Here is a 144,179-nt window from a genome sequence, read left to right as displayed (position 1 = left end):
AGACGCTGGGCTGAAGAGAGGAATGACATCAGCACCAGGTGGGGGAGAAGAGCGATTTCCTTTTTTCTCAGGGTGACCCACAGGAAGGACATGGGAAGTTAGGTCAGAATTGGCTTGACACCTCTGTCCTGGGAAATCCTATCAGGTGACTAAGAAGAAAACATAACCCACCAAGTTGCTGCTCTTTGCCGAGAGATGGAAGGCACCTTGGGGGAAACCCCTGGCCACAGGCCAATAGAACAGAACGTTGTTAGTCTTGCTGAAAAAGCCAACCAGAAAAATACTTCTTCAAATTCACCTGGGGTGACAAGAAATATTTCCCATTCTTGGGTTCTTTCACTTTCCTAATGGAAGCATAGATTGAATACTTTGTGAAATGTCATTTAGATTTTCCCTCTTGTGATTGGCTTCATTTTTTCTTTTTAGGAAAAAAAGACAGAGTGCAGGGCATACTTTTTTTGTGGTTGATAGGATTCCTAATGCAATCATAAATATGACCAGCATATAAGTCATGATCTATGATTCTAATTAGCAAATGATGTTTCTAATTTTCAAATAGGACAAGTTACATATCATTAAGTTTTGAGATGCCTAATCTTTTTTATTCCATCAATTTTTATTTTAAGTTCTGGGGTACATGCACAGGATGTACAGGTTTGTTACATAGGTAAATGTGTGCTATGGTGATTTGCTGCACAGATCAACCCATCACCTAAATATTAAGCCCAGCATCCATTAGCTATTCTTCCTGATGCTCTTCCTCACCCCACTTCCCCAACAGGCCTCAGTGCGTATTGTTCCCCCCATGTGTCCATGTGATCTCATCGTTCAGCTTCCACTTGTGAGTGAGAACATGTGGTGTTTGGTTTTCTGTTCCTGTGTTAGTTTGCTGAGGATAACAGCTTACATTTCCATCCATGTTCCTGCAAAGGACATGATCTCATTCCTTTTTATGGCTGCATAGTATTCCATGGTGTATATTTGTACCACATTTTCTTTATCCAGTCTATCATTGATGGGCATGTGGGTTGATTCCATGTCTTTGCTATTTTGAATAGTGCTACAATGAACATATGTGTGCATGTGTTTTTATAACAGAACGAGTTATATTCCTTTGGGTATACACCCAATAATGGGACTGTTGGTTCAAATGGTATTTCTGTTTCTGGATCTTTGAGGAATTGCTACACTGTCTTCCACAATGGTTGAACTAATTTACATTCCCACTAACCATCTAAAAGCATTCCTTTTTCTCTGCAACCTTGCCAGCATCATTTTTTCTTGACTTTTTAATAATCACCATTCTGACCGGTATGAGATGGTATCTGATTGTTATTTTGATTTACATTTCTCTAATGACCAGTAATGTTGAGCTTTTTCTCATGTTTGTTGGCTGCATGCATGTCTTCTTTTGAGAAGTGTCTGTTCATATCCTTTGCTCACTTTTTAATGGGGTTGAGTTTTCTTTTTAAATGTAAATTTGTTTAACTTCTTTGTAGACTCTGGATATCAGACCTTTATCAGATGGCTAGATTGCAAAAATTTTCTCTCATTCTATAGGATGTCTGTTCACTCTGATGATAGTTTCTTTTGCTGTGCAGAAGCTCTTTATTTTAATTAGATCCCATTTGTCAATTTTTGCTTATGTTGCAATTGCTTTTGGTGTTTTTGTCATAAAATCTTTGTCCATGCCTATCTTCTGAATGGCATTGCCTGGATTTTCTTCTAGGGTTTTTGTAGTTTTGGGTTTCACATTTAAGTCTTTTATTCATCTTGAGTTAATTTTTGTATAAGGTGTAAGGAAGGGTCCAGTTTCAATTTTCTGCATGTGGCTAGCCTATTCTCCCAGCACCATTTATTAAATAGGGAGTATGTTCCCCCTTGCTTGTTCTTGTCAGATGAGATGGTTGGGGATGCCAAATCTTAATTAAAGAAACTGACACATGTTTAGAGTTGCCTGAAGTAAAAAAAAAAAAAAAAAAAAAAAAATTCTGTGCTGCAATCTAAAAGAAGCTACCCTTTTTGAAGAAGAAAAGAGATAAGAACTTTAGCTTTCTTACTTAGCTTTGTGATACCTATTGCCTTTCTAAGTTAAAAGATAAGGAAAAAACCTTTAAATTCCCGTACCACAAATTCTTTGTGGAATTAGGGAAATGATAGCTAAAATTATAGCTAAAATAATCATGCCAGCAAATAAATTAAAACAAAAAAGAAAAAAAATCAGAATGCAAAAAACAAAACAAAACAAAACAAAAAACCCAAGTTAAAGTTTGATAAATAGCAAATAAACAGTGGCTTTATAGGTTTTTCAAATTTAAGAAGTCTTAAGAAGGCAATCCCAACAAGGAAGTATTATAAACATGAAAGGAATAGGTTTTAGGGCAATATAAGTCTGAGTAGGCAGTGACAGTGTTTGCTCTAAAGCCATTAAAGTCAATTTAAGAATTTACTTTTTTTTTTTTTTTTTTTGAGACAGAGTCTCGTACTGTCACCTGGGCTGGAGTGCAGTGCCGTGATCTCGGCTCACTGCAACCTCTGCCTCCTGGGTTCAAGTGAATCTCTTGCCTCAGCCTCCTGAGTAGTTGGGATTATAGGCGTCTGCCACCATGTCCAGCTAATTTTTTGTACTTTTAGTACAGACAGGGTTTCACTATGTTGGCCAGGCTGGTCTCGGACTCCTGACCTCGTGATTCGCCTGCCTTGGCCTCCCAAAGTGCTGGGATTACAGGCGTGAGCCACTGCGCCCAGCCAAGAATTTACTTTATATGTAATACATGTATATATTTTAGAGACAGTTGCTCAGGCTGTTGCCCAGGCTGGAGCGCAATGACATGATCATACCTCAGTGCAGCCTTGAATTCCTGGGCTCAAGCGATCCTCCCACCTTGGTCTCTTGAGTAGTTGGGACTACAGGCAAAACACACCATGACCAGCTAATTAAAAAAAATATTCTTTTTGATACAAGGTCTCAATATGTTGCCTAGGTTGGTCTTGAACTCCTGACTTCAAAAGATCTTCCTGCCTCGGCCTTCTGAAGCGCTGGGATTACAGGCATGAGACACTGTGCCCAGCCAAAAATTTATTTTAAAATATGAAATATACATATTTCTTTTTATTTTAAAGACAAGGTCTCTGTCATCCAAGCTGGAGTGCAGTGGTCTGACCATAGTACACTGCAGCCTTTAACTCCTGGCCTCAAGTGATCCTCCTGCCTCAGCCTCCCAAACAGCTGGGATTACAGGCCATATTTCTTATTTATATAAAAGCTGTAGTCAAGAAGTGAGGTTTCAGTAGCTATATTAAAATGTAAAATGGCTTAAACCTAATAGAAGTTTATTTTTTGCTCATGTAAAGTCAAAAATAGATGTAACAGAACAGGAGATATCTCTTCTCTAAGCAGGACCAGGATCCTTTCATCCTGTGGCTCCATCATCTTCACCATCTTCAATACTTGGACTGGGAGGTCACTGTGCCTGTTCATATCAAGTTGGTCAACAAAGAAGAAACATGGAAGATGGCCCATGGAGGATGGCACACATCACTTCCACTCACATTCCATGGGCTAGAACTCAGAAATAAATTTGATGAACAGCAAGCCAGACTCTGTTCCCAAAGTCTTCCTAGGCAGAATGTACATAAGCAGATTTAGTATCTGCACAGTCTCTGCAGTGATGCCTCTCTTTGTTGCTGCTTATTAGAGTGTTAACAGGATCAAGGATTGACCCAGAAATGGAATATTAAAAAGAAAGTTATGCTATAAATTCCACTGAGGGTTTTGTCATTTCAAGAGTGCTTCTGAAAGTCCCTGTTGAGGTCATTTTTTTCTCTGTTTTGCCAACAAAACATCTGGCCTCATTTTAATGACAATCTAGTTTTTTTGTTTTGTTCTGTTTTGTTCTTTTTTTTTTTTTTTTTGATTCTCATTACCTTCAATATGTTTGGTCAGGTTGGATTGGTAAATCTGGGACATGGGGTTGCCTGTACCCCATCATGAAATCCAAAAGATACCTAGAAGGTCCTTCTACCAGTTTTTTTTTTTACTCAGCACTGTAGGATTAATGCTAGCAGGCAGTCAACTCATCCATGTTCATTAGACTTACTTTCTAGGGTTTGATTCTGGAGCAGAGTGGTACAAAGATAAGAACAAAAGCATTGGAATTTACCAGTTTGTTCCTGCATGGTGCTCTGCAGAAGGGCTGAGTAGTTTCTGGGGCAGAGACCTTCTGGGATTGCCTGGTAGATTGTCTGTATTGAATATGGTTCCTCAACTATGTCTTCCATCCATGAGCTCCTCCATATGCCTTCATTAAATGTTACCTTTCAGCTAAAATTAGTCAAAGTTGTTTTTTCATATATGTGCACAAAGAATTTTAATGATATAATATTAGGTACGTTAAGCTTTCAGGAGCAAATTAGAGAGCAGTAGCTAGGTTGGTTGCAGCCGAGTGGTTAAGAGCATAAACAGTGAACTTAGCCACACCCAGCTTTATCACTTACTAGGCCAGTGACTTTGGATAAGTTGCTTATTTTCTGAGCCTCATTTTTTTCCTCTATAAAACAAAAATAAATTTGTCTTCTTTAGATGGTTGTCATAATTAAATGAGATGGTGTATCTAAAGCACTGTGGCAGCTGTTAGTTACTATGAGGCACCATTATTTTTACTGATAGAAATCTTTAGCTGCACAAACACTTATTCCTAAGCTCTGTTTTACTGGAGCCAAATCCAGATTTATTGATTTTTTTTTTTTACTTTTGCAGTCTTTACACTAAGGTTAAGGTCTTCAGTTTAGATATTGCTTGACTAATAATGGCCTTTCCTAAGTTGGGAAATTATAACACACAGGTTCTGCAAAACCTAAGACTAAAAATAACAAGGCCTATGGAGACAACTAGAGTTGGGACATTCCATTCAATACTTCTCAAACTTTATAATCAGAGCATTAACAAAAGCAACAAAAGTCCTAATCAAAACCAGGCATTTAAAAATCTCTTGGGAATTTCCGCCAATCGTCATAGTGAATCCATCCTTTGCAGCCTGGTAGTTTGGACTGCTGCTTCCTCTTTACAGATGTAGGGCCTGAGGACATGTGTTTCTGATAGAGAACATTTTGATTCCGATTAAAAATTCCACGTGAGGTACAGCCATTTTCATTAATCCATTGATTTTATACAGGAGGAAAAGTTCCTTCATCTGCACTTGCTTCTTCCCAGATAGTGGAAATTTAGCAATTCTTGAATCCACTAAACCAATTACTACTGGTATCAAAGTAAAACACTTCTATAACTTTTGACTTTTTAAAAAGGTCTTCAAATATTGCTAAGGCTTTTCCCTAAATGTGAGAAGACATATGTTTGGTTGTCTTTTTTTTTTTTTTTTTTGAGATGGAGTTTTGCTCTTGTTGCCCAGGCTGGAGTACAATGATGCGACCTCAGCTCACTGCAACCTCCGCCTCCTGGATTCAAGTGATTCTCCTGCCTCAGCCTCCCAAGTGGCTGGGATTACAGGCATGCACCACCAGGCCTGGCTAATTTTGTATTTTTTGTGGAGATGGGGTTTCATCATGTTGGTCAGGCTGGTCTCAAACTCCTGACCTCAGGTGATCCACTTGCTTCGGCCTCCCAAAGTGCTGGGATTACAGGCATGAGCCACCATGCTGAGCCTTGGTTGTCTTAAAACATTAACATGCTGGGAAAAATCTAGTATAAACCAAAAATAATTCCACATTTTATCAACATCATTTTCTTATTTGCCAATTGAGCATGAGGTAATCATAAAAAAGTTATAGCAGAACAAACAGTTTAAAAGGGAAAAAATAAAGGAATATTATGCAGTACAGGATTAACTTCATCCAAAGAGAGGTTTGGTCTTTGTCTCCAACACTGGGATGTAACCTCTATGCCCTTGGAATGTCCTGCCTGATAAGAGTGTCTTTGGTTTCCTAGAGGCCTTAAGCCCTGCGACATAGTCTATGCTAACAATGTGATCTGTGGTGGGAGCCTTGGGCCACAAAGTATCAAATTGACCTCTGGAAGGGCTAGAGACCAAAGTCAGTCATACAGGTGTCAATCTTGTCTATGTGACCAAGTTCAATAAAGTCTCTGGACAGCAAGACTCAAGTAAGCTCCCCTAGTCTGCAGTACTCTGTGTATATTGTCACACATCATGGCTGGGAAAAGTTAGCACTGTCCACTTCTCTACTGGTAGAGAATGACTGGAAGCTCTAAGCATGGAGTGCTCCTGAGCCCTGCCCTATGGACCTCTTTCCTCTGCTGATTTTAATCTGTATTCTTTTGCTGTAATAAACCATAATCATGAGTATAATGGTTTTTCTAAGTTCTATGAGTCCTTCTAGTGAATTATTGAACCTGGGGCTGGTTCCAAACTTTCAGCTGGTGTCAGAAATGAAGGTGGCTTTGGGGATTCCCAGATGTTCCAAATACCACAAGGCTTATAACAAAAAGCCAGTAACTCTGATTCATGCAGTTCCATCTCTAAAACATACTTCTCTGAGGCTATCACTTTCAATTCCTTTAGCTTAATTTCTTAGCTCAACTTCTACTTACCCGATAAAACTACCTATTTCTTACATTCAATTTTTCCCATTTCAGGTAATATGACTATGACTTACTCTACCCTATACACATACACACTTAGCCCCTTTATCCTCTATCTTCCCATTATAGCTATATTACACTTTAGGTGGTAAAATGGACTGGCTATGATTAGGTAATTCTTGTTCATGATATTTGTGGTACAATATTACATTTTTTTGTGCACAATATTTGCTTTTCCTGAAGTTAATAATTGGCATTGTTTGGTTGGTTTTCTTAGTTTTCCACTTACTCATCATTAATTTACCTTCCCCTACCCCAGTCTCTGTCAGGGGTGAAATTTCTTTGTAATGTTCATATTAATTCCATTTCTTTTCTTGGAGACATTTCTCCTGGGCTTCCCAGTTCTTTAGTTCCAACCAGTGCTTGTTGCTCTGTAGGCCTGCTGCACAACAATCCTCTTGGGACTTCCCTCACCACCTGCTAGAAAATCTTCTAGCTTTTTCCTGTGTTAAATCCTTTGTTTCCTGGATCCCAGGTCTTCTTCCTTAATTTAATTTTTTTATTTAGGTTAAACACTTTCTTGACTTTCTTAAGATGATTCATGAGAAAGGGCACGTGGGACATAAAGTCATGAAATCTCCCATGAATAAAAAGAATTGTCTCATCCTAACTATTAGTTGTTTGGCATAGCATGAAATTCTAGTTTGGACACTAGTTTATTCCAATATTTAAAAACCTTGCTCCATCAACCTCTAGCTTCCAGAATAGCTATTGAGAAGTCTGATGACATTCTGTTTCCACATCCTTTGTATTTATAATGTTTACAACCTATGTTTTCTCTCTTGAACTTTGAGGATCTTCTCCACATACAAGATTCTCTGAAATTTAAAAATGCACTCTAAGGCCTGTCTTTTTGTTTTTATTTTTTAAACTCATTGGGCTGGGCATTCGTTGGGTTTTTCATTTTGGAAACTCACATTCTTCAGCTATGGAAAAATTATAAAAATAATCTTCTTGAAAATTTTCTTCCTTCAATTACTTATTTTCTCTTTCTGGAACACCTGTTACTTAAGTGTTGGATTTCTAAGTAGATTCTTTAGTTTTCCTGAATTTCTTTATATTTTTCCAGTTCTTGGTCATTTTGTTCTTTCTTAGAGATTTCTTCAACTTTATATTTCAACCCTTCTATTGCTTTTTAAACTTCTGCCACCATTTTTTTGAGACTGAGTCTCACTCTGTCACCCAGGCTGGAGTGCAGTGGTGTGATCTTGGGTCACTGCAACCTCTGCCTCTCGGGCTCCAGTAATCCTCCTGCCTCAGCCTCCTAAACAGCTGAGACTACAGACGTGTGCCACCATGCTTGGCTAATTTTTGTATTTTTAGTAGGGACGGGGTTTCACTATGTTGGCCAGGCTTGTCTCGAACTCCTGACCTCGAGTGATCTGCCCACCTTGGCCTCCCAAAGTGCTGGGATTACAGGCGTGAGCCACTGAACTTGGCCCTACCACCAGCTTTTAAGTTCTAAGAGCTTCTTCTTCTCTAAATGTTATTGTTCCATGAATCTTCTATTACTTTTTAAATTTTTTTCTCTTTGTTATTTTTCTCTGCATTAAACTTCATTTCTTTTATTTATTTTTTCTGTTTGTTTTTTAGACTTTGTATTTTATCCTAAAGTATTTTTTCAAGTATTTTTCTGCTCATTAATGTTGTTTATGTTTTACAACAAAGTCCAAATTGTTGGATTGGGTACATTAAATATATTGATTGGACTTCTTGACTTACAAGCCTCCTAATAGGGTGATACTTGAAACTGGTGGGTTTCACTGGCAGAAACCCCACATTGGTACATCTTTTCTTTTCTGCTTGGCAATTTCCTAGAGACTAGGAATATAAACATGATAGTAAGCATTCTGGAAGCCTCATGTTCTCACTGCTCAGTGTGATGACTTTCAATTAAATCCAAACCTTATGAAGGTACTTACTTCCTTCTCAGCTATGCTAAATATCCAGAAGATATCCAGAACCTTGCTGGAAGGTAAACTTCCAGTCTTCAAACAGTATATGGGGGCAGTGGTGTGGCTAAGTGGGATACGAGGGATCTAACTACATCTTATATGCATTTTTCAACCAGTTGTCTTATTTTCAATCCCACCCTGAACTTCCTTCTTCAGAAGTGATTAATAACACAATTCCTGAGTTTTCTACTAATCTGCAGTGTGAACTAACTTTCCTCTACTTGGTACTTGCCGCAGTGGAGAAATCTAAAGTTGAAGTTACTCAACACTTGCTTATCTTCTTTCCATCTTCCATAACTTCATTGACATTTCTCATTTGCTTTTGGCTTTCTTTGTTGTTGAGGCTTTATAGCCTTTTGTGTTGTTATTTTTGTCTTACGGATTCTGAAAGAATGTAAAGGTAGCATGTATTCTATCTGCCATGTTTTGTGTCCTCAAAACATGTGACCCTTATCATTACTGCAGCAAGGGAAGAGAGAGCTGGAAGGATTCTCAGGGGCTTTATTTGGCCTTGGCCCAGAATGGTATCTCATGACTTTTTTTGGCCAATCTACTCTAATCCAAAGTAATGTCTGTCATTACTTAGAGTAGATTGGCCAGAAAAAAGTCACGAGATAACCATTTAATTGAAAGAGGCCGTGAAGTATCTTATTCCATGTGCTAGGAGGAGACTGCATCTGAATATTGGAAGCCACTAGTAATAAGACTATACATTTAATGAGCTCTTACCATACGCAAGGCATTGCACTATTACACATGTTGACATAATTTATATGCATGAAATCTTTTGAGACAGTTATTATTTATATCACCTTTTTATAGACGAGGAAAGTGATACCCAGAGAAGTTAAGTAATGCATTAAAAATCAACAAGACAGTAAGGAGCAAAGTCGTGATTCAACACACACAGCCTGACTCCGGAGCCTTTGAACTTAATCACTAAATCACTTTGGCTCATATTTTGTTAATCCACAGAAGTTTATTGGGAAAAAATTTTATGCCAGGCACTGTGTTATGTAGGTAGAAAAAAATAATGAAATACTTTGTCTCCAAAAGCTAACTATATTTACCTGTGGGAAGTGAAATCATAGGTGATTTTTTTCTTTTCTTATGCTGTTCTGTATTGTCTGTTTTTTTAATTTGAAAGATCCCACATAATTTTACCACCATTAAAAAATATTTCCATTTGAAAAATCAATGGATGGGAATTTAATTCTGATACTTCTTAAATTGGTTCAGGGATTGGTGACGTGGTAATAATGACAGGTTAAACACTGGTGAGAAAAGAAACTTATTTATTGGTTCATCATGGACTCAGAATTCCTCTGCCAGGTAGCATAGGAGAGAATGTGAACCTGCCAGTCTGCGGTACAGAACTTTTATCATGAGAGATACAGGAGTAAGTTTCCATTGGAAAGATATACAAGTTTTCAAAGCCTCATGCCATTGCCATTTCAGGGGCTACCCTGAGGACAACTCATTTCTTGGGATCACTGGGGTAAAAAAGCACATGACCTGAAGGTTTAAGTACAAGCTGTGAAGTATTATTCCTACAAATTCTATATATGTTTAAAAATTCAATTCCAATTCAAAGCTCAAATTCAAATTAAATTAAAAACTCAAGTGATGGGTAAAATTTCCCAACTTTTCCACCATTCAGACAATGATTTTTTCTTAATTTCTTTCTTTTCTTTTGTTTGTTTGTTTGTTTGTTTGTTTTAGACAGAGTCTTGCTCTGTCACCCAGGCTGGAGTGCAGTGGTGCAATCTCGGCTCACTGCAACCTCCGCCTCCTGGGTTCAAGTGATTCTCCTGCCCCAGCCTCCTGAATAGCTGGGATTACAGGTACATGCCACTATGCCTGGCTAATTTTTGTATTTTTAATAGGGATGAGATTAGTATTTTTAGTAGAGATGGGGTTTGTATTTTTAGTAGAGATGAGGTTTCACCATGTTGTCCAGGCTGGTCTCAAACTCCTGACCTCAGGTGATCTGCCTGCCTCGGCCTCCCAAAGTGCTGGGATTATAGGCGTGAGCCACTGCACTTGGCTGATTTCTCTGAATTTCTAAGTCTGTTGGAGTCTTTACTTCTTGCAACCTTAGTCCTTAGTAATGTTTTATATTCCTCATAAATCACAATCATAGAAATGTAGGATATTAAGAATAGAAGGAAACTTAGAGTTCATTTAGAGCTAAGTCTTCATTTTAAAGATGATGTGGTTAAATATAAGGCATGGGTAAAGGCTTTGTTCAAAATCTCACATCACTTGCAGACACAGGACCAGAATTTGGGACTCCTTTCTCTTAGGCCAAAGTTCTTTCCCTTATATTACTTCATGGATTGTTACGTTTTCCCCCAGTACTAATTTTCTTGGAGGAAGAGATTATGCCATTTACTTCTTTGTAAGTTGAATGAACCCATATGGAGGATCTAACTAAGAGGCATAACAACAAGTAAACCTTTGCCCTAATAGGGAAAATAAGCAATGAAATATAAATAAGTCAGTATCTATCTGGATTTTAGTGTTGAGAAGGATTCAGCAGTGATATCTGGATTTAATAGAAAGGAATGCCATGACTGATTAGTGACGTCTGCCTTGGGTATAGGAGGAGGAAACACAATATATATGTCAATGTGTGTAATTCCCTCTGACCAATAATAAGTCCTCTTAATGATATGAACCACCAGGAGAGGATGTACATGGAGAAAGGGTGGGGAATATGGATACCTATTCTACATATTCAGCAACAAGAACAGGAATCAATCCTAGCTTCCAATGTGGTGACATATGCTCCTACCAGATTGTCTCATCGCTGACTTCTTTGTAACCCTTAAAGCTATGGACATCTAGTGGGCATTCAATTCAATAAGGACATATTAATTAACTGAAATTGGGATATAAACCAACATTTTCACAATAGAACTTTTTATCCTTCTTTGGTAACCCCATATCAATCAAAGTATTTGGCACTTGGTGCATTAAAATTCCTTGTGGAACAAAAATACAACCTTCAAAGCAGGGCCATGAATCTCTGGATTATCAATACACAATCCCATCTGGTATAAAATTAAGAATATTGTAATCTGATGATTGTACTGTGTAAGTAGCATACCTTCTATATTCTTTGAACCACTCCTCAAAAATGGCCAGAAGGCACAAAAGAAAAGGGGGGATTCAGAAAATCTTCCTCTAACTTACGGGATTTTATGAGTCAAATTGCGGGGAAAATCTGACTCCGTGTGGACTTCTATTCTGTATGTCATGCTTCTTCCGTAGGTTTGGCTTGCATGATGTCAGGAGTTCCGGAAGTCAAAATAGCGTGGGGGCATGGATCCAATATTGACTCATATTGAGCGGAAGAAATCTACGCCGAAGTCTGGATGAGATAATTTGGTTGTGAGTGCTAGGATGTGACTGCTGATGACAGAGGAAAAGGGAAACCAAGGTGTAAGTTTTGCCTTACTGACTACCTACTCAATTAAGACTGAGGATAGCATAAGATATGATTGAAATGTTGCTGACGTGTCATATATAACCATAGCCAGTTTTCAGAAAAAAAGTCTAGTTGAAAAGAAAAAAGAAAGTTTTCATCCCCTCTGTTTTAGTAATATGGTCACACCTTGGCTCCTGATGGCTTTGCAAAACTTTTAAAGTATGTCTTGATGGTGACTTATTCTGCAGTCTCAGAACTGGCCAGACCAACAAAGTGTGAAACCTCTAGTTTGCATGTGCAACAAAAGGTGTTTTACAGGCAGAAAAGAGAGAGAAATTTCTCTGTTTGCAAAGTTGACAAGACAGGAAAAGATCACAAACGTATATACTTATTGTAGTGATAATGTTCTGAACAAAAGAATCATATGTTGAAAGATGAAAATCTAATAGCAGATGTTTCACAGCCGGCCTGGAATGCAGGACCAGCTACATAATTTGTGGAAACAAGTGCAAAACGAAAATGTGGGTCCTTTGTTTGAAGAGTTATTAGAAATTTCAAGGAAGTGACAACAGAGCATTAAACCAAGTGTGGGCTGTTCTAAGTTCAGGGTCCTGTCAGACTGCACAGGTTGCATGTCCATGAAGTCAGGTTGGCTGGGATGTCTAGGCAAAAATTTCAAAAATATATTTCAGAAAAAATTTCCAATTATATTTGCAGTCTTACTATGTTTTAAGGAATTAAAGTGTGATTACTATCTCACAAATTCTACAGAAGAAAAAAATCCCAGAAACTAAAGCCTGATAGGGTGTAGTTATTTGAATTCACATTATCTAATGTAGAGGCACATGCAATAATCTCAATGGATATTGATAGATTGGGGGATGGATTGACTAAGGGTTCCATCCTCTTTGGGAAGATCTTGGATTTAGACTCAGTTCTGCATTAGCCAGTTGAATGCATTTAAGCACATCACTTGTTTTTCTGGGTCTGGATTTACAAATCTAAAAGGTAAGGGGTTGACCATAGATAATCTATAATTCCATAATTTTGTGCTTGGCCATGCCATCAAGAGTTATTAGAGCTTGGATTTTAGCTATGTAATTACTCTTTGTAAACAGTTACCACACTGTAAACATATTCTTAATATAATCTGTTATTTTGAATAGGCATTCTCAATTTACAAGTGGCTAGGCAGCATATCATTCCCTGTTACGGATCCCACTATTCTCAACTCCTCAATCCTAGTACTACATTCCAGTGGAGCAATCAAGGACCAGGCAAAACTAATTTTTACTTATTTCCAGAAAGTTGGGAACATTCCTTCCAGTGACTCAGAGATTGGGCATTGGAAGGTATTGAGAACCTGCAGTGTGTCTCAGGCTTGGATCCAAATCCCTGTGCCACCTGCAAGCACGTTCTCTGGACGTAATTTTTCTTGAGCAGAGCAACAGTAGAGCTTTGTATACAACAATGTAATTTTTACATTCTTCACTTGCTTAACATGAGGTTTGGTTCCACATAAATGTTTTGAACTTATTTATTCTTTGGGAAGATCGCCCCTCAAAGAGCTTTCTGGCTTTTTTTTCCCACATAAAAGAATACACGAAATTGTCGCAGTCAGCAAGTGTTGGCTAAAGAGACATAGCATCATGTTTCTAACATTAATCATAAATATTATTTAATTAAAAACTAGTTTCTTACAGGTTAGGCCTGATAACATCGGAATTAGAACTTGAGGGCAAATAACTCAAAAGAGAGCATTAGGCAAGCATTCGAATTTACATTTATTCAGTGCTGTTTATGAGCAAATCTCCATGCTAAAATATTTTAGGGAAGAGAAAGCCATCATAAAAGCAATGAGACAATTTCTGATTTTCAGAAACTCAATCTAACATGGCAGAAGACACACGAATAGCAATCTTCAATCAAGACTGAGGAATCAGAAGTCTTAGAAAAGTATAAACCAAGACTTGTATAGAGAATGTAAGATTAATTTTAAGGAGGATAATTTTGGAAGAACTCAGGGAGATGATAATTTTTAAGCTGGGCTTGGATGGATGGCTACTACTCTTAGGAGCACAAATGAGAGGAAAAAGAACTCAAGACCAAAGAAAAAGCATGAGCAAAGGTCCAGGGTATTTTTTTTTTTTTAAAGAAATGACTAGGCTGGGCGTGGTGGCTCACGCCTGTAATCCCAGCACTTTGGGAGGCCAAGGCAGGCGGATCACGAGGTCAGGAGATCGAGACCATCCTGATTAACACAGTGAAACCCTGTCTCTACTAAAAATACAAAAAAAAAAAAAAAAAAAAAAAAAAAAAAAAATTAGCCCAGCGTGGCGAGTGCCTGTAGTCCCAGCTACTCGGGAGGCTGAGGCAGGAGAATGGCGTGAATTTGGGAGGCAGAGCTTTCAGTGAGCCGAGATCATGCCACTGCACTCCAGCCTGGGCGACAGAGCAAGACTCTGTCTCAAAAAAAAAAAAAAAAAAAAAAAAAAAAAAAAAAAAAAAAAGAAATTACTAGTCATCCAATGTGCCAGAATAATAATAAACTTTTATTAGTGATTACTATATGCCAGGAAAAATTCCTAGCACTTTATGGGGATTACCTGATTTAATTTTCAACTGAAGCATGGAAGAAGATACTATTATGAAGCCAATTTTACAGATAAGGAAACTGAGTCATAGAAGATTTAAGAAGCTAACTCACAATCATATAGCTAGATAGTAGGGGAGTCAGGAATTAAGTTTGCCCCATAACCGCAATACTGTTATGTACACAGTGCAGGTAGAAATGCAAAGTGGGTTTGAACCAAAGAGTGGAGGGCTTTTTGTGCCATCCCAAAGTGTTGTACTTCATAAATAAATTACAAAGGAGGAGAAAGAATCCTATTTTTTTTTGTATCTGAAAGACAAAGAAATAAAAAGTTAAAAAGATTCTCTGTTAGTACTGATTATTTGGAACAATAAATTGTTTAGAGCTATGCTGTTCAATATAGTAGCACCTAGCAATATGTGGCCATTAAGCATTTGAAATATGACTAGACCAAATTGAGATGCACCCTAGGCTTAAAATATACACTGTATTTCTTTCTTTTTTTCTTTTTCTTTTTTTTTTTTTGAGATGGAGTCTCACTCTGTCACCTAGGCTGGAGCGTAGTGGCGTGATCTTGGCTCACTGCAACCTCCACCTTCTGGGTTCAAGCAATTCTCCTGCCTCAGCCTCCCTAGTAGCTGAGATTACAGGCATGCACCACCTTGCCTGGCTAATTTTTTTGTATTTTTAGTAGAGACGGGGTTTCACCATATTGGCCAGGCTGGTCTTGAAGTCCTGAGCTTGTGATCCACCCGCCTCGACCTCCCAAAGTGCTGGGATTACAGGTGTGAGCCACTGCATCCAGAACTCCCTCTGGGAATATTCTGTACACTGTATTTCAAGGATTTAATATGACAAAAAGAATGTCAAATGCCTTATTAATAATGTAGTATATTGATGCATACTGAAGTAATATTTGGGATATATTGGTTTAAATACAAAATATTTTAAAATTACATTTACCTTTTTAAAAAACTTCTATTAAAGAGGCTACTAGATCATTTAAATTTACCTGTGTGGCTTGTATTATATTTCTACTGGGCAGTGCTGATCTAGAGTAATTTGAAACTTGTGGTAGATATTTTACTAACCAACTCTGATGAAGGACTTCCTCACCAAATTGGTCTTTTAACCACATTCTTTCCTTGCTTTCTGGTCATTTGCAAGAAAAATTTTAAAAGGCTCCCCCTTTGTAAAGGTTTGAGAGGCCCTAGAATTTCCTTTTTCACTTGTTCCCAACCACAAGCAAGCGATCAATGTGCTTTGTGAATGAAGAGTCAACATTTTACCAGGGTGAAGGGGGGAGGTGCAAAAAAATTTCCAGTCCTTGAATGGTGTGAAGTAAAAGTGCCTTCAAAGAATCCCACCAGAATGGCACAGGTGGGCATAATGGGTCTGTCTCATCATCAAAGGACCCAAGGAGTCTAAAGGAAACTCTAACTACAACACCCAAATGCCACAAAACCTTAGTTATTAATACAAACTAGCATCCCTGCCTATCTGTCACCATCTCATTTTAAAAAACTTGTGAAAATACGTAATCCTGAGGAGACTTCAATTAGGTATAAATACCAGCAGCCAAAGGAGGTGCAGCACAGTGTTCTGATCATCTGAAGATCAGCTATTAGAAGAGAAAGATCAGTTAAGTCCTCTGGACCCGATCAACTTGATAACAAGAACTACTGATTTCAACTTCTTTGGCTTAACTCTCTCCGAAACGATGAAATATACAAGTTATATCTTGGCTTTTCAACTCTGCATCGTTTTGGGTTCTCTTGGCTGTTACTGCCAGGACCCATATGTAAAAGAAGCAGAAAACCTTAAGAAATATTTTGTAAGTATGACTTTTTAATAGTACTTGTTTGTGGTTGAAAATGACTGAATATTGACTTGCCGTAGCATCTCTGATAGGCTGTCATCTCTTGTAGGCAGTCATTTTGAGATTTGGTGTTATTTTGTTAATTATTGACTAGATGAGTTTCTTGACAAAATAATCTAGATATTGTTTTAATCTTCTGCTCAATTTGTATAGTGACTTAAAAGGGATTTATGAATTTTCCAAAAGATGGGCATAATATGGGTATGAAGCATAATGATGTTAATAATTTTGTGGTGAGAACTCATTCAGTTGTGATAGTCAAGGAGTATGCATATTGAAAAAAATGATTGGCTATTAGTTTTTGACTTCTCAGACTCTAAGGTCAAGATTAGCATTAAAAAGGTAATAGGAAACGTTTACAAATTAAAGTAAAAAAGTTCCTTAAAGCTTTGGCTTAAAAAAATAACTGATAGGTGATTTTCTCCAAAAAGTGATTTCAACATTCTGCTTCTCTATCTATATTACTTGTGAATTATTCCTGAACTTCGTTGCTCACTGGGATTTTGTAGGAATTATGATTCTGGCTAAGGAATGTTTAAAAATTTTAAGTGAAGTTTTTTTCTTTTAAAATTTTATTGATGGTTAATGAAAAGTTTTTACATTTTAAATACTTCATTATTTGTTTAAAACAGCTATTATAATTATAGCTGTCGTAATAATATTCAGACATTCACAATTGATTTTATTCTTACAACACAAAATCAAATCACACACACACACACACACACACACACGCACATGTTTGGAACTATCTTTTAAAGCTCACATAATAATACCCTACAGGAAGGCATAGTAGATGTAATAGAAACCTGTACCATTGGGGGGCAGTATTTTATAGTGGGGTGACTGCTGTTTTTTGTTTTTGTATTTTTTAGCCTAGCTCGAAAATACTTTCTTTAGCTTACTATAGTTTTTGGGACCTTTGGAGTATCATCAGCTTTGTTGAGCTCATTTGTGACATTGCAATTTAATGGTTATATTGGGAAATAAAAAAGCTAAAAGAGCATAATAGTCTTTGGCTATATCTCACATAAGCCTTTTGGGAATACTTATTGTTAGAACTAAGCAGAAGAGTTGAAAAGGAAATCAGTGAATATTGTCACATCTGAGTTCAACGAAACTTGAAATATATTTTTAAGGCAATTTATGGGCTAATTGTAAACCAATTTTTTCTTTTTTTTTTCAGAACGCAGGTGATTCAGATGTAGCGGATAATGGAACTCTTTTCTTAGGCATTTTGAAGAATTGGAAAGAGGTAAGCTGAATATTCCCATCTGGCTAATTTTCCTGTTGTTTGCTTTCTGATGGAGAAATTCGCATCATCCTCTGTTTGTGTTCTTTCCTTCCAAGGAGAGTGACAGAAAAATAATGCAGAGCCAAATTGTCTCCTTTTACTTCAAACTTTTTAAAAACTTTAAAGATGACCAGAGCATCCAAAAGAGTGTGGAGACCATCAAGGAAGACATGAATGTCAAGTTTTTCAATAGCAACAAAAAGAAACGGGATGACTTCGAAAAGCTGACTAATTATTCGGTGAGGCTATTTAAATTCTTTCTTTGGTTTCATTGCCGAGGGTCTTGCAAAGCATTTATTCTCCAGAAAGTAGACATTAGCCATTTAACAGTTGCTAAAGCTATGAACTCAACTCATGGCTGAAACTCTTCCTTACTATTTCCATTCGTGTTTGGGTGACTTTGCAAAGCCAGTATGAGAATCGCTGAAGTATGTAATGTGGAAAAATGCTGGCATTGTAACTATTGCGTAAAGACAGGTGAATTGACAAATCCAGTGAGGAGGAAGTAGGTGAGGAAGTAGCAGGGAGTACTGAGAAGCAATTCTCTCATTGTCCCTTGCTCATATGATGGAAATTCTCTTACTTTGAATGAGAGGCTGTCTGTCTTAACGGAAAGAGCAGTGGGAGGAGCTGAGAAGATGTGTGTTCTCCTCCCAACTCAGCCACCAAGGAACTGTGATGAATCACATGGCTGGCTGGGGCTCAGTTTCCTCATCTTAAAAGGAAACTGTTAGGTTCACTGCATAAGTTTGATGACCTTCTTTGCTCCAAAACTCTACAATGCAAAGAATAGAAAATGAGAATGAGATAGAAGAAAGCTACAGTCTTTGAATAGGTACCAGGGACACCCCACTGCAAGTCTCTAGCCAACCTATCAGATTGTACTGCCCAATTAGAAGCAAGAATGGTTGCTGTTTGTTTGTTTTTAGGGAAAAATAGATAGAATTTATACCTTATGAAAAGATTGTTCTATCAACTCTCTATCAACTTTCAGAATATCTCAGCTGGAGAACTCCTTAGACTCCTAAGTCTTACCTCATGAACTTGTATCTTTAAGTTATGGCTTCTATAAACAGAAAGATAACATTGAGGCATAAAGACAAATCACGTTTTTCAAAATTTTATCTAGAAGACAAAGGCCTCTAGATTCCTTTGGGGTTGACTTTGATATAAATGGGCTCAAATGAGAGGGACCAGGGTCTTCAAGCTAGCATTTGTGTTCTTAGGATTTGTGCTCAGCTTTCACTATTGCTGGGCCTGCCTCTCACTCCTCTCATGTAAGCACCCAGAAACAGAAAGGAGAGACATGGCAACAGGTCTCCTTTGGTTATAAACTAGACACTCAGCACTTGTTTCTAACCCAGTGGTGCCCCTGGCTTACTGTTCAGTCCTGGATAAGTCTCTTAGTTTCTTGGTGATGATTTGAACATTGGAAAGTAAAATCTGTCACTTGCAAACACACAGCTTGTCGAAAACTTTTTTCACTCTGCAGGAACTGGGCCTTAAAAAAATGAAAAAAAATCTGTTGGTTTCTTCCTTCTGGAAGCTACAAACCTCCTGTTTCTTGATGGGCAATCTTGAGTGAGCTCTATTAATTATTATTCTCTTTGGCTCAGTTGCTAAGCTATTTTAGGCATGTTATGCCCTTTGACAATTAGTCTTTAGCTGTAATCCCCCAGCCATCCTCAGAAATGTGGTGAGGTAGCCATAGTGTTCCCAAGATTAGAAAAAATGTAATGGCGGAGCCAAGAGGAAAGTAAATGGTCCACATTTTATGAAGCATCACCTAAATGGCCCTATTGGTTAGAGTGAGGAAATGCAAGTAGTTCAATTTGCTTGCCTAGAAGGCAGGGTACTGGAAAAGTTGTTGCAATTCCTAATTTTAAACTGATAAAGTTTAAATTTTAAACTATATCAGTAAGCCATATATAAATATGATTGGGGGTGTTTATTTTAAAACCTATTATGGAAATTGAGAGACTGACCTAATCTGGGAGAAATTAAAAATTACAGTTTTCACTCATTTTGGATTTGGTGTTTTCTAGGGTACCTAACTTAGATCAGTGGTTCTCAAACTTAGGTGGATGTCAGAATCACCTGGGGAGCTTAGTGAATGCACAGGGCACAGTCCTTCTACTTCATGCACCTGTATCTCTGAGGTCTTTAATAGGTTTCTGGGTTAATCTGCTATGCACAACAGTGAGAATCATTGACCTATAGTTACTCATTTGATGCATACAGAAGAGACTAAAGTATAAAGTGATATAATTGGTAGATTGATGATAGAGAGGTCATAGAAACAGTCTCATCCTCCTTTAGATGCGAAAATAGAAGTTCAGAGAGGTTAAGTAGCTGGCTCAAGGTCAGAATTATTGCATGCATGAGATTCAAACCCACCTTTTTATGTTGACTCCACACCAGGAGTCTTTTCACTGTATAATTTCAAGAATTCTATAGAAGTAGATTTAAAGATATGTGATGGACTCCACCACATTATAGCACAACTAGCAATGTAATTGTAATTTTTAGCTTCAACTGCTGAAAAAGTAAATATTGTATATTAAGGTAATACGGTCCATTTTTTTAAAGGAATACTTTTATTTTCACTGACCATCATGACATTAACAGAATATCCTGATGGCTTATATGCCTGAAATTAATTTTGCTCTTTTCTTCCCAATAGGTAACTGACTTGAACGTCCAACGCAAAGCAATACATGAACTCATCCAAGTGATGGCTGAACTGTCGCCAGCAGCTAAAACAGGGAAGCGGAAAAGGAGTCAGATGCTGTTTCGAGGTCGAAGAGCATCCCAGTAATGGTTGTCCTGCCTGCAATATTTGAATTTTAAATCTAAATCTATTTATTAATATTTAACATTATTTATATGGGGAATATATTTTTAGACTCATCAGTCAAATAAGTATTTATAATAGCAATTTTGTGTAATGAAAATGAATATCTATTAATATATGTATTATTTATAATTCCTATATCCTGTGACTGTCTCACTTAATCCTTTGTTTTCTGACTAATTAGGCAAGGCTATGTGATTACAAGGCTTTATCTCAGGGGCCAACTAGGCAGCCAACCTAAGCAAGATCCTGTGGGTTGTGTGTTTATTTCACTTGATGATACAATGAACACTTATAAGTGAAGTGATACTATCCAGTTACTGCCTGTTTGAAAACATGCCTGCAATCTGAGCCAGTGCTTTAATGGCATGTCAGACAGAACTTGAATGTGTCAGGTGACCCTGATGAAAACATAGCATCTCAGGAGATTTCATGCCTGGTGCTTCCAAATATTGTTGACAACTGTGACTGTACCCAAATGGAAAGTAACTCATTTGTTAAGATTATCAATGTCTAATATATATGAATAAAGTGTAAGTTCACAACTACTTACGCTGTGTTGGACTTTTTCTAAGTGAGAACTGGAGTGAAAGAACTACCTATTAATGAATTAGTAGGGAGGGGAGTCTTCTTAGCTGTGGAAATTTTAGAGTTGCATTTGGTTCCATAAATGTGGTGTTTCTTTCCACTAGCATTTTGTTGGCTTTCACTTTTCCAGTTGGCAGCTCTTTGAATTATCTTTCTAAGATACAGATTTAATTATGTCACTATTCAATTCAGAGGTTCTGCTATGGAATGTAGTTTAAACTGCTTAGCTTAGCACACAGAGATTTATTTCTAGCCCCTTCTCCACCTTCCTTTTCCCTCCTTCATTTCAGAATCTTCATCTCCCTCATTCAATGCTGGCAAACACCAGTGGGTGTGGAGTAGTGGGCATAAGCTCTAGGGAGAAGGCTTGGATTGGAATCCAAGTTATTTCATTACAAGTAGTGTGACCTTTAATACATTATGTATATTGTCTAAGTTTCAGCTTTATTGTCTGAAAAAGAAAAATAATTGTGTGTTCCTTATAATATTGTGGTACGAATTGATTCTTTCATTCAAGAAATATTTATTGGAGTACCTACTATGTGCCTGGTGCTGTTGTAGATCCTTGAGATACCTTACTCAAGCAAAACAGCCAAGGATCCCTGCCCCTGGGGAATTTTAAATTAAGCAAGGGACAGATAAACAATGAACAAAATACATAATATGTAAGTCTATTGCATGGCATTCTCTAAGGTGATTGGTGTCATGGAAAAATAGTTAAAGGAAAGCAGGACAGGGAAATTAGGAATCCTATGTATGGTGGGGTGGGAGGGCTAGATGTTTAAAAGGGTAATTATATGTGACCTTATTGAGGAGATGCCATTTGAGGAAGCACTTGTAAGAAGTGAGAGGTAGCTATTTGAATTCCAGGCAAAAGGTATATCCTTGCAAAGGCTCTGAAGAGGAGATTTTCCTGGAGTGGTAGAAGAACCAGCAGACCAGTGTGCTGGGCCCAGAAGACGGAAGAGAAAATCAGCCACACTTGAGAGGAATTCAGGGGAAGCAATGTCCTTGGGGGAAGGCCAGTTTATCTTTTGAGAAGGAGGAAGTTGAGGATATGATGGATTTGGTTAGTTCTGGGCTGTAAATTCCAGAAGACCCAGCGAGACAAAATAAGAGACGGTCATAAAAGGGAATATGCATAGGGATGTGTTGTGAGTCTGAGACTTCTTATGGTCACTGACATAAACAAGATAATAGGTATAGTGAGATTAGTTCTACCAGCTGTGGAACATATAGTGGTGGCAAGATTGTGAATGTCAAGGATAGAGAGGGTTAGGCATCTGGGGCTTCCTCAACAATTTCACATAACCCTCCAACAGCAACGGTAGGATTATGTGAAATAGATCACACAAAGGATCATTTGAGTCATTGACAATAATCAGGGGTCATTATTTTGATTATTGGGTAACAAAGTGACAGTGGGTGAGATCTGATTCTAAAACTTTTGAATCTTTGATGAAGCAAGATTGGAAGTAAATTGGGTTAATTTTGGCACAACTACAGCTAATATGATCTGCTACTGGTGTCTCCACTCTTGTTCGAATTAAGATTCATTGATGCGGACTTTGATATATAAACAGATGGAGGGCTACTGTGAAACTGTCTTGCCTGGACCATAGTTCCAGATCATACTTCTGGGGAAGGGATTGGAAATTCCCACCATCAATCATCTTGAGCAGTGATTAATCATACCATGTGTAATGAAGCCCCAGGAGATAAATTTTAGTCTAGGGCTGGATAAAAAATTCCTTCTCTCTGAGGTTGGTCTCAGTTTGGCCCAGACTGTGAGACATGAAGAGATATAAACTGTATTAGGTGCTGTGATGATAGCAGGGAATGAGACAGGGAGAAGATCCTTTAAGAGAACTTGAGTTGAGACTGGCCTATGCATTGGTTGTCAATTATTCTCTATGTTGTATGTTTTTTTTTTCTTATGAACACACCTAGTTTCAGAAGTGTGATGGGGCTTGTAGCAGGGATGGAACATGCTTTAGACTAAGAGACCTTGGGGGCTGATTCCTCTCCCAGTGCCAGCAGGGGCAGGTATCTCCCTAATCTCATAAGCAGCTGGGGCAGAAGCCTGGGCTTGCAGTGGGAGAGCCCTTATTGTATAGCGTCCCACCGTTAGTGACTTTCAGAAATTGCTGGCATATGCTTGCTGGTGGGGAAATTTTTGGTGATTAAAACTTGAGCATAAAATGTCAATGGATTTTCCTGTTTTTTCTTATCCTGTTCTCTTCATTCTTCTCTTCCTCTCTCTTCCCATTTGAACAATATTATTCTAAACCAATTAAGTGCATCAGAGTAAGGTAGACATCTGTAATTGCCCACTATGGGCAGCCAAATTCCAGGCACAGTGTGTAGGGAGGAAACCTGGTGTGGAAGGTGTCAGAACCTGAGCAGAATGAGGAGAAGGTCCTTGAAGAGGTAGGTGAGCATATTAGTTTCCTATTGCTTTGGTAATAAGTGACAACAAACTTAGTTTTTGAAAAAAAAACCCCCACATGTTTATTATCTTATCATCATGGAGGGCAGAAATCCAAAACTAGGCTCAGTGGGCTAAAATCAAGGCATCGGTAGGGCTTTGTTCCTTCTGGAGACTCTAGGAGACAATCTGTTTCCTTGACTTTTCCAACTGCTGGAGGCCAATCTCATTCCTCAGCTAGTGGCCTCTTCCTTTTCAAAAGCCAGCAGAAGATCATCTTCCAGGCTCTCTCATTCTCTCTGACTCTGATACTCCCGATTTCCTCTTATAAGGACCCTTGTGATTACATTAAGACCACTTGAATAATTCAGGATAATGTCTCATTCTTAAGATTTTTAACTGAGAAGTTTTTTTTTTGCCATACAAAGCAATAGTCCCAGATTCAGGGGACTGGGATGTGGACATCTTTGGGAGTCCATTATGCAGTCTATCATAGTGCGGCAGCCTGACATGGGTCCTCTGAACCTTAGCCTTTCAAGGAGGTGCCCATGTGGAAGAATGGCCTGGAGTAGGGTGTCAGAGTCCAGGCAAGGTGAGGAGGACATCTGTGTCCTGGGATGGCCCAGCATGGGTGTTAGAGTGAAGTAAGAATGGCATCTGCATAGGGGAAGGCATATTAGTGCAGATGGGAAATTAATTAAGTAATTATATTAAAGATAACGGGAGCCAGTTTTCCTCACTATTGAAGGAAGGTACAGTACAGAAAAGGAGAAAATTAGAATAAACCCTATGATATTGAATTAGAATTAGATGTGTCAGTATAAACTTATGCTCTTCAATATATAGAGGTAGATATAGAAATAAATAATACATAGAAATATTAGTTCACCCTAACTCTGTCCATTGAGGGGGCCTGGGAGTAGTAACATCTCAATAACAATGAGAACACTGATCACCCATATCTTGACTTCTAAATACCATTCTTTGCTAGAATGAACCAGAACTCCTTGGAGAATTGGCTGATCCCAGAACAGGGGTAGTGAAAGTACATCAAGTGCTAGAAAAAAAAGAAGTATTCTGAGGATGATGGAAACATGTTAAAAGGCATAGAAATCAGCTTGAAGGGACTCCCACTGGTGAAATATGAGAAAATTTGAGCATCAAAATAAATAGTGATAGTAATGTATTATGACCTATTGAATATAATAGGAAACCATGAGTATATATTGATATAAATGAATACACAGAAAGTTTGATGAGGAATGGTATAGCCACATCATTGCAAAATATCTCCCTACAAAATATTTATTAATTACAAATTGGAAAGGAGTAATTTTATAGTAAAGAAGCTTAGCAGATACCATCTTAATCAAGGAATAAAAGTGAACATCCTTAGTAATGAGATAAATGAAAAGGGTGTCCTACCTGATAGGATGCAAGGAAACGAACACAGCATACCTTTTGTGATATCTCTGTGAAAGATGCATAATCTATTCTAGTCATGAGAAAACATACAAATGCAAACTAAGAAGCATTCTACAAAACATCTTGTCTGTAGTCCTCAAAGTATCAAAGTCGTATAAGTTAAGGAAAGACTAAGGACTGAAGAACAGTTTTGTTCTGAAATGAATTAAAGAGACATGATGGCTAAATGCAATGCAAGTTTCTAAACTGAATCCTTATGCAGTAGAAATCATTTTTAGAACAACTGGTGAACTTGAATGAGGTCTGAAGATGAGAGAGTAGTAATTTATCAATTTAAACTTCCTGATTTTGAGGTTTGTATCATGGTTAAGCAGGACATGTCTTTGTGGGTAGGTAATGCACACTAATGTATTCAGAGGTGAAGGGGCATCGGAATAGCCACTTACTCTGAGATGATTCAGGAAATATAAAGCTTTTCCAACTCTTCTATAAGTTTGCAATTTTGTTCTTTCTTTTAAGACAGGATCTGACTCTGTCACCCAGGCTAGAGTGCAGTTCGTGAAATCACGGCTCACTGCAACCTCTGCCTCTTGGGCTCAAGCCATCCTCCTGCCTCAGCCTCCTGAGTAGCTGGGACCACAGGCATGCACCACCATGCCCAGCTAATTTTTTATTTTTGTACTTTTTGTAGAGACGTGGTTTCACCATGTTGTCCAGGCTGGTCTTGAACTCCTGGGCTCAAGTGATTCACCCACTTTGGCCTCCCAAAGTGCTGGGATTTGCAGGCGCCCAGCCTGCAATATTTTTTCAAAATATAAATATGAAAAAGTCACTCTGAGATTATTTCAGAGTCACAGGCTGGTGAGGTCTAAAATTCTTGATAACTCAGAATTCCCCATATTTAACTTGCAACAAGGTGAAATTTCCAAAAGTAATCACACCTATATATTCACCCCATCCCCATGCTCTTCTTGTAATGTGACTGACACTCCCCCAACTTAAAGATGAGGGTATGTTCCTCCCCTAAATACTGGGCAGGGGCTTGTGACTTTGCTTACCAGTGAAGTGAAATGGAAATGAAGTCACATCCTTTGAAGTCTAGGGTGCAGTCTCTACCTGGCTTCTCTCCATCTCAAGACTTTTGCCCTCAGAACCCAACATCATGTTGAGATGTTCAGGCTGCATAGGGAAACCATGTGTGCATATTCTGGCCAAGAGTTCCAGTAAGGCTTCCACTCAACATCAGCACAAATCATCAGATGTGTGTGAGCAAGCCCTTAGATGATTGTAGCTCCAAGCATTTGAATTTTCCAACTGAGGCTTCAGACACTATGCTGCTTGGGATGAAAAAAACCATGATGGGCTGGGTGTGGTGGCTCACGCCTGTAATCTCAGCACTTTGGGAGGCCAAGGCGGGTGGATCACCTGAGGTGAAGAGATTGAGAACATTCTGGCCAACATGGTGAAAACTCGTCTCTACTAAAAATACAAAAATTAGCTGGGCATGGTGGCATGTGCCTGTAGTTCCAGCTACTCGGGAGGCTGAGGCAGGAGAATCACTTGAACCCGGGAGGCGGAGGTTGCAGTGATTGTGCTGAGATCGTGCCACTGCACTCCAGCCTGGGTGACAGAGTGATACTCTATCTCAGAAAAAAAAGAAAAAAAAAAAAAACCATCAGGACAGACTTCCAATTTTAGCTCCAACATATACAGAACATGGAAGTTGTTACTCCAGCCCTTAAAACAAGGAAAAGCTGGACAAACAAAATCAGTGATTCTGTTTTAGTTCCATTATAGAACGGAATTTGCAGGACAAACTGCCACAATAAAATCTGGAGAGTAGGCAAATCCAGAAATTCACAGCCAAGATCTGCTTACTTGGACCTGAATCCACTGGTGTAATTAACTTGCTAAAACACTTAAATGGCAATTTTGATGACTTGCTGGAGGCTGAGCGTGGACTAGCACGAGAGTGAGAAACACCTGGGGGCCGAACTATGATGGGTCCTCCATGTTTTCGTGAGCATACCTACAGGAATCCCACCAAGTTCTCATGGTGAAGTTCTGAGAAAGATACCCCTGTGGCTCTGGCAGGGAGAGGGGATGAGTAATCCTTCTGAAGTATGTCCAGAAACAAAGGTCTGCTCTCCAGGGGAAAGGCTTTACCAGAATCCTGTGAGAGGGCTGTGGGGGAAGGATGTTTCTCTAATTTGAGCCCCTTCTAGTTGTCCTGTTTCATCTAAAGCTAAAGAAGAAACACTTGTGAAGATCACGGTTCTGAGACACAGGCCCACTAAAATGCTGAGATTTAAAGATTATAAAACACTTCCCTTTCCCCATACTTTACTACATATCACACGGCTCCAGTAATAACAGTGGATCACAGGGGAAAGAGCTGCAAGGCACAGACTCTGTCTAAGTAGGAGTAGTTATGGAAGCACAAGGTAAAGATGGGAGACAAAGGCAAGAATGCCAGAGAACTTGAAGCTTCTGGCACACGGAAAGGTGAGAGAAAACACAGCCTGAAGTGATAAAGCAAACATCAAAACCAGACTCGGATATGACATAGAGTTTGGGATTACCAGGTAAGAAATTTAAAACAACTAAAATTAATATGTTAAGGGAGAAAGTAGACAACATGCAAGAACAGATGGGTAATGTCAGTAGAGAGATGGAAATTCTAAGAAAAGAATCAAATGGAAATACTATAAATAAAAAATACTATGACAGAAATGAAGACTGTCTTCGATAGGCTCCAGTAAACACAACATATCAGTGAGCTTGAAGAGAATCAGTGAGCTTGAAGATAGGTAAATAGAAACTTCCCAAACTAAAATGCAGAGAGAAAATGAAGAACAAGCAAACAAACAGAATAGAACAAAACACACAAAAAAAGAACATCTAAGAACTGGGGAAAGGACAATATCTTTTTTCTTTTTTCCTTTTTTTTGGGGCAATTTCAAAATATGTAGCAAAACAATAGATCCTCAAAGAATACTGGGCAGAACGAATTGCCATAAAACTACCCCTAAGAATATGCTATGGTTTGTAAGAAGTTCAGGTATTGTAAACTTAATCCCCAACACAATAGTGTTAAGACAGCGACCTTTAAGAGGTGATTAGGTCATAAGGGCTGTGCCTTTTTAGAATAAAAAAGCTGTTACCTTTTAGAATAAATTCAGCCTCCTTCTCCTCCTCCTCTGAACCTTTCTCTCTCAAGCTCTATTGCTCTCTCTCATCCATGTGATGCCTGTTGCTGGGTTGTGATGCAGCAAGAAGGTCTTCACCAGGTGCAGCCCCTTGGCCTTAGGTTTCCCAGCCTCCAGAACTGTGAGACAAATTAATGTCTGCTCATTATAGATTACTCAGTCTCAGGTGTTCTGTAATAGCAGCACAAAATGGTCTAAGACAGAATATCATATTCAAATGGCAGAAAAACAAAGAGAAAATCTTGAAAGAGCCAAAGGAAAAAAACACCACTTTACCTGTAGAAGAACAAAAAATTACAACAGGCTTTTTTTCGGAAGGTATGTATATTAGTTTCCCATTGCTGTTGTAACAAATTACCACAAACTTGGTGGCTTAAAACAACACAAATTTTTTATTTTCCAGTTCTGGATGTCATAAGTCCAAAATCAGTCTCAGTGACTAAAATTAAGGTATAGGGAAGCTCTGTGTTCCTTCTGGAGGCTCTGAGAAGAGAATCTGTTTCCTTATCTTTTTTAATTTCTAGAGGCTGCCTGCACTACTTGGCTCACAGTCTGCTTCCTTCTTGTCAGCTGAGTCCTTTTCATGCTGTCATCTCTCTAGTTCTCTCTCTCTGCCTATATTACCCATTTATAAGAACCTTTGCTTTCATATTGGCTTACCCAGATAATCCAGGATAATCTCCTCATCTGGAGGCCAGGTGATTACCAACCTTAATTTCATCTTCAACCTTAATTCTTTTCCATTTAACCTAACATATTTGTAGAAGAAAACACAAGGTATATAGATTGAAAAAGAAGAAATTAAACTGTTCATAGTGACATAATTGTCTATGCAGGAAATCTCAAGGAACTGACAAAAAGTTCTTGGAACTAATAAGTGAGTGTTGCAAGGTGACAGGATACAAGGCGAATACACAAAAGTTAATTGCTTTCCAATATACCAGCACTGAACAATTAAAATTTGAAGTTAAAAACGTCATTTACAATAGCACCCAAAACATGGAATAGGTATAAATCTAACAAAATATGTACATGACCTCTATGTGGTAAACTACAATGCACTGATTGAAAACATCAAAGAAGATCTAGGTAAATGGAAAACATTCCATGTTCATGGATTGGAAGACTCCATATCATTAAGATGTTATTTCTTATTAGCTTAATCTATAGATTCAACAAAATCCCAGGAAGCATTTTGTAGATACCAACACATTTTGAAATTTATGTGGAAAGGGAAAAAACAGAATAGCTAACCCTTTACTGAAGAAGAACAAATTTGGAGGACTCATACGATTTAACTTGAAAACCTACCATAAGGCACAGTAATTAGTACAAAATGGTACTGGTGAAAGAATAGCCATATAAATCAATAGAACTGAACAGAGAGCCCAGAAATGGGCTCACACAAATATAGTCCACTGAGTTTCGACAGAGTAAAGGTAATCCAATGGAGAGAGCATAAATTGTTCAACAAATGTTGCTGGAACAATTGGATGCATATATGCAAAAAAAATCCTGGACAAAACTCATGGCATTAATACTATAAAAATGAAAAACTAGTGAAAAAATTTAGTTCAAATACCAAAGACTTATTATTTTTGATTCCTTGCATTGCTGTTGTTTACTAATTGTATGGGACTTCTTTTGGGATGCTAGAACACTAGGAGACTTACACTTGTGCATTCTTTCATGTTCCTTTGGAGGAAGATCGTGACCGATGCCAACAAGATGAACTGTCTGAATGGAAGCTGACTTGGCAGCCAATTCCAGGAAGGATAATACTGTGATTTTTCATTTTTGTTTGAAATGACAATAAGTAATTGTGGGACATCAAAACTAGAAAAAAAATGGATTATGAACTAATTTGTGAGAAAGGAGAAAAGAAACCTTGTTATATTGGAAATATCAACATGGAATTGACTTAAAAAAAGGTAGGTACTTATTCTGCTTTCAGTACAAGGGTCACTTATTTGAGATCATTCTGTTCTGTCCTAACTATTAAGGTAAAAACAATTCGTGTGTACTCTTATACTTAGATTTGGATTTCTATGCTAAAGAAACCAAGGTCTCCTTGAAGAGATGTTGATATCACATTTGGGCTGGAAAAGTTCAAGTTGAGCTCAGGATATCTTGTGGCCTGTTATTTGTCACCTGATATTTTATTGATATTATCATCTTTCTTGCCACTGTTATGCAAGTAGCTTTATGCTGCCTCATTTATTGAGTAGTTGGTACTATGCTAGGCTCTGCTAGGCCCTTTATTTGTTATTATATTGTTAATATCATAGTATGTGGTCTGTGCCAGGCTCAGCACTAGGCTCTGTTGACTTGCCTAAAAAAAAAAGCACCTGTTGATCAATCAAAGCTGTGTATTAAGCCTACTGTAGTAAGGGAAAGAAACCTTGACAAAGTCTTACTAGGTCTCAGAACCTAGAGGTTCAGAGGAGGTCAGGAGGATATTTATAGGGCTTGCAGCTATGGGATTAAGTGGTTTGAGAAGAGTCTTTTAGTAAAGGGAGACTGAGATTGGGGAATCTGTGGTATGTTGATTTAGGTCTAGTGGAAATGTAAGGCAAGGTTCTTGAAGCAATTCTTGACATATAAGTAGTCATTTGATAATTGTTTACTCAGGGGAACAATCTACTGTCCTGAGAAGGAAGTTGTTTTTCCAGTTAAGCAAACGATTTGTTCAGATAAATTGATTTTCAATACTTTTCTGAAGCAAGCAGTGAAATTATTTACTGGTTTATTTAAGTCGCCTTGTCCAAGGGGGCATTCAGCTTCAGTTCTGCTAGTTAAGCTATGTGGACACAGTGGTCGTAGTTCTCATCATGACCCATTTGTCAGTCTCCTTTGTGACCTCTGACTCGTGGGTTGATGCGTGAGTTCTATTTTTGATACTTTCTTATCAAGACATAGAGCTTAACTCCTCAAAATAACATACTCACACAAAGGCATTAATACTCAGCAATTCAGAATACTTTCTGAAGGTGTCAGAGTGTTTTTCAGGGAAGAATGATTGTCAGTATTCCAGAGATTTTCTTTTTCCAAAGTTCTGCCTCAGCTGTGCCATCATGCAGAGGGGATATTTTTCTCTTTCCTCTACACAATACCAATTTCTTTTTCTTTCCAGGATTTCCTTCCAGGAACTTCTGATTCTTCACTCTTATTATCCAGAGTAGCTTCCTCTCTTCCTTCGAAGATTTGACTGGAGTGGAATCCATTCCCTGAGGCTCAGTTTCCAGTATAAGTTTATCAAATCATTTCCCACAAAGCCAGGCTTCCCCATACAAAATCCTTGCTACTAAAAAGAATTTTTTTTTTTTTAGTTTATTAGCTTTCACATTTTTCATGATAATTTTATGTGTTAGACATTATCTCATAGTTACACTAAATGGATAATTGATTGAAAGAATTGGAGAGGGTTGAGAAATCTTGATTTATCTGTAATGTAATCAGCTTCTGAGTGCTCTGGGAGAAAATACAAGGCCAGAAGTGTCTTATCCTTTTCTGTTTACTTAAAATGAGAATCTGGCTGCTCCACGACAGGGCTTCTTTTGGGCAGATGGTGATGAAGGATCAAAGGTGAAAGTGCCATCACCAACTGAGCTGCATTTTATATGCATTCTATTTAATCTTCACAACAATCTTATCAATGAGGCTTGGAAACTATAAATAACATTCCTAAAGTTTTGCAGCTAAAGAGATCTAAGTCTAACTGAATCCTGAACAAGAGCTGTTAAGTACAGCATGTGCTCACTAGTTGCTCATTAGTATAATTTTACACTAGCCCATTACACATTATTGGGGGTGGCCATACCCAAGATTCTTTTTTTCCTTGGAAAGCAAGAGTTTATTTTTATACTTCTGCAAATATTAACTCAGTGATTACAACAAACACGGAGCAATCTCAACGCTGTTTATCCAGAGGACGGTCTGAGGGGTCACAATGAATTATTTCTTCTTGAAGCTTTTCCTTCTCCTAAATCTCATAATGACTCTTGGCCATGATTCTGTCTTTTCAATGGCTATGGCTTCTACTCAAACAAGATCCTTTCTGAGGAGTGGTTTGCCAAGCAGTATGAAGTTGTCTGCTCCAACCAGTAGGACCTTCTCCAGTAGAATTCTCTCTCCACATGTCTAGTTCATTTCCAATTAAGGTGACCTTCAGAGGTCACCTTCCACTGGTGACTGGCAAAATGCACCATGGGAAAAAGCCTGCCATCTTTCCCCATGGCGATGTAAAGTTACTTACTTACTTTACTCTGTAAAGTCAGAGAACCATTGACATCTTGGTTACAGCCACGGCCAAGGATGTGTAATAGGCTAGTGTAAAATTATACTCATGAGCAACTAGCGAGCACGTGCTGTACTTGTTTGGGATTCAGTTAGACTTAGACCTCTTTAGCTGTGAAACTTTAGGAATGTTACTTATAGTCTCCAAGCCTCATTGATTGTTGTGAAGATTAAATAAAATGCATATAAAATGCTTGGAAGAGAGACAATGCTCTGTAAATGCCTATTATTATTACTGTGATTTTTGTTGAATAAATCAATGAATCATTGTCATTAGCTTCGTCATTCTGGCAAGTTCTGTTCAGTTTTTCTTGATTTGAAAAATTTTCCATTTCTAGAAGAACTGAGAGAGGAAGCAAGTTGCAAAAGAAGTCAGTAAGTCAGAATCCCTGGAGTGTGTTTAGTTTAACTGTGTTTTCTTTGGCATGGTGCACTGTTACTTAGGCTCCAGTGTAAATTCTGTGAGGTCTTACATCTTAGGATCATCAGGGAGCGGGACTGAGGTGCATACGGCTTGCAAAACTCACCTAGCTTCAGGGATTTGGTCACGAAGGGGCAGAGCACCCTGGCGGTTGGTGAGACTGTGGTGTGGCAGTTTTGAGGAGAAAGGGTGGGAGCATCTAGACTATGATCCAAATCTTGGAGACAGGGGTGGCAAGTGTGATTTTGAGGAATCCATCTATAAAAGACGAGGCCACCACTGGTGAGCGGGGTCCCCATGGCGGCATGTAGTCCTTTTGAGCAAGCACTGACACAAGGGTGATGAGGATCTGGGTACTGACCAGCATACCTGATCAAATGCACTGAAACAGCTTGAGAAGAGGAAGGGGCAGGAAGTCCTGGGGCTCGGGAGGTCCAAACAGCATCAGACTCTTCTCTGTTGCATCAGGTCCCTGCTAAACTGCTGTGGATATAAACTGATATGACTGCTATGGGCCCTGCCCATATCATCAGTATTTGCTCAGGACCTGGGGTAAAGGGGTTTGAGCAGGCTGAGACTACAACCATAGAGAGCTGGGAAAATAAAATATAGGGGCCTGAAGATATGCTTTAGATAAGAAAAGGTACACAAATTGTGAAAAGATTTGTAAGAAGTCCAAATGAATCAGTGATCATGTTTCGATAAACACTGTATTTGATTGAGGTTATGATTTTTAGACGGCAATTGCTTTTCAGAAATACCAAGTATTTTTGGAGATCTGACACTGTCACTCTCACCAGCTATGTGACTTTGACTAACTCAGGATCAAATGACATAATATTTGTGACTTCGAATGGCAAAGTTCTGTGTAAATGTGAGCTATGACATTAACATAGTTTCTGGAAGGAGTCTTGTAATATTCTGGGTGCCAGATTCACGAATTGTAGGAGATACTGAAATGTAGTAGATTTTTCTGTTTCTTAAACTTCTCTGATGCTTAAATAATCAATTAAGATCTAATTTCATGAATTTAAATCTTGTTAGTGCTTATTCTCAAATATTGCCTTCAGAAGGATTTTGTGGTTCATGTTAAGAATTTGTAGTGGAATTGTTTTGAATTTTTAACTCATTGTTTTTCCTCTGTATTTGTTTGATCTTGGACCATCCCTCCCATTGAAATAGGCCATTCTGTGCTAGTTGTCAAGGAGAACTGATGTAACAATGGAAAATGGAGAAAAACTAGGTCTCCATTTTCAAAAGCCTAGGATGTTAAAAAATAAAAAAGACTTATGATATAGACAAACAATTTAAGAGAAAGCATCCTGAGCTAGAGGAGCAAGTTCTACCCTAACCCTCAGATTAGTCAAGAACTCTTCTGGCTGAAAATACTAGGGGAAACTGGAAATAAGGTGATGGGGGAGAAGAAGTTGGGGAGCTCTGGGGTCACAAAGCTGGAACAGAGAGAATCATATGTCCCATAATGGAGTGCTATCTGGAGGTTAGCCAGCTTCTACTTGAGCAAAGTAACCAAGTGTCACCTAGACTGACACAAAGAGCATTATTCTAAGGGACATGTGCTTCCATTTTCACCAGAATATTCTGGGAAACAAACTCTATTTCAGGCTGGAAAAATCTGTTATTATCTCACCAAACACTAGAATATGATTTTGTTTTGTTTTTCTGTTTATATTTTAACAAATATAGTTGATACTCTTATTCACTGCCATAGTGGCAATTAAAAAAAAATGCACTTGCTCTTTAACCATCCAAAAAAGTGGTATTAACGATTCATGTCAAATGAACACTGAAATTTTTACGAGTTCATGTAATTTATACAAACTACTTTCGGTGCACCAAGACTTTAATTAGTATAGATAGAAAAAAATAGGATTGCAAACAATAGCAAAATTATGGCTAGGGATATGATTATGCCTGATAGAAGGTTTTATGGGCTGGAGTATGTTTTTGGTGGAATCCAACAGCAATGTTGATAAATCTGTCTCCTGTCATTGCATCCTGCTTGGGGACGCCCACTAGCAGATGTTCAGATTCACCAAGGATTATTTGCACATCATTAGTGTTGAGGAAGGTGATCTAGCTGCTCTCTAAGAAGCACTAATTATCAACATATTCACTGGGGCTTATGACACCTCAGCATGTTAATGCATTACTTCTGGGTCTTTACAAATATGCTAATCCTATTTGCTACTCAGGTTTCCTGAGGGCTTTGCATAAGCCACTGGAAAGCTTTTTAAAAATTGAGACATCGGCATCCATTGGTGAGCTAATAGAGACCCAGCAAACTAATGTTCTATAATTTAGGCCTTCAGGTGCAGGGAAAAGGAGCCAATATTTGTGTCACAAAACACTTTTTGAAAAAATGCTAAACACATATACTGTAGTGTTTCATGGTTGTGTGGGTGGTTCTACTTTATCTTAGACTGGTGAAGTGAGAGTTGTCTTTATTTTTGAAGAGCAGATGACATGTAATAAACAAAGAAGTCACAGCAGAATAAGTTTCAAACAGGGGAAACTGTAGTATGCTGACTGAAGGGAAAGCAAACTTTTTTGTCTCTGAGTTGGGGGTACACAACCAGGCGTGTACCCCATGGGAGGAGCAAGAACAGGACCAATCAATTCAATGGGAGTATTTCACCAGTCACTAACATAGTAATTGCCCAATTCAGTTTACTTACAATGTTTGGTCATTAGGGTATGCGTGGGTAAGCAAATTCCATTTTTATTCCTCTTTTTCAACCTCATGTGATTTTACAGCACTGGTATTTGACCACAGGGATAGAATCTGTTTAACTACCTCGACACCATGCTGCTTCCAATAACCCAGGAAATGTTTTTTTCCTTTGTAAGCCATTCAAAGACCACATTGATGTATATTATGTCCTGGTTAAACCATAGAATTCAGTTTTTGTCCTAATGCATATGGGCTCATGAAAATAATTCGCCTTCAAGCCTATTATTTATTCAGTGCTAAAATCCTACAGGTAGTAAAGAAAGGGAGAAAAATTTAAGTTGGTGGAGGAAAACAAATGAATCTTTGCATCTCTTAAGATCTTACCTTGTGATTTAAAAAGAAGTACAAAGTGGAAAGAATGTCCTTGGAGCCTCACAAATGTATACTCTGTGTATCCCACAGAATGGCATACACAGACAGTGGCTCAAAATTACCTTAACACAATTATGAATTTTACATGAAGTTTCAAGGAATTTATTCTGATTTACCAAGAATATTTCTTTCCATGTGAAAATAACATCAGTAATTAATTATTGAGCCTTGCTAAGAGCTTTCTGGTGTCCAACATGATTTTTCACTACTTTAGGTGGAGAATTATCTTAGATGTTGTAGTGGGGTCTCTAGAGGCCCCTGCATGTGCCCCATGGAGATGTGAACAATCTAGAAAAATTGAGGGAGGAATATTGTCTGCATACATTGAACCAAAATGATTAATTCTAGGGACAGAGATTTTCAAGCAGATAGGGAAGATGAAGGCTCCCCATTAACCTCCATTATAATTTGCCAGATGGAGATAAATACACTACCTACAGGGCCACTGTATAAATTAAGATAAATTATGTGTGTAAGTTGCATGAGACACGGGGCAATTCTTCATTGCACCAAACTGTCTCATGCATTGCAGGAGTTCTAACCTCATTGGCTTCTCCACCTACAATATTCCAGTAGAACCTATGAAATTATTGTGACAATCAGAGTTGCTCACTGTACATTTCCAAAATTACTTGGAGGGTGGGGAGATGGCTATCACCCACTCAGCCCTATGACCATTGGACTAATTGAATTTTATGGAAACTTCCACACCTGTGCATGCATGAAGCCATAATTTTGCAGCCTTGCTTTTCTCTGTTTTCTAATCAATGGCATATGATTAATCTTCCAAGGAGTTTGACAAGATCATTTCAAATATTTTCAAATTAATATTTTTCTCTCATTGAGGGTACTATGTAGAAGGCACTGAAAACTCTGGGGTGACAAGAATCATCAATATGAGTAACTGATCTTGGGTGGGTTGGGGCACCAGGAATTCTGGGTAATTGGGGCTTAGCTGTTTTTGTTTTTAATCAGTAAGTTTAGGGACTATCACTAGAGTAGAAAATGCTGAGTAACTGGAAAATGACATGTTGGAAACTCTGGCTCAGGAGTTAGGAAATCCCCACTGTCAGTTTCCCTAGGGTAATATACTGGGTTGAATTGGATGTAACTGAAGGGGCCAGACCTTGTAGCTGTATTAGTCTGCAAGTGTGACCATGTCTAGAAGACACCAGGACAATGTAACACCGGCCAATTGAAGGAATAACATCAGTGAAGACAGTTTGTCATAAAGTAGTTAAAAATCGATTATTGTTTCCCTGAGTTCTTTCTCTACTTTAATTCCTGACTCAGGGTTACCAGAGGTAAATCAGAAAACACATACTCAAAGGACACAGCAACTAAGAAGGACACACCATGAATTACTGAACAAGCACCCCCTGACAAATGTCCATATGACTTCCAAACAGTGGTCCCAACATCTGAGACTTTGCATCTTTCCAAAGGCATCAAGTTATTAGATTCTTAACTGATGTGCATGTCAGACAGGAATGAACTGCTCATTTTATTCTGGTTTGTTCTTTGTTTAAATGTCATTTTTCATCTTTTATTGATACGTTTTGTGGCTACTGCTACTATAGCTGCTGCTATTTCACGCCCATGGCCCATGAGCTCAGGTTGGATGACACAAAAAAAGCCAGGCAAGGTATGAAACTTAGAAAAATTGTTGCTGGCCAGTATCTACCATTTGGAGTAATGGGACAGGTGACCCAAAATTCCTCTTGAAGTGGGAAGAGGAGAAAATAGGGGTTTGAAGATTTCAGGGTATAGTTGGGAAGGGATCATTTTAAGGGACTCCATTTCTGAAGTGAAAAGAGACTCAGTTGGGAAACAAGGTTCTACTCTTATGAGATTTTTTTTTTCCTGACAAATATCTTAAAGGTCACATACTAATAGTATAAGAACGTTTTTAACCACACAAGTTTCAGTAAAATCAAAATCAAATGCTACTAAGGAAACCAGTCTTTTTATTTTGAACACCAGGTTAGCAAATAAGGAACAGTATACCTATGGGGCTGCATGGCTTGAAGGTCTCAATGGTACCACAAGCAGTGCCAGGGAAACCACAGACTGGGTTTTCTACCCTAAAATGTGGAAACATATTTATTTTCATCTTTTTCCTGTCTCAAAGACTAGACCAGAATGTTGGTGTTAAAAACTGATTTGCACACTGCTCACCAAAACAGTTACGTCCCAAATGGCAAAACATGAAGAGTCTTGCTCTTAGCAACATAGGGACTTCAGGCACGTCCAGAGGAAGCAGTTTCCTAATTGTGCTGACAAGGAGGGCTAGACATTTGCTTTCTGCTTATTAGAGACAGTCAGTGGGAAAGCGGTAGACTTTAAAGAGATGACAGGAAATGGCTTCTCAGAAGTGAAATGAGAGGCCATTTCTACATTGATTAGACGGGAGTGGAAGGGGAGACAGGAAAGCAGGCTGGTAGAAGATTCAAAAAGAAGTAAAGGAGGGCTAAAGGTGCTTCCCTGGACTGTTGTAGGCAGGGCCCAGGGGTGTGCGACTGGGTGAGGGAGATTTCTTCCCAGCTCTGAGAAAGACTTGGCCATTCCTGGGAGTAAGTTGGACTTTCTGCAGAGGCTGCCTGTGAAAGGGAGATTCTAAGTTTATCTCCCAACCCCTCCTCTCTCCCTACCTGTCACCCCCACAGTTTTGGTTTGGAAGACTAAAGAAGACAATACAAATTACTAAAAGTCTTTAGCACAGTGCCTGGCACAAAATTAGCACTCATAATGAAAACCATTATTTTATCATTATCGTTGTTCATTTTGGTGGAGTGTTTTATTCCCAGCCCAATGGTGGGAACAAAGCAGCTTCGTAATTAGCACTTGTTAATTGGATAATTAATTGGAGTAGTCACAGTGATAATAATAGTAATGAACATTGATTTTGGATTGACTATGTATGTACTTACTATAATAAAGATGATGAACTCTTTATATGTAGCTCTATAAGTGGGACATCAATACTATTCTCTTTTTACAGATGAGGAAACTGAGGCCTCAGATCACTGAGGTAGTAAATGGCAGAGCCAGGGCTCAAACCCAGGCAGACACTACACTCTCAACCGGAGCACCTCCCCTGAGAGAATGAGACAGTAGCCAGGAACTGGAGGATTCTGACCCTGCTGGAGGGTTCCATCTGTGTAGCAAATCTTGGGAATACATGTGAGGAAGAGGAGATGGATTTCTCTGGTGTAGCAGAGAAGTCCTTAGCTCAGACAGGAGCTGTAGCAGAGAGGGTCTGCAGGGGCAGGGGCAGAGGCAGAGCCAGCTCATTGATTCTGCTGGACTGTGGCCTCCACACAACCCTCCTCGCCTTTCCCTCACTCCTGAAGCCTGCAGCTTCTTGGAAGTGCCCATGAAGTGATGAGAGAAAGCAACCTGGCCAGATGTTGCAGCAACCACAGCAGTAGGAACATGATCAGCGTAATTCTAAGAGGAAAAATGATCATGAGTCTCAAGCTGGGCTTCATAGGCCTGGCCACAGAGAACCTCGGAGGAAGGTCAAACCTAGGTGAGAAAGAGTCTTGCATAAATTTGCAAAGTAGGAAGTTCATATCCTGTGCCCACTGCCTTCCTCTTGTGATTCTCCCTTCTCACATTCCTACCTATTCTGGACCTCAAAGCTCTTTGTCTACCCTGGACCCCTCAATGTGATGGTTCACTTAGGCCTGCCTTTCTCTGTCCAAAAGCCTTGAGCCCAGAATGCACCCTCCTTATTCCTCCCATCACACGTTTCACTTGTTCTATGACTCTACCCTCCTGGCTGACCCAGCTGGAAGAAATTTGATAGGCTAATTTTACCTAAGGACCCAGACTGGATACAGATCTTTGAGTGACTTATCCTAGGGATGTTGATATTTTCAAAAAATATTCCTGAAATGTCAATGACTTGATTCTGAAATAATCAAGTTTCCAGGGGGAGGCTTCAGACTCTGTGGCAGGATTGGAGGGACTTTTGGGCATCCTGTAAGTTGCAGGGGATTACTGATCAGTCTGCATATGTGAGAAAAAGCTGAGTGTTCTCTACTGGCAGCATTTTAAATGAGATGCATGGTGTGTAATGCATTTTATTTCATGCTATCTTAAGCTATTCTCTAACTGTTTCATGTGTATATTCTGTCTATCAAACGGATGATCAGTTTTTAGGACAGGAACAATTCCTCATGCATTTCCTGTACCACATAATCTGTAGGAAAGAAACTCAACAAACAAGTGTCCATTTGTTTATTCAAGTGGGAGCAGGGGAGTGGACACTCTAGGATGATTCATTTTAGGATTAAAAAAAAACCTTAATGACATGATTCATTTAGGGGAAAAAATCAGAAAATGCCTATAGCCCAGGCAGTCTTACTACAAAGAGGTAACTATTAGGGAACTTCTGCAGATTCAGTTTAATTAAATTCAATAACTGCCACTATCATTCCACAACCAGATTTAGGCTTATAAGAAAGTAAACTAGGGTGACGTCACCAAGATAGCAGAGTGGGAGATACAAGCCTTCATTCCCCCACACAAAAAAAACAAATATAGACAGCTATCTACAAACCAAAATACAGACCTCAAGTGCTCATCAAAGAATCTGCAGCAATGTGGTGGAGCAAAAAATATGGAGCATATCCATCCACATAGGAAGCATTGCTGGTGATACTGGCCTACATGTGACTCTGGAAGGCAGCCAATAACAAAGAAAAAGGCAGAGGCTATCTGTATCAGCCACTCTGCAGAAGCCACCGTGGCCACAGCAGCCTGCTCTGCACAGGACACCAATATCTCTTGCCACTGAGGCAACCAACAGCCATTTCCCCTGGTTAGCTCTGGAGAAGGAGACATGGCTTTATACCCTCTCCTTCACCCATCAAGAAGCAGTTGCCATGGAGCTGCTTTGGGAAAGGAGCAGCCACATCTTTTAACTTTGTGTGGGCCCTGACCCCCAAGCTGTGGCTCCCTTGAGATTGCCTTCACTCCAGACCCAAGCTCTGTGACTGCTTTGTGCCTGCCCACATATCAGATACTGGAGGCATCACCATAGTGAATTAATTTTCACTTTGGGCCTTGGAGCCAAGTTCTTCCTGCCTATGCCCATGCTCTTGGTGCTGGCTCAACCACTGTAGAAAGCTAGGCTCTATACCAGAGCCATTTCACTCTGCACACACCTGTGCTCCCATTCTCAGCCTCCCAGCTGCTTTACAAGCTATGTACCTTACATAGTATTACCACCACAGCAGTGAGATGCCTGTGCTCCAAGCACCAATGCCTTTACTTCTGTGGATCCTGGAGCTGTTTTTCTTCCATATGTGCCTGTGCTTCAGGCCTCAGCTCCATGAATGATCCACTTATCAGTCATTGGTAGCATGACCACTGTGAGAGGGTACACAAACCAGACCCAAAGCCAAGAGGGATGCCTCAGCCACAACATCCCCAGTGGGAGAAAAAGACCAGGAGGTTCTTAGCAGCCATTGCCACTGAGGACCCCACTGCAGACATCCAGAGCATTGGCTGCTGAGGATCCCTGCAATTTTTGTCAACACCAACCTCAGCTGACAAAGCTGCACAAAGACTACACAGCTGCCCCTTCACTTGTGCCAGAATTACTGTACCCCACCCAGCAAGTGCCCTCAGACCATCCCCCTACCATTGGAGACAGTCTACCTGCAGCAAAACTATCACGTAAAGTCTGAAAGAGGTGTCCACTTGACCAAATGTGTAGACATCACTATGAGATAAAAAACATAAAAAACCAAGAAAACACAACACTACCAAAAGAACACAATAACCTTCCTGTAGCTGACCCCAAAGAAATTAAAGTACGCAAACTGCATTACAAAGAATTCAAAATGACTGATTAAATGAAGTTGAGTGAACTTCAAGAAAATACAGAAAAATAATTCAATGAAATTAGGAAAACAATAAATGACCAAAATTATAAATGTAAGAGAGATTGAAACTACAAGAAAAAAAAAAAAATTCTGGAGCTGAAAAATGTAGTGAATGAAATTAAAAAATGCAGCAAAGAGTGTCAACAACAGAATTAATCAAGGAGAGCAAGATGGTGGAATAGAAACCTCCATAGATAGTCCCCTCTGCAAGGACACCAATTTAACAACTATCTATATAAAAAATCACTTTCATAAACACCAAAACTTAGGTGAGTACTCACAATACCTGGTTTTAACTTTATATCATTGAAAGAGGCACTGAGATGGTAGGAAAAACAGTCTTGAATCACCAATGCCACTCCTGCCCAATCCCCAAGCAGGGGTGGCATGGTGCAGAGAGCCTTTCAGGGCACTGGAGAGAGGAAGATCACAGCATTTGTGAGGCATTGAACACAGTGCTGCCCTATTATAACAGAAAACAAAACTGGACCAAATTCAGCTGACACCCACCCACAGAGGGAGGCTTCAAAGCAGCTCTAGCCAGAGGAAAATCACAGATCCCAGTGGTCTAAACTTGAGCTTCTGCAATCCTCGCTAATGGGCTAAAGTGCTCTGGGGCTCTAAATAAGCTTGAAAGGTGGTCTAGGCCACAAGGACTGCAACTCCTAGACAAGTTCTAGTGCCAAACTGGGTCCAGAGACAGTGGCTGGGTGGGGGGCACACAACCTACTGAGACACTAGCTGGGGTAGCTAAGGGAATGTTAGCTTCACCTCTCCCCTAACACCAGGATGCACAGCTAGCTCATGGCACCAAAAGTGACCTTTTCCCTTCACTTGAGGAGAGGAGAGGGAAGAGTGGGGAGGACTTTTGCTTTCATCTTGGATACCAGCTCAGCCACAGCAGAATAGGGCACCAGTCTGAGTCATGAGGCTCCCTTTCTAGGCCCTAGCTCCAAGATGGCATTTCTGGATACACCCCAGGCCAGAAGAGAATCTGCAGCCTTGAAAGGAAGAACCCAGCCCTGGCAGGATTTACCATTTGCTAAATGAAGAGCCCTTGGGCTCTGAATAATCAGCAGAGATATCCAGGTACTATATCAAAGGCCTTAGGTGAGCCTCTGAGACTTGTTGGCCTCAGGTGAGACTCAGCACATTCCCAGATATAGTGGCTATGGGGCAAGACTCCTTCCACTTGAGAAAAGTGGAGGGAAAGCAAAGGGGATTTTGTCTCACACCTTAGGTATCAGCTCAGCCTCAAGGGGTTAGAGCATCAAGCAGACCCTTTGGGTCCCCCCATTCCAAGACTTGGCTCTTGGACTGCATTTCTTGACCTGGCCTGGGCCAGTGGGGAGCCCACTTCCCTGAAGGATAAGTCTCAGGTCAAGTAGCATTTACCACAAGCTGACCAGAGAAACCTCGGGCCAGAAAGGAACATCAGTGGTAGCTTGGCAGTATTCCCTTGGGTCTGTGGTGGTGGTGGTCATGAGGTGAGGCTTCTCTGCCTTTAGAAAGAGGAGGGAAGAGTGGGAAGGACTACATCTTATGATTTAAGAGCCATCTCAGCCACAGTGCAAGAGAATACCAGGTAGACGTCTAAGGTTTTTACTCTAGCTCCTGGTTCCTGGACAGCACCTCTGGACATGCCCAGGGCCTGGGGAGCTTGCCACCTTGAAGGGAAGGACACAGGCCTAGCTGGCTTTGCTACCTGCTGATTGTAGAGCCCCAGGGCCTTGAGCAAGTATAGGCTGTAGCCAGGGAGTGGTTACAGCAGGCCTTGGGTGAGACCCAGTGCTGTGCTGGCTTCAGATCCAGCACAGTGCAGTTCCAGTTGTGGCAGCCATAAGGGTGTTTGTGTCACACCATCCCCAGTGCAAGGTGGCTCAGAACAGAGAGACTTCATTCATTTGGGAGAAAGTAAAGGAAGAGAACAAGAATCTCTAGAGGCCTGGTGATCCAGATAATTATTCTGAAGCTTGTCCAAGCCTACCAAGGAGGTGCCTCTATGAGTCTGTAAGAAGCACAATGTTACAGGCCTTGGGGTGCCCCCTAAAGCAGATACAGTTTAGATCACAACACGCAAGTCCTTCTGAATATCTGGAAATCCTTCCCAACAAGGACAGGTACAAATAATCCCAGACTGAGACAACCACAATAAATACCTAACTCTTCAATGCCCAGACACCAAAGAATGTCAACAGGCATCAACACCATCCAGGAAAACATAACCTCACCAAACGAACTAAATAAGGCATCAGAGACCAATCCTGGAGAAATGGCTATGTGACCTTTCAAACAGAGAATTCAAAATAGCTGTGTTGAGAAAACTCAAAGGAATTCAAGATAACACAGAGAAGGAATTCACAATCATTTCAAGTAAATTTGACAAAGAGACTGAAATAATTAAAAAGAATCCAGCAGAAATTCTGGAGCTGAAAAACACAACTGGCCTACTGAAGAATGCTTTAGAGTCCTTTAATATTAGAGTTCATCAAGCAGAAGAAAGAATTAGTGAGCTTGAAGACAGGCTATTTGAAAATACACAGTCAAAGGAAAGAAAAAAAAACAGTGAAGCACAGCTATAAAATTGGGAAAATAGCCTCAAAAAGGCAAATCAAGAGTTATTGGCTTTAAAGAGGAAGTAGAGAAAGAGGTAGGGGTAGAAAGCTTATTTAAAGGGATAATAACAGAGAACTTCCCAAACCTAGGGAAAGATATTGATATCCAAGTACAAGAAGGTTCTCAAACACTAAGCAGATCTAACCCAAAGAAGACCACCTTGAAGCATTTAGTAATTAAACTCCTAAAGGTCAAGAATAGACAAAGGATTCTAAAAGAAAAGCAAGAGAAAAGAAACAAATAACATACAATGGAACTCCACTACATCTGGCAGCAGACTTTTCAGTGGAAACCTTATAGGTCAGGAAAGGGTGGCATGACATATTAAAGTGTTGAAGAAAAAACCTTTTACCCTAGAATAGCGTATCTGGTGAAAATACCCTTCATATGTAAAGGAGAAGCAAAGACTTTTCTAGACTAACAAAAGCTGAGAGATTTCAACAACACCAGACCTGTCCTACAAGACATGCTAAAGGGAGCACTTCAATCACAAAGAAAAGAACATTAATGAGTAAAATAAAATCATCTGAAGGTACAAAACTCACTGGTAATAGTAAGTACCTCAAAACACGGAACATTATAACACTGTAACTGTGGTATGTAAACTACTTTTATCTTAAGTAGAAAGACTGAGCAATGGACTAATAAAAAATATTAACTATAACAACTTTTCAAGACATAGAGAGTCCAATAAGATATAACCAGAGGCAAGAAAAAGTTAAAAAGCAGAGGAATAAAGTTAGGGCATAGAGTCTTCATTAGTTTTCTTTTTGCTTGTTTATGCAAACAGTGCTAAGTTGTTACCAGGTTAAAATGATGGGTTGTAAGATACTATTTGAAAGTTTCATGGTAACTTCAAACCAAAAAATATACAAAAGATACACAAAAAATAAAAAGCAGGAAATGAAATAATATCATCAAAGAAAATCACCTTCATTAAAAGGAAGACAGGAAGAAAAGGAAGAAGGAAGAGAAGACCACAAAACACCCAGAAAACAAATAGCAAGATGGCAGAATAAGTCCTTACTTATCAATAATAACATTAAATGTAAATGGGCTAAACTCTGCAATCAAAGAACACAGAGTGGCTGAATAGATTAAAAACAAAACAAAACAAGACTCAGTGATCTGTTGCCTACAAGAAACACATTTCACCTATAAAAACACATATAGGCGGGGCATGGTGGCACACGCCTGTAATCTCAGCACTTTGGGAGACTGAGGCAGGCAGATCACCTGAGGTTGGGAGTTTGAGACCAGCCTGACCAACATGGAGAAACCCTGTCTGTATTAAAAATACAAAGTTAGCTGGGCATGGTGGCACAAGCCTGTAATCCCAGCTACTTGAGAGGCTAAGGCAGGAGAATCACTTGAACCCAGGAGGCGGAGGTTGCGGTGAGCCGAGATTGCACCATTGCACTCCAACCTGGGCAAAAAGGGTGAAACTTGGTCTCAAAAAAACAAAAACACAAACACAAACAAACAAACAAAAGACACATATAGACTGAAAATAAAAAGATGGGAAAAGATTCTCTGTGCCAATGGAAACCAAAAAAGAGCAGGAGTAGCTATAGTTACATCAGACAAAATAAATTTCAAGGGAAAAACCATGAGAAGAGACAAAGAAGGTCACTATATAATGATAAAGGAGTCAATTCAGCAAAAGGATGTAACAATTTTAAACATATACGCATCCAACACTGAGCACCTGGATATATAAAGCAAATATTATTAGAGCTAAAGAGTATGATAGGCCCCAATGCAATAATAGCTGGAGACTTCAATGCCCCACTTTCAGCATTATACAGATCTTCTAGACAGAAAATCAACAAAGAAACGTTGGACTTAACCTGCACTATAGACCAAATGGGTCTAAAAGACATTTACAGAACATCTCATCCAATGACTGCAGAATAAACATTCTTTTCCTCAGCACATGGATCATTCTCAAGAATAGACCGTATGTTAGGTCACAAAGCAAGTCTTAAAACATTCAAAAAATTGCAATAATATTAAGTATCTTCTCTGACCATAATAGAATAAAACTAGAAATCAATAACAGAGGGATTTTGAAAACTATACAAATACATGGAATTAAACAATATGCTCCTGAATGATCAGTGAAGAAATTAAGAAGGAAATTGAAATATTTCTTGAAACAAATGATAATGAAAATGCAACATACCAAAACCCATTGGACACAGTAAAAGCAGTACTAAGAGGGAAGTTTATAGCTATAAGTGTCTATATCAACAAAGAAGAAAAGCTTCACATAAATAGCCTAACTATGCATCTTAAAGAATGAGAGAAGCCAGAACAAATTATACCCAAAATTAGTAAAAGAAAAGAAACAATAAGATCAGAGCAGAAATAAATGAAATTGAAATGAAGAAAGCAATACAAAAGATCAATGAAACAAAGAATTTCATTGAAACAGTTTTAAAAGTTTTTTGAAAAGTTAAACAAAATTGACAAATCTTTAGCCAGGCTAACTTAGAAAAAAAGAGAAAAGATCCAAAGAAATAAAATCAGAGATAAAAAAAGAGACATTACAAATGATACTGCAGAAATTCAAAGGATCATCAGTGGCTATTATGAGCAATTATATGCCAATGAATTGGAAAATCTCGAAAAAATGAACAAATTCTTAGACACATGCAACCTACCAAGATTGAACCATGAAGAAATCCAAAACCTGAATGAGCGATGAGATCAAAGCTATAATAAAAAGTCTCCCACTAAAGAAAAGCCATGACCTGATGTCTTCATTGCTGATTTGTATCAAGCATTTAAAGAAGAACTAGTAACAATCCTACTCAAAATATTCCAAAAACTAGAGGAGGAGGGAATACTTCCAAAGTCATTCTACCAGGCCAGTATTATCCTGATACCAAAACCAGACAAAGAAGCATCAAAAAAAGAAAACTGTAGGCCAATATCGCTAATGAATATTGATCCAAAAATCCTCAACAAAATACTAGCAAACTGTCTGGGCAATCCCAGCTATTTGGGAGGCTGAGGCGGGTGGATCACTTGAGTCAGGAGTTCAAGACCAGCCTGGCCAACATGGCAAAACCCTGTCTCTACTAAAAATACAAAAATTAGCCGGGTGTTGTAGTGCATGCCTGTAGTTTCAGTTACTTGAGAGGCTGAGGCAGGAGACTTGCTTGAACCCAGGAGGTGGAGGTTGCAGTGAGCCAAGATCGAATCACTGCACTGCAGCCTGAACAACAGAGTGAGACTCTGTCTCAAAAAAAAAAAAAAAAAGACTAGCAAACTGAATTCAGCAATATGTTAAAAAGATGATTCATGACAAAGTGAGATTTATCCCTAAGATGGAAGGATGGTTCAATATACATACACAAATCAATCAATGTGGGGCATCATATAAACAGAATAAAGGACAAAACCTATGTAATCATTTCAATTGATGCTGAAATAGCATTTGATAAATTTCACATTGCTTTATGATAAAAACCCTAAAAAAACTGGCAATAGAAGGAACATACCTCAACATAATAAAAGTCATGTGACAGACTCATAGCTAGTATACTGAATGGGAAATAGTGAAAGCCTTTCCTCTAAGATCTGGAACATGACAAGGATGCCCACCATCACCCCTGTTATTCATCATAGTACCAGAAGTTCTAGCTAGAGAACTTAGACAAGAGAAATAAATAAAGGGAATCCAAATTGGTAACAAAGAAGTCAAATTATCCTTGTTTGCAGATAGTATGATCTTCTATTTGGAAAAACCTAAGGACATCACAGACAAGCTGTTAGAACTGATAAACAAATTCAGTAAAGTTACAGGATACAAAACCAAAATATAAAAATCAGCAGCATTTCTATATATCAAGAGTGAACAATCTAAAAAAGAAATAAAAAAGTAATACCATTTACAATAGCCATAAATAAAATTAAATATCTAGAAATTAACTTGACCAAAGAAGTGAAGGATCTCTATAATGAAAACTATAAAACACTGATGGAAGAAATGGAAGAGGCCACCAAAAAATGGAAAGATATTCCATGTTCATGGATTGGAAGAATCAATATTATTAAAATGTCCATACTATCCAAAGCAATCCACAGACTCAGTGCAATCCCTATCAAAATACCAAAGACATTCTTCACAAAAATAGAAAAAACAATCCTAAAATTGATATGGAACCACAAGAGCCAAAACTTTCTTAGTCCAAGAGAACAAACAAGAGGAATCACATTGCCTGATTTCAAATTATACTGTAGAGGTTTAGTGACCAGAACAGCAGTACTGGCATAAAAGCAGACACATAGGCCAATGGAACAGAATAGATAACTCAGAAAGAAATCCACCACCTACCATAAACTAATTTTTGATAATGGTGCCAGGAACATACACTGGAGAAAAGACAGTGTCTTCAATAAGTCGTGCTGGGAAAACTGGATAACCATATGCAGAAGAATAAAACTAGACTCCTAGCTGTCACTGTATGCAAAAATCAAATCAAAATGGATTAAAGACTTAAATATAAGACCTGAAATTATGAAACAACTACAAGAAAACATTGGGGAAACTCCAGGACATTGTTCTGGACAAAAATTTCTTGAATAATATCTAATAAGCACAGGCAATGAAAGCAAAAATGAACAAACAGAATCACAACAAGTTAAAAAGCTTCTGCACAGCAAAGGAAACAATCAACAAAGTGAAGAGACAACCCACAGAATGGGAGTAAATATTTGCAAACTACCCACCTGACAAGTGATTAATAACCAGAATACATAAGGAACTCAAACAAATCTATAGGAAAAAATCTAATAATCTGATTAAAAGATGGGCAAAAGATTTGAATAGCTATACAAATGGCAAACAGGCATGTGAAAAGGTGCTCAACATCACTGATCATCAGAGAAATGCAAATCAAAACTACAATAAGATATCATCTCACTCCAGTTAAAATGGCTTATATCCAAAAGACAGGCAATAGCAATGCTGGCAAGGATGTGGAGAAAAGGGAACCCTGTACACTGTTGGTGGGAATGTAAATTAGCACAACTACCATGGATAACAGTTTGGAGGTTCCTCAGAAAACTGAAAATCGAACTACCATATGATCCAGCCATCCCACTGCTAGGTATATACCCCAAAGAAAGGAAATCAGTATATCAGTATATCAAATCAGTATATCAAAGACATATCTGCACTTCTATGTTTGTTGGAGCACTGTTCAGAATCTAAGACTTGGAAGCAACCTAAGTGTCCATCAACAGATGAATGGATAAAAAAATGTGGTACTTATACACAATGGAGTACTATTCAGCCATAAAAGGTATGAGATCCTGTCATTTGCAAATGACATAGGTGGAAATGGAGGTCATTATGCTAAGTGAAATAAGTCAGGCACAGAAAGACAAACATTGAATGTGCTCACTTATCTGTGGAATCTAAAAATCAAAACAATTGAACCCATGGAGACAGAAAGTAGGAGGATAGTTGCCAGAGGCTGGGAAGGGTAGTAGGGGATTTAGGGTGGGGGAGTGGGGATGGTTAATGGGTACGAAAAATAGAAAGAATAAACTAGACCTAGTATGTGATAGCACAGCAGCATGACTATAGTGAGAAATAACGTAATTGTACATTTAAAAGTAACTAAAAAGTATAATTAGATTGTAATATGAGGATAAATGCCTGAAAGGATGGACACCCCATTTTCCATGAGATGATTATTATGCATTGCATGCCTGTACCAAAACATCTCATGTACCACATAAATATATACACCTACTATATACCCTCACAAATTAAAATTAAAAAATTAAAAAAAAAAGTCTTAAGCAGAAGAAAAAGTGTGAAGTTGAAGACAGGTTATTTGAAAATATACCATCAGAGGAGAAAAAGAATACAGAATAACAAGGAAAGAAGAAAGCATATGAGATTTATGGGAAAGCATCAAAATGGCAAATATTCAAGTTGTAGAAGTTCAAGAAGGAGAATAGAAAGACAAAAAAGCAGAAAGCTTATTTAAAGAATAATAGGAGAAAATGTCCAAATCAAGGGAAAGAGATAAATATCCAACTACAGGAAAGTCAAAGTTTTCTCATCAGATTCAATCTAAACTAGACTACACCAAGACATGTAATCAAACTGTCAAAAATCAAAAGACAAAGAAGGCCAGGTGCGGTGGCTCATGCCTGTAATCCCAGGACTTTGGGAAGCCGAGGCAGGCAAATCACTTGAGCCTAGGAGTTTGAGACCAACCTGGGCAACATGGCAAGACCCTGTCTCTGCAAAAAATAAAAATATAAAAATACAAAAATTAGCCAGGTGTGGTGGCATGCACCTGTAGTCCCAGCTACTCAGAGGGTTGAGACGGCAGGATCACTTGAGCCTGGGAGGTTGAGGCTGTGGTGAGCCCAGATCATGCCCCTTCACTCCAGCCTGGATGACAGAGCTAAACCCTGTCTCAAAAAACAAAACAAATAAACAAGAAACAAAAGGAAAAATAAACAAAAAAACCCAAGAAACTAACAAACAACCCCCTGCAACCCCTCCCCCCCCACAAAAAAAAACCACAGAAAATCAAAGACAAAGAGAGGATCCTGAAAGCAGCTAGAGAAATGAAGAAAATAACATATAAGGAAGTTTCAATAAGGCTAGAAGCAGATTTCTCAGCAGAACCTTACAGGCCAGGAGAAAATTGGATGATGTATTCAACGTGCTGCAGGGGAAAAAAAACCTGTCAATTAAGAATATATTGCCTGGTAAAGCTGTCCTTCAGAAATGAAGGAGAAAGAAAGACTTTCCCAGACTTACATCAGCTGAGGAAGTTGATCACCACCAGGCCTGTCTTATAAGAAATGCTACAGGGAGTTCTTCAAGCTGAAAGAGAAGAATATTAATTATTAATATGAAAATTTATCAAAGTATAAAACTCACTGGTAAAATAAAGATGCAGTGAAATTCAGAATACTCTTAATAATCTAATGGTGGTGCATAGATCATGTATATTTATACTATGAAGATGAGATGAAACTACTAAAAATAATAATAGCTACAATAATTTGTTAAGGGATATGCAATAAAAAAGATGTAAATTGTGACATAAAAAACAAAACGTGGGGCGTGGTGGAGTAATAGTGTTAAGTTTTTTAATGTGGTCAAAGTTAAGTTGTTAGCTTAAAACAGCCTTTTATAACTATAAGATGTTTTATGTTAGCCTCAGGGTAACCACAAAGCAAAAATGTATAGTAGATAAACAAAAGATAAAACTTAATGAATGAAAGCATACTAGAGAGAATTATCTAATCAGAAAGGAAGACAGACAGTGAGAAAGAAAGAAACAAAGAATCTACAAAGCAATCAGAAAACAATTAACAAAATGACAGGAGTAAGTCCTTACCTATCAATAATTACCTTGAATATAAATGGATTAAATTCTCTAACCAAAGACACACACAGAATGGCTGAATGGGTGAAAAAATAATAATATGCTGCCTTCAAGAGACTCACTTCACCTTACAGGACAAACTTATGTTGAAAATGAAAGGATGAACAAAAATATTCCAGGTGAATGGAAACCAAAAAAGAGCAGGGAGAGCTATAGTTATGTAAAAAAAAAAAAAAAATAGACTTTAAGTCAAAAACTGTAAAATGTGACAAAGAACTTCATTATCTAATGACATGAAGTCCTTGCCCATGCCTATATCCTGAATGGTAATGCCCAGGTTTTCTTCTAGGGTTTTTATGGTTTTAGGTCTAATGTTTAAGTCTTTAATCCATCTTGAATTGATTTTTGTATAAGGTGTAAGGAAGGGATCCAGTTTCAGCTTTCTACATATGGCTAGCCAGTTTTCCCAGCACCATTTATTAAATAGGGAATCCTTTCCCCATTGCTTGTTTTTCTCAGGTTTGTCAAAGATCAGATGCTTGTAGATATGCAGCGTTATTTCTGAGGGCTCTGTTCTGTTCCATTGATCTATATCTCTGTTTTGGTACCAGTACCATGCTGTTTTGGTTACTGTAGCCTTGTAGTATAGCTTGAAGTCAGGTAGTGTGATGCCTCCAGCTTTGTTCTTTTGGCTTAGGATTGACTTGGCGATGTGAGCTCTTTTTTGGTTCCATATGAACTTTGAAGTAGTTTTTTCCAATTCTGTGAAGAAAGTCATTGGTAGCTTGATGGGGATGGCATTGAATCTGTAAATTGCCTTGGGCAGTATGGCCATTTTCATGATATTGATTCTTCCTACCCATGAGCATGGAATGTTCTTCCATTTGTTTGTATCCTCTTTTATTTCCTTGAGCAGTGGTTTGTAGTTCTCCTTGAAGAGGTCCTTCACGTCCCTTGTAAGTTGGATTCCTAGGTATTTTATTCTTTGAAGCAATTGTGAATGGGAGTTCACTCATGATTTGGCTCTCTGTTTGTCTGTTGTTGGTGTATAAGAATGCTTGTGATTTTTGTACATTGATTTTGTATCCTGAGACTTTGCTGAAGTTGCTTATCAGCTTAAGGAGATTTTGGGCTGAGACAGTGGGGTTTTCTAGATATACAATCATGTCATCTGCAAACAGGGACAATTTGACTTCCTCTTTTCCTAATTGAATACCATTTATTTCCTTCTCCTGCCTAATTGCCCTGGCCAGAACTTCCAACACTATGTTGAATAGGAGTGGTGAGAGAGGGCATCCTTGTCTTGTGCCAGTTTTCAAAGGGAATGCTTCCAGTTTTCGCCCATTCAGTATGATATTGGCTGTGGGTTTATCATAGATAGCTCTTATTATTTTGAGATACGTCCCATCAATACCTAATTTATTGAGAGTTTTTAGCATGAAGGGTCATTGAATTTTGTCAAAGGTGTTTTCTGCATCTATTGAGATAATCATGTGGTTTTTGTCTTTGGTTCTGTTTATATGCTGGATTACATTTATTGATTTGTGTATATTGAACCAGCCTTGCATCCCAGGGATGAAGCCCACTTGATCATGGTGGATAAGCTTTTTGATGTGCTGCTGGATTTGGTTTGCCAGTATTTTATTGAGGATTTTTGCATCAATGTTCATCAAGGATATTGGTCTAAAATTCTCTTTTTTGGTTGTGTCTCTGCCCGGCTTTGGTATCAGGATGATGCTGGCCTCATAAAATGAGTTAGGGAGGATTCCCTCTTTTTCTATTGATTGGAATAGTTTCAGAAGGAATGGTGCCAGCTCCTCCTTGCACCTCTGGTAGAATTCGGCTGTGAATCCCTCTGGTCCTGGACTTTTTTTGGTTGGTAAGCTATTGATTATTGCCACAGTTTCAGCTCCTGTTATTGGTCTATTCAGAGATTCAACTTCTTCCTGGTTTAGTCTTGGGAGGGTGTATGTGTCGAGGAATTTATCCATGTCTTCTAGATTTTCTAGTTTATTTGCATAGAGGTGTTTGTAGTATTCTCTGATGGTAGTTTGTATTTCTGTGGGATCGGTGGTGATATTCCCCTTTATCATTTTTTATTGCATCTATTTGATTCTTCTCTCTTTTTTTGTTTATTAATCTTGCTAGCGGTCTATCAATTTTGTCGATCCTTTCAAAAAACCAGCTCCTGGATTCATTAATTTTTTGAAGGGTTTTTTGTGACTCTATTTCCTTCAGTTCTGCTCTGATTTTAGTTATTTCTTGCCTTCTGCTAGCTTTTGAATGTGTTTGCTCTTGCTTTTCTAGTTCTTTTGATTGTGATGTTAGGGTGTCAATTTTGGATCTTTCCTGCTTTCTCTTGTGGGCATTTAGTGCTATAAATTTCCCTCTACACACTGCTTTGAATGCATCCCAGAGATTCTGGTATGTTGTGTCTTGGTTCTTGTTGGTTTCAAAGAACATCTTTATTTCTGCCTTCATTTCGTTATGTACCCAGTAGTCATTCAGGAGCAGGTTGTTCAGTTTCCATGTAGTTGAGCGGTTTTGAGTGAGATTCTTAATCCTGAGTTCTAGCTTGATTGCACTGTGATCTGAGAGATAGTTTGTTATAATTTCTGTTCTTTTACATTTACTGAGGAGAGCTTTACTTCCAAGTATGTGGTCAATTTTGGAATAGGTGTGGTGTGGTGCTGAAAAAAATGTATATTCTGTTGATTTGGGGTGGAGAGTTCTGTAGATGTCTATTAGGTCCACTTGGTGCAGAGCTGAGTTCAATTCCTGGGTATCCTTGTTGACTTTCTGTCTTGTTGATCTGTCTAATGTTGACAGTGGGGTGTTAAACTCTCCTGTTATTAATGTGTGGGAGTCTAAGTCTCTTTGTAGGTCACTCAGGACTTGCTTTATGAATCTGGGTGCTCCTGCATCGGGTGCATATATATTTAGGATAGTTAGCTCTTCTTGTTGAATTGATCCCTTTACCATTATGTAATGGCCTTCTTTGTCTCTTTTGATCTTTGTTGGTTTAAAGTCTGTTTTATCAGAGACTAGGATTGCAAGCCCTGCCTTTTTTTGTTTTCCATTTGCTTGGTAGATCTTCCTCCATCCTTTTATTTTGAGCCTATGTGTGTCTCTGCACATGAGATGGGTTTCCTGAATACAGCACACTGATGGGTCTTGACTCGTTATCCAATTTGCCAGTCTGTGTCTTTTAATTGGAGCATTTAGTCCATTTACATTGACAGTTAATATTGTTATGTGTGAATTTGATCCTGTCATTATGATGTTAGCTGGTTATTTTGCTCGTTAGTTGATGCAGTCTCTTCCTAGTCTCGATGGTCTTTACATTTTGGTATGATTTTGCAGCGGCTGGTACCCGTTGTGCCTTTCCATGTTTAGCGCTTCCTTCAGGAGCTCTTTTAGGGCAGGCCTTGTGGTGACAAAATCTCTCAGCATTTGCTTGTCTGTAAAGTATTTTATTTCTCCTTCACTTATGAAGCTTAGTTTGGCTGGATATGAAATTCTGGGTTGAAAATTCTTTTCTTTAAGAATGTTGAATATTGGCCCCCACTCTCTTCTGGCTTGTAGAGTTTCTGCTGAGAGATCCGCTGTTAGTCTGATGGGCTTCTGTTTGAGGGTAACCCGACCTTTCTCTCTGGCTGCCCTTAACATTTTTTCCTTCATTTCTACTTCGGTGAATCTCACATTTATGTGTCTTGGAGTTGCTCTTCTTGAGGAGTATCTTTGTGGCGTTCTCTGTATTTCCTGAATCTGAATGTTGGCCTGCCTTGCTAGATTGGGGAATTTCTCCTGGATAATATCCTGCAGAGTGTTTTCCAACTTGTTTCCATTCTCCCCGTCACTTTCAGGTACACCAATCAGACGTAGATTTGGTCTTTTCACATAGTCCCATATTTCTTGGAGGCTTTGCTCATTTCTTTTTATTCTTTTTTCTCTAAACATCCCTTCTCACTTCATTTCATTCATTTCATCTTTCATCGCTGATACCCTTTCTTCCATTTGATAGCATTGTCTCCTGAGGCTTCTGCATTCTTCACGTAGTTCTTGAGCCTTGGTTTTCAGCTCCATCAGCTCCTTTAAGCACTTCTCTGTATTGGTTATTCTAGTTATACATTCTTCTAAATTTTTTCAAAGTTTTCAACTTCTTTGCCTTTGGTTTGAATATCCTCCTGTAGCTCGGAGTAATTTGATCATCTGAAGCCTTCTTCTCTCAGCTTGTCAAAGTCATTCTCCATCCAGCTTTGATCCGTTGCTGGTGAGGAACTGTGTTCCTTTGGAGGAGGAGAGGTGCTCTGCTTTTTAGAGTTTCCAGTTTTTCTGCTCTGTTTTTTCCCCATCTTTGTGGTTTTATCTACTTTTGGTCTTTGATGATGGTGATGTACAGATGGGTTTTTGGTGTGGATGTCCTTTCTGTTTGTTAGTTTTCCTTCTAACAGACAGTACCCTCAGCTGCAGTTCTGTTGGAGTACCTGGCCGGCCGTGTGTGGTGTCAGTCTGCCCCTGCTGGGGGGTGCCTCCCAGTTAGGCTGCTGGGGTGTCAGGGGTCAGGGACCCACTTGAGGAGGCAGTCTGCCTGTTCTCAGATCTCCAGCTGTGTGCTGGGAGAACCACTGCTCTCTTCAAAGCTGTCAGACAGGGACATTTAAGTCTGCAGAGGTTACTGCTGTCTTTTTGTTTGTCTGTGCCCTGCCCCCAGAGGTGGAGCCTACAGAGGCAGGCAGGCCTCCTTGAGCTGTGGTGGGCTCCACCCAGTTCAAGCTTCCCAGCTGCTTTGTTTACCTAAGCGAGCCTGGGCAATGGCGGGCGCCCCTCCCCCAGCCTCGCTGCCGCCTTGCAGTTTGATCTCAGACTGCTGTGCTAGCAATCAGAGAGACTCCGTGGGCGTAGGACCCTCTGAGCCAGGTGTGGGATACAATCTCCTGGTGTGCTGTTTTTTAAGCCCGTCGGAAAAGCGCAGTATTCGGATGGGAGTGACCTGATTTTCCAGGTGCCGTCTGTCACCCCTTTCTTTGACTAGGAAAGGGAACTCCCTGACCTCTTGTGCTTCCCGAGTGAGGCAATGACTCGCCCTTCTTCGGCTCGTGCATGGTGCACTCACCCACTGACCTGCGCCCACTGTCTGGCACTCCCTAGTGAGATGAACCCAGTACCTCAGATGGAAATGCAGAAATCACCGGTCTTCTGCGTCGCTCACGCTGGGAGCTGTAGACCGGAGCTGTTCCTATTCGGCCATCTTGGCTCCTCCCTCCACTTCATTATCTAATGATAAAGGGATTAATTCATCAAGAAGATGTAATAATTGTAAATACATATGTACCTAATGTCAGAGCTCCTAGATATATAAAGCAAATATTAATAGACCTGAAGAAAGAGATTGACTGCAATACAATAATAGTAGGGGATTTCAACAATGAACAGATTATCTTGACAGAATATCTATAAGGAAACATTGGATATACCAAATGGAACTAACAGACATATACAGGACATTTTATCCAACAGCAGCAGAATACATATTCTCTTCAATATTCCCCAGGATAGATCATATGTTAGACTACAGAACAAGTCTTAAAAAATTTAAGAAGATTGAAATCTTATCAAGTATCTTTTTCAACAACAATGGTATGAAACTAAAAATCAATAATAGGAGGAATTTTGGAAAATTTACAAATATGTGGAAATTAAACAACAGGTTTCTAAATAACCAATGGATCAACAAATAAATTAAAAGAGACATTTTTAAAAAATCTTGAGACAAATAAAAATGGCACAACATACCAAAACTTATGGGATGCAGCAAAAACAGTTCCAAGAGGGAAGTTTAAAGCAATAAACATCTACATTAAAAAAGAAGAAAGATCCCAAATAAACAGTTCTCCTGGTATGGAATGTTCTTCCTCCTGACCTTCCCATGCCTGTCTCTCTCTCTTTTTTTGATCATTCAGGTCTCAGTTTACATGGCATCCTTTCAGCAAGACCTTGCCTGATGACTCAATCCAATGCTGTGTCCAAGTCACTCTCTGTTATACTCTACTTCTGTTCTCATTTCTTTAGTTGCTTACCATCCATTACCCACCCCACCTCAGCCTGGCCAGCCTGCACTTATAAGAACACCTAGCACAAAATGAAGAGTCAATGAATATTTGTTGGAAGAATAAATAATAGTCATTCTTCTTTTGTTATTGAGAAAAAGTTCTTAATGTTGGTTCATTCCTACAAGATGCCTTAACATCAAGGAAAACAAGTTATTTTCACTTCCTATCAGCATTAGTCTCACATTCTTTAAAAAGAGTTTTTTATTAAAGTTTTTTTTTATAGTAGCATATATAAAGTTGAACTTTTTCAGAAGAGTCATTGGATGATGTGCTTTGAGGCAGGCAGCCTAACAGATAATCTTTCTAGACCCCCAGGGACAAGAACCAGGGGTTCTACCTGCTCTTAGATAAATTATAGTGTGAGGTGAGCTATTGGGAAGAAGAGGTGAATAGAAAATAAGCAAAGGAGGCCAAATTTTTGTCACTGATTCAGTATAGCAGCTAAGGGATAGGGAGAACTGAAGAAGTCCTGAGGTTCCTGGCTTAGGCCACTGGATGGATAGTGGTGTTATCTGGCAAGATAAAAGCACTGTATAAAAGCAGGCAGAAGAGGAGAAGCAAGATCAGGAGAAGTGAGAAGATCCAAGCACAGTTGGGAAGAATAGGTTTGGCGCTCAGGGGATGGGTCCAGACTAGACTGAAAGATCTGGGGCTTCTTCTGCAGGTGGCAGTTGAAGTTATGGGAGCAGTTAAGATCACTAAGAAGTGTCAGAGAGTGAGCAAAGAGGGGTAAGGACTGGATCTTCAGTCACAGTAACACATGGAGAGTCAGGAAGATAAGAGGGGACCGGAAAGAGCTAGCCAGGGGGTCAGGTGAACCAAGAGAGTGGCATCAGAGAAGCCAAAGGAAGAGTGTATAGTCAATGATGTCAGATGCTGAAAGATGGCAAGTTCTTATACCAGAAATGAGTCCACTGATTTGCCAATCTGTGGTCCTTGGTGACCTTTGGCAGTCACAGTTTCAGAGTTGTTGGTGGTGATGGGTGGGGGCAGAACTTAGAAAGCAGTGGGCTGAGTAAAGAAATGAAAGAAGAGAGAGATCTCATCTGTCTGTGTTCTTTAAGATGTGGTAGTCTGTTGCAGTACAGTGGAACTGCTAGGAAAGTGCCGCTTTTAGCAAGCATATCATATATGCTGGTGGCTCAGTTCCAGCTTGTGGTCAACTAAGATCTTCTGACTTTTTTTTTTAAACCTTGGCAAGCCAGGGTCTTTCTATCTGAAATATGCATAGTCGATTATTTTTAAAAACTTTAACGCAGGCCTTTAATATTTATCCCTTTCAAATAGCACCTTATTGGTGTAAGCCAAATTTTCCAAATGTATTCTAAAGCTAATTTCATCATTGTTTGCTTTATAGTCCTGCCTAGGATCCTACTTTTTAAGATGTCTGGTTCTCCTCCTTAGAATCTAGGGATGGCGGTGTTCCTGTTACTATAATTTGTGCATGGAAAACTAGATTGAGTTCAATTTCATTCCTGGGGAACAACGACTTTCTTAGCTGAAATATAAACCCTAACTGGAAAGCAACCGATCAGAGGTTTTTTAAGAATTGCATTTTGAAATAGTAAGTGACTACAAATCAAAAGACATGTACTATTTAATATGCTTGATTGATTTCAAGCTTCCAAATCCTCAAAGCTAAAAACTGTCATCATAATGTACTTAGTTAATGGGTGACTGTATTTTTAGAAAAGCTTTTGACAAAAGGCTAGGAAAAGACTTAAATGTATAAACCAGGGTATTTTCTTGCCTGAGTATTCCATTAATTGAGATTTTATACTTTACACCTTTTTTTCCAAGTTTTGAAAAGGACCATGAAATTGTGATCCCTGTGAGGTAGATGGGCTATTTTTATTTCACTTCTAAGAAGATCAAGGTATAAGGTACCTATTTCCCCGGATGTCATGAACCCAAAGGATATAATGGTGACCTTTTGATTTTCCACTCAGGCCTTTTGCCATGACTTTCCCAGCACTCACATCAGATATCTTCATTCACAATTTAAAAAGAAGAGTTATGTCTCAAGGAGAAAAATCTAGGTAGGAACAGACAGAAACAGTTTTACATGTAGCTCAGCTAATTGTGTGAAGTTGGTGGTCATGAAACTGTGGGACTCTGAATGTTGGTTACACCAAGGCGCAATGTGGGCAGAAGATGCTTCCTCCAGGCAGCTTGGGCAAACTGTTTAGTGCAACACCCTTGCTGTGTAGGCTTATTTTTAGCAGAGACAGGGACCTTGAACTCATCAGCTCATTTTGTGTTCAGTACGAAATCTGAACCTAGACCCAAGAAGATGCATACCTGTGTCCCCACCCGCCCCATCGGTGTGCTGCCAGAAAATGTTTACTCAGAGCAGCAGCTGAAGTCTATTTGGGAACCTGCAGCCTGTGTACATCTGATGAGTGACCAAGATGCTTGGGTGTGTGCTGACTCATTTAAGAACAACTGATTTAGAGAGCTGCTGGGGCGTGGGTGTTAGTGTGCTGTGGTTCATTTTCCAGCATGCTACCAGAAAAGCACTGGATGGAAGTGGCAAATGACAAAGTCAAAACACAGTTACTGTACTGTTCAGAATATAGACAGCAATTTCCTTTCTAAATCTGTCTTTTAGGATGCCCTAGTCATTAGCATCTGGATTTGGCAATATTTTAGAAATATTTAAATATAGCTATGTTTAATGAGCACTTACCACATGCTAGGCATTTTTCTAAATGTTTTACAGGCGTTAAATCATTTAGTCCTCACAGCCACACTTCGAGTCATCTGTTCTCATCTGTCATCATGGCCATCTTGTGGGGCCATGATTACTACTTGTGAGGACAGCTGAGGCTTGGGGATATGTAATTAGCTTAAAGATACCAGAGTATCTGTGGCAGAGCATGATATAAATCCAGGTCTGACTCAATGTCAGAGTCAATATGACTCAAGTCTATATTGTTAACCTGTTAAATGTTACTGAGGTTTTGGTGCTATTTAAATAGAAATAAATGGGTTGTGCTTAATGTTCAGTAAATACAATTTCTATACCACTTTCTGATTTTTTTTGTATATGGATATATATAAAATAGAAGTCAAGAGTTTGTCCATTTAATCTGAAAATGTGCACTCAATTGTGATTAGGTGTAGGAAGATGGTGCGATGATCTTTTTACATGTGATGGATTCTTAAGTCTTTTTAATTCTTTCAGGTGGCTAATCTCTACTCAGGGATATGTCAAACAACCCTTCTTTCTCCAGCAGGCAAGAGGCAGGTCTGGGTGGGACACTCTAGGCTGGGCCGGGCCTAGCTTCTGGAAACACCCAGGGGTCCCTTAAGTCATAGGCTAAGTCAGGGTCCTGGGGCCACTGAGAACTCTTCATGATTAAGAAGGGGGGATACTTGAGGGTAAGTTGATTACTCCAATGGCATAAATCAGTGTTTCAGACATACATTTAATCATCCGTAACAACTTTTGTTGACCCTATCTTAAGGTCATCTGAATCTTTTTCCAGAAGCCTATTGCTCTTGGCAATCTGAGGGATGGGTCAGTTAGAGACAGAGGGCTTTGACCCATATGACTCAGGTCTCATCAGCGTGACTACAAAATAGAGATATTTATTTATTTATTTTATAATTGCCTAAATTATGGAATTGTGTACTCCCCTCCTTTTCTTTCCCAAATGCTAAAAACTGGCACCCCCCTACCTCAACTGTTCTCTCAGTATTCTGAGAGCTCTCAGTGTCCGGTTTCACTGTTCCTCCCTCCTCCACTCCCCAGGTCTCTTTGTCTTCCTCTGCGCTGTCATGACCTTCAGGGCTGGGCTGCTGTGATCATCCCTGCCACCTTCCAGAGACCACTCTCATACCCTCTGCTTGATCTTAGGAAATAGATCTCTGCCCTCCTGTTTTCCAGCTTATCTGAACTGTAGGACAGGCCCTTCCATAATTCCCCGTAATACAACTGAGGCCAACCACATAGGTATAGGCACACTTTGTTTTATTGTGCTTCGCTTTCCTGTGTTTTGCAGATATTGTGATTTTTACTAATTGAAGGTTTGTGGTAACCCCTTATATCCACCTGGTCTATTGGCTCTGTTTTTCTAACAGCATACACTCACTTTGTATCTCTGTGCCACATTTTGATAATTCTCATAATATTTCAAACCTTTTCATTATTATTATATCTGTTGTGGTGATCTGTCATCAGTGATCTTTGATGTCACTATGGTAATTGTTTTGGGGCGCCAAGATCTGTGCCCCTGTAAGACACAGATCTTAATCAATAAATGTTGTGTGTGTTCTGACTGCTCCACCAACCAGCTGTTCCCTGTTTTTCTCCCTCTTCTTGAGCCTCCCTATTCTCTAGGACACAAAAATATTAAAAGCAGGACAATTAATCACCCTACAATGTCCCGTTAGTGTTCAAGTGAAAGGAAGAGTCACACGTTTTCTCACTTTAAATCAAAAACTAGAAATGATTAAGCTTAGTGAGAAAGGCATGTCCAAAGCCGAGATGGTCTGAAAGCCAGTCCTCTTGCACCAAACAGTTAGCCAAGTGATGAATGCAAAGGAAAAGTTCTTGAAGGAAATTAAAAGTGTGACATCAATGAACATATTAATGATAAGAAAGTAAAACTATTTTTATTGCTGCTATGAAGAAAGTTTTAGTAGCCTGGATAGAAGACCAAACCAGTCACAACATTCTCTTAAGCTAAAGCCTAAACAAGAGCAAAGTCCTAAATCTCTTCAATTCTATGAAGGCTAAGAGAGGTGAAGAAGCTACAGAAGAAACGTTTGAAGGAAGCAGAAGTTGGTTCATGAAATTTAAGGAAAGAAGCTGTCTCTATAACATAAATGTGCAAGGTGAAGCTGCATATACTGATGGAGAGGTTGCAGCAAGTTATCCAAAAGATCTAGCTAAGTTCAATGTTGTAGGTGGCTACACTAAACAACAGATTTTAAATGCAGATGAAATAGCCTTATATTGGAAGAATATGGCATCTAGGAGTTTCATAGCCAGAGAGGAGAAGTCAAGGCCTGGTTTCAAAGCTTTAAAGGACAGATTGGCTCTCTTGTTAGGGGGGCTAATGTAGCTTGTGACTTTAAGTTGAAACCCATGCTTATTTATCCGTCCCCAAATCTTAAAGTCCTTAAGAATTATGTTAAATCTACTCTGCCTGTGCTCTGTCAATGGAACAACAAAGTCTGGATAACAGCACATCTGTTTACAGCATGGTTTACTGAATATTTTAAGCCCACTGTAGAGACCTACGGCTCAGAAAAAAATATTTCTTTCAAAATGTCACTTCTCATTGACAATGCACCTAGTCACCCAAGAGCTCATGCCTGCTGTGTTAGGCTTTATTCTGCAGCCCATGGATCAAGGAGTAATTTCAACTTTCAGGATGTATTATTTAAGAAATAAATTTTAAAAGCCTATAGCTGCCATAGATAGTGATTCCATGAATAGATCTGGGAAAAGTAAGCTGAAAATCACCCGGAAAAAATTCACAATTCTGGCTGCCATTAAGAACTTTCATGATTCATGAGAGGAGTTTAAAATATAAACATTAATAGGAGTTTGGAAGAAGTTAATTCCAACCCTCATGGATGACTGAGGGATTCAAGACTTTAGTGGAGAAAGTAACTGCACATGTGGTGGAAATAGCAAAAGAAGCAGAAGTGGAGCCTGAAGTTGCGAGTGAATTGCTGCAAGCTCCTGATAAAATTTGAGTATGTGAGGAGTTGCTTCTTAGAGATGAACAGAGAAGGTGATTTCTTGAGATGAAATCTACTCTTGGTGGAGATGCTGTGAACACTGTTGATATGATGGCAAAGGATTTAGAATATTACATAAACTTAGTTGATAGAGCAGTGGCAGGATTTGAGAGGATTGGCTCCAATTTTGAAAGAAGTTCTACCGTGGGTAATATGCTATCAAGCAGTGTTGCATGACACAGAGAAACCTTTTATGAAAGGAAGAACCAATCAATACAGCAAAGCACATTGTTGTCTTATTTTAACAAATTGCCATAGCTACCCCAACCTTCCACAACCACCATCCTGATCAGCTAGTAGCCATCAACATCTAGGCAAGACCCTCCAGCAGCAAAAACTATTACAACTTGCCGAAGGCTCAGATAATCATTTTCGATATTTAGCAATAAAATATCTTTTATGTTTTTGAGACAGGGTCTCACTCTGTCACCTGGACTAGAGTGCAGTGGCATGATCAGAGTTCACTGTAATTTCAAACTCCTGGGCTCAAGCGATCCTCTTGCCTCATTCTCCCAACTATCTAGGACTAGAGGTGCATGCCATCATGCCCAGCTAATGTTTAAATTTTTTTGGTAGAGACTGGGTCTTGCTATGTTGCCCAGGCTGGTCTTGAACTCCTGGCTTCAAGTGATTCTCCCACTTCTGCCTCTCAAAGTGCTAGGATTATAGGCATGAGCCACCAAGGCTAGCCTGTAAAGTATTTTTAAATTAAGATATTACGTTGTTTTTTAGACATAATATTATTGCATACTTAATAGACTATAGTATAGTGTAAACATAACTTCTATATGCACTGGGAAACCAAAAAATTTGTGTGACTCACTTTATTGTGATATTTGCTTTATTGTGGTGATCTGGAACTGAACCCACAGTATCTCTGAGGTATGCCCATTGTAGAATTGAAATCACCCGTGTTCTAACTGTGGCTTTTCTTAGAGCTATGAAAATCACTTGGCTCCCAGTGGTCCTCAACCTAGGCAAAGTCTGGTCCTCCCCAATCACCCTACTTATAAGAAGGAACCAAGCCTTATGAGGAAATCTTGTAAAATTTCCCCAGGCCCTAGAGATGGGAAATAGACTTCTTCATATTCTAACGCCCACTGCCGCAATTGCATTCTCTGTACTGGAATTGCCTGTCTGCAATGACAGACTGGAAGTATAAGCATTCTTTAGGAAAAACTCTACCTTTATTTGCAGGGGTGTAGGTTTAACCTCCAGCTCCCTCAAATCATCAGAACACTCAAGTCAGACATTAATGCTTCCTGGCATCTGGCTCTTCCTCTCAAACAAAGTTTTCAGTGGGATTCTTTACACTAGCTTGGGTTGTGTGGCACCAGACCCTGAGAAAGTGTTGGTCTTTCCTTCAGGATATGCAAGTCTGTACTTCCTTGCGGAAGTCTCTTCCTCCCAACTCCTCAGCTTCTACAAAGAGCTCAAACATTGATACACCCACTTTGCAAGGAGGTCCACATAGGTTGTAGGTTAAATAGAACAGACAAAATGTTCACTGGGAACAACACATTTCTCTTTCTGAAACATAATTCACAAGAATAAAGGTTTATCAAAGACTTTCCTAGTTGACTTTATTATATGGCATCCAGTGTCTCATTCTGAAGTGACATGCACACATGGTGCTCAGTAAATACGGAGTGAATGAAGGACGCATGAACATTAGGGATGTTTCACTGCATTCTAGTCTTTTCTAAAAAAGGTGAGCAGATGTTTGCTTTCTACTTGCATAACCGCAGAGCCCCTCTCAAGCATATGTTTTCTTTTTCCTTTTCCCGGGACAACGGGACTGTCTATCACAAAGATAAATCCAAATCTCTAGTCTAGAAGACAGAAGCAGCTTGCTAATTTTAAAATGGTGATTTTCCTCATTTATTTCAGACATTTGCATTTACTAATATTTTTTATTGTTTTAATGTAGTTGAAGTGAAAAAATAGTGGGTGTGGAACTGTGAGACCTGAATTCGAATCCTGGTTTCATATTTTCATAGCTTGGTGATACTGGAGGAGTTATAATCTCTCTGACAGTTTCCTTATCATAAACAGGAACCGTTACATCATGAAAACCAAATGAAAATAAGTATATGTTATTACTTGGGAAGAATAAAATGCATTAAGGACGCAAATTAGAGTTTTGTATTATTGTTGTTGTTGTTGTTATTACTTAAATTTCCACCCATTTTAGAGCTTTCAACTTCATCATATTTTGAGACACAATGCTCAAGGAGGAGTGAAATGGAAGACTAGCAATCTCTATTTCCTCTTTCTAACCTTCATTCCTTGTGCATTCTTCATCCCAAAGGTGTTAGAAAAGGTAGTTGACATTCCTTTTCTCAACTAAACAGCTTCTTATTGAGCAGTTACTGTGGGCTGGATACTATTCAAGGTGTTGGGGGGGAAATGTAAAGATAATAGAAACTGTTGTGGACTGTGGGGGTTATGATCCAGCTCAGAAGACAGACTTTAACCATATAATTATGTAATTAACTAATTGCAATTGAGATAAATGCTCTGAAAGAAAAGAACCAACACACATAATCTCTGGTCACTAACTTGGCCAGGCACAGCCACTGCCCCTCTCCCTCAGCATGGGGTCTGACAGTACCCTCTGCAGTAGTCCTTGGGAGGTGCCCTCAGTCTCTTTTGTCACCTGGGCTCCTACCATCAGCTTGTGTGGCAGAGGCTCTCAGGAGCTCCTGCTGGTGGTAGCCCCCGTTGAAACTCTGGTGTCTCCATTAAAAATGGGTGCTGGGTTCTTAGGAACTTGGATCACTATATGTTTCCTATTCTGCTCAAAGTGAATTAGTTCCTGAACCTTCTAGCAGCATCTATGAGTCTGGAAAAGGTTTTAAAGAGCCTGCCTGAAGCCCTCTTCCATTGCATTGGGGATGTCTGCCAGTGTAACACATCACTGTCTGTAGTGTCTTGAGATAGGGCTCAGGTCTCTGATATCTGTTTTGGCTCCTAGAGGTCAGTGATGTAGAACCTAGGACTTATCCCTCAAACTCTGATATGACCCAATGTTATTATATGCTTTATTGACTGATATGTAGAGATGCATTCATACCAGTTAAGGTTGGTGTGCTTTGCTGGAAAGGGCACTGGACTGGTAATCAGCTGGCGGGGCCTTGCCACCAACCAGCTCTGTGTTATGGAGCAAGATTTCATTTCTGTGGTTCTCAAGTATGACATCTGAAAAATGAATATAAAGGACTCATCATTTAATTGATGCTTATTAATTTATATAAAGGAACTGAACTTAATATTTTACATATATAAAATATACATATACATAGATAGTATATATGTATATGTATTATATATATTATTTATATACAAAATAAACATTTATGTGTATAAAATATACTCATATTTTTGATTACCTGAATTATTAGGACATTAGATTTTTTTATTCTTAAAATATATATTATTTAGTGACTTAAGGACTGAGTGACATATGTGCCTTATGGTGCATGTTGTGGACTCAATATTTGTGTCCCTTGAAATTCAAATGGGCCTTAATGCCCAATGTGATAGTATTTGGAGATGAAACTTTGGGGAGGTAATTAGGGTTAAATGAGGTCATGAAATTTGGACCTTGGTCTGATGGGATTAGTGACCTTAAAAGAGGAAACATCAGAGAGCTTGCTCTCTCTCTGTCTCTTTCTCTTGCTCCCTTGTACACACAAAGAAGGCATCATGTGATCACATGGCAAGATGGTAGCTGTCTATGAGCCAAGAGAGGAGGCCTCAGAATGAAACTTCACCTGCTAGCATCTTGATCTTGGACTTACCAGCCTCCAGATCTGTGAGAAATACATTTCTGTTGTTTAAGCCACCCACTCTATGATGTTTTGTTATGGCAGCCTAAGCAGATTAATACAGTGCAGAATAGACTCCTGAAACCATTGATTATAAAATGAACCATCAGACAATCATAGAATCATTTGAATTTTTCTCACCTAAGCTTATGCATATCATGATAAAGTGATAAATGTCTTTCAAATACTCTAGTGCTACATTCTCTTTCAAGAATTCACAGTGACGGAAACCTGGGTGGAAATGCTGAATTCTGCTTCAGAGAATATAATTAATAAAATGATAACACAATTGCCAATGTCTTTTTTAAGGCTCTAACACTTGTGTATTTCTTTCACTGTTTTGCTTTCCACCTCTTCAAATCATGGTGAGAATTATGAAGCTCATCTGTAAACAAAATTTCATAGCTCTTCTAAAAATATCAGTGAAGAGGAAATTGATCCTTTGATCTCCTGCCTTCTTTTCTCTTTCTTTCACCCAGTAAGTTTCATTTTATCAAGCGAGAAACAGGAGGAGAGATGCTGACTCACTGATAAAACTTCTGGAGCTCCAGGGACCAATGAAAGACACTTTGCATCTAATTGCATGGCTTTTCAAATTGGACCAGAAGTAAAATTATGTGTTTTGAATTTATCATTGTATATAAGGGTTTTATAGTTTACACTGAATATTTTGGGAAAAGAATAATTAAAATAATGTGTGCTATCGCTTATTACTAATGAATGGTTAGTTTATTCAAAGAAAAAGATGAAAAGATAAATACACAAGTGACAATCATATTTAATATACTGCTTACTCCATTTTTCCCTCATACTTTAGATTTTCTTCAGTTATGAGTTTTATATATATACTTATTTTTTCCCTAAATTTTGATTTGCAATGTAAATATCAATCCCATAATTAACAAACAAATTTTTTCCTCCATTTAAAACGTATTTTTAAATTTTTATTTATTATATTTTATTTTATTTTATTTTTGAGACAGAGTCTCGCTCTGTCGCCCAGGCTGGAGTGCAGTGGCCTGATCTTGGCTCACTGCAACCTCTGCCTCCCAGGTTCACGCCATTTTCCTGCCTCAGCCTCCCGAGTAGCTGGGACTACAGGCGCCCGCTACGACGCCTGGCTAATTTTTTGTATTTTCAGTAGAGACAGGGTTTCACCATGTTAGCCAGGATGGTCTCGATCTCCTGACCTTGTGATCTGCCCGCCTCGGCCTCCCAAAGTGCTGGGATTACAGGCATGAGCCACTGCGCCCAGACTTATTTCTATTTTTTTTTTGTAGAGACAGAGTCTTGCTGTGTTGACCAGGCTGGTCTCAAGCTGCTGACCTCTGGCAATCCTCCTTTCTCTGCCTTCCAAAGTGCTGGCATTATAGGCATGAGCCACTGTGCCTGGACTTCTCTCAATTTTATTGTCATATTTGTGTAGTCTGAATTATTAGTTTATCAAGGAAGTCAATAAGAATTTTAAGAACTCATTTCTGATGAAAGTTAATTTTTGAGATACAAGAAGTTTGATTAGCTAAGGTTAAACTAATGGCTAATGGTAGAAGCCAGACCGTTTCAGAGGGTTGCAGATTCTGAGACCGGCTATGATATTATAGACATAGCTATTTGCTCCTCAACAATTGAATATTAAACTACCAACATAATTCTAATCTCATATTGGGCAATCAAAAACACAGGGCTAGTCAAGAACTGATTAAGGGCTTGTTTTCTGAGTCAGACAATCAGACAGCAGCAAACCTCCCACCCACCCCAATTTATTACAGTTCTTACTGCTCTGTTGCAACAAGGCCTTAACACACCCACCTTTATATTTTCATACACATATGCAAATCTCAAGTTATAGATTTGGGGTGGTTTTCAATGTGACAACATCTTAGACCCTTTTCTTTTTGGGAACTCTGAACAGGTCAACCCATTTGATGTAATGATGTAATACCAGTTATGTTTAATAAAGGAAATATTCTTTTCATTGTGAGACTTTTATATGTTTCCCCATCATCATCTAATTTCTTTTTTATTATTATCCATAATTCTTTCTTCAGTTTTAATTCTTTTTATTTTGATTTTTGGGAGTTTCCTTTGATTGCTATCTTGTGTGGCATACTTCATCGAATGCATGAACATTGAGCAGATTTGCCGGCACGGAGAGGTTGCCCTTCATTCAGAGCCACTTTTGTCAGGGGGAAGAGCCAGTCAGGACTTGACTTTCTGGTTGTCACATAGCTACTGAAAGGATTTCTGATCCTTGCAATTTTCATATTTTTGTCTTTTATCCACTTCAGTTAGTTTCTGTTCTCCACTATTCTCTACTTTATTTTATTTTTTAACCAGCTTCTTTCCTTTACTTGCCTCTTTGTATCTGAAGCAATCTATCAATTAAAGAATGCCTGCCTTCCTTCTCTGAGTTACGATCCTCAAGTGACGGCTGGATTAGTTTCTTAAACCAGCTAAATTCTACTACGTTTATTTTTATCTACACTAGACCTCTAGGTTCTCCTTGGAGCTGAAATTCCGTCATTTGATAAGTATTTAAAGGGAAATACTTCACGCCAGGCACATGGTGGGAATCAAACAGAAAAGTTCCCATATCCTCACAGGGCCTGTGTTCTGGCAAGGGAGCCAGATGATAAACAACATGTGTAAATGTGTGCTGTAATGGTAAATAGTGACAACAGCTGGGAAGAACAATTGGGCAGGATTGATATAAGGGGGAAAGAAGGTGGAGGCAAAGGCTATCTGAAGAGGTGACCTTTGGGCAGTGGCTGCATGAGCGGGAAGGCAGACATTCAAACATCTCAGGGCAGAGAATTCCAAATGTGGGAACAGCAAAGTCTTTGAGCAAGGATGTGTCGAGAGTGTTTGAGAACAGCAAGGAGGCCAGTGTCTGTAGGGTTGTGATATGGAACGTGGAAGGAAATTGGGTTCCAGAAGGAGCTGGGGGCCAAATCCTGCCCTCAATGTGCACTGTAGGGGAAAAATAAGGAAGACTTTAAAAATAAAAACCAGAAGCATTTTTTCTTACAGTGCAATACATCATCTGCAACAAAATAAGTGGTGCTTATTTTGTCTTATTGCAAAGAAGAATGTTACTGAGTATTTGAAAAGGGAAGTAGCCCAGTGGCCTGGGCATAAGTGAGGAAGGCTTCCTGGGAGAGGATGGCCTTGAGCTGTTCTCATACACTCATTTTCTCAGCTTGCATTTTTTGAGTGCAAAATATGTACCAGGCCTTTGCTAGGTGTTGGAGATATGTGATGGGCAAAACAGACCCATTCCTGCCCCCATGAACTTACAGTCCTTTGGGGGAAAGGTAAAGCAAAGAATTACACAACTAGATATACAATTACAAACTGTGAAAAAATGCTCTAAAAGTAGGGTGGACCATAGGGTACTGGAAAGACTAAGATAGGCACCTAAGGTAGCCTGGGGAAGGAGCATATTATAGGGGAAGGTGATACATAGGAAGTGTCCAGATGACAGGGAGCTGTCCAGGCAGGAGGTGTGCAGAGCTGTCTGAACAAAGGCAGCAGACTGTGGGGTGGTCCCAGGCAGAATAGGAGGCTTATTTGGGGATCTGAAGTGCAGCCAGTGTGGTTGAGTGTAGTGAAGGTAAATTGGAAAGGTGGAGAAGGTCTTTTCACAGTGTAGATGCATCCAGAACATGTGGGACTTTGGATTTTGGATTTTACCCTTAAAATACTGGGAAGCAACAAAAGGTTTTAAGTAGGGGAGTGACATCATCAGATTGATGATTTAAGATGCTCATGCTTCAAGCTGTGTATGGAAAGGTATTGGAAGAGGTCAAAAGAAGAATCAAAGGACTAGGTTGGAGGGCACTGCAGGAGGTCAGTATAGCATGATGCTGGCTTAGACTGGAGTGGTGACAGTGGAGACCAAGAGCAAGGGCAGACGTATCTTTGAAGTATGTTTATCAGGTAGACCACGGGAAACACATGGAATTTTGATTTATCTATGCTGTAAAAAAATTAGAAATATAAAGAAAACAAGAGTCCCCAGCTTACAAGCTCTTAAATTAGAACAATGAAATATACCTTGGCCAGGAAACCAGGCAATCTCACTGGAGAGCTTGCATGTCAGCAGTAATTGTCTTTTATTCCCGGAAAGTCTTTGGGAGTCTGATTTGCTACTTTCATACAAATTCCAAAATAATACTGAACTTATTAGTATAATAAATAGTATAACTACTGTGTGCTAGGAACAGCTGTAGGTTTGGTTTTGGGACACAGTGGGGAGCGAATAGTCAGACCTCCTTCCTCAAAGAGCTGGAATTCTGACAAAACTTAAATTTCTGTGTACCTTTTAAGAAATGCATAATTTTAGCCAAAAGATAATAAATAAGAGTGATGTGCTTTTTGAATACATCAGTTTGATATACGAAAGTATAAGATAATACTTTCTGAATTTTTATGAGAAAACTTCAAAAGATTCTATTAGAAAATACTTTAAAGTAAATAAATTAATTGGCAAACAACTTACTGGGAAAGCATTTGCCATCAAAATAACCAAAGAATAATTTTATTACTATAAAAAGATCTTGTAGAAATCATTAAATAAAGCAGGATCCCCCAACAGAAAAAATGTACTAAAAGTATAAATACTTTAAAAATAAGTAACACAAATGGCTTCCAGATATGAGAAAATTGACCTCTGTAGTAATAAAAGAAGCACAAGGTAATTCAATCTGACATTATCTGTCCCTGTAACTGCAAAGATTTCTGTTTTTCAATCATGATACTTAATGGTGGCTGGGTGTGGCACAGCCAGTGTGAATTGACACAGCTTTTCTGGAAAGCTGTTTGGCAGTATGGATGATGAGACTTAAAATGTTAAATCCTTGTATTTAATGCTATTTTTAGGGGTATACTCTAAAATAGTCACTGATAAGACAAAGATTTATGTACATAAAAGTGGATAAAGGGTTCAAGATAGGACATAGATATTGAGCTTATGGGATCAGAAAATTAATTCTGTGACCTGAATCACAATAAGAGTTTTCAGAACTTCCAGAGATCTCATTTTGACTCTATTGTGAATGGACTGAATGGCCTTAGCAAAGATCTACAGCATCTGGTTTGGAGTCTCCATCCATTTCCTAGTTGGGAGACTACATTGTACTGATTTAGTGCTAAAGCAGAACTACAGAGCTTAGAGTTTCCTTATGCTCCTGCCCCAGAGAGCTGCTGGAGGCTTCTGCTAGTCCAGAGATTGGATCAGAGCCTTGACATACCTGCTAGGAGCTCTCTGATGCCATCTCCAGTCTCTCAGTCTTGCCTTCCACCTTCATTCCAGATGTTAAGTTTCAGCACACACACACACACACACACACACACACACACACACACTCGGTGGAGAGGAAGACTGAAATAAAGACATCAATGAGTTTGGAATCAATAATAATGATTGCAATGCTTATGTAGTGCATATGTCAGGCAGTGCATTTTATTTATAGTAACAAATTTCATACTCACAATAACAATAAATAAAATAATAGTACCATAAGGTAGATACTATTATGATCCCCATTTTACAGATGAGGAAACTGAGGCATAGTGACTTGGCTAAAGTTATACTAACAGAGTATGGCAGAGCTGGGACTTGAATCTAAGCAACCTGGGTCTAGAATTAGGCCTTTAAATCACCGTATCATCCTGCCTTTTTAATAAAATCACTGAAAATTCATGTCCTGACTTTCCCACTTACCAACTGGGTAACTGGGAAAGGCACTGAACATCTCAGAGACTGGGTTTCCTATTGTGAAACAGATATAGTAATACCCACCACACTGAGTGCCGTGATAAGGGAATGAAATGATGTGTGTGAAGCTCTTGACACCTAATACACATGGAAACACTTACAGTATTATTACTCATAAGCATGTTTTAATGCATGTGAGTTTGTACATTGGCTTTGCCACAATATTTAACTGCCATTGAAAAGTGACTTGCAAAGACAAAGCTGTACTGGCCTGAAACATTTTGAGGCCCATTTCTTGTGTCACAGCATTTGGTGGATATACAGCTTACTAAAGAGTGCAGATCCTTACCTCTTGGCCAAGTTTCCAGCTGCACATCCTGGAAAACCTGATGACTCTAGACCAGGTCTCTGACCATTGTGGGATCCACTGTAGTGGGTTTGACAAAAAACTGTTGGCAGTTTCCTATCACTGTAGTGTGCGGCAGCTAAGTTTGGGCACAAAGGAACTCACCAATATGGACTAATACGTAACATCGTGGGGTTCTGGGTGCAGAATTGAGAAGTGAGCTTGCTTGTCTGTTTGATCCCATGAGCTGGCTTCTGAGGAATGGCTGTGGTACAGAATTTTATGCCAACCACAAGAATGTAATTATAAGCATGTCTTGCTCTACTTCCCACTTATGTGGTCACTGCTTGACATTTTGATCCTGTAGAGTAAGAGTTCTAAGAAAAAGAGAAAAATAGATTCCTCATATAGCCTAGAGTAGAAATGGAAAGGGAAACATTTGTCTTGGGTAGCCCTGTGTTTCACAAGTTTAACAAGTTCTTGTGTTTATTTATATAATGTATATATCTGCTCCTTGTCTTCAATTTTCCTTTTTTTTTAAAGGTATAAGTTAAGTTTGTGCTTAACTCTCTTCCTGATCTTCCACTTCCTTAAATCACTCCAACCTCTTGCTTCTGCTGTCACATCACCTACTACTTACTTTGATCCTCTTATTTCTCACTTTATAAGGACCCTTGTGATGACATTGGGCCCACTCAGATAATACTGGATAACCTTTCCATCTTAAGATTCTCAACTCAATCACATCTTTAAAGCCCCTTTTTCCATGTAAGATAGCATATTCACAGAGTAGGATGTAAAATCTTTGGAGGATCCATTATTTAGCCTACCATGGTTGATCAAATTTGTGTCTTAGAAGTATCACTCTGAGGATCACACACAGAGTTGATTTAAGAAGTATGACAGAAGTTCAGGAAAATAAATTTTAAAATGTTGCAATAATACAGGCACAACTTTGAAGAAAGATATGACAATGAGGAGGGAAAGGAGGATATGAATTCCAAAGGATCAGGAGTTAAATTAGCAAAGATTTCATGACTGGTAGGAAATAAAAGAGAGGAAAGAATCGAGGTTGACTCCCAGTTTTTGATTTCAGTTAGTTTGTTGTGATATAATTAACCTGCAAGGAATGCATGAGAATTTGTGGTCGGGGTACAATTAGTTCAGTTTGGGCCACACAGTTTGAGTGGCTGATAAAACATCATGTTGTTGATAACAATTGTCATTGGAAATTCAGGCCTGAAACTGCCATAAGAAAGAGATCATCTGGGGAGAACACACTGAGTAGGAAAATAAGTTCAAGAATAGAATCTTGGAGACTCCAACGTTTGAGGAGAATGGCTGGGTAACAGGACAGAGAAGGGAAGAAATAGAGATGTCATTGAAGTGAAGAGATGAGAGGCTTTCAAGAAGGAAGGTGTTGGCTGTGATGTCAGATATCTTACAGAGCCAAGTAAGATCAGGCCTGACAATCTATTGGACTAAGCAAACAGATAGAAGGTAATGTTGGATCTTCTTAAGAACAATTTTAGAGAGCCCGTGAAGCCTGGAGCTGATGGAAGTATTGAGGGTGAGAGTGAAGTAAGAAAGGAGAGAAAAATGAATGCAAGCTATTATTCAAGAAGTGTGATTGTAAACAGAGGGAAAAAAATTGGATAGACAATACAGAGAGAAGCAGGTTTCCCCTAGTGATGGCAGTGGATTTCATATTTTATAATTTAAGGGAAAGCCATGGGGGAGGTAGACAATTAAGACAAGGGAACAAGGGATTGATGGAGAGAGGAGATGAGTAGTATCAGGTGGTAGAGGAGATGAGTGAAGATCGCACATTTAAGGGTTAGCTCTACAGACAGAAGTGGAGAAGGAGGCATATATGTAATGAATGAGAATATAGGTAGGTACATTAAAAGGGGATATGGCAAAGATGAAGGAAGTTGAGCTTGACAGCATCCATGTTTTCTATGATGTAGGTGGTAAGAGCATCTCTTCACTCAGGAGCTGCAATCTGAGCTCACAAGCTCGGTCTGGGGTATATGTGCACAGATTTGGATCCCAGCTCCACCACGTCCTAGCTGGGCAACCTCAGGTGGGTTGCTTAACTCCTCTCCAGGAGTTCTAGACCAGCCTGGGCAACATGGCAAAACCCCATCTCTACAAAAATTAGAAAAATTAGCCAGGTATGGTGATGTGCATCTGTAGGCTCAACTATGAGGGAGACTGAGGTGACAGGATTGCTTATGCCCGGGAAGTCAAGGCTGCAGTGAGCTGTGACTAAACCACTGCTCTCCAGCCTGGGCCACAGAGTGAAATCCTGTCTCAAAAAAACAAAAATCAAAATGCTTATTGGACTCATTTCTTTAGCTTTTTAAGACTTCTTCCAATAAACAGTTGTTTAAAGTTTTAATATGTATCAGTGTGCCCTTTGGATATATCTGATATTCAACTATAGCATAATTTATTTAAAGAATGTAATCCATACATATTATTTTATCTTGATGCCAAGGATAATAGGTCTTGTTTTAAATTCACATCTGGGAGAAAATTTGATATCATATTTATACCTGCAGCTCTAATAGGATGTTTTATAAATTTCATTGTATGAGATCTTCATCCTGTGATTTCTAAATTTGGGCATCCTCAAGCCTGAGGGCTATCTGTGATCTCATGGTAAGGAGTTCAGGGTCTTAACTAAAACATCTCTATCAATCACTGCAGCAGGCTAGCTATCCTCAGATGCAATGTGAGTTTTCACCAATCTAGATCCTCTGGTGTCCAGACATTAAATATGGCTTAATTTATCTCTAGATTTTTTCTTTTTTTTTTTGAGATGGAGTCTCACTCTGTTGCTGAGGTTGGAGCGCAGTTGTGTGATCTTGGCTCACTGCAACCTCCACCTCCCAGGTTCAAGAGATTCTTCTGCCTCAGCCTCCTGAGTAACTGGGACTACAGGCATACACTGCCATGCCTGGCCAGTTTTTGTATTTTTTGTAGAGATGGGATTTCACCACGTTGGCCAAGCTGGTCTCAAACTCCTGAGCTCAAGCAATCTGCCTGCCTCACCTCCCAAAGTGCTGGGATTACAGGCATAAACCACCATGCCAAGCCTCTAGAAATAACTTGATTACATCAAGTAACTTTGAAAAATTATATATATTATATATAATTTACTTTTATTATATATAAAATGAAAAAGTTATCTATATAATTTTTCAGAATGCCTTAATATATATGTGTGTATGTGTGTATATATATACATCTATCTCTATATCTATATCCATATCTATATCTATATGTCTCACCCAGGAGAGAGTGCATACGCATGAGAGAGAAGCAAGAAGGAATAAGGAAAAGTAAAGGGAGTGAGAAGAGGAAGAGTTAATGAATTGTTTTCTCTCATTCTGCTAAAAATGCCTGTATGCTCTCTTTTTTCAATCCAGAAAATAAAGTCCCAAACTAACGTGGCACTCTTACAATTTAATCATCAATTCATTGTGAACAACTGGATGAGGAAAAGTTGCCCAGAGTTACCAAAAATAAAATTCTTTAGAAAGGAGAAAAGCCATACCTTAGGAAATTGGGTAGAAGATATGTGATGGACACAGCAGCTTCTCATCAATTGACTTGGTTTTACGTTAAAGGAAACATGCAAATCTTTGTAGGTTAAACCACATATGAAATTCATGAGAGCCTCTTGGGCTTTAGGCACTGACTCTGTGGAAATACTAGCTGTAAGCTGCTTTCTTAGGGAAGCAATGTTTATTCTGTCACGGTGCTACTGAAACAGCTCAGAGTTACCACCTTAGAAATCTAGCTTTCACAAGGTACTTTAAAATTCCTTTAAAAAAGTGTATTTTATTAATTTCATTCATAATTTATTAGCCCTTAAATTTTTCCAGTAGCATTTGATCTGCCAGAGCTTCCAAATATAGGATATTTTGTACTTTGCAAACTAGTTGTCTCTTGAAACTGGGTAATGGGAAAAATTTAGCACAGAAATATCCCTGTGACCAACTTTCTGAGTAAACGTGCTAGGGGATTCAGTTGGGTGCTAAGAATACACAGAAGAATACACTCATGCATCCTTCCTTTCATTAATGCAACAAATATTTATTGTCTACTTCACGTCAGACATTGTTTGCTTCTTACTTTAGGGATTAAGCAGTGAACAAAGCTGTTGAGAACCTTGTCCTTATGAAGCGCATGTCCAAAGTTATGGGAAGCAGACAGAAAAAAAATACTGTAAATACTTTATATTGTGTGTTGTAAAATAAAGCAGGACAGGTGGATCATACCACTCCTTTGTTTAAATTCGTCACTTATTTCTGTGACTTTAGGAGGAAGTCTAAATCCCTTGCCTGTATACTGGCACTCTGTTTCTTCAGCGTTCTGTCTTGTCGCCCCCATTCTCACTCAAGGCTGCAACTTTCCTTTTCTTGGCTTGACCCTAGTACTTTTCAAATATACCTCTGAGACCCTTTATCCTCTGCTCCATCACTATCTTGCCTACACCTGGCCAGCTCCCACTGAACCTTACGTCTCAGCCTAAATACTGCTCTTTTCAGGAAGTCCCAAAGTTTTCCCTCCAAGTCTGGTTGTGCATTGCCATGAGTGGTCCCATACCACCCGGTACATCCATTCATCTCTTATCGTGGCGCTTGTTGCCCTGTATTATGGCACTTGTGTGTGTTTTGTGTGTGTGTGTTGGGGGGAAGGTGCTGTTTTGTTCTGTTTTTGTTTGACTGGCACACAGTTCGTATTGATTAATGGGTGAATGGATAGATGACAGAGTGGATGGATGAAGGAATGAATGTGATAATGTAATGTATTCTACCTGATATTGGACTTTTTGAGGCTGTAGAAACTTCCATTATTTGAGTTCACACCCAATAGTCCTCCTTTTCCTAATTCCTCTAACTGTGAGTAAATTTTCTTATTAATGACTCACCAATTTTTCCCACAGCAGGTGGACAAAACCTCTTTAGTAGACTAGCCTTTCTTAAGCCAGTGGGGGGAAAAAAGATTCTATCTTTTAGGGAATTGAAGGCGATGATGTAATGTTAATAGCATAGGAGAGAGCAGAATCTTTGCGTGTCTGAAGCATGGCTCTATGTTGAAAGCTCTTGAGAACACTGTGCTGGGGGGGCTTTTCTAAATCAAACTTCATCCATGAAATGTAATTTGGGGAACTTTCCATGTGGCGCCATGTGGACTCTGGCAGACAATAATATTTTTATTTACTAGTAGTTTTCTTTCGGAGAGGGAGAGTGATTTGGCTATTTGGTTTTTCTTCCGTTTAGTGCTGCATAATGCTTATCAGAGACAAAATCTTACTACTTCCCTGCTTCGCGTGCTGTAAGCTACCCAAATGTGTTCTAAGTATTGCCTTAGAGGGCATGTGTGTGTGTGTGTGTGTGTGTGTGTGTGTGTGTGTGTATTTAGGAATTTGAGCCAGCCCCCACCATTTCCCTGCCCTCCCTGAGGCTGCAGGACTTTAGGATTTATTGTAGCCACTCTTAGAAGGACAGTTGCAGTTGTGTCTGTAGAGAGAGCCTATAAATATCAGGGCATTTGGTAACTGAGAGTAGAGACAACTGTCACAATCATGAGTTCTGCAAAGACTTGAGTCTGCTGGAAGCAGTGTCTTGGGGTCAGCAACGGGCCTTTCAGGAGGATGGCTGGGGAGGGGTTTGGGGACAATCAAAAGGACTATATTTTGCAACTCGCTTATTTTCCTGAAATGAAATTCATAGGTAAGTATAGTCCTGCTATGCACATACTTTTCAAAATCTAACATAATGATCTACCTGTAATATAATATTCATTTTTAGCTTACAAATGCTAAAAATAACTGTATTAGACATAATGAAGTAGTCAAATGCTTGTACCTAACATAATAAATGTGTTTGGATGTAAGAAAGTAAAATCATATTCAACTGAATAATGCTCATGTTTTTTTATATGAGATATTTTGTATAAGAGATATTCTAAAATTTTCATGTGTCCTAAATCAGACTCAGCCTAATTTTCTCACCACGCTTCTCCGTGTTACCCTCCAATTGGTTCCTAAACCAATCTCTAATCACTATAGTGTGTCAAAAATCCTGTGTTTCCTCTTCATCTCACTCCTGCCCTACCCTCTCCTGCATCTGATTTATGAGAACAGCCTTCTAACTCTTCTAACTGGTTTGTCTGTCTCTAGGCTGTTTTAGAAAGTTGTGTGATCACCACAGTAATGGGGTGGTGATGAGCATTTGGTGAGTACTGGCCAGGAATTCTAGAAAGCCTAACATGCATGGAGCAATGCATAGAACAGTGCATGAAAAAGTGCAAAAATGTCCTGGGTCCCACATAACATTTACTCATCCTGTGTACCACGTGGAGATGAACTTCTATAATTACCTAAATCAATAAATTAATTCTAGAATCAATCTGGGAACTTTTTAGTTTTTTGGGGAAACTTCTTTGTCATTGAATTTATATGCACAAAGTGGACTAAATTATTATCTTATAAATCTGTTTTGTGACTGTGGTTATTTCTCATTTTTTTTCTTTCACTGTACTTGCCTAGGTAACTAACGCATGGATTATACATTTTAATGTGTGTTCATTTTTCAAAGAGCCAGCTTTTAATGTATGTATTAGCTCCATTACTTTTCTGTTTCTGATTCATTAATTGGATTTTATTTATAGAATTTGCTTTCTTCTACTTTCTTTAAGAGTAACTTGAAGTTCCTTTCTAAATTCTTATTTATCTTTTTTTCCTGTTTAGTAATTTTTGTTTTAAACTATGAATTTTCCTCTGACTTGTGGTTATATTAAAATTTTATTGATCATTAGTTTTTAGGGATTCTGCAGTGTTGGATTTAATTTCCATGTTGGATTTCTCATGAGTTAAGAGATATTCTAAAATTTTCTTGTGGCAAAGATTTGTTTTCCTATTTTTGTTATTAATTTCTAATTTTACTGCATTATGATCAAAGAATACAATCTATACTATTCCTATGTTTTGAAACTGAGGTTTCCTATGTGGCCTGCTGTGGATTGAATTGTAAAATATGTTCTAATCCCTTGGTACCTGTGAATGTGACCTTATTTGGAAATAGGCTCTTTGCATATATAATCAAGTAAAGATGATGTCATAAGGCAAAAAGTAACTGAGACAGGTCTTAATCAATTTTGAAGTTTATTTTGCCAAGGTTAAGGATTATGACCTATTAGGAGGTCCTAGGAACATTGGCCCAAGGTGGTTGGGTTATGGCTTGGTTTTATGTGTTTTAGGGAACATAAGACATCAATCAATAACGTGTGAAATATACATTGGTTTAATAAGGAAAGGCAGGACAACTTGAAGTGGCAGGGCTTACCAGTCATAGGTGGATTCAAAGATTTTCTGATTAGCAATTGGTTGAAAGGGTTAAGCTGTGCCGGAAGAGTTGAAATTAGCCTGAGTTAAGGCAAGTTGGGAGGGCTAGAGAAGCCTAGGTTCTTGTTATGTAGATGAAGCCTCTGGGTAGCAGGCTTCAGAGAGAGTAGATGTGAACATCTCTTATCAAAGGTGTCAGGCTCTCTGGAGAGAACTAGTAAAGGAAGGAGAATCTCTATAGAGTGTAAAATTTCCTCCACAAGAGACAGGTTTGCAGGGCTATTTCAAAATATGTTTTTTCCTTTCAGGACTTTGCTGTCATGTAATGCTGTACTAGAGACAGGTTAGAATTTGGTATCTTATGGCTATAAAGAGTCTGTTCTGTCAGTCTTAGGATCTCTATTATAATGTTAATGCTGGTCAATTTTGTGCCTGAATTCCAAAAAAGAGGAGAGTATAATGAGTCATGTTCAACATTCCCTGCCCCACTCCACCATCCCATCATGATCCGAACTATATGTTCAGGTTTCTTTGGATCCCCTTGGCTGAGACGAGGGTCCATTCAGTCTGTGCGAGGGGTTAGAATTTTATTTTTGGAACACCATATCATACTGCCATACTGGATTGGATTTAATAACTAGTCTAATCCAATAACTGGTGTTCTTTTAAGAAAAGGGAGACTTGGACACAGAGATACACACAGCAAACACTATGTGACAATAGAGGCAGAGATTCTAGTGATGTATCCACAAACCGAGGAAGGCCAAGGATTCCTGGCAATCACCAGAAGCCAGGAAGAGGCAAGGAAGGGTCCTCCTCTAGAGCCTTCAGAGAGAGCACAGCCCTGCTGATACTGTGAGAGATTAAATTTCTATTGGTTGAAGCCATATAGCTTGTGATTCTTTGTTATGACAGTCCTAGGCAACTAATATGTAGCTTAATAAGACATGGCCAAACTTTGTAGATGAAAGGAGCTAGGAAGGAAGGTATATATTTTTCCATGTGAGGATCTACCTTCTTAATTATGTTAAGTCCTCTATGTCTTTTCTTATTTTTGTTTTATTTGAGTTATCAAAGACTGAGAGAGATAAATTAAACTTATTTATGGCTACTGTCTCTCTATTTTTCCTTACATTTTTATAATTTTTGCTTTAAGAATGTAGATGTTATGCTATTTGATGTAGATGCATTAGGCTCAGAGTTTCACTGTGGGTTGCATTTACTTATTATTACCATAAAGTTCTATTCCTCAAATTCAACCATGCCTAACATTAATATCCTTAATATCCTGACCCCTGCTTTACTTTTATTTTCATTTGCTTGCTGTATTTTCCCATCCTAAAAGGATGGAAATGATACTTCCAATTTTTTGAAGTATGTATGTAACTTTTCTTACATATTACATCACTTTTTTGAGTTTAGACTTCTTAAAATCCAATTAGAGTCCTTTAAAAAAGTGAATGTATCTGACTTTTATTTATCTGACATACATGTTTGGTTTCTCTTATATCATCTTAAATTGTTTTATTACAGTAGCCACCCCTTTTCCAAAGGGGATACATTCCAGGATCCCCAATGGATGTCTGAAACTGCTGATAATACTGAACTCTATACATACTGTACTATTGTTTCTCCTATACGATCACATTGTAGAGGGTGGGTAGCATATCAAACATGATTATGCTGGACAAAGGGATGATTCATGTTCCAGGCAGGATACAGCAGGATGAAGCAGGATGGTATAAGATTTCATCACACTACTCAGAATGGTGCTCAATTGAAAACTTAGGAATTACTTGTTTCTGGAATTTTCCATTTAATATTTTTGGACCTAGGTTGACCCAGTAGCTGAAACTTTGGAAAATAAAGCCATGGATAAGGGGGGACTGCTGTATATGTTTTCTTTTGAAATATTTTGCTCTGTTGGTGTTTTCTCTATTTTCTTTTGTGTGTTTTCTCATAGCGAGGAAGTTTTATAGCCTACTTTTAGTTATTTGTGCATAGGCATTCTCTGTGGTTTGTGTATATGCCTTGGTGTGTGTAGGTAGGAAGGTGAAAAAGCCTGTGTGAAAGAATAAAGGTGTAAGAGAATTTGATGGGCTCCAGGAATGGCAAAAAGATCTCGATAACTAGAGCACAGGCTGTGTCATGGTACATTAGCCTGGAGAGCTAGGCAGAAGGCAGGCCATTGTGCATCTCCTTAGATATTTGAGAACCACTGAAAGATTCTGAGCAGGTGTGAAACAAAAAAAAAAACCAGTGAGCAAACTCTCTGGCAGCCAAATGGAAGATGGTTGAGGCTAGGGTAAGAGGAGTGACTAGAAGCAGGTCAACAAATTAGATCTCCATCATATTATCTCAGGTGAGAGGTAATGAGAGCTTGTGTGAAGCCTATGATAGCATAGGTTGAGAGAAAAGAGTATGTAACAGGTACAAAATATTGTAGGTTGATTATACACAGAGGTTGGGTAGAGAAAGGGACTATCTAAGGCAACTGCAGGTTCATGCCCAGGACATGTAAGTGGACTATAGTTCTATTCATTGGGATAAGGGCCTAGAAGGATGGGCAAGTTTAAAGAAAATATGCTGAGTTCAGGTCTGAACAGGATGAATTACAATCACCTGTGGGATACCCAGTACTAGCTAACTGGCAGTGGAAATCAAGGCTGGAATATAAAGCTGGGAACCCTTTGGGTATGAGTGGCAGCTGAAGCCATGGTTTGGGATAAAGCTATAAGAGAAAGTAGCTGTGCTCAAGTAGTAGCTTAGCTGTGCTCTCCAGTACAGTAGCCACTAGTTGCGTGTGGCTATTCCAATTTAACTTTGAATTAATTAATTTGAAATAAAATTAAAAATTCAGCTCCTCAGCTGCACAAGCCACATTTCAAGCACTCAAAGACTGCATATGGCTTGCAGCTACCATATGGTACAGCACAGATTATAGAACATCATCAAAGAAAGTCCTATTGGACAGCTCTGGTACAGAGTGAAAAGGGAGAGGTTCAACATATATCAGGGCCCTGTTGTTATTGATAACTGGGTGTTTATTGAAAAAGAAGAGTCCAATGAAACAGGCAGAGAAGAAGTGTCCATCCACTGAGTGCCTTTGAATGGGCTGAGCATGCGATGCTTTTCTTGCATTATCTCTAATCCCCAAACTGCCCTATAATGTTGGTAATATTAATTATTTTTATTGAAAGTTGTCAAGATTAATGTCTCAAGATCCCAGACTAGTAAGTAGCAGAGCTGGAATTGTAACCCAAATGCGTGTAGTATCCTAAATTCAGTAACATTTCAATTGCCCCCGGTTGCCTGTCCTGAGAAAACTCAAAGACAATGGTGCCAAGGAAGAAGATAATTTCATAAACGAAGAATGACAGATGGCACTAAGAGTTCAAGTAAGGTAAGATCAGAAAAGTTTTCACTGGATTGGACCACAAGAAGGTTGTCACAAACTTTTTTGAGGACCATTTCAATGTAGTGTAAGGGCTGAAGCTCTGTTAGAATAGACTGAGTCTAGCTGTATAGCTATGTGGAGCATAGGCCAGTATAGCCTGTACTTTTAAGAGATTAGATGTAGGTGATTGTTTTTGCATACAAAAGATAGTTCACCAAAAACACATTTCAAGTTTTTGCAAATTTTATGTATTAAATGCCCTAAGGCTGCATCTCTTATCTTTGATATACTCAGATGAGATTGGACAAGCTACTTCTAACAGTTACTAGTTGTTTGGCCTTGGTCTAGTCACTAAACTCTCCAAAATTTTTTTTCCTATCTTGGCAAGGGGGTTAGCAATACATGCCTACCTTACCTAAAAGGGATGTTTGAGCATTAAATGAAACAGTGAGTTTGACAATGAGCTGTACAGTGATTTATGATATAATATGCTATTCCCAACAGATCAGACCACAATATTAAAACTCTACAGATTTAACCACAAAGTTTATGCATCAATTGGACTTTTCATTTAATGTTATCAGCTCTACTTCTCTGAAGAATAGAAAAAAATGCATGAGCTTTTGTTGAATTTCCCCAACAAATCTTTACAGCTTGACACTTGACTTTTTGAAACAGAGGCTCATGGGTTCCTGCGGGTGGTTCTGACTTAATCTTTGTTCCTTGACTGATTCCACCAAAACTAGAAGAAGGAGAAGGAATTACTTTTCCCATCTCCAAAATATTTAATAGAAATGGTTCAGACTTCTAGCCAAGAAAAGTCAGTTTATAAGATGCATATTTCTAATTATTTTGGTAAATAGACGAGTACCTATACCCAGAACCTAATAAGTTTGTGGAAAAACTTAATATTAGTTCTCAAAAAAACAAATCACATTAATTACACCAAATGGAGAATGCTCAGAATTCTGTTTGCCACTGAGCTCCACTGATGACTGGACCGCAGAGTGTTGCTTGGAACCACTGTGGTTTGGTTAAAATGAGGATAAACATGAGAGATGCATATTTGTTACCAGACCAGAGGAAACCTAAAAAGACTTTACAGATGTCTCTTTGGACCTGAACTCAGCAGCTAACATCATTTCTCGCTGACGGAAATATTGCTAACTTCAACTCCCAGGTTACGAACACTAAATTTTTACATACTCTGGTGATGTCTTCAGTAGCTCTAAGGAGAACCCTTGATATTTTAGCTGAGAATAAATCAGAGGAGGAGTATAAACTATTTGTCAGTAAAATATTTGTTAGCATCCTCTGAAACTTTTCTAATTAGCCTCAAAGCACACTGAACCCACAACAAGTTTACTGGAAATGTCAGTTATTAAAAAGACATTTTACCGTAATTGAATGCTAGTGTCACATAATTCAGACCACAGCCCCTGGCAGCCCAGAGAAAGAGTTGCTTGTAGCAAACTGTGCACTGACAGGAAGCAAACTTCTCAGCTGGGTCCCACCACAGCACTTTGGCCTTAAGTTGCAAGAGGGAAAAATTACCAACCACTACCCCAGCTATCACCACTGAGTTGCTGTCATTGAAATAATATGAGGCCAGGTAAAATAAGAAGAAAATCGAAGTCCTGGTGAGACTTTTAAAACCTCATTAAAAACATTTTTGGTGAGGGTTGAGGCTTATCATATCACTGATAAATGGTCAAAGTAAGGTGGAGAAGGGAAATCCCTGACCCCAGTTGTTGAGGGTTAGACCATTGATCTGAACTCATTTTCTGACACTTTTGCAGAAATAATATGAAACTCCTCTGTTTTTCAAGTACCATCTAAGAACTAAAATTCCATGTCAGGTGAGTTTTAGTATCCTGATTCCCAGACAAATAGGAGAAATTGTCATTGTCCAGGCTCAGGATAGAACACCACCATTGTATTAACAGAATACTGCCTGCAATTCTCCCTCAGCTGCTGTATATCCCTAGTCCTAGTGACCATTCTGATTTATGAAGTGATGCTAAATTCACCCTTGTGGCACTGAGGTTTCTTCCCTTCTGTTGAGGGCTCATGATCCTATCTGTGCTCAGCCCCGTCTCTGGCTTCCTCAGGATCTTCCATGGATCATTCTCCTGACCCTCCGCACATGCTTCAGGCTCCTTTATCTTAACACAAACAGAGAAAAGGCAAACAAATAAATGGTCCTCCACTCAGCACCACTTACTTAAAATTTTTATCTTCTTTCCTTTATAGCTATAAATATTTGGTTAATGATAACATCCTAAATGTCAAGCCCAGTGACATCATTATCTAAGGAGTGAAAATGTTTCTACTTCACTAACCAGACCCAATCAATATTCACTGTGTCTGATGTGAGCCATAGATGCTGTCAGTCTTTGAGTCAGGGGTTTACCTCTTAAGTGGGTCCAGAATGCAGACTTTAGCTTCTTCCTTGATCCTGGTCTGCTTGTCTCCCTGTCTGGTGGCTCAGGGCCCTTTTCTATGACTGGCAGTCCACTGACCATAAATCTCTAAAAAGACCAGAGCTCTAGGGCCATCATTAGTTCTTGTGAGCCCTCTTTCCCCAGTTCTGGATTCAGGTTTACCTCTGGTGGGAATTCTTGTTATGTATGGTCAGATTTCCCAGGCAGACCATTATCTGACCAACTCTTACACATCATACATAGTGTCATTCCATGTGATGTGTCACATGCATTGTATCATCAAGATAAAGAGTAAATACTATGTTCTTAAGGTGAAACTAAAAATAAAACAGTGTTAGGACTTCACCGACCTTTTTATTATAAGCCAAATGCTAAGCAAGTGAATGACCAGCTTTGGCACAGACAGAAGCTACCGTCTCTTATCTACCCCTGCTGGGGTTGTCAGATCTGAATGGTGGTGTTATTCCCATTTTAAAATAGTATTGGTACTTTAGTTTCCTATTTGGGAGCTCTATTCTGAACCCAATCATGCTTAGAATGAAGCTTGACAACCTATCTGGCTATCCTCAGCCCCTCAACACTGGTCAGAATACATTTAAACCAGCAGACCCTGGAAGAGCAATCTTGACACTCAACTGGCTCTGAGCACTATGACTACCAGGTGATCCCTCTTCTCTTCTGATGAATGGATTGTTCTTGGCTTCTCTTGTATGTCAAGGTCAGCTTAAACTGCATCTGTGTTTGTCATACATGCCCCTTTGTAATTATGATTTTGGACTGCTGGCTGCTTACATGTCAGGGATCAATCATAAGCTAGCTTAGTCTGTACACCCTAGGCCCTCCTCTTCTCAGTTTCTTCTCTTCACCTCCAGTCCAGCATGGGGGACAAGCCTACCTAGAATATCTCTATTTCCTCATCCAGATCCTGCTGGATTCAAAATCCAGCATTCAAAAATCCACTTTTAGGAGGGCATTTTAATAGGCAAAAAAGAGTTAAACATAGGTATGATGACGGTTACTCACTCAGAGAAGACATTCTATTATGTTTTTAATATGTTAATAATAATATTAACACAACAATAGCAATTCATGCTAGCAAATCACAAGTGCTACATGACTTACATGCACTGTCTCATTTATTCTTTACAAGAGTCTTATGCTGTGAGTATGCATGTTTTCTTTGTTTTATAGAGGAAGAGCCAGTAGACTAAGTCCCTCAGTCTAAGCCATAAGCCAGTAAGTGATGGAGTCAGGGCTTGACTCTAATTTTATTTAGATTCTGTTACCTAAATGAGCTCTTTACCTCTATGCTGTAATACTGCCCTAAGTAAACAAATGGAGTAGAGCCCTAGCAAGACATGAAGTTGGCTGGTAAAACAGAACCATTTAAATCCGAACCTGTGAAGCTTGTATTTGATCCCACAGGCAACAGGAATTACCACAGATTTTTGAACCTGGAGTTAATGTGGTAAAATTCACTTTAGAAAAATTGACTGGATATTCTTGAGTAGGAAAGACGAGCACATGAAATCCAGAGGATGGAGACCATCTGAAAGTCTATTACGAAAAGACACAGAGAATCATAAAGCCACATATTGAAAGATGTTAAAAGAAGCCAAATAAATGGAGAAATATACGGCGTTCTTAAACGCTTATAAACAAAAAGACTCAGTGTTTTAAAGTTGTCAGTCCTTCCCTGTTTAGTCTATAGAATCAATGACATTTCAATCAATATCCCAACAGGTTTTTTTTGTTGTTGTTTCTTTTAAAATGGATCTTGACAGACAAATTCTAAAATAAATATGACAATCTAGGGCCAAGAAAAATCAAACGCTGCTGAAGAACATCAGCTAGCTGGAGGATCTTGTCCTATAACAGATCATGACTTACAAATATATGGTAATTAAGATAGTGTGGTATCTGTGTATGGCAAAACAAAAAGGCTCATGGCAGAGAATAGAGAGTTCAGCAATAAACCTAAGCACTTATAGAAACTTGATATAGTATGGAGTTGGCATTTCAGATCACTGGAAAGAGGTGGAACTATTCAATAAACAGTGCTGGAAAAATTGCTTAAATGAAAAATTGGACTTCTAGCTCACACTATACATATAAAATTCTATTTTAGAGGAATTAAAGACTTAAATGTGAAAAACAGTGTTTTAGGCTTTCAGAAGAAAATGTAGGAGAAACTTTTATCACCTTGTGGTATGGAATAATTTATTAAATCAAATATCATATTTGTAAAACAAAGCATTAAATATTAAAGAATAGAATTACATGTTTGATGATATTAAAATTATGAATTTCTATTCCTCAAAGAGTCCACAAAGAAAGTAAAAGAAGAGACTATAACTGGGCAACAGCTGCTAGCTACTGTATTACCAACAAAGTATTAACATCTCAAATACAAGTTACTAAAATTGGTAAGAAAATAACTATCCAGGTAGTAAATGGGCACAAGAATAAAGTAGATGTTTTACAAAAGAAGATACCTATGAAAAACCTATGAATAAACCTATGAAAAAATGAGTGTTTAACCTCATCAATAATCTGAAAAGGCAAATTATAACTATAGTGAGATATTATTTTATACCTGCTAATTTGACAAAGAATTAAGAAGTATGATGGTACTAAGAGGGAATGAGTATTAACACATTATTGGAGGAAGTGGCACAATCTCTTTGAAAAAATAATTCCGTATTATATTGTAAAGGTAGGTATATTCTATGACCCAGCAATTATACTCATAGACATATATCTTACAGAAGTGCTTTTCAAATTTAAATGTGCATATGAATCATTTAGTAATCTTGATAAAATGCAGATTTACATTCAGTAATCTGAAGAAGGATTAAGTTTTTAAAGTCCGTAATAGGACACATTACAGGGAAACTGCAAAACACCCTATATTCATTCATTCAACAAATACTTATGGAGCTGGACACTTGCTGTGTGCCAGGCAACTTTATAGCATTAAGGATACAATAATGAAAAGACAGAAGGAAGAAACAAAACAAAACTCTGCCTGCACAGAATTTACATTGTAAGGGGCAGAAGGAGGGAGGAGCAATTAGGCAGTGAATAAATAAATAATTAAAATATATATGTTATCTGATGGTGACGAATGCTATACAAAATCTTTATCAGATAAAAGAGGTAGGGAATGCTGGAAGTAGTTGTAATTTTAAATATGGCTGTCTGGGAAAGTCTTCCTGAGAATCTGAAAATCAAGAAGACCCAATGAGGGAGTGAGCCATGTGATTATCTGAGGGACAAATGTAATGCAAAAACCCAAGGCATAAATATGCTTCATGTGCTGGATGAATAGCAAGGACATCAGTGTGGCTAGATCAAGTGATTAAGGTAAAAAGTAATAAGGGATTAAATCAGGCAGGTAGAGGATGCCAGGTGATGTAAATGTCTTCCAAGCCATTGAAGTTACTTCGGCTTTTACTCAGAGCAAAGGGCAAAAATCTTTAGAGGCTTTTAAGCAGGTAAGTGTTGTAATCTGATTCACAGATAATGGCATCTTTCTGGTTACTATGTTGAGAATAGACTAATAGGAGGGAAGCCAAGTATAAAAGCAGGGAGAACAAGAAATATATTGTAATAAGCCAATCAAAAGATAATGATAGCTTAGGGCAGTTGGAGTGGTAAGAGGTGATTGAATTTTATATAAATTTTGAATGTAGAACTGATGGAATTTTCTGAAGAACTAAATGTGATGTCTAAGCCAAGTGATTACTTTTTGTTCTAAGATAATGGAAAAATAGTGATGTCATTTATTGAATTGGGGAAAACTGCCAGAGGAACATGTTTAGGTAAAGTGGTGAAAATCATGAGATCAGATTTGAATGTGTTACTTTTGAAACATTTTAAGAAGAGCTGCTCAGTAGACAGTTGGGTATGCCAGTCTGGATCTAGGGACAGAGGTCAGGATTGGAGATATAATTTTGGGAGTCATCGTTATGTAAGTACTATTTATAGCTATGGCTGGGATATCTAAAAGAGGGAGTGAAAAGAGAAGGGTCTAAAGTCTGAGCCCAGAATTTCCAATGTTTAAAATAAATATCTTCAAGGCACACAGAAAAAAAGACAAATTACCTATAAATAACAAACAATAAGATGTACAGCTGACTTCACATGAGCAACAGTGAAAGCCAGAAAAAGTGGAGGGATGTCTTTAAAGTGCTGCAAAAAAGAAAGCAAAACTACATTTTTAGAATTAAGGTGAAATAAAGGCATTTTCAGGAAAAGCTGAGAGAATTTACCATCAATAGACCCTTCTTAAGTAAATGTCTAAAGAACGCATTTCAAAAAGTAAAGAATTCTTTCTCACAAAGAAAATCTGCAACGAAGGAACAATAGGCTGATTGGGGAATAAAGGAATATCCCAGTTTGGCTGGCAGGCGTTCCAACAGTAGTACTTCAGACACCAACTTATTTGGGTGAGATTGGTAATCTTTTATCAGGTATAGGAATTGTGAATTTCTAGAAGCTAAGCTGCTGAAAATGTAGACTTATAATTGATCTTGAAATTAATCCTCTCTTACAGTTACCTGCTGTCTTCAATGTGATAAGCAAAATGTTTAAGCTTCTTTTAAGTGTTGTTACTCATTAGCTTTATTTAAATAAGTTAATATAATTTATAGTTATTTATGATGAATTTATGGGTAGTCTAAAAATAAAAATTTTAAGGTAAAATGTTAACTAATGAGCTATCTTTTCTATTGCTTGCCTATAGGAAAATTATTTTCTATAATCAACTGTGTACCTATTCCAAAGTAAAGATTTGGAAAACATTTATGGGACAATAAAGAAGAAAAGGCCAGTAGTCATCCATACATAAACATTTAGATGGACTAGATAATTATTTACCATTTTGGAAATACAGTGTTTCGGTTAACCACTTAAATAGGCCACATTAAGTTCCTGAAAAAATTGCTGATGGATTAATACATTAATTTAATTATTTTGACCAAAGAAGAAAAGTTTACTAGTGAAATACCTTATATTAACCAGATGAAAGAAGAAAAACTATTTTAAGTTATACCCAACAAGCATTTAATAAACTTCAACATTCCTTCAATTTTTGAAAGAAATGTTCTTAGCAAACTAGAAATAGAAAAAAAGTTAACATACACTAAAAATCTATAATAAGAATTATGCTTAGTGGTGCCACATTCAAAGCATTTCTTTGTTAGAAACAATGTCAAGATGTCTTGTATCACAGAGTTACTGCTTGCTGCTATACTAGAGGGCTGATAAAGTATAATACCAAAATAAAAATAGACATTAGATACAATTATTATCAAGAAAGACACAAAACATTGTTATTTACATAACATGCATAACAGCCTATGTAGAATTTTCAAGAAAACCAATAAAAATTATTAGAACTTCGTAGGGAGATTAGGAAGGGGTGGGGTCCAAAATATAAAAATCAACAGCTTATTAAAATACCAGCAATAATCAACTAAAAATGTATTCGAAACATTGTGTTTATTATCACATATTCTCACTCATAGGTGGGAATTGAACAATGAGAATACATGGACACAGGAAGGGGAACATCACACTTCGGGGACTGTTGTGGGTTGGGGGGAGGGGGGAGGGATAGCATTGGGAGATATACCTAATGCTAGATGACGAGTTGGTGGGTGCAGCGCACCAGCATGGCACATGTATACATATGTAACTTACCTGCACATTGGGCACATGTATCATAAAACCTAAAGTATAATAATAATAATGATAATAAAAGAAAAAAAAATTGTGAAATGCCTAGGAATAAACCCAATAAGGAATATTCAAGGTATTTATGGAAAATGAATTAAAATTTCCTGAAGAGTGTAAAAGAAAACCTGACATATCAAAAAATAAGTAAACATATACAATATTTGAGCATGGAAAGACTCAGGATTTTTAAGATGTCACTTCTCTCTGGTTACATTATGAATTCAATACAATCCCAATCAAAATCTTGAAAGGAAATTTCATGGAATTTTACCTGCTGATTATAAAGTTCATATGAAAGAGTAAATGTGCAACAATAGCCAACCAAGCAAATTAAAAAATAAGCAAACAAAATCAACCAATGTGGTGATCATGCCCCACAAGGAATCAAATTATTAATAAATCTACAGTAATATATAATATCAGAGTAGGAAAAATCCAATAAGATGAATAGGACAGGATTGAGAATCCATGAATGAGTTATACTGATAGCTAATGCTATTAACCCAAAAGTAATCTAGATGGGTTAAAGTAATAACTATGAAAAACAAAACTATAATATATTAGAAAAAAATAGCAGGATTTATTTATGACTTTGTGGTGAATGTGGTTTTCTCAAAGTAAATTTAGAAATGCGTAAAGTATAAAATATAAAAGTTATTTTATAGTCAACAAACTATGGAACTTTTGAAGTACACAAAAAAACCCACAACAATTCAACATATTATGAAACTTCTAAATAACAAAAGACCATCAAAACACATATAAAGGACAGCGATAACTAAGAGAAAGTATGTGCAGCATACTTTTTTTACTAAGGGCAAATGAACAATATTCAGAATTTGTAAAGAACCAATGATAATAAATAAGTAAAAGACAAACAGTCCAATTGAAAAATGGGCAAAAGGTATGAAAATAATTCACAGAAGAGGAATTATAAATAGACTATAAACCTACAAGATGACTTTACTTCTTCTGGTAATCAAGGAAATGTAACCAACAGCAATTACATTTATTTACCTCCTTGGAACATTTTTTATGTTTGATAAACTCTATTTCACTACAAAGTAATACTGTACTGCAGTCAAAAACAATGTAATAAATCTATGCATATGGATACAAAATCTTTCCAAGAAAACTGTTAAGAAAACTTCCTAATAACATACACATTATGTTAACATCTGTATAAAATTTATTCTTATACACATTATATAAATATGTAGAAAACACTTAACTGAGTTCCAAGGAATTCCAGTCTGGGAAGGTGATTCTGGCTCAAGTGATTTATTGGGAAAGTGCTTTCATGACAAGGGGCACAAGAGAAGAGGGCAGGACAAGGGAAGATTGCTAAGCAAGAATGTGGTCTGAGCTGGAGACCTACTCAGTCTGATCTTGTAGGGGTGATCTGGAGCACAAATTGCACCAGAGTGGGTCCCACCTTGAGGCCATTTTGTATCCCTGTGTCAGCCCATTATTGACCAAGTGTGTCCTGCCTCCTTCTCCCAGGACAGCAAGGGAGTAGTCACAGCTCCCTTTTGCCAGGGGCAATTCTCCAGGGAAAGGGGGAGTGTCAAGAGTCTAGGAGCAGCAGAAAAAGGAATCTGGAAAGGGCAGCAACAGCATCTGTTGCACGCACACACACACACACACAGACACCCCTCCTACCCTGCACACATGCACACACATATGCACACATACACTTACATACATATGTGCACCTGCACATGCACACAAGCACACACTTGAGGGGGCTAAAGACTCAAGGGATTCACACAAAAATAGTAAAATGGTTATTTACAAAGACAAGCCTGAGATTTAGTGGAGGGGTTGCTGTCAAGGTAGGCTTTTAGCTTTATATTTGATTGTTTGATAATCACAATGTTATGTTCTTATGTATTTAGAAAATATGCTTTTTAAGAAAAAGCATTTTACTTCCCTATTTACCTCCTAGGAAACTCCATTATACCACCCCATGTCTTCCAGTTTTATTTGTATATTTTAAATAAATATTAAAGGGAACCATGATGAAATGCTGGTGAGCTTTTTTTATTCTTGTATTTCATAGGTCAGGAGAATTACAGAGCAGTCTTAGGCAGATGTAATTTCAGTTTTCTATATAAGAATAATGTAACCATTCACAGGTCAGTTTGTAAAATATGTGAAACACATACCATATTTTCTAAAACAGAAATCCAATGAATATACAATGTTCATCCTTCTAGTACTCAGTAACTTCAGTTAGAGGTTTCTATTCTTTTGAATGACTTGGTGACAATATCAAATTGACACTTGCCAATTAGTATCCCCTTCTGCTAAAACACGGAAGGGAATCTGATACTTATTCTCTACTTTCTGATATGTATGCCATGAAAATGTATTGCTCTGCTCTCTCATTTGTTTAGCCTTCTCATCTGCTAATAACTAATGTAAAGAGGCAGGACCCCTCTTAGCTTATCCATCTAACTCTTAGATGTGATCTCATGCAATGCCATGGTATCAGATACCATGTAGGGACCAGTGAGTCCTGTTTTAGGAACTCTATATTCAACTGCCTACTTGACCTTTCAAACTGGATGTCTTCATTTAGCATCTCAAACTAAAGAGAATTCTGGGTTCCCTGTCCACCCTCACCTTCTGCACATCCCTTCCTCATCCCCAGCTCAGTAAAATCATCATTATTTATTAATTGCTTAAGCCAACAATCCAGGAAATTCTTGCTTTCCTTCTTTTCATTATTACCGTGTGACGTGGTTTGGCTGTGTCCTCACCCAAATCTCATCTTGAATTGTAGCTCCCACAATCCCTGCATGTTGTGGGAAGGAGCCAGTGGGAGGTAACTGAATCATGGGGGCAGGTTTTTTCTATGCTGTTCTCGTGATAATAAATAAGTCTCAAGATATCTGATGGTTTCATAAAGGGCAGTTCCCCTGCAAATGTTCTCTTGCCTGTCGCCATGTACGACATGCCTTTGCTCCTCTTTCTCCTTCTGCCATGGTTGTAAGGCTCCCCAGCCATGTGAAACTGTGAGTCCATTAAATCTCTCTTTCTTTATAAATTACCCAGTCTCAGGTATTTCTTCACAGCAGTATGAAAATGGATTAATAAGTAAATTGGTAGCAGTAGAGTAGGGTACTGATATTAAGATACCCAAAAATGTGGAAGTGACTTTGGAACTGGATAACAGGAAGAGGTGGGAACAGTTTGGAGGGCTCCGAAGAAGACAGGAAGATGTGGGGAAGTTTGGGGCTTTTTAGAGACTTGTTGAATGGTTTGGGCCAAAATGCTCGTAGTGATATGGACAATGAAGTCCAGGCTGAGGTGGTCTCAGATGGAGATGAGGAATTTATTGGGAACTCGAGCAAAGGTGATTCTTGCTATGCTTTAGTAAAGAGACTGGTGGCATTTTGCCTTGCCCTAGAGATCTGTGGAACTTTGAAGTTGAGAGAGGTTAGTTAGGGTATCTGGCAGAAGAAATTTCTAAACAGCAAAGCATCCAAGATGTGTGCTGTTAAAATCATTAGGTTTTATGCATAAACAAATGTATAGTTTGGAATTGGAACTTATGTTTAAAAGGGAAGCAGAGAATAAAAGTTCAGAAAATTTGCATCCTGACAATGTGATAGAAAAGAAAAACCCATTTTCTGAGGAGAAATTCAAGCTGGCTGCAGAAATTTTCATAAGTAACAAGTATCCAAATGTTAATCACCAAGACAGTGGGAAAAATGTCTCCAGGGCATGTCAGAGACCTTCATGGCAGCCCCTCCCATCATAAGTCAGGAGGCCTAGGTGGAAAAAATTGTTTCATGGGCTAGGCCCAGGACCTTGCTGCTTTGTGTAGTCTCGGGACTTGGTGCCCTGTGTCCCAGCTGTGGCTAAAAGGGGCCAACCTACAGCTTAGGCTGTTGCTTCAGAGGGTGCAATCCCCAAACCTTGGCAGCTTTCATATGGTGTTGGGCCTTCAGATGCACAGAAGACAAGAATTGAGGTTTGGAATATCTGTCTAGATTTCAGAGGATGTATGGCAATGTCTGGATGTCCAGGCAGAAGTTTCCTGCAGGGGCAGAGCCCTCATGGAGAACTTCTGCTAGGGCAGTGTGGAAGGAAAATGTGGGGTTGGAGCTCCCACACAAAGTCCCCACTGAGGCACTGCCTAGTGGAGCTGTGAGAAGAGGGCCACCATCCTCCAGACCCCAGAATGGTAGATCCACCGACAGCTTGCACCATGTGCCTGGGAAAGCTGCAGGCACTCAATGCCAGCCTGTGAAAGCAGTTAGGAGAGGGGGCTATACCCTGCAAAGCCACAGGAGCAGAGCTCCCCAAGGTCATGAGTGCCTACCTCTTGCATAAGCATGACCTGGATGTGAGACATGGAGTCAAAGGAGATCATTTTGGAACTTTAAAGTTTAATGACTGCCCTGCTGGATTTTGGACTTGCATGGGGCCTGTAGCTCCTTTGTTTTGGCCAATTTCTCCCATTTAAAGTGGGCCTATTTTCCCAATGACTGCACCCCCATTGTATCTAGGAAGTAGCTAACTTGCTTTTGATTTTTGCAGGCTCATAGGCAGAAGGGACTTGCCTTGTCTCAGATGAGACTTTGGACTTGGACTTTTGAGAATTCTGGAATGAATTAAGACTTTGGGGGACTGTTGGAAGGGCATAATTGTGTTTTGAAATGTGAAGACATGAGATTTGGGAGGAGCCAGAAATTGATTGATATGGTTTGGCTGTTTCCCCACCCAAAGCTCATCTGGAATTATAGCTCCCATAATCCACATTTGTCATGGGAGGGACCCGGTAGGAGGTAATTGAATCATGGGGGCAGGTTTTTCCCGTGCTATTCTCATAATAGTGAATAAGTCTCATGAGATCTGATGGTTTCATAAAGGGCAGTTCCCTGCACATGCTGTCTTGCATGCCACCATGTAAGACATGGCTTTGCTCTTCCTTCACCTTCCACCATGATTGTGAGGCCTCCCCAGCCATGTGAAACTGTGAGTCCATTAAATCTCTTTTTCTTCATAAATCACCAAGTCTCAGGTATTTCTTCATAGCAATAAGAAAATGGACTAATGTGCTTCACAACAGATTCATTAGCAAATCTTGACTATACCCGCAAAATACCTTCTTAATCTATTTTTCTCTGTCTCCATTAACACTGCTCTCATCCAAATAACAAAATCTTTCTCATGCATTATTGCGATAAAGTAATTACTCTCCCTGCTTTGTTTTTTTTTTACTCTGTATTGCACACACAATAGCTAGCAAATTTAAAATAATGCAAATCAGAATATTTAATTTTCCTGGCTAAAACTCTGAATATTTAGAATAAAATTTACATGCCTAACAGTGGGTTCCAAAGACCCTAAGAACTTTTTTCTGCTATCCCCCCATCTCTTTTCATATACTCTTCTCTCTCTCTTTTTTTTTTTTTGGGGGGGGGTGGTTTAAGGAGTGGAGAGTTTAATAGGCAAGAAGGGAGAAGGCAGAAGGAAGAAGCTCCCCCATACAGTGACAGAGAGAGGAGGGATCCAAAGCCAAGAGAGGGAACCCCACATATACTACTCTCTCAGTAAGCTCTGGCCACACAGGGCTTCTACTGGTTCCTTTGTAAGTGCCAACTCAGTTCATTAAGAAGTCCTTTGTCATTCAGATCTCTGTCTAGATATCACTTTAGAGAGGTATTCTCTGACCACCCAATTCAATATAGCCATTTTGTTCCTTTGTATTATATCATCCTATTTTAGTTTTTTAAATCATATTTGTCACCTCTGATATTTTTCTTGTTACCATCTCATCTCATTAAAATTTAAGCAGAGACCTTTCACAGAGCAGGGACCTTGTATAATTTATATGTGTGTGTGTGTGTGTGTGTGTGTGTGTGTGTATGAGAATATATGAGAATAGTATATATATAATGGATTCTGGCACATAATAGGCTCTTGATACACATTAGTTAAAGAAATGGGTGAATAAATGCATGCAAGCATGGCCAGTTCTGTAAAAGGCATTTTGGAGATACATGGTAAATATGAAAATGTTCTCTGTCACATATGGAGCTTCCAATCTGCCTGGTGGCCCAAACAACAGAGCATTGTATGACTAAGCAGTAAGCTATGTGGTATTGACAGGATTTCAGAGAAGTGTGTGGGAAATGCAAGAGACCTAAGCTCTGGGCCTGGGTTCCAGTATTTGCATACTGCTCCATCATGCAAATCATTTAACTGAATGTATAGAATTTCCATACCCAACAATGTGGTTGCAGGAGGAGTTGAATGGTGCTAAAACTGTCTGGTGATAGTTTACGCTTCAACAGCCAATCCAAACAACTTTTTTCCAATACGTTTGCATTCCAGTATGTTTTCAACGAAATATTTTGAGTGGGTTTTAAGTTTTATACAAACTTGGTAAATAATTGGGCAAACTTCTGTCCTTCCTAAACAAGATGCATGTGTAGGATGACCTTAAGGGTTTTTTTTTTACATTAATTTATAGGCACAGTAAGTAAAGAGACCAGTGAGAGAGAACTTGGTGATGCCAATATTCTGAAGGATATTTGAATATTTTTGTTTTTTCACTTAATTGGGTTATTTTTTAATCTTAATTGATTACATTACTTTGGCTTTTTGAAGCTTAATTCTTCTTGAAAACTAACTCTTTTTGGAATCTTTTATTATGCATTTACTTAATAGACGTTTAGAGTTAAAGCCTTAGTGGTGTGTTGAGCTAATTAATAATACTCCTGTCATTTGCCCATGTGGAAATTGTGTTCACTTTCCAGGGAGATCCTCCTATTATCACAATAGATATAACAGTGAACATATTAATTAAGTGAATACCCCCAAAGATTAAAAATAACTGTTTTAATTTTGTAGTTTCTTGTTGAAAAGTGAGGAAAAAAAGTTTAAAGAATCTGCCTAGGAGAAACAGGTGTGTGAGGCAAACATGGGAAGGGGAAGCTTAGCATTCTTTATCTTCTTTCTTCTGGAGCAATCCTATCACAGCAAACACTTCAAGAATTTACTGCTATTGCTTTTCAGATAAATGACTTGGGGTGTGAAAAACATCACATCCGCCCTGTGGTTGAGCATTGTTTTCTGTGAGTAGCTTAGCTTTGAAGTTCTCTGTAGTGGTGGGCTGGTGGTACTCCCCCGGCCTCTCCCGGAGATTCCTTTCTAACTCAGTTACTTTCAGTTTACTGAAAGACCCCAAGATGACCTGAGGAAAGCTCTGTTGTTTTTTTCATTTCCTGACTCCACACTGCAGTGAACACATCTTCAAAAAATAGATTTCTGCATGTGAAAATATACCCATATCCTATTTTATCAAGAAAGCGGCATCTTAGTTTATTGGATTCATGACAATATAATAACACCCCAAATAATAGAGACCACCTGACCCACATTTTTAAATAACTAGTATTTTTCCCCCTAACATCAACTTTTAGGGGAAGAGGAGAGTACCAACTGTTTCAGGAATATATTTAGTTACTTTTAAAGTGTTATATTATAAAACAAAAAAGAATTAATTTTAAAAAGTATGACTATAAACATAACTCCTTTTGTTTATACTTAGAAGAAAATCAAAATATTGCTTTATTAATATTAGCAAAATCCCTGTAACCCCTAAGATGGACAGATTCTAGTAATCAACTAAGGCCCTTAAAAAGTTGTATTTAATGTATACTTTCTTTCACCCAAATTGAAGAAAATAGGCCTGAAGTTCAAACTATTTGATTTATTCAACTAGTTACCAGATAAAAAGGATGGTGGCCTCTTCCCATGACTTCTAATCAGGAAAGGCCCTGACCAACTATGTAGAAACCTAAAGAGGACTTATTGCCTCAGAGCAGAAAGAGAACCCCCAACAAACGGACAGTGACCTAAACCCTCCAGTTCTAATCAGGAAAGGCCCTGACCAACTATGTAGAAACCTAAAGAGGACTTATTGCCTCAGAGCAGAAAGAGAACCCCCATCAAATGGACAGTGACCTAAACCCTCCAGTAAATTATGCAGACATGAATATTAGGCTCCAACTGGTTACAGTGTGAAAGGCAGGATTCCTTGGTGGTAGAGGAGAGAGGTGTTACACACAAAATTCCGCCAAGTGCAAAAGGAAGAGACAGGTTGCCATATACGACTGCACAAGTTGTATTCTGTACCACTGTAAGGTGTAGAAGGGTTCCGTTGATAAGGAACGGTATCAATATGTCCCTGAGGGTTGTGTAGCAACAGTAGAGAGTCATAAGATTTCTTAGGACATATGTAGAAACTAACTCACCGTATTACACTGCCCAAGTCATTTAATCCCTATTAGCCCCAATTTCCTTGGTCAGAGATTACTTTTTACCCACCCAATAATCATTCTTGCCTACTTCCTTAGCTTTGAGCCCCTATACTGACAGGCATAGATTTGTGTCCAGATTAAAACAAACAAACAAACAAAACAAAACAAACAAATGAAGTGCACTCCCCAGCCTTCCTTGCAGATAGAAGTGGCGAACGGGAAATCTCTAAATAAAAATGACTCAGCTGGGAAATACAGTCTTTCTCTTTTAGCCATCCTCCTACCCAGAACAAGATTGTAGTAGCTAGAACTCCTGCAATTGTAAGATGACCTTGAAGTCACCTTGAGGATGGAAACCACCCAAGAAAAATGATGAAGTAGAGAGAAAAGGAGTGTGGGTCTCTGATGTTGATGAAGCTACCATAATAGCTTGCAGTCCTCCACTCCCTTCTCACATGAGATAAAATACAACCCTATTTTGATCAAGCTACTGTTGGTTGAGTATATGTATCCACCCTAATCATAATCAATGGATACATCATCTGTAATGATATTTGTGTGGATGAAAAGAAATAAAAGAGGACGTATTGAGAAACATGTTGTGAACAATAAAATGCTATATTAATGTAATGGCTTTGTGAGATTCTGGGCTCAAGTAGTGTCACTTGGAGGCGCTAATGAAAATGACAAGCACATAGCTGTGTAGTGGGTCATTCCCTCCCTCCCCTCATTCTGCCTCAGGCCGTAGTGCAGCTTCCTGAGAGCACAGAATTGTCACTCCCTGAGCATGGCTCTGTCTGGCCTGGCAGGATTCAGCCAGAGTCAGCCAGGAGAATCAGCCAGGAGAAACTTGGCAGGAGCTGGAGAGAGAACAAGTTTATCAGAAGACCGGTCCTGAGAACTGGGAGACTCCTTCTTCTACGGCTTCCTGGAGTAAGAGTCGGAGCTATAGTCAGTGACCAGGGAAGGTCTTGGAGCAGCACTGATGGGACTCGGAGCCATTAAGACTTTTATACATGACACAGAGGGTTTCTTGGACATTTGGGTACAACTAATTCATTCATTTGATAAATGATATGCAAAAATGATGCAAGCTTATCCAACCTGCCTTATTTCATTGTTCTTCTGTTTTGTTTTGTTTTAGGCTTTTAGCAGCCTGAAGCCATAGTTTTTAGTTTCTGTATCTAGTGATAAGTGAAAAAGAGGGAGGAGGAAGGGGCTTTACTGGCCCAACCAGAAACAGAAACTAAGAATCCATGACTGTATTCTCTCCCTTGGATACCCCTGGAAGTGATAAAAGGAGAAAGACTTATATTTTCCTGGAGATCCCAGGGAAGCCATGCTCATCTTTGGTTCTCAGTGCTGGCCAAGAAGTTTGCCTGCCCTTGAAACAGGGGAAAGAGGGTGCATTTGTGTGATAGAACCCTTGTCCTAACACATTGCTGAGAATAGGAAATCAGGACACCCTAGAGGCAATTACATAAATCTTCTGCAATATCCTCAACAAGTCGCCGTCTAATCTCTGCCTGTACACCAACAGTGATGCAGAATGTACTAACTCCCCAAAGAGACCAATCTACTTTTGAACATCTTTCTTTTCTCCTTATTATAAAGAGAAACTATATAAAGTCTTCTACTGAGAACGAAGCTTCAAGTAAACAAAAGAAAAATACAACACAAACCTTGGATTTCAGAATCAGATTTGGGATAAATGACTAGCTTTATCTTTCCAATAACTATGTGACTCTGTGAATTTATTTAACTTTTCTGAGCCTGTATATAAAGAGAAATAATGATTGCCAGCTCCTGAAATTGTTAAGAATGATGATAATGAAAATAATAGCTAACCCTTACTGGCTATATTACTGTTTGTCAAGTCTATACATTGTTTCACATACTTCTAACAAGAACCCCATAAAGTGGATACCAATGTTATCCCCACTTTTCAGTTGAGGAAACAGAGGCAAAGAGGCTTAGAAACTTGCTGATGGCCACACAGTTGCACTTAACCACTTTCCTAGATAGGCTTTTTATAAAAGAGAGTTCCTATCAAAGTCCAGCTAGTCCTGATCCTGCTTAGCTCCAGTGTTCAGAAAAGACCAGGTATTTTAAGGAGGTAAGGTGATAGAAAATAAATAAACTGATAGATATGACAGAGCTTCACACATCAACACTACCACAGAGCTTGACATATCGATACATTTGAATTCATTTTACCTTCCATCTTCTTCAGCTTAGGAAGCCACAATTCTGCTAACAATTCCCAGTAAGTATTGTTTGAAATTTCCTCTCAATCCGGATTTTTTTCTCTACTTGTGTTATTTGTTTCCATCCATGAAGTATCTATACTGAACTTAACACCCTGGGTCTAATCTGACCAGTCTCAATATGAATCCATCATCTCCCTTGTTTTTCATAAGTGGCTTTTCGTTTTTTTGTTTTGTTTTTTTTTATGGAGTCTCCCTCTGTTGCCCAAGCTGGAGGGCAGTGCCCTGATCTCTGCTCACTGCAACCTCCACCTCCAGGGTTCAAGTGAGTCTCCTGCCTCAGCCTCCCAAGTATCTGGGATTACAGGTGCCCGCCACCATGCCTGGTTAACTTTTTTTGTATTTTTAGTAGAGACAGGGTTTTACCATGTTGGCCAGGCTGGTTTCGAACTCCTGACCTCAAGTGATCCACCCACCTCAGCCTCCCAAAGTGCTGGGATAGCAGGTGTGAGCCACCACGCCCAGTCCATCTCCCTTGTTTTGAATGTGAATATTCTCAGTGTCATCCAAATCACTTTAGCTTCGAGGGTAGCCACTGTCATACCTTTGGTTCATAAGCTTTGTCTCTTGCTTGCCTGGCACTGCTTCCTTCTTAAACCAAAGTATCCAGTCTTAACATGTATTGGTACAATTCTCTTAGAAAGCAAGTTGATAATATAAAAAAGTACCTTAAAGATGTATATCCCTTTGGCTATTATCAAAAGATGAGAGATAACAAGTGTTGGTGAAGATATGGAGAAAAGGGAACTGTTGATGGCCATGTAGATTGGTGCAGTCATGAAAAATAGTACATAGGTTGCCACATAAATTAAAATTAGAACTACCATATGACCCAGCAATTTTCTTCTGGGTATGCACTCAAAAGAAATAAAATCACCACCTTGTAAAAATATCTGCATTTTCATGGTCACTGCAACATTATACACAATAAATATCTGTCCACTGAGGGACAAATGAATAAACTGTGATGTATGGGTGTGTGTGTGTACAATATTATTCAGTCTTAAAAGAGGAAATCCTGCCATTTACTACAACATGAATGAACTTGGAAGACATTATGCTAGGTGAAACAAGCCAGGCACAGAAATAAAAAATATATATATAATCTCACTTATATGTGAAACCTAAATTTTTAAAAAAGTCAAACACACAGAGATAGAGAATAAAACAGTGATTACCAAGGACTGGGGGCTTGGGGCCATAGGAGATGTAGGTCAAAGTATTCAAAGTAGCAGATATAGAGGATAAACAAGTCTAGAGATCTAATGTACAACATAAGGACTGTAGTTAATAATATTGTTTTGTATTCAAGATTTTTGTTTACTGAGTAGATTTTAGCTGGTGTTACTGCAAAAATAAGGGTAACTATGTGATATGATGTATATGTTAACTTTCTTTACTACAGTAACCATTTTTCTACTTATATGTATCCTATCCTTTCATGTTGCATACCTTAAATATACATGATAAAACTTATTTTTATAATGTATGTCTTTTGATACACACTCTGAGAAAATATGATTGGGAGCTTTCCTAAATGCTGAAAAAAGTTTACCGTCAAAATGTCCATTATTTGCATAGCAACAATTAGGAAATAGCCTACATGTCCAAATACCAGGGGACTCTAGTAGAGCTACGGGGAGCGTAGCAGCTGAGAGTTCAGGAGTAAGAATCTCTGGACTTGCTTCCAATTCTTCCCCTTAATGTTCATGACTATACACACACACACACACACACACACGGCCATGAACAGGTAACCCTGATGTTATGAATACTTGGCCTGGACCACCTGGAGGGAAGGAAGGCATCTCCCGCATGTCTCCCCAGTGAAGAATCTTTCCCAAGTTTGCACATTCCTGTCCAGGTGCACTGCAGTTTACTTTTCTGGTTTTACTTTAGTAGATAAGATTACTGAGTGGAGGTGGGTAGGACAGTCTGGGAAGGGAAATAGAGTTAGGACAAGGAGGATTTCAGGTATTACACCATGAAGCCAGCAACTGCTGTAGCAATGTCAGGGAGAAATGTTTCATAAACTCCCTCATTTCATTTTTACCACTTGTAACAAGATATATTTTACCAAGAAAACACAAAGTGGTTGTTAAGTTTTCAAGCTAGCCTTCATTTCACACTGTAAAGTTTTGCAACATTTGCTATTACTTGACTCTTTCGAGAATTGCAGCAAATAATTTTATAGAAGAAAATGCTTCATTAATAGAAAAGGAAGTGTGAATCTATATTAAATCGTCTCTTAAGGATTTTCTAACCAGGTGTCCCTCAGATATGTAATATCTAGATAAAACATTGAGAGAAAGGCACAGGAGACCTTGGAGAACAATGAATGAAAGTTACCATATGTAAGAAATGGTAAGGGAGGCAGCTAAAAAGGTGATATAAATTAATTTCAGTTACCTTATGGGGGAAAATCAAGAAGATATTTCTGCTCTCAAAGCATCATAATTAGTCCTAAGTAACTGCAACTAACTTTTTAGAGCCCCAATTATGTGCCAAGCTCTGTCCTAAGTGGTGTTCACATAAATGAACTAATTTAGCTATTGCCTCCTGCCTATGAGGTGGATAGTGTCATTATCTTTGCCACAACCCCAAAGATCACATCGAATTTTTCATCCTCGGTGGAGACATCACCGACTGAGTCTACAGAGCCTCTTCACCTGCCCCTTGGCTCCTTCCCACCATGCTGGTAAAGCAGGGCAGAGTTGCTCCAATAAAAATCTCTCATTTTAAAGATTATTCTAATAACAATAGGGAAAAGTCAAAGGCTAAGAAAAATAATGTGAGGTAATTAAAAAGGCTTATGAAGGCTTGAAAATCTTCCCTCAGTCATGTGTCCTGCTCTAATAGGTCCCAAGAGTCTAACAGAGCTATGGTACTTTGCTCTTCGATTTGGTGCTGGAGGGTGGAGTATCTAAACTGCCTCTGGTTACAGTAGTGGTTAGGAATTCTCAAGGGCAATAAAAGCACAGTGTCCCTTTGTCACAAGAAGAAACTTTCATTTCTGGAAACCTCCAAACTATACCCATTTTACTGAGTGCCCTTTTCACAGAGTAATGGACTTGTTTGGGTATTTCCTTATGTTAAGAGAGAGTTTTTGTGTGGGCTACCCAGGAACCAAATTAACATTTATATAATGCTCTTCCTTTAGAGCAAAAATTTTGATGTCTGAAAAATCAATTCTCAAATGAGTGATTAGAATTCAAAATGCCTAAGTCAGGGTGTTTATATGTACTGAATCACTATGCACATTCAATTTCTAGGCGGAATAATATTAGTACTTATTTTCAGTTCATGTGTTAGGTGAACACCATTATTTTATTCTTCTTATTTTGTAAAATTACCCAGTACTTTCTGGAAGAAGAAAAACATCAGGGAATATTCTGAAGAAAATGAAGAATAAGAGAAGACTGGCCCTAATAGATAATAACACGCTATTATTATTTAAACAACGTAATATAAACACTAAAAGTATTTAAGTGTTTTGTGCAATATAATAGAGATTTTTATCAATTTATGATAGTACATATATAATATAATCAGATTATAGGAAACTTTAAAAACTACTATAATAAATATATAACATTAAAATATATTTATAATTATATAATAAAGAAAAATTTTATGTTTACTCTCACATCTTATTTTATGTTTACTCTTATGTCTTATTTTGAAATAGAGGTCTAACTTAAATATTTTTAAAGCAGAAAGAGAGTAATTCCAAGATATAACAGAGATGGATGCTTGTGACAGACTTAAAGCAACAGAAGGAATTATGAAAAAATCGAGTTTTGATTAGGTAAAATTGTTTATAAAGTAAACACTAACAAAAAATAGGATTCTATAGAATGCAAAAATGGCAGCCTATACTGGGAACAACAGGGCTCTAGGAATGGTGGCTGGAGCATGGACTTTGAAGTCAGGCCACTGAGTCGAAATCCTGCCTCCACCACATATGTGAACATGGGTACTCCTTTTGTACCTCAGTTCCTCCTTTTGTACAGGGAGGCTAATAGTACCTAGCTTGTAGTATTGTTGTAGGTATGAGATGCATAATAAAGCACTTAGAACATTGTCTGACATATAGTAACCGCTCAATTAATTGATAGTTATTATTATTATCAGTGGCAGTGTTTCTATTTATTATTGTTATTGGGATCTATAATAGTGCTTCTTTACCAGGGGCAATTTTGTATCCGGAGGACACTTGGCAATGTCTGGAGACATTTTTGGTTGTCACTACTTGGGTTGCTGCCAGTTAAGTAGATAGAGACCTACTCAACATCCCACAATCACAGGACGGCCCATAACAATAAAGAATTATCTGGACCCAAATGTCAGTAGAGCCAAGGATGAGAAACTCTACTCGATGGTATGTAAAAAGTTTTTACAGCTTTACAAGAACTCCAACAGTATCCCAATAGGTACATGAAAAAAGGCACACGAACTATTCACTTAAAAAGACGTTCAGATAATAAGCATTTGAGAAAGCATTCACATTTGCCACTAAAAAAAAATTAATTTGAACAATGAAGATTATTTTAAAATTTCAAGAGAGTTAATATTAAAAACCAAGGTCAGTTATTATCCAGGGAAATGGGTATATTTATACCTTGTTGAAAGCTGCGTAAGTAGGTAGCAATCCTTGGGAAATAATTTGGTAGTAAGAGTCCTAAAAATGTGCAGAACTTTTGACACTTTGATACCAGTTCTGGAGATTTATTCTAAATTAATTATTTTAAAAAGAATTTATATGGGCCAATATGCTTAATGCATACTGTAGCATTTTTTTACTAGCAAAAACCTGACAGAAATTTAAATGAACGTAAATGGAAAACAGTTAAGCCAATTATATGTTATAACTAAATGGACTATTTTATCACCATTGAATTTATGATAAAATAAAAAATCTGACTACATGGAAAATGTAATGTTCAAAGTAATGTTAAGTGAAAATGAGTAAAACATTTTTATTTATTTGTATTCTGTGATTTTGACCATATAAAATATATAACAAATATGAAACTCAAAACATATATTTAGTAATACTGGTTTAATGAGTTAAAAACAAAACAAAAAAAGTCTTATGACATCATAAAGATGGTATGCAGGTATCTTTTTCCATTTACTTTAATATTTCTTAATGTATTATAATGTTTCCTAAACAAATAGAGAAGGAAAAAAAAACTTCATCAAGCATGCCTATACTTGTGACTTAAAGTTAAGTAGACAGAATAGAGGTATCAATGGGCGGTGGTCTTCACACATCTATAACTCATATTACCAGTGACCCAGACTTTGGTAGTTTTGAGTCCACACATATCTCAGTTTTCGCTCCGTAAGTGGCCCCCTACAAATTTTGTGTTCAGCTTGAGGCAGAAACATTTTCAAGATTTTTTTTCCATTTCAGTTGAAAGCATAGGTGGTCCTTCAGGAAAAGATGCAAACAAGTCACTCTGATGTATTAAATACATTTTTAAAGGTTAAAAATAAAAAAATAAGGTGCTAGTGATTGTGTGAAGTTGGTCAAAGAGAAAATTCCATCTTCTTAGGGAGTTTGAATAATGGTCCTTGGAGAAAAGTCATTCATAGGTTATTTTTAAAATTGCTTACTTTTTTATATGGAAGAAGTCAAAGTTTTTGTTTTTGACAAGAGTTACAACAGTTTTCTTCTTCTCTTTTCTTTTCTTTCTTTCTTTTTTTTTTTTTTTTTCCAGGGACAGGGTTTCACTCTGTGGCCCAGGCTGGAGTGCAGTGGCTCAATCACAGCAGCTCACTGCAGCCTCGACCTCCCAGGCTCAAGTGATTCTTGTCAGCCTCCTAAACAGCTAGAACCACAGGTGCATGCTAGTATGCCTGGCCAATTTTTTTATTTTTTGTAAAGATGGGGGTCTCCCTATTTTACCCAGGCTGGTCTCAAGCTCCTGGGCTCAAGCAATCCTCCTGCCTTGGCTTCCAAAAGTGCCAGTTTTCTTTTTTAATTTGGTATTTAAGCAAGCATAGTGGTTTATTCATATCTTCACAAATTTCTTAAACTTTTACCATAGCTTATTGGAAGAGACAGCCTATTGATAGGAAAAACACACAAAGTCAGTTTGGAACTGATTCTGAGAATCTGTAGTAAGGAGAAATTGCCACTGATACTGTGTTTTGTTCAAGATGATACAGTGTGATGTATAGCCTTAATCATCACTTTATATATATAGCCTTAATGATCATTTTCCCCTATAGATTATTTTCATTGATTTCCAGAAAGAAACTCCAAAAACACTCTTTCTGGGGGAGGTGGGGTGTCGAGAAGGAGGATTTTGACAAAAACTTTAGTCCTGGATCACCAATATTTCTCAATAAACTCAAGTCATTTAACCATTCTGGCCCTTGGATTTCCTAATTATAAAATGAAACTAAGATGTCTCTGCCGTACCTTCTACCCCACTGAGACTTCAAATCATAGAGGAAAAGTTTATTTTCAGAAATGGCATTATGGCATTGGAGAGCCATTTGTAGGAAAAAACGAAATCTGTATTTCACTCCATCCATACACCAAATAAAACACAGATGGATCAATATTTAAACGTAGCAAATGAAACTATAAATTACCAGGAAAAGATAGGATATTCATATAACTTTGGAGAGGCTGTTGGGTTTTCAATATTCATCTTTATTAATTTTGTCTTAAATGCACATACGATGTGCATCCTGGGTTCTTGCTCTGACTTTTGATTGTAAATATATTCTTCCAAGCACCAAAGATCCAGCTGTTTTCACCTAGATATGTGTCCAAAGTCTGGATTTCATCCCTTTTAAGTGTAAATACTTAGGGAGACAGTGCACCCATCTTCCAGATACCTTGAGGCCTAACTTAAGGAACTAGTGCAGACTGTAACCATTTGGCCTTCTTGGAGCAGAGCAATTAACTAGATAAACAGCTACAGATTTAATTGTCATGGTATGAAATCCTTCCAGGGGAAGCGAAAGCAAACATTTCCTATCTTTATACCATAAACATTTCTATGTTTCAGGAGGTTAGAACTCTTTACAAGAGCACTGAAAAGTCCAGTGAAATTTTCTTTCTTTGGAGTACAGAATATTTTTCCAAACAGAATAAAAAGACTAGGAACCTAAAGAAAATCATTGGCAGATTTGACTGTGTAATCATAATTAAAAATTGGTGTAGTAAAAACACTATAAAAAGAATTGAGGGACAAATGATGAGCTGAAAAAAAAAACCACATTTATAGCACATATGCAGAGTTAGTATCTCTTAACTCTTAAAAAACAAACAAAAAAAACAAGCAAAAAAGACCTTTAAAAATTGTGCAAAGGTCATGGATTTTCTTCACCAAAGATGACAAAACAAAAAGTTCCCACCTATAAGAAAGTTACTCAGGCTCATTAGTAATCAAATAAGTACAAATAAAGATCATCTGTGATATTATTGTCTTGACAAATTGGCAAAATGAAGGAAAACTATGCCTAGAGCTGGCAAAGCAGTGGTGATAGGCCCTTTCATTCTATGATAGAGGGAATGTGGTGCTTCTTTGGGCCACTTTGGCATCACATATTGCAGTAGGCAGAATCCTAAACCCAAAGGTGCCCACATTCTAATCCTGGAAACCTGTGAATATGTTATGCTCCAGGGCAAGGGAGAACTAACGTTGCAGATGGAATTAAGGTTGCTAATCAGCTGGCTTGAAGACAAGAACAGATCAAGATGGCTGACCAGACACAGGTAGTGTGTGACTCCTCCATGGAGAAAAGCCAGAATCGTTAAGTAGATATTCATATTTCTAACAGGAAAGAATGCTTGGATTCACCAGAGAAGAGATGGGAAACACCAGAATTACGTAAGCGAGGGTTTGAGGCAGCTTACCTAGCAGGAAGTGACTAAGAGCTGGGAAAGACCCCTGGATGTAGGGAAACAGTAAGAGAAATCCCCCGAGCTCTGAAATAGGGTTTTGTGATCTTGGCTATGGGAGAAACCTTGGACCCACTAGGGCATTGTGCCTGACATATAGAGCTGCCTAAAGATTGCATGGAGACATTGCTCCAGAAAGGAAACCCACGCAGAATTCCACAGGCATCCAAGCCTGGAGCAGCACCAGCTGGGCCATTTTGAGGGCCCAGATATTGGGGATCTACGGACATGGCTGCAGCCACTGCTGCATTTCCCCAAGGAGGGAGAAGGGAAAATGTGCATGCCCATGCACCCCTGAGAGGGTCCCTGTTGCCCTTCTGCAAGCTGCTGTGAGACTGATACATGAGTGGACCACATTCCCCATGGTATCTTGTTCATGCTACTCACCCAAGAGATGCCCTGCTCTCTCCGATCTCAGGCCCAAGAGATTTGCCATTTTGAGAGTTTAATGCTGAGCTGTGCCCCACCCTCCGCCTGAATTTGGGCTGATGCAGCTGCAGTTGCTGCCCAGCCAAGGAGGTGCAGGGAAGCCAGGCTCTCCTACATATACCTCGGTCAATACCCATTGCCCTGCTATGAGCTACTGTGAGACCGAGATTTGAGCAGACCTCACTCCTCACAGCTTCTCACCCATGCTGCTCACCTGAGAGAGGTCTCACCCTCTTTGGTCACAAACCCACAGCCGGCACCATTTTGAGAGTTTAGAGACATTGTTTGGTGACCTGGCAATGGTGGCCACAGTAACTATTTTAGTTTTAGGCCAGAGACCATAATACTTTCTCTAGAATGGGGCAAGGACCCCCCACAGCCAGAATTGAGCAGTGAGTGTGGAGATTGCCCCAGCAGTAGGAATTGGAATTAGGTTCTCTCCCATTGCAGTATTGGAGCAGAAGAAGAGTTGTGGAAGCCTAGGTTTCTCCTGGGCAGTGAGACTTTCAGCCAGGGACAGCTTTGTGACCTGAAACTAGTCTGCATGTGTCATTTCTGGGTGCCTCAGCCTGCTACCCTGGTCAGTTAGGGGACAGTGCCCCATCAACTCTGAGGAGTGGGAGGGAGGTGGGCCTCACTCCCCTGGAAACATAACGCTCAGTGTGGTTCACTCCAAGGAAGTGCGGAGTGCAGCCTGCCAAAGCCCCCCTAGGGTCAAAGAAAATAAGGGCAGAACCAGCTGCTGAAGGCAATACCACCAAAGCCCAGGAATGAACATGGAAAGGAATCATCTCTCATCTCCCAACACTCTTCCTCAGTGCACTGTTATGAATTCAGCAAGTTCTTCCCATTCCGGCCTGGGGAGTGTGGGCCAAAAGAGACCACTTCTTGGGCTTCTCCAGAGGCTCCACTCCCACTGAAGATGAATGTATACTAAAGAAGGGCACTCTCTCACTTGTCCGTTGCCCCTACTCCTGCCCCTACCTGTAGGATCTTGCTCTTAAGTGCCATCTACTGGAATGCAGCCTGAATTACACCACAAAACAAAATTACATCGCTACAAGCAATGCCTGAGAAAGCCACTGCACAAACCTGTCTGCAGCCAAGAAACCTATACAGAGCCTTAGCCCCTGAAAGCACCCAGAAATGAAGCCAACCAATCATACATAATATACACCACAGTCATACCCCTAGTGGAAAAAGAATAAGAAAATAAAAAATCCCCATCCAAACAATAGCAAATTCAAGAAAAAAAGAAGTGTCAGCTCTCAGATGAGAAGGAATCATAATAAGAACTCCTGCAATACAAAAAGCCAAGAGTGTTTCATCAGCTCCAAAGGATCCCACTAGCTCCCAAGCAATGAATCCTAACCAGAAAATGAAGTGTCTAAAATGACAGATACAGAATTCAGGATATGGATGGAAAAGAAACTCAACAAGGTTCAAGAGAAAGTTCAAATCCAACACAAGGAAGCCATAAAAATGACCCAAGATTTGAAAAATATCATAGCTATATTGAGAAAGAACCAAATAAAACCCCTGAAATTGAAAAATTCACTAATGGTGCTTGAAAACACAATTGAAATCTTTGACAACAGACTGGCCAAGCAAAATAAATAATTTCAGAACTTGAAGACCGGACCTTTGAATTAACCCAGTCCAACAACAAAAATAAAGAAAAAAGAATTTAAAAAATGAACAAAGTCTTCAAGAAATATGGGATTATGTAAAGCAACCAAATCTATGACTTATTGGCCTTCCTGAGAGAGAAGAAGAGAAAGTAAGCACCTTGAAAAACATATTTTAGGATATAATTCAGAAGATTTTTCCCAATCTTGCTAGAGATGTCAGCACACAGAGAGAAGAAATCCAGAGAACTCCTGTGAGATACTACACAAAGAAATCATCCCCAAGGTGCATAGTCATCACACTATCCTAGATCAATGTGAAAGAAAAAATATTAAAGGCAGCCAGATAAAAGGATTATTATTACTTATAAAGGAAAACCCATAAGATTAACAGCAGGCTTCTCAGAAGAAACCTTACAAACCAGAAAACATTGAGGGTCTGTTTTCAGCATTCTTAAAATAAAGAAATGCCAGCCAAGAATTCCATACCCTGCCAAACTAAGCTTCACAAACAAAAGAGAAATACAATCTTTTGCAGACAAGCAATTGCTAAGATAATTGGTCACCACCAGACCAGCCCTACAAGAGATGCTTAACAGAGATTAGAACATGGGAACAAAGTAATGATACTTGCTACCACAAAAGGGCACACAAGCACACAGCCCATGGACTCTATAAAGCAAGTACATAATTGAGACTACAAAGGAGCTGGCTAACAACACTATAACAGGAACAAAACCTCACATATCAATATTAATCTTGAACATAAATGGCCTTAGCACTCCACTTAAAAGACATAGAGTGGCAAATTGGATAAAAACCAAAACCCATCCTCTGCTGTCTTGAAGAGGTCTATCTTACATTTAATGACACTCATAGGCTCAAAATAGGAGATGGAGAAAGATCTATAATGCAAATGGAAAACAAACAAACAACAAAAAGCAAAAGTCAGTCTTCTTTTAGCAGATAAAATAGACTTTAAACCAACAACAGTAAAAATGGACAAAGAAGGGCATCACATAATGATAAAGGGTTCATTTCAACAGGAAGGCTTAACTATTCTAAATATATATGCACTAAATATTGAAGTACCCAGATTTATAAAATAATTACTTCTATTTAACATGAGATTTGGAGGGTAAAAAAACCAACGATTACTTCTACACCTAAGAAAAGACTTTGGCAGCAACACAATAATAATGGGGGACTTCAGCACCCCACTGACAGGATTAGACAGATCATCAAGGCAGAAAACTAACAAAGAAATTCTGGACTTAAATTCGGCCCTTGACCAGTTGGACCTAATAGACATCTACAGAATACTCCATCCAACAACCACAGAATAAACATTCTTCTCATCTACACACAGAACATACTATCAGATTGACCACATGCTCAGTTCTAAAGTAAGTCACAAAAATTTTTTAACAATTTCAATCATACCAACCATCTTGTTAGACCACAGTGGAATAAAAATAAAAGTCAATATGAAGAGGAACTCTAAAAACCACAAACACATGGAAACTAAACAGCTGCTTCTGAATACCTTTTGGGTAAACAACAAAAGGCAGAAATCAAAAATTATTTGAAGCAAATGAAAATACAGACACAACATACCACAACCTCTGAGATGTGGCAAAAGCAGTGTTAAGAGGGAAGTTTATAGTGCTAAATGTGTACATCAAGAAGATAGTTCCAATGGTTGTCCAGTGGCTAGGAAAAAAAAAAAAAAAAAGGAAGAAAGATGTCAAAGATAGAAAGATCCCTAATCTCACACCTAAAGAAACTAGAAAAACAAGAAAAACCTATAGCTAGCAGAAGAAAAGAAATAACTAAAATTAGAGCAGAACTAAATGAAATTGCGACCTCAAAAAGACATACAAAAGGATCAATGAAACAAAAACTTGATTTTTTTGAAAAAATAAATAAAATTGTTAGGCTGCTAGCTAAATTAACAAAAGAAAAAAGAAAACACCCAAATAAGCACAATCAGAAATGACAAAGGTGACATCATAATTAATCCCACAGAAATACAAAAGGTTCTCAGACACTACTATGAACAACTCTATGCACACAAACTAGAAAATCTAGAAGAAATGGTTAAATTCCTGGAAACACAAAGCCTCCCAAGATTGAATCAGGAAGAAACAGAAATCCTCAACTGAGAAACAATGAGTAATAAAATTAAATTCCGTAATAAAAAACTTACCAACCAAAAAAAAAAAAAAAAGCTGTGGACTATATGGCTTCATAGCCAAATTCTACCAGATCTACAAAGATTTGGTACCTATCCCACTGAAACTATTTCAAAAAATCAAGGAGGAGGGACTTCTCCTTAACTCATTTAAAGTCTATTTTATCTGATACAATGAGAATAACTCATTCTAAAAAACCAGTATCATCCTGATACAATAATCTGGCAAAGTCACAACAGAAAAAGAAAACTACAGACTAATTTCCCTGATGAACACAGACACAAAAAATCCTTAACAAAATACTAGCACATTGAATTCAGCAGCACATTAAAAAGTTAATTCAGCCCTAGAAGCAGCTGCGGTTGGAGGCTCCCACTGAAAAGAACCAAAACAACATGTGAATCCTGCACCAGCAACCGAGATATCAAGGTTCTATTATCAGGACTGACTAGGTGGTTGGTGTGACCCATGGAGAGCAAGGAAAAGTGGGGTGGTGCATTGGTCCACCTGAGAGCCACACGGGGCAAGGGGACCCCCACCTCCAGCCAAGGGAGGCAGTGAGTGAGCATGCTACCCAGCCTGAGAAACTGTGCTTTTGTCACAGATTTGTTCAACCTGAAGATCAGGAGATTCCACTTGTCAGCCCACACTACCAGGGCCTTGGGTCCCAACCACAGAGCTGCACAGATTTTCAACAGTCACTAGGCTGGAGTCTGCCCCAAACTACTGAGTTCCTGAGGGCAGGGGCAGCCATCATCTCTGCAGCTGTCTGCTGCCTAAGCTGTCTGAGCTCCTGGGGGGAAGAATAGCAGCCATCACTGCGGCCGCTAGCTACCTAAGATGCTGGACAGCTTGGTCCCAAGAGGTATTCCCCACAGCACAGCACACCAGCTGTGGCAGATTGTGGCCAGACTGCCTCTTTAGGCTGAACCCTGACCCATCCCTCCTTACTGGGTGGGGACTCTCTGAAGGAACTCTAGCAACTCCAGCCAGGGGCTTAGGGACAGAACACTGATCTCCCTGGGCCCGAGACCCTAAGGGGAGTGGTGGACGTTGGATGTGATCTCTGAATCAGCAGATTTAGTATTTCCCCTGCGAGTTCTGAGGAATCTGGGCATCCCAGATGAGTGGGTTTTCCCCAGGACAGCACACCCATTCCAGCAAGGGGCAGCCAGAGTGCTTCATTAAGTGGGTCCTGGATCACGTGTACCCTGACTGGGTGAGACTCCCCAAGCAGGGGTTGCCAGACACCTTATACAGGAGTGTTCTTACTGGCAACAAGTTGGTGCCCCTGGAGGACAGAGATCCCAGAGGAAGGAGTAGGCACCCATCTTTGCTGTTCTTCAGCCTCCTCAGGTGACACCTAGAGGTACAGGAGGAACCCAGGTGAATAGGGCCTGAAGTGAACCCCCCAGCAAACTGCGGCAGCCCTACAGAAGAGGGACCTGACTGTTGAAAGAAAAACAAACAAACAGAAAGGAACAACAATAGAATCAACAAAAAAGTTCCCGCTAAAACCCCATCCGCAGGTCAGCAGCCTTAAAGATTGAAACTAGACAAACTCATGAAGATGAGAAAGAATCAATGAGAAAACACCAAAAACTCAAAAGGCCAGAGTGCCTCTTCTCCTCCAAATGATGGCAACACCTCTCCAGCAAGGACAGAGAACTGGTCAGAGGCTGAGATGGACAAATTGACAGAAGTAAGCTTCAGAAGGTGGGTAATAACAAACTTCACTGAGTTAAAGGAGCATGTTTTAACCCAATGCAAAGAAGGTAAGAACCTTGATAAAGTTACAGGAGATGCTAACTAAAATAACCCATTTAGAGAGGAACATAAATGACCTGATGGAGCTGAAAAACACAACATGAGAACTTTGTGATGTAAACACGAGTACCTATAGCTGAATCAATCAAGCAGGAGAAAGAATATCAGAGCTTGAAGACTATCTTGCTGAAATAAGGCAGGCAGACAAGATTAGAGAAAAAAGAATGAAAAAGAACTAACAAAACTTCCAAGAAATATGGCACTATATAAAAAGAACAAACCTATGGCTGATAGGAATACCTGAAGAAGATGGGGAGAATGGAACTAAGTTGGAAAACACATTTCAGGATATCATCCAGGAGAACTTCCTCAACCTAGCAAGATGGGCCAACATTCAAATTCAGGAAATACAAAGAACCCCAGTAAGATACTCCATGAGAAAATTGACTCCCAGACACATAATCATCAGATTCTCCAAGGTTGAAACGAAGGAAAAAATGTTAAGGGCAGCCAGAGAGAAAGGCCAGGTTACCTACAAAGGGAAGCCCATCAGACTAACAATGAACCTTTCAGCAGAAACACTACAAGCCAGAAGAGAGTGGGAGCCAATATTCAACATTTTTAACAGAAAAAAATTTCCAACTTAGAATTTCGTATCTGACCAAACTAAGCTTCATAAGCGAAGGAGAAATAAAATCCTTTTCAGACAAGCAAATGCTGAGGGAATTTATCTCCACCATGCTTGCCTTGCAAGAGCACCCAAAGGAAGCACTAACTATGGAAAGGAAAAACTGGTATGAGTCACTGCAAAGACACACCAAAATATAAAGTCCAATGACACTATGAAGAAACTGCATCAACTAGTGTGCAAAATAACCAGCTAGCATCATGATGAAAAGATCAAAGTCACACATAACAATATTAACCTTAAATCTAAGTGGTCTAAATGCCCCAATTAAAAGACACATATTGGCAAATTGGATAGAGTCAAGACCCATCGGTGTGCTGTATTCAAGAGACCCATCTCATGTGAAAAGACACACATAGGCTCAAAATAAAGGGATGGAGGAAAATTTACCAAGCAAATGGGAAGTAGAAAAAAAGCAGGGGTTGCAATCCAAGTCTCTGACAAAACAGACTTTAAACCAACCAAGATCAAAAAAGACAAAGAAGGGCATTACATAATGGTAAAGGGATCAATTCAACAAGAAGAGCTAACAATCCTAAATATATATGCACCCAATGCAGGAGCACCCAGATTCATAAAACAAGTTCTTTGAGACCTACAAAGAGACTTAGACTCCCACACAATAATAGTGGGAGACTTTAACACCTCACTGTCAGTATTAGACAGAGCATTGAGACAGAAAATTAAAAAGGATATTCAGGACTTTAACTCAGCTCTGGATCAAGTGGACCTGATAGATCTCTACAGAACTCTCCACCCCAAAACAACAGAATATACATTCTTCTCAGTGCCATATGGCACTTACTCTAAAATGAATCACATAATTGGAAGTGAAAGACTCCTCAGCAAATGCAAAATAACTGAAATCATAACAAACAGTCTCTCAGACCACAGAGAACTCAAATTAAAACTGAAGATAAGAAACTCACTCAAAACCACACAACTACATGGAAATCGAACAACCTGCTCCTGAATGGCTCCTGGGTAAATAATTAAATTAAGGCAGAAATCAAGAAGTTCTTTCAAACCAATGAGAACAAAGAGACAATGTACAAGAATCTCTGGGACACAGCTAAAGCAGTGTTAAGAGGGAAATTTATAGCACTAAATACCCGCATCAGAAAGCTGGAAGGATCTCAAATTGACACCCTAACATCATAACAAAAAGAACTAGAGAAGCAAGAGCAAACAAATCCAAAAGCTAGCAGAAGATAAGAAATAATTAAGATTAGAGCAAAACTGAAGGAGACAGAGACACAAAAAACCCTTAAAAAAATCAATGAATCCAGGAGCTGGTTTTCTGAAAAAAATAATGAATCAGATAGACTGCTAGCTAGACTAATAAAGAAGACAAGAGAGAAGTATCCAATAGACACAATAAAAAATGATAAAGGGGATATCACCACTGACCCCAAAGAAATACAAACAACCATCAGATAATACTATAAACACCTGTATGCAAATAAAGAGGAAAATCTAGAAGAAATGGATAAATTCCTGGACACATATACCCTCCCAAGACTAAACCAGGAATAAGTGGAATCCTTGAATAGACCAATAACAAGTTCTGAAATTGAGGCAGTAATTAACAGCTAACCAACCAAAAAAAAAGCCCAGACAGATTTACAGTTGGATTCTACCAGAAGTACAAAGAGGAGCTGTTACCTTTCCTTCTAAAATTATTTCAAACAATTGAAAATGAAGGCCTTCTCCCTAACTAATTTTATGAGGTTCACATCATCCTGATACCAAAATCTGGCAGAGACACTACCAGAAAAGAAAACTTCAGTCCAGTATCCCTGATGGACTTTGATGTGAAAGTCCTCAATAAAATACTGGCAAACTAAATCCAGCAGTACATCAAAAAGCTTATCCACTATGATCAAGTTGGCTTCATCCCTGGGATGCAGGGCTGGTTCAACATATGCAAATCAATAAACGTAATTCATCACATAAACAGAACTAGTGACAAAAACTACGTGATTATCTCAATAGATGCAGAAAAGGCCTTTGATAGAATTCAACATCCCTTCATGTTAAAAACTCTCAATAAACTAGGTATTGATGGAACATATCTCAAAATAATGAGGGCCATTTATGACAAACCCACAGCCAATATCATACTGAATGGGCAAAAACTGGAAGCATTTCCTTTGAAAACTGGCACAAGACAAGGATGCCCTCTCTCACCACTCCTATTTGACATAGTATTGGAAGTTCTGGCCAGGGCAATTAGACAAGAGAAAGAAATAAAGGGTATTCAAATAGGAAGAGAGGAAGTCAAATCATCTCTGCAGGTGATATGATCCTGTATCTGGAAAACCCCATTGTCTCGGCCCAAAAGCTCCTTAAGCTGATAAGCAACTTCAGCAAAGTCTCAGGATACAAAATCAACGTGCAAAAATCGCAAGCATTCCTATACACCAACAACAGACAAGCAGACAGTCAAATCGTGAATGAATTCCCATTCTCAATTGCTACAAAGAGAATAAAATACCTAGGAATACAGCTAACAAGGGATGTGAAGGACCTCTTCATGGAGAACTACAAATCACTGCTCAAAGAAATAAGAGAGGACACAAACAAATGGAAAAACATTCCATGCTCATGAATAGGAATAATAAATATTGTGAAAGTGGCCATACTGCCCCAAGTAATTTATAGATTCAGTGCTATTCCCATTAAACTATCATTGACATTCTTCACAGAATTAGAAAAAACTACTTTAAAATTCATATGGAACCAAAAATGAGCTCATATAGGCAAGACAATCCTAAGCAAAAAGAACAAAGCTGGAGGCATCACACTACCCAACTTCAAACTATACTACAAGGCTAAAGTAACCAAAACAGCATGGTTCTGGTACCCAAACAGACACATAGACCAATGGAACAGAATAGAGATCTCAGATATATAACCATCTGATCTTTGAAAAACCTGACAAAAACAAGCACTGGGAAAAGGATTCCCAATTTAATAAATGGTGCTGGGAAAACTGGCTAGCCATATGCAGAAAGCTGAAACTGGATCCCTTCCTTACACCTTCTACAAAAATTAACTCAAGATGGATTAAAGACTTAAATGTAAAACCCCAAACCATAAAAACCCTAGAAAAAAATCTAGGCAATACCATTCAGGACATCATATTCAAAGATTTTATGATGGAATCACTAAAAGCAATTGCCACAAAAGCAAACATTGACAAATAGAATCTAATTAAACTAATGAGCTTCTGCACAGCAAAATAAACTATCATCAGAGTAAATAGGCAACCTACAGAATGGGAGAAAATTTTGTAATCTACTCAACTGATAAAGGTCTAATATCCAGAATCTTCAAGGAACTTAAACTAATTTACAAGAAAAAAAGAGATAACCTCATCAAAAAGTGGGCAAACGACATGAACAGACACTTCTCAAAAGAAGACATTTATGCAGCCAGCAAACATATGAAAAAAAGCTCAACACCACTGATCATTAGAGAAATGCAAATCAAAACCACAATGAGATACCATCTCATACCAGTCAGAATGGCGATTACTAAAAGGTGAAGAAACAACAGATGGCTGGCAAGGCCATGGAGAAATAGGAACACTTTTACACTGTTGGTGGGAATGTACATTTGTTCAATCATTGTGGAAACCAGAGTGGTGATTCCTTAAGGATCTAGAACCAGAGATACCATTTTACCCAGCAATCTGATTATTGGATATATAACCAAAGGAATATAAATCATTCTATTATAAAGATACACACACGTGTATGTTTATTGCAGCACTATTCACAATACCAAAGACATGGAATCAACTCAAATGCCCATCAATGATAGACTGGATAAAGAAAATGTAATACATATACACCATGGAATACTATGCAGCCATAAAAAGGAACAAGATCATGTCCTTTGCAGGGACATGGATAAAGATGGAAGCCATCATCTTCAGCAAACTAACATAGGAACAGAAAACCAAACATCACATGTTCTCACTCATAAGTGGGAGCTGAAAAATGAGAACACATGGATCCAGGGAGGGGAAAAACACATAGCGGGGCCTGCTGGAGGGTTGGGGAGAGGGAGAGCATCAGGATAAATAGCTAATCCATGCAGGCCTTAATACCTAGTTGATGGGTTGATGGGTGCAGCAAACCACCATGGCATATGTTTACCTATGTAACAAAACTGCATGTCCTGCACATGCATCCAGGAACTTAAAATAAAATAAAAAATTAAAATAAAAAAGTTAATTCACCACAATCAAGTGAATTTTATTACTGGGATGCAAGGATGGCTCAACATATTCATACCAATAAATATGATTCACCGCATAACAGGAATTTCAAAACAAAAATCACATGATTATCTGAATAGGTGCAGAAAATGCAGTTGATAAAATCCAACATCTCTTCATGCTAAAAACCTTCAGCAAATTAGGAATCAAAGGAATATACTGCCATTCTATGACAAACCCACAGCCAACATCACACTGAATAGGCAATAGTTGGAAGCATTCCCCCTAAGAACTAGAAAAAGACAAGGTTGTCCACTCTCACCACTCCTATTCAACATATGATATGGTTTGGCTCTGTGTCCTAACCCAAAACTCATCTAGTAGTACCCATAATTCCCACGTGTTGTGGGAGGACCCAGTGGGGGATGACTGAATCATGGGGGCAGGTCTTTCCTGTGCTGTTCTCATGACAGTGAATGGTCTCAGGAGATCTGATGGTTTTAATAATGGAAGTTTCTCTGCACAAGCTCTGTCTTTGCCTGCAGCCATCCATGTAAGATATGACTTGCTGCTCCTTGCCTTCCTCCATGATTGTGAGGCCTCCCCAGCCATGTGGAATTGTAAGTCCAATAAACCTCTTTCTTTTGTAAATTGCCCAGTCTCAGGTATGTCATTACCAGCAAGGTGAAAACGGACTAATACAATACAGTACTGGAAATCCTAGCCAGAGCAATTAGGCAAGAGAAAGAAATAAAAGGCATCCAAATAGGAAAAGAGGATATCAAATTATCTCTGTTTACTGATGATATAATCCTGTATCTAGAAACCCCTAAAATTCCTCCAAAAGACTTCTAGACCTAATAAATGACTTCAGTAAAGTTTCAGGATACAAAATTCATGTATAAAAATAATCAGTAACAGTTCTATACACCAATAACATGCATGCAGAGAACCCTATCAAGAACACAATTCCATTTGCAATAGCCACACAAAAAATATGATATCTAAGAATACCTCTAACCAAGGAGGTGAAAGATTTCTACAAGGAGAACTACAAAACAATGCTGAAAGAAATCATAGATGACACAAACAAATGGAAAAGCATTCTATGCTTATGGATTGGAAGATTAATATTGTTAAAATGTCTATGCTGCCCAAAGCAATCTATAGATCAAGGCTATTCCTATCAAATTACCCAGGTCATTTTTCATAGAATAAGAAAAAACTATTCTAAAATGCTTATGCATCCAAAAGAAGAGCCTACATAGCCAAAGCAAGCCTAAGCAGAAAGAGTAAAGTCAGATGCATCACATTACCCAACTTCAAACTATACTATAAGGCTACAGTAACCAAAACAGCATGGTACTCTGACAAAAAGAAACACATAGACAAATGGAACAGAATAGAGAACCCATAAATAAAGCTACACACCTACAACCAACTGGCCTTTAACAAAGTCAACAAAAATAAATAATGGGGAAGGATGCCCTATTCAATAGATGATTCTGAGAAAATTTGCTGACCCTATACAGGAGAATGAAACTGGACCCCTACCTCTCACCATATGCAAAAATTAACTCAAGATGGATTAAAGACTTAAATGTAAGATCTCAAAGTATAAAACCCCAAAAAGAAAACCTAGGAAATACTCTTCTATACATTGATCTAGGCAAGGAATTTATGACTAAGTCCTTAAAAGCAAATGCAACAAAAACAAAAATGGACAATTGGGACCTAATTAAACTAAAGAACTTCTGCACAATGAAAGAAACTATCATTAGAGTAAACAGCCTTCAGAATGGGAGACAATATTTGCAAACTATCCATCTGGCAAAGGACTAATATATAGAATCTATAAGGAACTTAAACAAATCAACCAGAAAAAAGACAATCTTATTAAAAAGTGGGCAAAGGGCATGAACAGACACTTCTCAAAAGAAGACATACGGACAGCCAACAAACATCTGAAAAAATGCTCAACATCATGCATCATCAGAGAGATGCAAATCAAAAGCACAATGTGATACCATTTCACACCAGTCAGAATGGCTATTATTAAAAAGTCAAAAAAGAACAGATGTTAGTAAGGTTGCAGAGAAAAGGGAATGCCTATACACTGTTGGTGGAAATGAAAATTAGTTCAGCCCCTGTGGTAAGCAGTTAGGAGATTTCTCAAAGAACTAAAAATAGATTTATCATTTGATCCAGCAATCTTATTACTGAGTATCTACCCAAAGGAAAACAAATGTTTCTACAAAACAGACACCTGCACTCGTATGTTTATTGCAGCACTATTCACAATCGTAAAGACATGGAATCAACACAGGTGCCCATCAGTGGTGGACGGATAAAGAAAATGTGGTATATATACACCATGAAATACTATCTATTGTGTATATTCTAGCCATAAAGAAGAACAAAATCATGTCCTTTGCAGCAACATGTATGCAGCTGGAGGCCATTATTCTAAGCAAATTAACACAGAAACAGAAAACCAAATACTGCATATTCTCACTTATATGTGGGAGCTAATTATTAGTCATTGAGTACACATGGGCATGAAGATGGAGGCAACAAATGCTAAGGAATACAAAAGAGGGGAAGGGAATAGGCAAGGGTTGAAAAACTACCTGTTGCATACTATGTTCACTACTGGGGTGATGGGATCATTAGAAACCCAAACCTAGGCTGGGCGTGGTGGCTCATGCCTGTAATCCCAGCACTTTGGGAGGCAGAGGCAGGTGGATCACCTGAGGTCAGGAGTTCAAGACCAGCCTGACCAACATGGCGAAACCCTGTCTCTACCAAAAACACAAAAAAATTAGCCAGGGTAGTGGCACGTGCCTGTAGTCCCAGCTACTCCGGAGGCTGAGGCATGAGAATCGCTTGAACCCAGGTGGCAGAGGTTGCAGTGAGCCGAGATTGTGCCACTGCACTCTGCACTCCTGCCTGGGTGACAGAACGAGACTCTGTCTCAATTAACAAACAAACAAACAAACAAAAAAAGAAACCCAAACCTCAGCATCATGCAATATATCCATGTAACAAACTTCCTGAATCTAAATTTTTTTAAATTAATTAATTAAAAAAATTAAAAGATGGGGAATTATTTTGGAATACTCAGGTGGGCCCATGTAATCACAGCAGTTTTCAAAAGTCGAAGAGGGAGGCAGAAGGAGAGGCCAGAGTGATTACATATGAGAAGGACTTGATCTGTTGTTGCTGGCTTTGAAGATGGGGGAAGGAGATCGTGGGTCAAGGAGTGTGGGTGGTTTCCAAAACTGGAAAGGATATGGAAACAGATTCTCCCCTAGAGCCTCTTGAGAAGGACACAACATTGCTGACACAGTATTTTTATCCCAGTGAGACCTGTTTCCAGGTTCTAACCTACAAAACTGTAAGGTAATAAATTAATGCATTTTAAGCCACTCAGTTTGTCGTAATTTGTTACAGCAGTGATGGGAAACTGATAAATTTCAGCTTTTAAAAGTCTTTAAAAATGCGTGGTCTTTGAGATAGCAGTTCATGAGCCATTACTAGAATCTCTTTGTAGTATCCACACTCAGCTCTCTTGTCTCTCTCTCCTGTCGCCATTGTCGCCTGAGAAAACCAAAGCCCTGGTAAAATCCTACTCTCTTGTACTTCACTTCTTCACCAGCACAGCTGAACATTGCTGGAGAAAAACAACTCGGCCGGCTGGGCTCACTTGAAGTCCACGATCACGAATCGCAAAAGGATCTTAGTACTGTTGGGCAGTCATGCTGCACTTTGTCTAATCCATTAATTCTCCTACTGTCTTAGATGACCAGTGTACACATTCTCCTTTCTTCACCTGTCTCCAACACCTTGTCCTCAAACACCACGCTCAACCGTGAACTTGCTTGCTACTTCACTGTGGAAGCTGAAGAATCAGAAGTGAACTTCCACTTGCTCCCACACCTATCCCCCCACTCATCTACCTCTGTGCCCATATACTCACCTTGTGCTCTGAACCCTTTCCTCTCTTGCCTGCTCGAGGATATGCTCCAGCAATTGTTTCATCCTCCTTCATTATCAATTTTTCCTTAATAATGGATTATTCTCACTAGCATGCAAGCATTTCATTTTTACCATCTTAAAAAAATTCTTAACCACCTTTCTCCCTTTACCACTGGCCCCAATTCTTTGTTCACCTTGGAAGCAAAACCTAGTGGAATTGTTTATGCTCATTGTCCCAATTCTTTTCTTTCCATTCCTTCTTGAACCTATTCTAATGGGGTTTTCCTCCCACCCAATGTCACAGAAGTTGCTCTTCCCAAGTTCATCAAGAACTGCCAGTTTCTCTAAATCCAACAGTAGTCTCTCCATACTCATTCTGTTTATCATCAGCATTGAACATAATTGATCTATCTTTGCTTCTTGATTTTTTTTTTTAACTTTCCTGGAAGGCATCACTCACCTGGTTTTCTCCTTACCTCTGTGGCCATCTCAGGCTCCGTGGCTGGATCTTCTGTGTTGCTCTGATCTCCAAGGTTCCATGTATTTGAATCCTCCCCTGAATTCATGCTCCACTTGGCAGTCTAACATGTATCTCAAATTTAACATCTCCAAAACAGAACTCCTCTAACTTGCTCCTCTCCTGGTCTTCCCCGTTACTCAAGCCAAATACCCTTGAGTTACTCTGACTCTCTTTTCGTTCTCATGCACAATGTCTAACTCCTTAACAAAGCCTGAAAGCTCTACCTTCAAAATATACACAGCATCTGCCAACTTCTTATTCTTCTTTTTTTTTTTTACACAACATCTTCCCTCACCGTCCACCCAAACTTACAACAACTTCTTCTTATTCTCCTTTCTTCCATCCCTGCTTGTTCTCAATAGGGCAAGCCAGAATGATTTTAAAATGAAAATTAAGGCAGTACTTCTCAAACTTATCTGTGATAAAGAACAATTTTAATAATTTCCATTCCTTCATGGATTGAAGCTTTTTAAAGATATGGTACAAAACAAATTACTAGAAAAATTAAATTTCAAAAGACATGCAAAATACAAGACATTTTATTATCAGGTTCAACAGGTAGAAAATTACATTTAAATGATGAAAAGAAACCTAAGTTTCTTATGTTCTAAATGCTTGTTCATAGTTTCTCTACTTGTTTTGTCTGGAACGTGTAACAAACTGCTCATGGACTGGCGTAGACTTACACATCATATTTTGGGTAGTGCTAGGTTGGATCTGATCTTGTCAGTTCCATTCTCAAACTTTCCAGTGGCTTTCCCACCCTGCACAGTAGCAGTCAAAGATCTTGCAGAGGCCAGAAATGCTCTCCTTGGCCTGGTCTCCCCTCACCTTGTTGAGCTCTTCTCTGGCTTCTCCCCTTCCCTGAACAGGCCAAGTATCTCCTCACCCCACAGCTTTGAACTTGCAGTTTCCTCTGCTTGGGATGCATTATCCTCAGAAAGTCACATGGCTCACCCTTACATCCCTCAGTGCACAGGTTAGATGCCTCTTTTTAGTGCTGCCCTCCCTTAGAATCTATTTAAAGCAGCAATCCTTGCCCCTCCCCAATGTATTTTAGTTTATTGTCTGTTTTCACATACTAGCATGTAAACTCTGAAAAGGTAGAGGTTTCTCTATTTTACTCATGGCTGTATTCCTAGGGCCTAGAGTACAGCCTGGTATATAGTAGATACTTAGAAAATTGATTAAATGAATACATTAATTAAATGAATCCAACTTTTAGGAATATATAATAAGAATATTGTCAGATACGTGCTAACAATTAGATGTATAAAAAGTTCATAGCATCCTTAAAATATTTATTAAGCATTAATAGTAGAAAAAAAACCTCCTCAGTAATAAAAATTTTAAGCCTCCTTTATGTCTGTTAATAGGATATTAATTAAGCAAATCATGGTGAATGTCTACAGTTTTATCTGCCCAGTAGCTATGTTCTCATAGAAACTGCCTTTGCCTAGTCACATGTACTACAATAGTTGCCATACTTTAATAGCTAATTGGCACAGGGTGGGAATTAAGTAATGAGCCTGTGTCCTGAAATTATGAACATCGTGTCCCCAAAATTACAGTCATTGCAATCAGAGAAACTTTTCCTGCTGTGTGGAGAGAGCCACACCATAGTTAAAGAACTTGAGATGGATCCAAGGAAAAACACAGATGAGGAGAACAGAGTCTTAATGTTGTCTGAGTCCCTGGTTCTAGTTTTTCCTGAAATTCCACTGCATTCTTATCTTTTCCTCAATTATTCAACCTTTTTTTTTGGATTTCACAATCTGATTTGCCTCCTTTTTTGTTAAAGTCCATTCATATTGGGGTTCTATCACTTGAAACCAAATGCACATACAACGGAGTACAATCTAGGTATCAGAGAGGATGTTGCATAGTAATATTCATCAACATAGAAAAATCTCTATGATAGATTTCCTGGGTAGAAAAGCAAGCTGTAAATAAACATGACCCTGTTATATAAAATATCAATAGCATGTATTGTGGATACATACATGCATTTAGAAAAGAATGGAAGGATATATGCCAAATGGTGGTTATGTTTGCGTAATAAGATTTTCAAGGACTCCTGTTTATTTTCCCTTTATTTTTTTCTGTTTTTTTTTAAATTTTCTATAATGAGCACCATAAAGATAATAAATCTTTTTAAATACAAAAGAATAAGCATTAATACCTCTTATATGATTTATCCTGATGTTTTCACTCAAAATATAGGTAAGAGAGAAAATGGGGAAATTATTCAAAAATTTTCTGGGACTTCATCCATTAATCCTCTTGCTTGCTTTAATAAACTTGGTACCCACCATGCTCTCTCCCAACACCAACATTAATTTGCTAATGAATAATTCAATTTAAAATGTGATTAGAACATATATACTCTGAACTGTTCTACTTTATTTACTTACTCCTTTCTGTTCTTTTTATAGCAGACAACTACATGGGACTTTCTTATAATTAAAGAGATTTTTTATGTTTTAGGCTGAGTGTTAAGTACAGGAAAAATCAGTGGACATCTACAGTGTGAGAAACCATGCTAATTTTATAGAGACTCCAAAGAAGTGTAGCCCTGTCCTTAAGAAGCTTAAAAAACACTTAGATTATAACACAGAAATACTTAAAAATAGAACTACTCATGCAAGACTGTGAATGCCAAAGGACAGGTCAATATCAGGCCTTCAGAAGAGGGAGGCAGCAGTTCTGGCAGGGAGAGTCAGGGAAGCTTTATGAAAATGGTTGGATCCAAGCAGGAGAGAGAAACAATTAAAAGACATTTCAGGTTGGTGTGTGTAGGTGAGTGTGTGTGCATGGGTAGGGGCTGCTTTAATGAGCTCAGAGAGATGACCTTGTGGGAATAGTATGGAAAATTTCAGGAGAAGTGGGTAGACTATTCCAAATGGAGCTGAGAGAGTTAGGGTAATTTTTGGTCAGATTTTAGAAGGCCTTTATGACAGGACTGTAATCCTGTTAGTCCAGAATTACAAACAATAGCTTTTAGTTCCTGTGCCAACCCAATGGACAATGGCTGTCTGGAGTGCTTTGAGAAGGATCATGAGACAATCCTTGGAAAAAAGCACCATGATCAATGAATGATGAATGATGGGAAATGATATATTAGCTATGCATTGCTTGTATCATGTGGTTTTCTATTTCTGCCTCTCTCTAAGAGGCAACTATTATTCTGGAAGTTGGGGTTATTATTCCCCTCCATCTTTTACTTGATAATTGTAGCACACATGCATATATAACCATAAAATTTTGCTTGTCTTGAGCTTTACTAAAATGATGTCATACTGTTTGTAGGCTTTTGGAACTTGCTTGTTTTGTATTACTTTTCTAAGATATATTTATGTCTGTGTCACTGAAGTATATTTTCACCATTGTATGATATATCCTTTTGTGACTATACCACTTTTTATTTTCTGCTCTATTGAAGCATATTCAAATTTTTTGAGATTCTTCACATTGCAGAAATGTTCCTATATGCCTTCTTGTATTTCCCTCTTCATGCCCTGTGTAAGAGTTTCTCTAAGTTATACATCTAGGAGTGGGATTGCTAGTTCATAGGGTATGTGGCTATTCACCTTTATGAAATAATGCAAAATAGTTTTCCAAAGTGAATGTTACAATTTTATTATCCCACTACAGTTTTTAAGACTTTGAGTCTTCTTTTTTTTTTTTTTTTTGAGTCTTCTTTAAGGGTTGTGAACAGTGAAATGGCTGAGAAAAAAATGGCATTTGGGGAATAGAAATATGATATTTATATGCATGATAGAGTTGAAGGAGTAGAGAGTTATGTTGGGAAAGCCATTAAGGAGGCTGTTAGAGTAGTTCAGATTTGAATTAAAATCCTAATTTGGAGGATAAGGAGTGAGCTTGGTTGATCAATTATTTTGGTCATTGTATTTGGTTATTAAGTGGGCTGGAAAGTTAGAAATCACTCCAGAATCTTTAGCCTGAGCCAAAATCATGTATTCAAATAACAAAAATATATTGAGAACCGACTACATGTCAAGCATAGCATATGTTAAGCAATGAGAATATAAAGATGAAACACAGAGTGACCTGAAGTTTCTTCAAGAGACATACACCCTCCCAAGACTAAACCAGGAAGAAGTTGAATCTCTGAACAGACCAATAACAGGTTCTGAAATTGAGGCAATAATTAATAGCCTACCAACCAAAAAAAGTCCAGGACCAGACGGATTCACAGCTGAATTCTACCAGAGGTACAAAGAGGAGCTGGTACTACCATTCCTTCTGAAACTATTTCAATCAATAGAAAAAGAGGTAATCCTCCCTAACTCATTTTATGAAGCTAGCATCATCCTGATACCAAAGCCTGGCAGAGACACAACAAAAAAAGAGAATTTTAGGCCAATATCCCTGACGAACATTGATGCAAAAATCCTCAATAAAATACTGGCAAACCAAATCCAGCAGCACATCAAAAAAGCTTATCCACCATGATCAAGTCGGCTTTATCCATGGGATGCAAGGCTGGTTCAATATACGCAAATCAACAGAAGTAATCCAACACACGAACAGAACCAACAACAAAAACCACCTGATTATCTCAATAGATGCAGAAAAGGCCTTTGACAAAATTCAACAGCTCTTCATGCTAAAAACTCTCAATAAACTAGGTATTGATGGAATGTATCTCAAAATAATAAGAGCTATTTATGACAAACCCACAGCCAATATCATACTGAATGGACAACTACTGGAAGCATTCCCTTTGAAAACCGGCACAAGACAGGGATGCCCTCTTTCACCACTCCTATTCGACATATTGTTGGAAGTTCTGGCCAGGGCAATCAGGCAAGAGAAAGGAATAAAGGGTATCCAACTAGGAAAAGAGGAAGTCAAATTGTCTCTGTTTGCAGATGACATGATTGTATATTTAGAAAACCCCCTCGTCTCAGCCCCAAATCTCCTTAAGCTGATAAGCAATTTCAGCAAAGTCTCAGGATACAAAATCAATGTGCAAGAATCGCAAGCATTCCTATACACCAATAATAGACAAACAGAGAGCCAAATCTTGAGTGAACTCCCATTCACAATTACTACAAAGAGAATAAAATACCTAGGAGTCCAACTTACAAGGGATGTGAAGGATCTCTTCAAGGAGAACTACAAACCACTGCTCAACAAAATAAAAGAGGACACAAACAAATGGAAGAACATTCCATTCTCATGAATAGGAATAATCAATATCATGAAAATGGCCATACTGCCCAAGGTAATTTATAGATTCAATGCTATCCCCATCAAGCTATCATTGACTTTCTTCACAGAATTGGAAAAAACTACTTTAAAGTACATGTGGAAACAAAAAACAGCCTGCATAGCCAAGACAAACCTAAGCAAAAAGAACAAAGCTGGAGGCATCATGCTGCCTGACTTCAAACTATACTACAAGACTACAGTAACCAAAATAGCATGGTACTGGTACCAAAACAGAGATATAGACCAATGGAACAGAACAGAGCCCTCAGAAATAATACCACACATCTACAACCATCTGATCTTTGACAAACCTGACAAAAACAAGCAATGGGGAAACGATTCCCTATTTAATAAATGGTGCTGGGAAAACTGGCTAGCCATATATAGAAAGCTGAAACTGGATCCCTTCCTTACACCATATATAAAAATTAACTCAAGATGGATTAAAGACTTAAATGTAAGACCTAACACCATAAAAATTCTAGAAGAAAACCTAGGTAATGCCATTCAGGACATAGGCATGGGCAAAGCCTTCATGACTAAAACACCAAAAGCAATGGCAACAAAACCAAAATAGACAAATGGGATCTAATTAAACTAAAGAGCTTCTGCACAGCAAACAAAACAAAACAAAACAAAACAAAACTATCATCAGAGTGAACAGGCAACAGAATGGGAGAAAATCTTTGCAATCTACCCATCTGACAAAGGGCAAATATCCAGAATCTACAAAGAATTTAAACAAATTTACAAGAAAAAAACAACCCCAACAAAAAGTGGGCAAAGGATATGAACAGACACTTCTCAAAGAAGACATTTATGCAGCCAACAGACACATGAGAAAATGCTCATCATCACTGGTCATCAGATAAATGCAAATCAGAACCCCAATGAGATGCCATCTCACACCAGTTAGAATGGCGATCATTAAAAAGTCAGGAAACAACAGATGCTGGAGAGGATGTGGAGAACTAGGAATACTTTTACACTCTTGGTGGAACTGTAAACTAGTTCAACCATTGTGGAAGTCAGTGTGGCAATTCCTCAGGGATCTAGAACTAGAAATACTATTTGACCCAGCCATCCCATTATTGGGTATATACCCTAAGGATTATAAATCATGCTGCTATAAAGACACATGCACACGTGTTTATTGCAGCACTATTCACAATAGCAAAGACTTGGAACCAACCCAAATTTCCATCAATGATAGACTGGATTAAGAAAATGTGGTACAAATATACCATGGAATACTAGGCAACCATAAAAAAGGATGAGTTCATGTCCTTTGCAGGGACATGGATGAAGCTGGAAACCATCATTCTAAGCAAACTATCACAAGGATAGAAAACCAAACGCCACATGTTCTCACTCATAGGTGGGAATTGAACAATGAGATCACTTGGACGCAGGACAGGGAACATTACACACCGGGCCTGTTGGTGGGTGGGGGGCTGGGGGAGGGATAGCATTAGGAGAAACACCTAATGTAAATGATGAGTTGATGGGTGCAGCAAACCAACATGGCACATGTATACCTATGTAACAAACCTGTACTTTGTGCACGTGTACCCTAGAACTTAAAGTATAATAATAATAATAATAATAATAAAAGAATCTTACAATTAAAGGAGAAACAATCAAGCTACTGATAGCTACAGTGCTGTCCCACCAGCATGATGATGGGGAAATCACAGGAAGGGTGCTTAGAGGTACAGACCAGCAGCACCTAATCCAGTCTGACGGAGACCTTAGGGAGGAGAGGAATGTCTGAGCATCTCAATTTTGAAAAGCAGGAGTTATCCAGGAGAAGAAATAGTAGAAAAGGTCTTTACGAATTAAGAATACAAATTATGGAAACACAAGGATGATTAATGAGCCTGCTGCAGTGGAGAAACCACATTATTATTATTATTATTATTATTTTTTGTGGCCAGTGCCTGGTTATGTGTAAGAAACATTTTATTATTGATACATAATAGATGTACATATTTGGAAGGGTACATTTGCTATTTTGATACATTCATATCATGCATAATGATCAAATCAGGATAATCGAGATATTTTATTTTTAAAGGAATGTTGAAGCAGTAGGCAGGAGCTGGATCATGCCTTGCTACAGAGTTTGGACTTGGTGATAAGGCAGTGGGGAGCCATAAGAGTTCTACCTCTGTCCTCACACTCACTTCTTTAAGTGTCTCCCGGACCATTTGCTTTTGAAGTGTGGCTCATCAGCTTACCACTTTCAACTACTGAAGGAATCATATAAAAGTCTTCCTGGCCGAGGTACAAACTGCTTCATTTTTAATGTCTGCACTTATAGTATACCCTGGCCTGATCTCACATCTTTGTCTAGTTTCCAGCCTTTGTCTAGGTTACAGCCTTCTTTAACTCAGTGGTCCCCAACCTTTTTGGCACCAGGGACTGGTTTCCTGGAAGACAGTTTTTCCATGGACTGTGCAGTGGCGGTGGTTTTGGGATGATTCAAGTGCATTACATTTATTGTGTACTTTATTCTATTACTACATTGTAATATATAATGAAATAATTATGCAACTTATAATGTAGAATCAGTAGGAGCCCTGAGCTTGTTTTTTTTTTGTTTTGTTTTCTGTTTATGATGAGTCTCGCTCTGTCACTCAGGCCAGAGTGCAGCGGCACGATCTCGTCTCACTGCAACCTCTGCCTCCCAGATTCAAGCAATTCTCCTGCCTCAGCCTCCCAAGTAGCTGGGATTACAGATGCCTGCCACCATACTTGGCTAATTTTTGTTTTTTTGGTAGAGATGGGGTTTCACCATGTTGGCCAGGCTGGTCTTGAGCTCCTGACCTCAAGTGATCCGCCAGCCTTGGCCTCCCAAAGTTCTGGGATTACAAGCGTGAGCCACTGCGCCCAGCCTCCTGAGCTTGTTTTCCTGCAACTAGATGGTCCCATCTGGGGGTGATGGGAGACAATGACAGATCATCAAGCATTAGATTCTCACTCATCTCCCGAAGCTCATGCCCTTTATATATAAAATACCTATGGGAATTTGGTTACAAAGGCAGCTAAAATGATGTGAGGACATGAAGTCCAATAGGCAAATATTGGATCAGAACATTATGCCAGAGATGTCCGGAGCTCTCTGGGAGGTGTTGAGAGATGAATGAAGGGTGGGGGATAGGAGCTGACAACCCTTGGAGAGCCAGGTGGAGAGGTAGTGATGATTAACTTTAGTTGCTCTCCCACAAGGCTGGGAGAAATTAATGAGCAACAGAACGAATAAGCAAGTTTACTAAAGTTTAGGCAACTTCAGTGACTTGAATATGCATAATGTACTACTGCTATGACATAGTTGAGTAAAGAGGTATGCAATTAAAAATTCCCCAGGCTTCACTAGATTATGTTAGAAAAGACATTAATTACAGAATATTCAAATCCTGTGGTTAATTGTCTTCATTCCTGAAACAAAGCCCAAAGTCCTTGCAAAGTTGCCTCCCTGCCAGCCTTTTTGGAGGCATCAGGGCATATGCTCAGAGATAAATCTGCTCATGTGGCACCTGTTACCTTCCTGGCATGTATCTCTCAGGTGTCATCTCAGGAGATTGTCCCTCTCCTGCTGGGTGTCACAGATTTGGGGAGCCCGCAGCCAGGCACTGCCACTGAGCCTCACCACTGAGGGGTTTATGAGGCCATCCTGGCTTTAGGGGCTCCAAGTGTCACGTTGACCAAAGCAGTCCACTTTCATCTGTTTTATGAAGGGTCCTGTGTATCTCAATGGAAAAGTATTCAACCTTCTAAAAGATGTTTGAAGACGATTTCACCAGAGCTTCCATGGAGCCAGGACCCTGCTGTGTTTCAGGGAAAAGTGGGCAAGTGTTCATTTTCCAGCTTGATGCAGAACTTTGTTGCCTGGGGAGCAAAGTACCGCTGTTCAAACTCCAAGTCTTACAAAATTGCTTATTAAAATAATTCCTGACATTTTGGCTTCTACGTCTTTTCTCCCTAGGTGTCAGGCCTAATCAGTGAAGTAGACTGGAATTAAACACCCTATCTTTTTCTGTCAGAGTTCTCAGTTGTTACCAATTAAAATCTAGTAGTAGCAGAAAATGAATTTATTAAAGAATATAAGATTTCCTAGGAGGCCAGAAAGCAGGCTGGGAGGCTTCCCAGCCAGCATCAATTCTCAGAGTCACAGTAAAGATCTGACCGGGTGGGAATAACTGCTGACTCCACCAGGGACAGACTCCTGCTGGTACTAGCTCGTGGTGTGACCTTAGCCATCCCTCCCTCTAGTAACTGAATTCACCAGCTGCCATTCTCACCAGAGTGGGCTCTAGGTGGCACTTGTTTCTTTGCAACACATGCTTGTGATTAGAAAACTTGCTGAGGTGCACGTGATTGTCTGGGTCTGTGTCACAGACCAGTGTACTGGCTGCAGAGGAGGTGGGGAATTCTCCAAATATAGGAAGTGTGTTCAATTGTGTTGAGAAGTCCAGACGAGTGATAACATGTTCACTTGAACGTCGCTGTCCTCGGGTTCTCTTCCTCTCCTCTATACCTATCCCCAACTACACCCACACCAAAGCCACAGTACCTTTCCTCCTCATCCACTTAAAGCCAAATATTTCACTAGAATTGAATTATTTGAGGCCTGTCACCACCAACTCACCAAACATGCCCAGACATGACTGAACCTCAGCACTGGAAACACTTAGGTTCAAGCTGAAAGTTTCTTAAGTGCTACACATTAGAAACAACCAACCATTCCTAAACTAGTCTGTGAAACCACAGGACACTAGGAAAGGATAGCCCAGATCTAGTAAAGAACACAATCACATTTTCATGACAGTGATAATAGATCTTCGTTTACACCACCACTGATTTGAAAGGCTATACTGTTTGTTTTGTTTCTTCTTTTATTCTTTATTCAATATTCAACTTAACTATTGAGTGGATCTAAGCACTGTTAATATGGCAGTAAATAAAGCCCTGCCCATAAAGTGTTAATATTCTAGAGGGAGATGCAGACTATGAACAAGGACTCAAATGCATACACAGTGTAAGCTCAGACAGTGATAAGTACATTAAGGAAAATAAAGGAGGGTTAAGGAATAGATGGTGATGGGACCGATGCTCATTGATATTGGGTGGTCTGGGAAGGTTCGAGCAGATTTGAATCATGGAACAGTGTGATATGAAGAGATTTGGGATCAGAGGTGCCTGAGTTGAAAACATACCCAGGAGCTAAAGTGAGAGGAAGAAGGTCAGAGTGAGTGTGGTGGAAAGAAGCCTGAAGATGAAATGAGACAGATAAATAGGGCCAAAATATGGAGGGTCTTGTGGGCCACCATTAGGAGTTTGGCTTTTCTTCTAAGCATAATTGAAAGCCATTGGATAGTTCTAAGATAAGCAGTGGTGATAGGATTAGACTTACATTTTTTCAAAGTTCTCACTGGCTGCCCTATAAATAGTAGATTATGGGGTTTTAAATTGGAGATGAGGAAACTCTCAGTAGACTTTGCTGTGATCCAGGTAGAGAAACATGTTGGGTTGGACGAGGGTGGGAGCAGTGGAGATGGTGAGATCAGATCAGGTTTGGGATGTATTTTGCAGCCCGGTCTGTTAGGATTTGCTGATGCTTTGCATGTGAAAATGAGGCAGAAAGAATGCAGTATGAACTTCTAGGAAAGCACTTTGTGACCGACTGTATTTTATGGAAATGGCTACAGTATTTTCTGTTAATATAGTTTTCCAGAAACTTGCTACCCCCTCATCAAGAGATGGAGTCTGTGTCCTATCCCCTTGGAACTAAGAGGGCTTTTGTTAGACTTTTAACTATTAAAATATGGCAGAAGTGATACATGTCTTTTCTGAGTCATTAAAACGTGATCCCACTTCTGCCTGATTTCACTGGGACACTCATGCTGTAACCCAACTACCATGCTGTGAGGAAGCCCAGGTCGCATGGAGAGGGCCAAGTGGAAAGGAACTCAGGCCCCAGCCCTCAGTATCAGCTGTGCTTCCTGCCAACAGTCAAGATTTTCTTGCTAGCTTTTGAGTGAGGTTTATTGGACGTATGCTCTCAGATACATGACTGGATCCTTCTCATTACTTCACTTATTCCAGTCCTTGATTTTTGTCTACAAAATGATTTGAACTATTAGAAAACGTCCCCAAAGCAGGCTATAAATGGCCGTGAGCTCAGTCTCCATTTTGTATGATTCACAGTGCCCTTCTCCCCATTTTTCCATCAGACAGGACATCTTTCTCTGAACCTGTCGTCCACTCTGTTCTTATTCCTCTGCTGCCCTCTAGAGGCCATTAGCCACATTGCCCCATTTAGATCCTTTATGCTTGGGGGGGGAAAAAAAGTTACCACTGATTGACTGGAAGGAACTATTCTAAACACTTCATATATACTTACTCCTTTATTCTTGACAATCCTATAAGGCAGATACTACTATTAGCCTCCTTTTAAAGATGAGACAACAGAGATTAAAAAATTAAGTAATTTGTCTAAGCAAGGTCCTACAATGACAAAGCTGGAATTTGAACAAAGGCAGTCTTGTTCTAGAGTTTATATCTGCATTATCCTCCTTCTCCTTTAGTAGGACAAAGTAGATCTATTGGGCATGCATATGAGACTTGTTTACATCTATAACTTGTAAAAATAAATTTTCTTTTAAACTTAGGTATTTATCTTTTGCCTTGATGATGGCAGCAGGTGCCTAAATGGCCTCCTCAGGCATGAACAGATCCCCCACCAGTTCTGTTCTCCATGCAGTAACCAGAGTGACCTTTTTAAAAAATTGTGAATGAATAAACTAAAGAATACTTTCTCTCATCACCTCTTCTCTATACAGAAAAAAATATAACCAGTCTTACCAAAAAGTTAGATTAGTCAGTTAAGCAAACAGGGTTCAAATATTCTAGCACCCTGAAACCACAATCTAAAATGGTCTTCTAATGTGTGGTTATAACACTTAATATACAGTTTTTGTCTCTTAGTAACTTTAGCTTTATCTTATTCAGCATCACATTATTTATCCTGTAAGGAAGTAAGCATATCTTCTCTGTTTCATAAGAAGATACCTTACTGTACAAAATGGTACTGTGGCCTAAAGTCACCCAATAAATATGGTGCAGGTTTGGAGTTGTTACTTAGAGTAGAATGCAACTCCTAAAATCTAAATAGTTTTCAAAACCTGGATGAGATGTGCAGTGGAACCGTGTAAACACAATCTTTTTTTTTTTTTTTTTTTTTTGAGATGGAGTCTCGCTCTTTCGCCCAGGCCGGAGTGCAGTGGCGCTATCTCGGCTCACTGCAAGCTCCGCCTCCCGGGTTCATGCCATTCTCCTGCCTCAGCCTCCTGAGTAGCTGGGACTACAGGCACCCGCCACCGCGCCTGGCTAATTTTTTGTATCTTTAATAGAGACGGGGTTTCGCCGTGTTAGCCAGCATGGTCTCGATCTCCTGACCTCGTGATCTGCCTGCCTCGGCCTCCCAAAGTGCTGGGATTACAGGCAGGAGCCACCGCGCCCAGACAACACAATCTTAAACAGAAGCTTAATATGTAAATCACATAAAAGCTGCGCAAGTTGAATAGGAGGCAATAAATGAGGGAGGTAATTGCTTGGGCCTCTAGAAAGACATAGGAAGCATATTTGAGAAATCTCTAGGGCTTGGCTTCAAAAACATTATTGTAAAGCATGTGTGCATCTAAGGTAACAGCGCTATAACTGGTAATAAAGATGGGAAGGAGAGAAGCTGCCAATCCCAAACTGATGGTCAATATTTGTGGATTCCAACATTCCCAGTTCCTTTATTTATCTCTGGACTATCTAGTTTTCTATGGCTCATCAAATAAAAATTAAAATGCCCATATTTACACAAAGCCACCTTCATGCCCTCTTCCAGGAGGAACCAGAGAACTTGGGACTTCCCAGCTACAATTTCCAACCTTGCTCTTCTGGGTTTTCCATTCCATGTTGAGCACTCAGAGATTTTACTAGGTTTAAGCTTTTTTGCCTGTTGGGTGGGAGTAGGGAGGGGGGTGGAAATGAGGTGACCATTTATTGAGTATTTGCTCTGAGGCAGTGGTAGTGGGGTCGGGGGTTCCTTCCTGGTTATCAGAGCTGTGCACCTGCTCACTTGCCAGATGATATGCAAAAAAGAATCCAAAGAAGCAGCAAGAAAGCCAATAAGTTTTCTTAGATCAAAATGACATATCCCAAAGCTCCTCTCTTTCCAATTATTTTTGATGAGAGCAAAATTATTATACTCAACTCCAGTGTGAATCTACATCACAGGGGGAGATTATTTTAGGTGAAAATTCCCTTATGATTAAATAGATGTTTGTGTGCTCATTTTTGTTGTTTTAAGAAGCCTCCAGGATAATTCTGATGCAAACAGGCCTAAAGCCAGAAAGACTGACATACAGGTTTATTTGATAAATTGAAGTTTATTAAATACTATGACCATTATTTTCTGCATTAACCTTATAATATTGGTCACTTGTCTTCCTTTCAAGTTTAAAAACATTTTTTTTTTTAAACAGGCTTGAAACCTGCAGGGAAAACATTGTTGTGACATATCACATATCACAACATATCACATTGGCCCTGATGATTGAACTGTTTCCAGATCCATCTGGTCTGACAGACATAAGTGATTGATTCTTGCTTGGTCTGTAACACACCCCAAATGCATTCACCTGCTATGCCATTGCCCCCTCTTCGTTTTCTACTATGAGCTTTAAAAACCTGGAGTTATACATCTCATGGCTCTTAGACTAATGCATGGCTTGTTCCTGACTGCCTTCCAGCACTGGAAGAAAAAAGTAATATCTTTGTGACAGCCTGATTACTTCCACCTCTGACAGCTCTTCTCCATTGTGACATCTGCAAAAAAATCATCTGGAAGGGGAAAATACATGTGTTCTGGGATTAAAGACATAACAGGCATGTACTGAATGTGTCAAAAAATTTGAGATGTCGAGGGAGCTGAAGACAAGCCCTCTACATTGTAGATGTAGTACCATGAGGAATTTTCTAAAGAAGTCTTATGAAGCAATTGTTTTCAGTGGTTTACTACATTTATGAATCTTCAGCCCATCAGTGGAAAATATGATGCTCTGAGAGTCAGCCATGAAGCTGGTCTAGGGTGGGGTGCTAGTTTATCTCGAAAGATAGTTCTTCTCTTTGACGTATAATGCCCTGTTCCTCCCAGCTACTACATTTCACTTCATTTCTCTAGACCACAGGGTTCTAAGACACTTAGTCTAATTTAGAGGCAGTCTTTTGTTAAGAGGCCACTGAAGCATATAAAGTTCAGCCAGTGGGACCCAATTGGGTAGCTTTATAGAGAGAAATCCAGATTTAGTTATCAATGTTAATAGGTAGGTCTTTTCATTAATGTCAGCCAACCAATGTACTACAACACATCATATTGTTTTTTAAAGGACACATCTAATTAGCATCATGATCAGACTATTACATTGAGCAATCAATAGCATGGGTGCAAAGAAAAATTGACATTAAAACCTTTTATAGGCATGCTTTACACTTTCTACAGAACAGAAACTAAACTGTTGTACAATTGGTCACAACTACAGTCCTTGAGATTTTTGCCCATACACATGAATATTGTCAAAAACATGTCTTCTTTGTAGCAGCTAGGTCCTACCTCCACTGTGCTTGGCTGAGTTCAAAAATCTGTTGTAATCTGTAGTTTCCTTGTCATGTTTCCAGCTGTCCTCTCCTGCTAAGCTTTGTCTCGTGGCAGTAATTAAAATCATCTGGCTGGGCACAGTGGCTCATGCCTGTAATCCTAGCACTTTGGGAGGCCAAGGTGGGTGGATCACGAGGTCAGGAGTTTGAGATCAGTCTGGCCAACATAGTGAAACCTCATCCCTACTAAAAATACAAAAAATTAGCCGGGTGTGGTGGTGGGCACCAGCTACTAGGGAGGCTGAGGCAGGAGAATTTTGTGAACCCAGGAGGCAGAGGTTGCAGCGAGCCGAGATCATGCCATTGCACTCCAGCCCGGAGGCAACAGTGCAAGACTCCATCTCAAAACAACAACGACCAAAAAAAAAAAAAGAAAAGAAAAAAGCAGTAGCTATTGCTGTAGCTGCTGTTGCTACTGGAACCACCATAGCCACCTTGGTTTCGTGGTTTGGCAAAGTATTGGCCTCCACCACCATAGGGGTCAGAGCTTCTGCCTTCAAAGTTTCCTGCCTTCATGGGTTCAAAATCTGAAGACTGAGTGTTGTACTTGCCAAAATCATTGTATCTTCTACCACTTCTGCAATTGCTTCCACTACCACTGCCAAAGCCACCTCTGCCTCCGTCATTATAGCTGTCACAGAAGCCACTGCCCTGGTTTCTACAACCCTCTCCACCACTTCCATAGCCTCGACTTTCTTCAGAGTACCGGGGCCACCTCCTCCATAACCCCTGTCATTACCAAATTCATTATAGTCATCCTCACTGCCACCATATCCACTACTATCACAGCTGCCGCCAAAGCCACCATGACCACTGAAGTTTTCTCCATGACCAAAGTTGTCTATCCCACCAAAACTGCCTCCATGACAGCCACCAAGGTTTCCAGAACCATTTTGGCCTCTTTGGCTGGATGAAGCACTAGCCACCTCTTGCTTTGACAGGGCTTTCCTAACTTCACAGTTGTGGCCATTCCCAATGTGGTATTTCTGAACGACAATCTTATCCATGGAGTCATGGCCATCAAAGGTGACAAAAGCAAAGCCCTTTTTCTTGCCACTGCCTTGGTCAGTCATGGTTTCAATCACTTCAATTTTCCCATGCTGTTCAAAATAATCTCTTTGGTGATGTTCTTCAGTGTCTTCTTTAATGCCACCAACAAATATCTTTTTCACAGCTAAGTGGGCACTTGGTCTCTGAGAATCTTCTCCTGAGACAGCTCTTTGGTTGTACAACTCTTCCATCCCATTGTGTGGCCGTGCATGCATGGAGGCATCTGCCTCCTCCACAGTGGCATTTGTGACAACTCCAAAGGCCCTGGAGCACTTGGTGTTTGGATCTCATTGCTACACAGTTTGTGAGCATTTCCCCATTACTCAAAATGGCTCCTCAGGCTCTCAGCGGTTATTTCAAAGCTCAACCCTCCAATGAGGAGCTTCCACAGCCGTTTAGGCTCTTTAGGAGACAGCGACTTAGACACGACAGCAGTGGGAAGAGAGACTTTAACCATGCTTCCTCAACAGCGTCCCCTAGCAGAAAGGAGAAAGCTAACAAACGTATCTCAACACACCATATTCTAAACTTTGAAAATCGACTCTGTGTTCAATTAAGTTTTCTTCCATCTGGTCAGTAGGTTCCCATGCAGCACAGTCTTGCCATGTTTGTTAGTCACTTGAAAGCTTACCTCAAGCCTGGATGATTGATCCAGAAAGTCCCAACTCATTCAGATGTCCAGGCTTGTGTATTTATGAATCTACTCTTGGTCCTGAACCACCCCATCAGAAGGCGAGGTAGAGGAATGCTATCAGCTGCAGTCAGAAGGCTCACTATAGGGAGGAATCCTAGCTCCAGGGAAACAGACAAATAATGAAGACTCCAAACCGAGAGAAATTGCACTGCGATCTAGACCCTGGACTCCTTAGGTATATGTTAATTTGAAAACATATTTAACATATTCCACCTGCCAGACATCGGAAATGACTAAGATTAATTTTCAAAGGTTTAGAAGAATGACCATGTAACATGGATTGAGAAAAGATACAGCTTCTGTCCTCTCACCTCTGCCTTCCCTCTGAAGGAACTGGTTTGTGGGAAGTTAGAGTCTAGGGCTCTGGAGTTGGGTTGCCAAGTACCTTCCTGCTAAAGGCAGCCTTGATCAGTTCCTCCTTAGGAACTACTGAAGCAGTTCAGTATCTATCTGAACTATCTTTCTGCATCCTACCTTTTTTGCTGAATCTGGCTCAGTGTACCTACCTTAATAATTCATAAAATGGGATTAGTAATCCCTACTTCGAAGAGTCATTGTGAAGATCAGAAATCATTAGGTGTGATAACCAGAAGTATGGCCAGGAACTCAAATTTTCTTCATTTTATGTTGGGTTATCCAGAAGCAGAGCCTAAGTCAGAAACTGAGGACAAGGGACTTATTGAGGAAGTGTTCTTCAGGCCAAACCTATAACAGAAAAAGGGAAGTGACATAGGAAAGGGCAAATTACCAATCGAGGATATCGTCTAATGAAGTCTAGCCTTGGCCTGATCAATAGGGGACTCTGGAGCATAAATAGTACAGCAGAGTTTTCATGATTTGAAGCCGACTGGATTTCCGTGTTCAT

General features: G+C 38.9%; 1 protein-coding gene and 2 pseudogenes across 1 annotated transcript; 1 reads left to right on the top strand and 2 right to left on the bottom strand.

The window, feature by feature from the left end:
* Nucleotides 1-16,181: 16,181 nt before the first annotated feature.
* IFNG (interferon gamma) lies at nt 16,182-23,105 on the top strand. Its single transcript, XM_054445180.1, has 4 exons — nt 16,182-16,431; nt 17,663-17,731; nt 17,827-18,009; nt 20,454-23,105. Exons 1-4 carry the CDS (start codon nt 16,318-16,320, stop codon nt 20,586-20,588), a joined length of 501 nt encoding a protein of 166 aa, XP_054301155.1. The 5' UTR covers nt 16,182-16,317; the 3' UTR covers nt 20,589-23,105.
* A 9,057-nt stretch (nt 23,106-32,162) lies between these two features.
* Nucleotides 32,163-32,509, bottom strand: LOC129010732 (large ribosomal subunit protein bL21m-like; annotated as a pseudogene).
* A 34,441-nt stretch (nt 32,510-66,950) lies between these two features.
* LOC129010731 (heterogeneous nuclear ribonucleoprotein A1-like) lies at nt 66,951-143,077 on the bottom strand (annotated as a pseudogene).
* Between the last annotated feature and the right edge of the window lie 1,102 nt (nt 143,078-144,179).

Source organism: Pongo pygmaeus, chromosome 10, assembly GCF_028885625.2.
Source record: "Pongo pygmaeus isolate AG05252 chromosome 10, NHGRI_mPonPyg2-v2.0_pri, whole genome shotgun sequence".
In the NCBI taxonomy this organism is placed as follows: Eukaryota; Metazoa; Chordata; class Mammalia; order Primates; family Hominidae; genus Pongo; species Pongo pygmaeus.
This window is presented reverse-complemented; position numbering and strand designations above follow the sequence as displayed.

Coding starts and splice junctions, on each gene's coding strand:
- IFNG (XM_054445180.1), top strand. CDS start 16,318: ATGAAATATACAAGTTATATCTTGGCTTTTCAACTCTGCATCGTTTTG. Junction 17,732..17,826: donor TTTTGAAGAATTGGAAAGAG/GTAAGCTGAATA, acceptor TTTCCTTCCAAG/GAGAGTGACAGAAAAATAAT. Junction 18,010..20,453: donor AAAAGCTGACTAATTATTCG/GTGAGGCTATTT, acceptor TCTTCCCAATAG/GTAACTGACTTGAACGTCCA.